This window comes from Panulirus ornatus, chromosome 59, assembly GCF_036320965.1.
Source record: "Panulirus ornatus isolate Po-2019 chromosome 59, ASM3632096v1, whole genome shotgun sequence".
NCBI lineage: Eukaryota > Metazoa > Arthropoda > Malacostraca > Decapoda > Palinuridae > Panulirus > Panulirus ornatus.
In genome coordinates this window covers 1,907,994-2,031,486 of record NC_092282.1, presented here as the reverse complement: position 1 = coordinate 2,031,486, position 123,493 = coordinate 1,907,994, and the positions used below count along the sequence as shown (strand labels likewise).

Genomic DNA, 123,493 nt, shown 5'->3' with positions numbered 1-123,493 from the left:
CGTCTATAACCCGGTCATAACTCGTCATGGATTTGACCAACACGTTTGACGCCTTCCGCTGTGTTAGGTCCCTGGCCTCGCTGGACAGATCAAGGTTATACATATAAGGTAGCGTCCGCTCTAATCATGAACCATTGTCTCGCTATACCAGTTGTCGCCTATTATCGTTTTATATATTTATTATTCCCCCTCCCTCTTGATTTTCCTTTTCCATTTCCAACAAAGTTACCCCCTCACGTTGCGGCCCAGCCAGGAGGTGCCAGGTTGTGTGTTCGTGATCATGTGATATACGAAAGTTTGAGGTTGTCTTTCTAGTTCTGTTTCCTCCTGGGAATATCAGTGTGTGGTGACCAGTACTGTACTGCTTCATGTAGTGTGAGGAAGGCCAGTATAACTGCAGCACTACGTTTACATGATTGTTTACTTCATTTACGAAAGTTCTTGGTATAGTTGAAGACGTATGGTAATAGTTACCTCAAAATACTTTTCGTATGAATATTACGTTTGTACAGAGTCCGTGATAACCTCTGCCAGGAATGATGTGGTTATAAATGTGTTGTAAGTAGGAGAGGACACACGAGGAATCCAACCCCACACCAGATGTCGTCAAACTGACGGGGAACTGTTTCCAATTCACATTTTCCTATAAACTTTCCACGGCAGTATTCTGTATGCCTCCCGCTCTACCGCTGGGTCATTTTTATACTTTTCTCCCGGTAGTTGATCTCGAGAGAGAGATGGGGAGGTAGGGTGCCCTCTGCTTTATTATTATTATCCGTTTCCTACAATATTTTAGATTTTTTTCTCCCCCACAATACCTCGTTAAAGACCATCCTGTCTCCCATTATCTGCCCTCCCCATGTACTGCAGTGTACATACGTTGCTGTCTGTCTCCCCGGGTCACTGTCATTGTGGGTAGGTTGTAACAGTCCCCTGGGGTGTGGGTGGGGGCGGGCGGGTGTAACATAACGCCTCTACCGAGGGTGGGTGCCGGGGGTCGTGACATGTGTTACGGTAGAGCGTAACGCGAGGTGGGTAAGGTAACACGTCCGATAAATCATCGGTAGCGGCCCCGCCTCGTCCAACACCGGTATCGGCCCCGCCTCATCCAACATCGGTTGCGGCCCCGCCTCATCCAACATCGGTTGCGGCCCCGCCTCATCCAAAGCCAGTATCGGCCCCGCCTCATCCAAATCGGAATTCGCCCTGCCTCATCCAACACCTGTATCGGCCTCGCCTCATCCAATACAGTATCGGCCCCGTCTCATCCAACATAGTATCGGCCACGCCTCATCCAACATAGTTGTCGGCCCCGCCTCATCCAACACAGTTATTGGCCCCGCCTCATCCGTCAATGGATTTCATGTAAATTTTCAACAGTGACATATGTTACACGCTGCCTCCGCTTGGATGGCACAATGTGATGAAAACCGGGGAGGTTGGCGCATGCCAAGCCTATTATTTCAGTTAAGGTGGCGCTATACATCACTCACGAAGCTGTACAGGGAGGAAGAAGAGATCGCTTTTATCTTTATATTACTCCAGAGGCGCTCTTGAGATCCTAGTAACGGGAGTTTTAAAATGCTGAGTGTACCTATTATCCGATTTATACAGCTAGAAGGTGATGTTGTGTGTGTGTGTGTGATGGTGTGTGTGTGTGTGTGCGCGCGCTTTCAAGAAAACTAGAGCCCTACCGTACTTCATCTCCCGCGCGGCAATGTTTTCTGTGCCGGCCTGACGGCTTTTGCGTAGCAGCGAGGCCTCTGCGTTGTCTCCGACGCCTTCTGTTGTGTCTTAGAATAAACCGTAGACAGTTCGTTGCACAACCATTTTGACCAACTCTCTGGGGTTCCTGCAGCCTCCTCGAAGCTCAACTCCGCGCGGGAGTTAGGAGAAGTGGGCCCCTTTGCCGCCTTGACGGCGCTGATGTGTTCCCCGCGCGATGACCATCATGCCGCAGCCTAGCTGAAGTCCTCTCCACTCGCTGTATTGCCTCCCACCTGCAAACAATTGATGCTAAAAACCCCAAGAAAACGGAAAATACGACGTGTCAAGTGCTTCTGTTGATTACATTAGCATTATATATATATATATATATATATATATATATATATATATATATATATATATATATATATATATATATATATATATAATTCCCTGGGGATAGGGGATTAAGAATACTTCCCACGTATTCCCTGCGTGTCGTAGAAGGCGACTAAAAGGGGAGGGAGCGGGGGGCTGGAAATCCTCCCCTCTCGTTTTTTTTTTTTTTTTTTTTTTTCAATTTTCCAAAAGAAGGAACAGAATTGGGCCAGGTGAGGGTATTCCCTCAAAGGCCCAGTCCTCTGTTCTTAACGCTACCTCGCTAATGCGGGAAATGGCGAATAGTTTGAAAGAAAAGAAAGAAAATATATAATTCGACGTGTAGTCTAGAGCATGCTTTTTTTTTTTTTAATGTCAAGACTTTTCTTTTCTCCTGTGATATTTCGTATTCGTTAACTTGAACCATCTTAACTTGAGTAGTCAGTTATTTCCAGGAATATTTAAAAGTAAGGCTGGGGTTGCCAGAGGTCGTAAGGGAGGATCCCCAATTAACTTGGTCTCGAGAGTAGATTATGCGCAACATATTCATCGTGATGTATTGATATATCAAGTCATACGATAGAGTTCGTTTGAACGGTATGTGGGGATTTTTTTTCTTGTAGAACAATAACACTCACCTACGATTGTAATCTTTTTATAAAATAACTTAATTTGTTGATGCAACCTAATCACTAGGTACATTATTTTCTTATGGGTGTGATAGCTTCATTTTTGGGTACGCTAACTCGGTATTTAGTTACGATACCTGTTTCTGGGTAGTATATCGTAATTTTCTGGGTACGATGATATAATCCCCTGGAACGTAACGGTAATTTCTAAACGACAATGCATCCCCGCCATACCGTTGGTCATGCTAGTGTGTGTTGCTGGTCATTCATGTAACACTGTCTTGTGTCTGTACACAGGTGCACATCCCGCCAGGCCTGCCAGGAAACATTACGTATTTACCGAAGTTTAATAGGAACATTCTTCCTCTCCATTGTCCCATGTCATTTCTCGATACGCCAGCCTGGGGACAGTTTTTGTGATGACAGTTTGATTTTGAAGTTGTTAGTTGTGTAATTACACACAGCAGTGAACGGGTACCAGTGTGTGCGTGGGCCAGGCCCGTGGTTGGTCGGTGGTGAGGAGTGTCGTCGCTACCCCCGGCCTGACTGACTCCCCGCCGACACGCCCCCACAACCTGTCGCCGTCCAGGGGAAGTGACCCTGAACCAACGACGCCCTGAGGGTACAGGGCCTCGGGGGTCGGGGGCGAGACCTGGGTGTTCTCGCTGGCATGTCCCCTCACAGCTTGTGGAGATTAATACTACTTTACTAACATTCTCTTTTGTTTCCTGAACTTAACCCCTCAAGTGCGGTATCATAAGAACGGCATTAACAACTTGATAACATAATACCTGTCGACACGATAACAAGTAAAATGACGGCGGTATCTTCAAGTACCACGTGGTATGATAACCTCCCGTTGCGTACGATAGCTTCCTTCAGAGTACATGTGTATGTTTTCAGCACGAGGTTTCCAGTATTAGATTACGAACACATAACTTCATGACTATGATGCAATGAATATTTACCTTTCAAGTGATCGGAATGCTTATGTAAATACAGGTGCTTTACTGTTACTGTGCAATGAATACACCACTAATATTTACTCTGTAAATAATACGTGAGTTAGTTACAGATTCGGGATAGCCTGTTGGTAACAGGTTCCGTGATGTTGTTACAGTGTTACAGTCACAATCAATGTCATTCATTGCAAAGTGTGACTCCAGGTGTTCTCCTGCACTTACCCTTTCAGTTCTATACCGTAATGCCTTGGCCACGATGACTGGCCCTTTCAGTGCTGTAATCCCATCCTTCAGCACGCTAACTTGATCCCTTTCAGCATTCTGATGTGACCCTTTTTCAGTAACGTTATCTTGACCCCTCGACCATTCAGACGTAGTTTCCTTATCAGGCAAAGTTTCCCCATCTTGTAATCGTGGTGGAAGGTGTGATCCAAGTTAGGAGGGAGTGACCTGATCACACGTCTAACGTCATAATGAAGACGCATGATTGTCTTCAAGGAAATGAAAGTCATGCCAGATGGTGTAGAGTGTCCATGGTGCCAGCTGTGTACCGCTACGACCTCAGATGGGTCGTCCACGCCGGTTGACCTGACCCGGTCGTGCCAGCTTGACGTGCTTTGTCGTCGTGTGTTGGTTGGTGGGGGTCGTAACTACTGCAGGACGAGAGAGGTGGTTAGTAAGGATAGTAGACCGGGATACTGGGGGGAGGACGGGAGTAGCTGTAAAGGATAGTAGTGAGGCGGGTGGGTGGTGGGAGGGACGGAGGGGCACAAAAGAAGGTTGAGGGCAAGCCATCCATCAAGCTAGATGGTGCGTGAGTGCCTCTGGTGATGGAGGAGGGGGGGGAGGGTTCGTTCCCGGGCCGTGGTACCTCTGTGTACCGTGTTACCGCTGTGTACCGCGGTACCGCTGTGTATGACAATATCCGTAACGTAACGTGGTAAGTGACCTCTAGCGTGGGACCTGTGTTGTATGAGGCACAATACATGATGATGAGGTGGTGGTACGCGGAGACTCGTGAGGGCCGGTGCTGGTGATGGAGGAGGCAAGGCGCTCGAGGTGTTCCTCACATTCATGAGGAGGGAGTTCCTCTCGCTCACTCTCGAGACTGACGACCAACTCACACGCGGAACTCCTCCTTCTCCTCCTCCTGCTCTTCCTCCTGCCTCTTCATTCCCTGCACGGCGACCATTTCCCTGGTGGGCAGATGTTGTGGGCAATATCTCGCGCGTTTTCCGTGAGGAACGGAGGAAGACAGATATGGCAACGCGCGGTCTGAACGTGACAAGTAGAGAGAGAGAGAGAGAGAGAGAGAGAGAGAGAGAGAGAGAGAGAGAGAGAGAGAGAGAGAGAGAGAGATGGGGGGGACACCCCTGCAGCAGTACGTACCACGGCACCCCAGCCGCAGCCGCAGGACTGCCTGGGGAGAGGGAGAAATCATCTCATTGCAGTAAACACAAACACATGGGTTGGGACGATCATAAAAGAGTTGTAGGTTTGGTATGGGAGGCTGGGGACCCAACTGTGGGATATTAGGGGCTGGGGCCCACGGACCGTGGGATGTTAGAGGCTGGGGACCCAACCGTGGGATGTTAGGAGCTGGGGACCCAACCATGAACACCTAACTTCGAGAGTCTACGAAATTTTGCTATCATTGGAGGTCCGTTGCGTAGTGCCCACCGCAAGATGTAGGGGACTGGGGAGGTGGGTGGGGACCTGACCATGAGAGGTGTGGCGGGGTTGGTCTGTTCCCCCAGGGGTGGGGGGTGACAGATGGGTCGGGCCGTCAGTTTACGTGTCGGTGGCGGCAGTTTAGGTTGTCGCCGACCTTTTTTGTGGTCGGGTCAGGTCAGGCCGGGGTCAACCAGCCAGCAGTTGTGGTATTTTCTAATTTTTGCCGTCCACATGTGTTATCATAAGGGAGGGGAGTTGGGTCTGTTACTGCTCCATTATATATATATATATATATATATATATATATATATATATATATATATATATATATATATATATATATATTACATTATATTACATTATATTATATGGTCAAAATGATTTGGGGTCTTACGTGGTAGGAGGTTAAGGAAGACTATGTTAATGATATTGTACGAAGGGATTATCGGCCGAGGAAGGCCAGTGTTGTGTGGTTGTGAAGGTGAGTGTATGTGGTAGACTGGTCGTACCAATACATGTGGTCTGTTTGAACCAAGGGAGAACTTACCTCTCGTCGTGCCCAAGGGAGAACAATCCCGGGGTGGTAATGGGTTAGGCACAGTGTGATGAATGATGCCAGTTTACCTGACACGAGGGAACCCAAGGCGAAGCATGGAGTCTACCCTCTACTGTGGTCGAGAGATAAATGTGGGAAGTATCTCGGTGTTAGCTCGAGGGGGACATGGTGGAGGCCAGTGTACCGCGTAGCGTGGGTACGGTACATGGACATAGGAGGGTAACAGGTGGGCTAGAGCCGTTTCTCGCGACTTGCCACATGTACGTGTGTCCAGGGCGTGTTGTGGCAGTGACAGTACCACAGTGTCTGGTATGGGTCCGGCGCGCCTTACCTATTGGTGTTCCCTTTAGCCTAAAACGACCACAGTATACAATACGACAGCTACGTACCTGGTCTCTCATTATTCTCTCTCTCTCTCTCTCTCTCTCTCTCTCTCTCTCTCTCTCTCTCTCTCTCTCTCTCTCTCTCTCTCTCTCTCTCTCTCTCTCTCACCCTGGCATTGATCATTTTAAGTGACGAACCGGACCTCATTTTCCTCCCAGCTGCCTCCTTTCCTGTGTCCGGAGTCATCTGTGCGTGACATCATATTCCTGTGTTTGCCAGACAAGCTCTCCATACAGGCGTGATGACTGAGTCATTGGTTCTAGTTCATCTTCAGGTAATTGTTGATTGTTGGTCGGTAGGAGACAAATTGGGAGGCAAGGGAAAATGATAAAGATAATATAAAAGTTAAATCATTAGAAATTTTGTTATTGTACAAAGGAAACACGATAGCTTGTATCTAGCGTTGGCTATGTTCATAGTTTTATTTATTTATTTACTTATTTTTGAATTATGAGTCCTAGTTTATGAGTCCCAGTAGATGCTACAGTTTAGATTCTATGTTTTCTACAGTCTGTTTAGAAATTAACCTTATGATCCAACATGTTTTCAATACTGGTCCTGATTACCTTTGACTCGCACAATAACATTATTGCGCAGAATTGTTTCAAATATTCACAGATTTCGTCGGATTTATAGATTTTCCTGAAAATCTAGATAGATCGAGCCACACTTAGGGCTACCCTTGGTGTGTGTCCAGGGTGGCGTGCTACAGGGTAATGATGTAGGGTAGTGGACCTTGGGTTTTGCTCGAGTCGGTCCGTCCTGTGGCTACTAACACTTCAGAACTGTATTCAGACCCAAGTTGGATTATTCAGTATTTGTTGTCAGTTTACGTGGGCTGCTGTACATATGCCGTCATTGCTGCAGGTGATACAACGTATTCGCTCGTGGGGATACGTCACAGACGCCTCGCCAGATACGTAGCCAGTGTCAGTGTTTTATTAACATCCTCACCGACCTGAGATATCAATTATGAAGGCGGCAATAGAGCTGTCTCTTGCATCTATCAAGAGTCGATTCCTCTGTCTCTTCCACAACGAATGATTAACATCATGTCACCATTTTTTTCCTTCCAGTCCCGCTGTTTCATCCTGTGTTTCATTTAACCTCAGCAGCGTAACACATGCTGACAGGTAAAAAAAAAAATGTTCTAATTAAAGCTACGATGGTAGTTGCAGACCTTTACAGACTTTTCGATATGATTTTTATGATTTGTTGATATTATATGACGGATTTATTCATTATATATTTTTGTGTTTAATTGTAAGCAAGTTACGGGGCTGCTTATCTGTAAGTAACGTCATTAGGGATATTTCATAAATTTCCGCATTCAAATGCCACAATTCTGTTTCGTCATAAATAATAAATAATTCCTGATCAAATCTTACTGATAAAAATCCTGGTTGCAAAAGCGAGTAAATAACCTTGCTGATCCTCACACATTTTTTGTCGTATAGATTTCCACGAGTTGTCAGAGAAGGGGGGATAGTGTCGGGTCCCTGCGTCGTGTGGAGGTGAGACAAAGATGTCTGATTCCTCAACATTCGACTGTGTATTTCGGGTTAAAACAAGAACCATTACCCGTGGCCTTTCCCGTGACCGCGCGCCTCTGTGACGTAAATTAGTTATGTGGCCTGGGTAGGGACCGAGTTAATTAGTTATTGGAGGCTAAACTCACAGATTTACGTCGGGTCTCGTTAACTATCCCACCGAGATGGTAACTCAAGCCGACATCCGACTCCCCCTCGCTGCTCGCGCCTCCCGGACCCTGCATTGGCGCTGACTACGGCTTCTTGTTCTGTTATCTTTCAAACCCAGAGGGATTCGGTTGACCTTACCTAGGGGGCCCTTTACGGTTGGCGTAAACAATCAAATATTTACAACTTACACAACACGATTATATACATTGAGCGACATGACACCTTAGTTACCAGTCATGTTGTAAAGTCGCTACTTAGTCTTGTAAATGAATTGATAGATTATTCTAGAGGAGGTGTGGTAGCGGCCGGGGTCAGTCCGCGCCACACACCTCTGCATGAAGGATGCCAGCCAGAGTGAGACGCGTTGCCGCCAGGGTTGCCAGAGGAACGAGACACCCTCAACTTTATTACCCCTTGATCTGCCGTATGGTGCCGCCGGCCTCCCACGTACACCAGACCATGGCAACACTGTATGCTTGACATGGCGACCGAATTATTGTCACATGTGTCTGTCTGGTTGTGTATTGTTAACACGTGTCACAGTTGTAGGCGGGGGGGGGGGGACTCCTGTTCCCATCATCATTATTCTCTGTATGGTTGTCAGTCGCCATCACACGTCATGAGTTAAACAGAATTCCAGTCAAGCTTGAACCATCCTCATTTACCTTCATGTTCAGCTCTTAGCACCATCATTCACCATCATCATCACCACCACCACCACCAGTCCTCCACCAGTGTAGCCAGGACAATATGGTCGTTTCATCTGCCACACACCAGGTATTTCTATATTATGTATATATGCATTTCATCGGCAGTCAAGGGGTCACGGCTCAAGTGTTAATAACAGGTTAATTGTTAAATTGTACAGATTTTTTGTAGGTAAATATATTTCATGTGGCTGAAAGAGAGAGAGAGAGAGAGAGAGAGAGAGAGAGAGAGAGAGAGAGAGAGAGAGAGTTTCATCTTGTTGAGAACATATGAAATATGAATTAATCGATAGATAATTTTCATTGTCTCTAATTTACGTCAAAGAAAATGAGGCCATATGAATAAAAAGTCTCTATATATCTATTTACCTCTCTCTCTCTCTCTCTCTCTCTCTCTCTCTCTCTCTCTCTCTCTCTCTCTCTCTCTCTCTCTCCTCACCACCCCATCCATAAACAGAATTAACCTCCATCGTGGCATCACACTACGTAACCCCTGCTCCACACCCAGCTTCACCTGTGCTCTAGACCTGCTCGTACACACGCCTTACTCGACTTGGATACTCCTCACTGCTTCCAGTAACTCTCCTCCCATACCATATATTCGTCAGGCCTTCGAAAGGCATCTCTATCAACTCTCATCGTATGCTTCCTCCAGAGCCATAAATACCGCATTTAAATCCCTGTCTCTGTGAATATTTCTCACACGTTCTTTTAAAACAAACTCCTTCCTGATCCACACACATCCTCTGAAACCAGTGTGTGTGTGTGTGTGTGTGTGTGTGTGTGTGTGTGTGTGTGTGTGTGTCCTTATGAGAGCTTTTAGATGTGATAGAGATAATTCAAATTATGTATCAACTTAGGAAGAATATCAAAAGCTATAATAATACATTTCACTAAAACGTAATTATAACGTAGCCTTATCTATTATTCATTGATTTACCTCCTGGCTTCAGTCTTTTTATATGATGAGCAGATATTTTATCTTTATTACAAGCTCTGTTATGTGATACATATTTCCAGGTTAGCCTTAGATTGTTATTTATTTTTATTTCATTTTAAAACTTATTTTTGTTACAGGGACTTATTACTAGGCCATCACGGCGACCCCTCTGTCATGTCGCACGCCTTCGATGCCGCAGGCCATGACATGCGCGCTATGTACGTCGCAAAGATGACCTACGACCCCACTAAGACGGCTTACGACCCCACCAAGATGGCTTATGACCCCACCAAGATGGGTTACGACCCGAGCCTGGCCAGCATGGCTGCGGCGCCGCGAGCGAACATTCTCAAGCCCGACCCAGCTTCCCTCTTGCATCACTTCCCCAACATGGCGGCTGCTGCTGCTGCTTACCCATACCACGGCTACGACGCCACGACCCTCACCCAGGCTGTCACCTCCGCCGCCCACCACGACATGTGAGGGGATCCGACCACCACCATGACTAGGGGCCCTCACTCGACCATTGGGCTAGGAGCCTCTATCACGTGGTGCGAGCCCTGGGGGTCCTCTTGTACCCGTCCCCAGGGCCTCGGATCCCTTCTGGGGTCATAACATGCCAGACGTCACGGTAAAGCCCCTGACTCCGGCAGGGTAGGTGTTTGGTGGGAAGTATTGACTGTAGAGAGTCATAATGACGACACACAGGAGGAATGTCAGGACTAGGAGTGCTGGAAAAAATGGGAGTGTCAGCAAACAATGGGGAAGTTATGGTGGTGTCAGCAAACACTGGGGAAGTTGTGGGGGTGTCAGCAAGCAATGGGAAAGCTATGGGAGTGCCAGCAAACATTGGGGAAGCGATGAGTGCCAACAAACAATGGGAATATCAGTACTATTTGTGCCAGCAAATTATGACAGGGTCATCAAGCAGTGAAATTGTTAACATAGAAGGATTATCAACAATCTGTGACGTACTAACACTTTAAAAGTGCCAGCAAAGCATGAAACTGCCAGCAGGATATGGGATTACAACAAACTGTTCAAGTTTTATCAGCAACCTGTAGTGTGCCAACAAACTGTACGAGTGTCAGTTGACTATGCGAATATCAACAATGTATGGGAGGTTCATTACCAACAAACTGCGGATATCAACAAAGTGTAAGATAGACTGCTATTAAGTTAGGTGCCGTCAGTTTAAGCTTAAGGTGTCAGTAAACTCGGGCGCCAGTATAGTGTGAGTGAACTGTGGTGACCACAGACTGAAGGTGTCAGTAAATTAGGATGCCGGCAAACCTAAAGTGTCAGTAAACTAGGGTGCCAACAAACATGGTTTCGAAAACTAGGATGCCATCATTCTTAGGGAGTATCAGTAAACTAGGAATGCCAATAAAGTGTAGGATTTCATCAAAATATGGGATAGCCAACCATCTATGAGTTAGACAGACAGTGCTGCTACCAAAACTAAGAGGAACCTATGGTCATATCCCTGTTGTCACAGGTGAGTGGGAGTTGTAAGAGTGCCAGCATAATGATCTATGGTCGTGATCCCTGTGGTCAGGTGACCTCTTCCCTTAAGGTCACAATTTTAGTTGATTTATATCCTGGTTAGGGTTGCCATCTGAACCAGAAGTGGGACACTTGTGTAAGGACATTTTGCTGGTGGCCATGTAAGTAGCAAGCAAACCTGTCTCTCTCTCTCCCTCATATGTTCATGTATTGTACGCTTGGTCATGTACCCTTCACCCATGCTATTGATGAATTCCTGTGTCTATGTACAATTAGACAAGAGTTTTTGAAATTCAGTACGTAGACAATGTGGTCATATCTAGGGTGCCACTAGTGTTAGGCAAATGTGGTAACAATTAGGATGCCATGAACAGTAGGCAAGTGTGTGTGCTTTGAGGGTCTGTCAGCAGGGTGGTTATACTTTGGGTGTTGTGAGGATCGATCTACAGGGTGGTTGTAATTAGTGTGCAAGTGGTCAAACCTAGGATGCAGTTAGTGTTATGCAACAGTGTGGTTGTATGTAGGGTGCAGTAAATGTCTGACAACAGTATGGTCATAGCTACAGTCTGTAGGAGTCTGGCAACAGTGTGGTCATAGCTAGCCTGTAGGAGTCTGGCAACAGTGTGGTCATAGCTACAGTCTGTAGGAGTCTGGCAACAGTGTGGTCATAGCTACAGTCTGTAGGAGTCTGGCAACAGTGTGGTCATAGCTACTCTTAGGAGTCTGGCAACTGTGTTATCTTACTTAGGGTGTTGTGTCTGACAACATTGTGATTGTAACTAGGATCTTATAATGTTTGGCAGTAGTGTGGTCATACCTAAGGTGTAATAAGTGTCTGTGACTGTAGTTGTGTGGCTGGCATTAGTGTTGTGTTACTTAAGGTGCTGTGAGGGTCTTGCAAGTATGGTCAAACCTAGGGTGACATAGTGTCTGGCAATGCTTTGGTTGTCCTTGGTGAGCCGTGTCTGGCAACAGTGTGGTCGGGATGTCAGAGAAGTGGTCGTATGTAGCGTAGCAAGAGTGTCAGGCAACAGGGTAGTGGTACCTGAGGTAGAACTTCTCACATTCATTCATTGTCGTAGTTTTTTGTGATTAAGTGTTTGTTTGACCTGAAACTTGTTTCCAGCCGCAGCTTTTTAGCTGTCCCAGCCAAATTGTATCTTCAGCAGCCTATTTTGGTTGTGTTAGACGAAATAACTCCAGGTCTAACGCTAGGCTGTTTCAGCCTCTGAAACTTGTTCCCAGTTGCTGCTGTACAACTGTTTCACTTGAAACCCATCTCTAATAGTCGAAGCTATCTATCTTTCTGTTTGTCTGACGCCTGTTCCCTTCAGGAACTCCCTCAAGGAGGGTGGTCACGGCCAGTCTTCTTAACTGGTGAACTCCAGAGACACCCTGTAACAGGCCACTGATAGAAGGCGACTCTAGCAAGGTATTTGCAGAGGCTTCTACCTATGTTCAGCCTACTACTTTTATATGAAGTTCTCACCTAATATCCCTACGTCTTTTGCTTAATGCTTCTACCTAATATTTCTACCTACCACTTCACATTTCTCCTATTTGCCAAAAGGCAGGGCAAACGCATACCGCTCACCGCAGGAAAATCTATCGAGTTGTGCGAGTCAGGTGTTGTCAAGGAGAGACTGTCTTTGTGAACAAGATGCCAGCAGTTCACATATGTGTGTGAGGCAGAAAGAAAAGACTGCTACAGGGTCAGAGGAGTTCAAGACGAACTGCTGACGTGCTGGCTCTCTGCGCAGCCGTCACTAACCCTCCCGATACCCAGGCAGGTAGTATCAGCGATGTACCACCTTGATCTGTGTCTACCTTCCAATTACTACCTCCCAGTTGCGGAAGCTTGGCTTTCTTTTTAGGATCTGAAATGATTATAGCTTTTGATCAGCTGTTTGTTTCCGAGTTTTGCCTTTAGCTGCTTTTTATTATTCAGTGAAATGTCTACAGTTGTTGCTCACCAGTGTTTCATCCCCCAGAAACTTGTTTCCACCTGCTGTATTTCATATACTGAAGCTTGCCTTTAAAAGAGTTTCTGATGCTTGGCTGTTTTGGTTTATGAAACTTTTCTAAAGCTGCCGATGTTCAGCTGTGCTTCTGAAACATCTGTTGCCGCCAACGTTTGATTGTGCTGTTGCTGAAGCAAGTCTGACTGCATTTGGTTCAGTGTGTTTTAGCTCATAAAATTTGTCTAGCATGGCATGATGATCCCCTGTAGCAGTGAGACTACATGAGGGGATTTTTTGATTTTGTCTATGTTGATCTACTACTGTTGGTCCCATTATTAGTCACTTGGTCTTGCTGTTGGTCTCATTTTTGTTTTGTGTTTGTTTTTCACTTGGTCTCATACATTTGGTGTAATTGTTGGTTATTTCTGATCGTTGGTCTTGGTTAGTCTCTCACTGTTGGTATTGACTGGTCTCATTTTTTTTCACCCAGTTGGTCTTGTTCTCTGTCAAGCCATCATGGTCTCTACCATGGTAGTGTCTCAATATAGGTATGGTGCTGTTGGCCAGCGTGTTGGATATCATAGTTTGGACTTGCCACTGTTTGTCTGACATTATTGGTAGACTCCAGTCTTGATCACATTGTTGGTCTTGGAATGATGGTCTTATGGTATCATGTTATCTGTTGGTTTTGATTATTTGTCTTGCTGAGCTGGTCTCATAAACGTTGTTCATTGAGCATTGGTCTCGGCGAGTGGATATCTTTCTATATGGGTATCTTTATTTAAGGTTGATATCCAATGAACAGTAACTAAATATAGATTTGCAGGAGTTAGTGTGTAAGTATTGGTCACTAAAATGTTGGTCTTCCAGAAAAGAGAGAAATAGTACATCTCCAGTACACACCTGATGGCCACCTAATCAGGGTACATTACAGCCGTGTTTACTACATTGGTTGCAGGGAAGTTTGTTTCTTCCCTCTACATGCAACCAGTATGACAGATGAGAATGTTATTGGAGTATTTTGATAAGTGAAAATTAATGTAAATCTTAAGATTGTAGGTGGGTAGGTTAGGCTTTTATATGTTCTGTTAAATAGCTGTTTCACCGTGTTTTTGCTTGTAAGATTTATTTCATACATCGCAGACTTTAGCATGCAGTACCATATTCTGAAAGATCAAAAAAGTATAATTGCAAAGCAGTGCTATATGCCACCATTCTGAGACCTAAATAAAGTATGGCCACTTGGGACCAAGACAGGTTCACATATCCAGGCTGCTGAAAACACTGAGGCTAGTCAAAAAAAAAAGTTACAAGAATGGATAAGAAGGGATTCAAATGTGTTTGTAATAGAAATAATTGAAAAAAGGGGGCTAAGGTTGTATGGCTGTGGACAAATAATGGAAGACAAGATATGGTAAGAAGTATGACATTGTCCCCAGACCCCTTGGAAGGAAGATGTTCTGCAGGGTGTCTTAGAATTAGGTGGATTAAGGGTGTCTGGAGCTCGTTTGAAAGAAGAGGGAAGATGCTGGAAAGCTGCACAAAACAGTGTAGGGATAGGAATGAAGAAAGATTGATTGGGATTTCAGCAACTGACAAATTTCCATATGTCTATCTCATGTATGGTGTGAATTATTTTATCAGCCATCTCCACATATATATTGTATTTGACATTTGTTAGATAATGATCTGAATCACCCAGTATTAAACAACGAGAACTGATATGGACTGGTTCCAAGTTCATGGGTTATATTTTGGTGCAATTCCATAACACTAGAACTATCCTTGTAACAAAGTTCCATTATCATACAACTTATTTCCACTAATATGTTTAGAGGCAACTGTCCCATGACCATCCTGAATATTTACCCATTTCTGTGATCATATTCCTTGGTTTATTACATAAGGTCAATATTGAGAAATTCTGATAGTAAGGTCTTCAGTGGTTATTTCCTGTCTCTTATATACAACATAAGCAGACCTTGAGAACCTCAGGGAGTTGTCTTTATTGAAGGAAAAAATTTTCAGGTTCTTTGGATTTATGCATCACTGAGAAATCACAGGAAATTTGATGCAAGGAAGCTTTGGACACAATTACAGAGAAGTCTTGGGTGATATGTATTTTAAACTTTAGTGTAGTTGTGTGCAAGAAAGGGTTTACATAATTATAGGACAAAGGGTTTGTAGATTTTTTTTTATAAAAAAATTGGTCAGATATCTAATGGTAGGGAGATGAAATCTTATTTTCATGGAGGTCATCAGCTGGTAGAAAACGCGACTTGAGGATGGAGAGAATGTGATAGTGTATTGTTGAATATTGAGGGAGAGGTTCCTGAGTGTGGTATACTTACCTTCAAGCATAGTAAGGGTTGTTCCTGAGAGTATGATGCTGTACCTATTTTCCATTACAGAGGTGCTTCCTATATTCTATAATATATTGAATGCACATTGACTGAAGGTTTGTTAGTGTAACTGGTTTTATATGTAAAGTAAATCAGTAGATATGATGATAAACTTGCTTTCATAATATTATTCATTAAGGGCTTAATATTATACAGCCTCAAAAAAAAAATCTCGTTGGACTTGGTCGTATCCATGCTGGTTGACAGTTAATCAACTCTGTAAGGAATTTTTGGTTTTCAAAACTTGTAAAAACTCATGCAGGTGTTAGTTCATCATATAAATGTTCAGTATTACTGAAATGTTCATCTTTTTAGAAACGTTTCAATTTCTTTTTCAATCATACTTCCAAAGACCTTCAAGATCCCAAGCAAGTTGGAACCTCTGGCAATTCATTAAGTACCCTGTGAAATTCCCTTCTTTTCTGATAATAGTTTGAAAGTGGTGCCTCTCAGGGTTGTAGGTCTGGACTCGGTGGTGTTGGTTTGATAGAATTAAAAGATTGTACAAAATGTTTAGGTCTTGTACCAAGAAAATATTTTAGTAACTCTTTTTACTGAGAAAGTCAATGCATCCCACTGTGTTACTTAAAATCATCAATGGTGTATATTATTCTCTCAAGGAACATATCAGAGTGATGATGGTCTTGTCTTTATTGTGTTCACATCTGAGATACTTATTTGTTGGAGGTGACCATAAGTCTGTCTCAGTCAGTAAGGCAATATGGGCCATCCACTAACAGGTTCCCATATGTCTCAGTGCACACAGGCATTTGGAGAAAATAAATCTTACAAAGACTTTTGGTCAGTGTGTGTGTGTGTGTGTGTGTGTGTCCTTTGCAAACAATTCATCCAATCTACTGTAAACTTTGCCTCACCAACCTAGTCATCCACTCTTTCATAATCAAATGCAGTTTATCAGAGCTGCAAATCACACACAGTAGAATAAACAATCAGTAGCTCCCAAGCAATCACAAACATCTTCACAACAAAAAACTAATCCCAAGTAGAAATCAATTCCTAATGCTGTTTCATGCATCAGCAACCTTAACCCATGGATCTCCCTACCCACATCAGACACAACAGTGACAAAACACATACACACAAATTATTCGACAAACACTAAACAACTATCCTTTCAACTCGGTCTTGAACACGAACCCAACACACGTCCATTTGATGCCACATTCCCCAGACATAAACAAATCATACTTCCATTTATACTCGGAACATAAAAACTCATCCCTAAAAGTACTAGTCCCTCATATTTTAAGATCCTTCATTCCTGCAGTGCAGCTACCCAACAGGGACGTGAAACACTTACAGCTTAATTGCACCGCTCTCTTCCTACATAGCTGTGTGCACATACATAATGACTAGCTTAATTGCACCATTCTTTTCCTACATAGCTGTGTGCACATCATCATGACACTTTATGATGTATTGTCTTGCTTAGTGGGTGACAGGGTGCCTGAGCAGTACAGGCACCCCTTACAAATATAAAAGAGTCCAGTGGCAGGAAATAAGTTTATATATCTATCTTTCACACGTCAACCATTTCCTAAATTAGAGAGAGTGTGCCAGGAACACATGAAGAAATTACCTCATTCACACTGTAGTTGTCATGCAGGTTTTACTGAAATCCTGCTTGGGGGCAGGCTCAAAGTCATCTTTAATGAGGTTGTATTATTGGAAGCACAGTCTCATGAAAGGTTCTGGGAGCGTTGAAGAATGTGTGAAAGGCAAGTACGTTACTTCAGAGAGAAAAATGGGCATGTTTGAAGGAATAGTGGTTCCAACAATGTTATATGGTTGCGAGGCATGGGCTATAGATAGGGTTGTGTGGAGGAGGGAGGATATGAAAGGGTAAGAGAGATGTGTGGTAATAAAAAGTGTGGTCGAGAGAGCAGAAGAGGGTGTATTGAAATGGTTTGGTCACATGGAAAGAATGAGCAAGGAAAGATTGACAAAGATGATATGTTTGTCAGAGGTGAAGGGAACGAGAAGTGGGAGACCAAACTGGAGGTGGAAGGATGGAGTGAAAATTTTTAAATGATCAGGGCCTGAACATACAGGAGGGTGAAGGGCATGTAAGGAATAGAATGAACTGGAACGATATGGTATACCAGGGTCGACGTGCAGTCAATGGATTGAACCAGGGCATATGAAGCGTCTGGGGTAAACCATGGAAAGTTGTGTGGGGCCTAGATATGGAAAGGGAGGTGTGGTTTCGGTACATTATACATGACAGCTAGAGACTGAGTGTGAAAGAATGAGGCCTTTATTTTTTCCTAGCACTACCTCCCGCACACGCAGGGGGAGGGTGGTGCCATTTCATGTGTGGTGGGAATGGATGAAGGCAGCATGTATGAATATGTGTATGTCTGAGTATATACGTTGAAATGTATAGGTATGTATATGTGCTTGTGTGGGCATTTATGTATAAACGTGTACGTGAGTGGGTTGGGCCATTCTTTCGTCTGTGGAAGTTGAAAGGGAGCCATGGTTTCGGTGCATTACATATGAAAGCTAGAGACTGAGTGTGAACAAAAGTAGCCTTTGTTTTCTTTTCCTTGTGCTACCTCGCACACGTGCAGGATTGTGTATGTGCTGTTTTTTTTTATGTGTGGTGGGGTGGTGATGGAAATGGAAGGCAGGAAGTATGAATATGTTAATGTGTATGTATGTTTATGTATATGTATGTATACGCTGAAATGTATAGGTATGTATATGTGCTTGTGTGGACGTTTATGTATATACATGTGTATGTGGGTGGGTTGGGCCATTCTTTCGTCTGTTTCCTTGCGCTACCTTGGTAATGAAGGAGACGGCAGCTAAGTATAATAATAAAAAATGAAATAATATATATATATATATATATATATATAGAGAGAGAGAGAGAGAGAGAGAGAGCAAATGGGAACATCGGTGAAGGGGCTAATGGGGAGGTAAAAACAAGTAGTGGTGATGTGAGAAGGAAATGGAGTGAGTATTTTGAAGGTTTGTTGAATGTGTTTGATGATAGAGTGGCAGATATAGGGTGTTTTGGTCAAGGTGGTGTGCGAAGTGAGAGGGTCAGGGAGAATGATTTGGTAAACAGAGAAGAGGTAGTGAAAGCTTTGCAAAAGATGAAAGCCGGCAAGGCAGTGGGTTTGGATGGTATTGCAGTTGAATTTATTAATAAGGGGTGTGTGTGTGACTGTTGTTGACTAGTTGGTGAGGATATTCAGTGTATGGATGACTCATGGTAAAGTACCTGAGGATTGATGGAATGCATGCATAGTGACATTGTACAAAGGCAAAGGGGATAAAGTGAGTGCTCAAATTACAGAGGTATAAGTTTGTTGAGTATTCCTGGGCAATTATATGGGAGGGTATTGACTGAGAGGGTGAAGGCATGTACAGAGCATCAGATTGGGGAAGAGCAGTGTGGTTTCAGAAGTGGTAGAGGATGTGTGGATCAGGTGTTTGCTTTGAAGAATGTATGTGAAAAATACTTAGAAAAGCAAATGGATTTGTATGTAGCATTTATGGTTCTGGAGAAGGCATTTGATAGAGATGCTCTGTGGAAGGTATTAAGAGTATATGGTGTGGGTGGCAAGTTGTTAGAAGCAGTGAAAAGTTTTTATCGAGGATGTAAGGCATGTGTACGTATAGGAAGAGAGGAAAGTGATTGGTTCTCAGTGAATGTTGGTTTGTGGCAGGGGTGCATGATGTCTCCATGTTTGTTTAATTTGTTTATGGATGGGATTGTTAGGGAGGTGAATGCAAGAGTTTTGGAGAGAGGGGCAAGTATGCAGTCTGTTGTTGATGAGAGGGCTTGGAAAGTGAGTCAGTTGTTGTTCACTGATGATACAGTGCTGGTGGCCGATTCGGGTGAGAAACTGCAGAAGCTGGTGACTGAGTTTGGCAACGTGTGTGAAAGAAGAAAGCTGAGAGTAAATGTGAATAAGAGCACGGTTATTTGGTACAGTAGGGTTGAGGGACAAATCAACTGTGAGGTAAGTTTGAATGAAGAAAAACTGGAGGAAGTGAAGTGTTTTAGATATCTGGGAGTGGATTTGGCAGCGGATGGAACCATGGAAGTGAGTCACAGTGGGGGAGGGGGTGAAAGTCCTGGGAGTATTGAAAAATATATGGAAGGCAAGAACATTATCTTGGAAAGTAAAAATGGCTATGTTTGAAGGAATAGTGGTTCCAGCAATGTTATATGGTTGTGAGGCAAGTTGTGCAGAGGAGGGTGGATGTGTTGGAAATGAGATGTTTGAGAACAATATGTGGTGTGAGGTGGTTTGATCAAGTAAGTAATGAAAGGGTAAGAAAGATGTGTGGAAATAAAAAGTGTGGTTGAGAGAGCAGAAGAGGGTGTATTGAAATGGTTTGGTCACATGGAGAGAATGAGTGAGGAAAGATTGACAAAGAGCATATATGTGTCAGAGATGGAGGGAAAGAGGAGAAAGGGGAGACCAAATTGGAGGTGGAAGGATGGAGTGAAAAAGATTTTGAGCGATCGGGGCACGAACATGCAGGAGGGTGAAAGGTGTGCGAGGAATAGAGTGAATTGGAACGATGTGCTGTCAGTGGATTGAACCAGGGTATGTGAAGCGGCTGGAGTAAACCAAGGAAAGTTTTGTGGGCCCTGGATGTGGAAAGGAAGCTGTGGTTTTGGTGCATTACACATGACAGCTAGGGACTTGAGTGTGAACAAATGTGGCCTTTGTTGTCTTTTCCTAGCGCTACCTCGCACACTTGGGGTGAGGGGGTTGTCATTTCATGTGTGGCGGGATGGCGATGGGAATGAATAAAGGCAGCAAGTATGAATTATGCAAATATGTATATATGTACGAATAAAGTGCATATGACCGCGCACCTTCATAGAACATACAAACCTCCAACAGCCAGGATCGAACCCAGGACCCCTGTGCAAGAGGCAGGAATGCTAACTGCTCTTGGTTTGTATGTTCCATGTATATATGTATAAGTCTGTGTATGTATATATTAGTACACGTTGAAATTTATAGGTATGTATATGTGTGTCTGTGGATGTGTATGTATATACATGTGTATGTGGGTGGTTTGGGCCATTCTCTTGTCTGTTTTCCTGTGCTACCTCACTAACGCTGGAGACAGTGACAAAGTATGATAAATAAATAAATAATATATATATATACATACTATTCGCCATTTCCCATGTAAGCGATGTAGCAGTAAGAACAGAGGACTGAGCATTTGAGGGAATATCCTCATATGGCCCCCTTCTCTCCTCCTCCTTTTGTAAAAATTAAAAACGAGAGGGGAGGATATCCAGCCCCCACTCCCTCACCTCTTAGTCGCCTTCTATGACATGCAGGGAATGCATGGGGAGTATTCTTTCTCCCCTATCCCCAGGGATATGTATATATTTTTTCTTTCAAATTCGCCATTTCCCGCGTTAGCAAGGTAGCGTTAAGAACAGAGGACTGGGCCTCTGAGGGAATATCCTCACCTGGCCTCGTTCTCTGTTCCTTCTTTTGGAAAATTAAAAAAAAAAAAAAAAAAGAGAGAGGGGAGGATTTCCAGCCCCCCGCTCCCTCCCCTTTTAGTCGCCTTCTACGACACGCAGGGAATACGTGGGAAGTATTCTTTCTTCCCTATCCCCAGGGATATATATATATATATATATATATATATATATATATATATTTATTTATTTTGCTTTGTCGCTGTCTCCCGCATTAACGAGGTAGCGAAAGGAAACAGACGAAAGAATGGTCCAACCCACCCACATATACATCCATATACATACACGTCCACACACGCAAATATACATACCTATACATCTCAACGTATACATATATACATACAGAGACATATACATATATACACATGTACATAATTCATACTGTCTGCCTTTATTCATTCCCATCGCCACCCTGCCACACATGAAATAACAACCCCTGCATGTGTGTGAGGTAGCACAAGGAAAGAAAAGACAACAAAGGCCACATTCATTCACACTCAGTCTCTAGCTGTCATGTATAATGCACCGAAACCACAGCTTCCTTTCCACATCCAGGCCCCACAGAACTTTCCATGGTTTACCCCAGATGCTTCACATGCCCTGGTTCAATCCATTGACAGCACGTCAACCCCAGTATACCACATCGTTCCAATTCACTCTATTCCTTGCACGCCTTTCACCCTCCTGCATGTTCAGGCCCCAATCACTCAAAATTTTTGTCATTCCATCTTCCCATCTCCAATTTAGTCTCCCACTTCTCGTTCCCTCCACCTCTGATACATATATCCTCTTTGTCAATCTTTCCTCACTCATTCTCTCCATGTGACCAAACCATTTCAAAACACCCTTTTCTGCTCTCTCAACCACACTCTTTATTACCACACATCTCTTTTACCCTTTCATTACTTACTCGGTCAAACCACCTCACACCACATATTGTCCTCAAACATCTCATTTCCAACACATCCACCCTCGTCCACACAACTCGATCTATAGCTCATGCCTTGCACCCATATGACATTGTTGGAACCACTATTCCTTCAAATGTACCCATTTTTGCTTTCCGAGATAGTGTTCTCGCGTTCCACACATTTTTCAACGCTCCCAGAACTTTCGCCCCCTCCCCCACCCTGACTCACTTCAGCTTCCATCCGCTGCCACATCCACTCCCAGATATCTAAAACATTTCACTTCCTTCACTTTTTCTCCATTCAAACTTACCTCCCAATTGACTTGACCCTCAACCCTATTACAACTAATAACCTTGCTCATATTCACATTAGCTCTCAGCTTTCTTCTTTCACACACTTTACCAAATTCAGTCACCAGCTTCTGCAGTTTCTCACCCGAATCAGCCACCAGCGCTGTATCATCAGCGAAAAACAACTGACTCACTTCCCAAGCTCTCTCATCCACAATAGACTACATACTTGCCCCTCTCCAAAACTCTTGCATTCACCTCCCTAACAACCCAATCCATAAACAAATTAAACAACCATAGAGACATCACACACCCCTGCCGCAAACCGACATTCACTAAGAACCAATCACTTTCCTCTCCTCCTACTCGTACATAAGCCTTACATCCTCGATAAGAACTTTTCACTGCTTCCAGCAACTTGTCTCCCACACCATATATTCTTAATACCATCTAAAGACCATCTCTATCAACTCTATCATATGCCTTCTCCAGAACCATAAATGCTACATACAAATCCATTTGCTTTTCTAAGTATTTTTCACATACATTCTTCAAAGCAAGCACCTGATACACACATCCTCAACCACTTCTGAAAACACACTGCTCATCCCCAGTTTGATGCTCTGTACATGCCTTCACCCTCTCAATAACCTCCCATATAATTTCCCAGGAATACTCAACAAATTTATACCTCTGTAATTTGAGCACTCACCTTTATCCCCTTTGCCTTTGTACAATGGCACTAAGCAAGCATTCCACCAATCCTCAGGCACCTCACCATGAGTCATACATGCGGCAGGGGTGTGTGATGTCTCCATGGTCATTTAATTTGTTTATGGATGAGGTTGTTAGGGAGGTGAATGCAAGAGTTTTGGAAAGAGGGGCAAGTATGAAGTCTGTTGGGGATGAGAGAGCTTGGGAAGTGAGTCAGTTGTTGTTCGCTGATGATACAGCACTGGTGGCTGATTCATGTGAGAAACTGCAGAAGCTGGTGACTGAGTTTGGTAAAGTTTGTGAAAGAAGAAAGTTAAGAGTAAATGTGAATAAGAGCAAGGTTATTAGGTACAGTAGGGTTGAGGGTCAAGTCAATTGGGAGGTAAGTTTGAACGGAGAAAAACTGGAGGAAGTAAAGTGTTTTAGATATCTGGGAGTGGATCTGGCAGCGAATGGAACCATGGAAGCGGAAGTGGATCATAGGATGGGGGAGGTGGCAAAAATCCTGGGAGCCTTGAAGAATGTGTGGAAGTCGAGAACATTATCTCGGAAAGCAAAAATGGGTATGTTTGAAGGAATAGTGGTTCCAACAATGTTGTATGGTTGCGAGGCGTGGGCTATGGATAGAGTTGTGCGCAGGAGGATGGATGTGCTGGAAATGAGATGTTTGAGGACAATGTGTGGTGTGAGGTGGTTTGATCGAGTAAGTAACGTAAGGGTAAGAGAGATGTGTGGAAATAAAAAGAGCGTGGTTGAGAGAGCAGAAGAGGGTGTTTTGAAATGGTTTGGGCACATGGAGAGAATGAGTGAGGAAAGATTGACCAAGAGGATATATGTGTCGGAGGTGGAGGGAACGAGAAGTGGGAGACCAAATTGGAGGTGGAAAGATGGAGTGAAAAAGATTTTGTGTGATCGGGGCCTGAACATGCAGGAGGGTGAAAGGAGAGCAAGGAATAGAGTGAATTAGATCGATGTGGTATACCGGGGTTGACGTGCTGTCAGTGGATTGAATCAGGGCATGTGAAGCGTCTGGGGTAAACCATGGAAAGCTGTGTAGGTATGTATATTTGCGTGTGTGGACGTATGTATATACATGTGTATGGGGGTGGGTTGGGCCATTTCTTTCGTCTGTTTCCTTGCGCTACCTCGCAAACGCGGAAGACAGCGAAAAAAAAAAAAAATCATACTATTCACCATTTCCCGCATTAGCGAGGTAGCATTAAGAACAGAGGACTGAGCCTTTGAGGGAATATCCTCACTTGGTCCCTCCTCTGTTCCTCTTTTAGAAAATTAAAAAACGAGAGGGGAGGATTTCCAGCCTCCCGCTCCCTCCCCTTTTAGTCGCCTTCTACAACACAGGGAATACGTGGGAAGTATTCTTTCTCCCCTATCCCCAGGATTATATATATATATATATATATATATATATATATATATATATATATATATATTTCTTTTTCTTTCACACTATTCGCCACTTCCCGTGATAGCGACGTAGCGTTAAGAACAGAGGACTGGGCCTTTGAGAGAATATCCTCACCTGGCCCCCTTCTCTGTTCCTTCTTTTGGAATAAAAAAAAAAAACGAGAGGGGAGGATATATATATACATATATATATCTTTCTTTCATACTATTCGCCATTTCCCGCATTAGCGAGGCAGTGTTAAGAACAGAGGACTGGGCCTTTGAGGGAATATCTTCATCTGGCCCCCTTCTCTGTTCCTTCTTTGGGGAAAAAAAACAAAAAACGAGGGGAGGATTTCCAGCCCCCCGCTCCCTTCCCTTTTAGTCGCCTTCTACGACACTCAGGGAATACGTGGGAAGTATTCTTTCACCCCTATCCCCAGAGATTATATATATATATATATATATATATATATATATATATATATATATATATATCGAGGATGTAAGGCATGTGTACGTGTAGGAAGAGAGGAAAGTGATTGGTTCTCAGTGAATGTAGGTTTGCGGCAGGGGTGTGTGATGTCTCCATGGTTGTTTAATTTGTTTATGGATGGGGTTGTTAGGGAGGTGAATGCAAGAGTTTTGGAAAGAGGGGCAAGTATGAAGTCTGTTGGGATGAGAGAGCTTGGGAAGTGAGTCAGTTGTTGTTCGCTGATGATACAGCGCTGGTGGCTGATTCATGTGAGAAACTGCAGAAGCTGGTGACTGAGTTTGGTAAAGTGTGTGAAAGAAGAAAGTTAAGAGTAAATGTGAATAAGAGCAAGATAATTAGGTACAGTAGGGTTGAGGGTCAAGTCAATTGGGAGGTAAGTTTGAATGGAGAAAAACTGGAGGAAGTAAAGTGTTTTAGATATCTGGGAGTGGATCTGGCAGCGGATGGAACCATGGAAGCGGAAGTGGATCATAGGATGGGGGAGGGGGCGAAAATCCTGGGAGCCTTGAAGAATGTGTGGAAGTCGAGAACATTGTCTCCGAAAGCAAAAATGGGTATGTTTGAAGGAATAGTGGTTCCAACAATGTTGTATGGTTGCGAGGCATTGGCTATGGATAGAGTTGTGCGCAGGAGGATGGATGTGCTGGAAATGAGATGTTTGAGGACAATGTGTGGTGTGAGGTGGTTTGATCAAGTAAGTAACGTAAGGGTAAGAGAGATGTGTGGAAATAAAAAGAGCGTGGTTGAGAGAGCAGAAGAGGGTGTTTTGAAATGGTTTGGGCACATGGAGAGAATGAGTGAGGAAAGATTGACCAAGAGAATATATGTGTCGGAGGTGGAGGGAACGAGGAGAAGTGGGAGACCAAATTGGAGGTGGAAAGATGGAGTGAAAAAGATTTTGTGTGATCGGGGCCTGAACATGCAGGAGGGTGAAAGGAGGGCAAGGAATAGAGTGAATTGGATCGATGTGGTATACCGGGGTTGACGTGCTGTCAGTGGATTGAATCAGGGCATGTGAAGCGTCTGGACTAAACCATGGAAAGCTGTGTAGGTATGTATATTTGCATGTGTGGACGTATGTATATACATGTGTATGGGGATGGGGTGGGCCATTTCTTTCGTCTGTTTCCTTGCGCTACTCGCCAAACGGGAAGACAGCGAAAAAAAAAAAAAAATCATTACTATTCACCATTTCCGCATTAGCGAGGTAGCATTAAGTACAGGTGGACCTGAGGCCTTTGAGGGATTATCCTCACTTGGTCCATCCTCTGTTCCTCTTTTAGAAAATTATAAAACGAGAGGGGAGGATTTCCAGCCTCCGCTCCCTCCCCTTTTATCGCCTTCTTACATACACAGGGACATTCGTGGGGAAAAAGGTATTTCTTTCTCCCCTTATCCCCAGGATTATATATATATATATATATATTATATATATATTTATATAGATATATATATATATTTCTTTTTTCTTTTAACATAATTCGCCACTTCCGTCGATAGCGACGTTGCGTTAAGAACAGAGGACTGGGGCCTTTGTGGAGAATATCCTACTGGCCCCCTTCTTGTTCCTTCTTTTGGAATAAAAAAAAAAAAAACGAGAGGGGGAGTATTATATATATACATATATATATCTTTCTTTATAATATTCGCCATTTCCGCATTAGCGAGGCAGTGTTAAGATCAGAGGACTGGGCCTTGAGGAATATATTATCTGGCCCTTCTCTGTCTCCTTCTTTGGGGAAAAAAAAAACAAAAAACTGAGGGGAGGATTTCCAGCCCCCGCTCCTTCTTTTAGTCGCCTTCTTACGACACTCAGGGAATCGTGGGAAGTATTCTTTCACCCCTATCCCAGAGTTTATATATATTATATATATATATATATTTAATATATATATATATTATATTTATTTCGAGGTGTAAGGAAGTGTACGATGTTGTTGGTAAGAGAGGAAAAGTGATTGGTTCTCAGTGAATGGTAGGTTTGCGAGGGGTGTGTGATGTCTCCATTGGTTGTATATTTGTTTATGGATGGGGTTGTTAGGGAGTGAAATGCACGAGTTTTGGGGAAAGAGGGGCAAGTATGGAAGTCTGTTGGGATGAGAGAGCTTGGGATGTGAGTCAGTTGTTGTTCGCTGATGATACAGCGCTGGTGGCTGATTTCATGTGAGAAGGAAACTGCAAAAGTTGGTGACTGAGTTTGGTAAAGTGTGTTTTGTGAAAAGAAGAAAGTTAAGGTGTATTGTGAATAAGAGCACGATTAATTAGGTACAGTTGGGTTGAGGGGTCAAGGTCAATTGTGGAGGTAGGTAAGTTTGATGGAGGAAGAACTGGAGAATAGTAAAGGTGTTTTGATATCTGGGAGTGGATCTGGCAGAGGATGGAACCATGGATGCGGAAAGTGGTTCATAGGATGGGGGAGGGGGCGAAAATCCTGGTGGATAAACAAAGCCTTGACGAAAGAATGTGTGGAAGTCGAGAACATTGTCTCCTAAAGCAAAAATGGGTATGTTTGAAGGAATTGTGGTTCCAACAATGGGTATGGTTGCGATGATTGGCTATGGATAGAGTTGTGAGCAGGAGGATGGATGTGCTTGGAAATGAATGTTTGAGGACAATGCGTGGTGTGAGGTGGTTTTGATTCTAAGTAAAGTTACGTCTAAGGGTAAGGGATGTGTGGATATAAAATGAGCGTGGTTTTGAGAGAGCAGGAGAGGGTGTTTTGGATATGGTTTGGCACATGGAGGAGAATGACTGAGGAAAGAATTGACCAAGAGAATATATTGTGTCGTGGGTGGAGGGAACGAGGAGACGTGGGAGACCATTTTGGAGGTGGAAAGATGGTGTGAAAAATGTTTTGTGTGTCGGGGCCCTGAAACATGCAGGCGGGGGTTGATGTGAGGGCAGGAATAGATGTGAATTGGATCGATTGTGGTTTACCGGGGGGTTGGACGTGCTGGCAGTGGATTGAATCAGGGCATGTGAAGCGTTGGACTAAACATGGAAAGCTGTGTAGGTATGTATATTTGCAGTGTTGGAACGTATGTTACTAATGTGTATGGGGATGGGGTGGGACTTTCTTTCGTCTGTTTTCTTGCGCTACCTCACAAACGCTTGGGTGAGGACAGCGACAAAGCAAAAAATATATATAATAGATATATATATATATATATACATATATATAGATATATGGGTGTCGTTTGCTGTCAGTGGATTGAATGGGGCATGTGAAGCGTCTGGGGTAAACCTGGTAAGCTTGTAGGTATGTTTATATTGCGTTATTGTTGTGTATGGGACGTGTGTATGTACATGTGTATGGGGGTGGGTTGGGCCATTCTTTAGTCTGTTTCCATGCCGCTTACCTCGCAAAACGCGGGGGGACCAGCGATCAGAGTATAAAAAAACAAAAAAAAAAAAAATATAGATATCATTTATTTATTTTGCTTTGTCGCTGTCTCACGCGTATAGCAGGGTTAGTGTTGTTTATGGTGGGTTTTTAGTAGGCAAAGGCAACAGCACGGAAAGGATGGCCCAACCCACCCCCTCCCACATAACATATGTATATACTTAACACCATCCACCAGGCAAATATATACATACCTATACATTTTCAACGTAGATTACATATATATATACACATGTAATATTTTCATTACTGTTCTGCCTCTATTATTCCCATCGCCCACCCCGCCACACATGACCCCCGCCCAAACTTTAAAATAACAAACCCCCCTCCCCCCAAAATGTTTTGCAAAAGGTGTAGCGCTATAGAGCCTAGGAAGACAAACAAAGGCCCCATTTTCTTTCAATTCAGTCTCTAGCTGTCATGTAATAATGCACCAAAAATATTATATAATATATGTATATTTTATTTTATTATACTTTGTCGCTGTCTCCCGCTGTTTGCGAGGTAGTGCAAGGGAAAAGACGAAAGAAATTGGCCCAATCCCCACCCCATACACTGTATGTACAGATGCCCACACACGCAAAATATACATACCCTACACTGCTTTCCATGGTTTACCCAGTGCTTCACATGCCCCGATTCAATCCACTGACAGCACGTAACCCCATATATATATATATAATATATTTATATCTATATATATATAATAATATATATATGATTATATATATATATTTTTGCTTTGTCGCTGTCTCCCGAGGTTTGTGAGGTAGCGCCAGGAACAGGAGAAACGAAATGGCCCACCCCATCCCATACAATGTATATACATACGTCACACATGCCATGCCATGTATGTGTGGGTGTGTGTTTTGTGTGTTGTGCGTTGTGTGTGTGTGTGGGTGTTTGTGTGTGTGTGTCGTGTGTGTTTTATATAGGTCTATTATCCCTGGGGATAGGGGTGAAAGAATACTTCCAGTATTCCTCGCGTGTCTAGAGACAAGCGACATTGAGGGGACGGGAGCGGGGGGGCCGAAATTCCCCTCCCTTGTTTAACTTTCTAAAATGGGAACCAGAAGAAGGAGTTCACGGGGGAGTTGTTTATCCTCCCTCGAAGGTCAGAGTGGGGTGCCTAAATGTGTGTGGATGTCAACCAAGCTGTGAAAAAAGGAGAGATACGTAGTATGTTTGAGGAAAGGTAAACTGGATGTTTTGGCTCTGAGTGAAACGGAAGCTCAAGGTAAAGGGGTAAGCGTGTTTTGGAAATGGTTGGGGTGTGAAGTCAGGGTGTTAGTGAGGGGACAAGAGCAAGGGAAGGAGTAGCAATACTCTGAAACAGGAGTTGTGGGAGTATGTATAGAATTGTAAGAAAGTAAAATTCTCGATTAAAATAGTAAAATTGGAAAGTTGATGGAGAGGAGGTGGGTGATTTATTGGTGCATATGCACTGGGATGAGACGAAGATCAGGAGAGGCAAGTGTTTTGGGAGCAGCCTTAAATGAGTGTGGTTAGCGTTTTTGATGCACGAGGACCGGGTTATAGTGGATGGGTGATTTAATGCAAAGGTGAGTAATGTGGCAGTTTGAGGGAATAATTGTTATGCATGGGGTGTTCAGTGTTGTTAAATGGAAATGGTGAAGAGCTTGTAGATTTATGTGCTGAAAAAGGACTGATGATTGGAATACCTGTAGTTTAAAAAGCGAGATATACATAAGTATACTTATGTAAGTAGGAGAGATGGCAGAGAGCGTTATTGGATTAGTGTAAATGGACAGGCAGTGCGAAAGATGAGACTTATGGATGTCATTGTGCTGAGAGGTGCAAAGGAGGGATGTATGATCATTATCTTGTGGAGGGTAAGGTGGACGATTAGTATGGGTTTTCAGAAAAGACGAGTGCATGTGGGGGTGTAAGAAGGTGGTGAGAGTAAGTGAGCTTGGGAAGGAGAATATATATATTATATATATATATATTATATATATATAGTATATAAATATTTATCTATATATTATATAGTACGAGCACCATGAGGGGGAGGGGGTGGGCTTATTTCATGTGTGGCAAGGTGGTAATGGGAATGAATAAAGCAGACAGTAGAATTATGTGCATGTAAATTATTGTATGTATACGGGTTGAAATTTATAGGTATGTATTATTTGCGTGCTTGTGGAGACATGTTGTATATACATGTGTATGTGGGTGGGTTGGGCCATTCTTTCGTTCTGTTTCCTTGCGCAACCTCGCTAACGCGGGAGACAGCGCAAAGCCAAAATAATATAATAAGTTAAGAGTTAATTGTGATAAGAGCAAGGTAATTAGGTACAGTAGGGTGAGGGTCTCAGTCAATTGGGAGGTAAGTTTGAATGGAGAATAAACTGGAGGGGAATGTAAAGTGTTTTATTATTTATGGGAGTGATCTGGCTAGCGGATGGAACCATGGAAGCGGAAGTGGATCATAGGGTGGGGGAGGGGGCAAAAATCCTGGGAGCCTTGAAGAATGTTGGAAGTCGAGACATATCTCGAGACAGCAATAATGGGTAATGTTTGAGGAATAGTGGTTCCAACAATGTTGTTGGTTGCGCTGGCGTCGGACTATGGATAGAGTTGTTTTTGTTTGTGTGCAGGAGGATGATGTGCTGGTAATGAGATTGTTTGAGGACAATGTGTGGTGTGAGGTGGTTTGATCGGTAAGTTAACCTCGTAAGGGTAAGAGAGATGTGTGGAAATAAAAAGAGCGTGGATGAGTGAGCAGAGGAGGGTGTTTTGAAATGGTTTGGGCACTTGGAGAGCTGCTGTGAGGAAAGATTGACCAAGAGGATATTGTGTCGGAGGTGGATGGGAACGAGAAGTGGGAGACCAAATTGGAGGTGGAAAGATGGAGTGAAAAATATTGTCAGTGATCGGGGCACCTGAAATGCAGGAGGGTTGATGTTGAAAGGAGAGCAAAGGACTAGAGGGTGGGCAATTAGATCGATGTGGGATACCGTGGGGTTGACGTGCTTGCTGTCAGTGGATTGATTAAGGGGCATTGTGAAGCGTCTGGGGGGGTAAACCATGGAAAGCTGTGTAGGTATGTATATTTGCGTGTGTGCGACGTATGTAATATACTTGTGTTATGGGGTGGGTTGGCCAATTTCTTTCGCTGTTTCCTTGCGTACCTGCAAACGCGGGCATGACAGCTGAAAAAAAAAAAAAAATCATACTAGTTCCACTTTCCCGCTATTAGCGATTATCGGTAGCATTAAGAACTGAGGACTGAGCCTTTGAGGCGAATATCCTCACTTGGTCCTCCTCTGTTCCTCTTTTAGAAAATAATAACGAGAGGGGATGATTTCCAGCGGCCGCTCCCTCCCCTTTTAGTCGCCTTTCTTCCAAACACTGGGAATACGTTGGGAAGTATTCTTTCTCCCCTATCCCCCTGGATTATATATATAATATACTATATTTTTCTTGTTCTTTCACACTATTCGCCTCTTTCCGTGATGCGAGTAGCAGTTAAGAACAGAGGACGGGCCTTTGAGAGTAATATCCTCACCGGGGTCCCCCTTCTCTGTTCCTTCTTTTGGGTATAATAAAAAAAACGAGATGGCGGGATAGTTATATACATTTATATATCTTTTATTTCATTCTATTAGCCATATTTCACGCATTAGCGAGGTAGTGTTAAGAAACAAGTGGGATGGGCCTTGAGGGAATATTCTTCATCTGGCCCCCTTCTCTGTTCCTTCTTTGGGGAAAAAAAAAAAACAAAAAACGAGGGGAGGATTTCCAGCCACCCCGCCTCCCTTCCTTTTAGTCGCCTTCTTCGTCACTCAGGGTATACGTCGGGAAGTATTCTTTCACCCCTATCCCCAGAGATTATATATATATATATATATAATAATTAATATTATATCGTGGATGTAAGGCATGTGTACGTGTAGATCGAGAGGATAAGTCGATTGGGTTCTCAGTAGATGTTAGGTTTGCGGCAGGGGTGTGTGATGTCTCATGGTTGTTTATTTTGTTTATGGATGGGGTTGTTAGGGAGGTGAATGCAAGTGTTTTGGAAAGTGGGGCAAGTATGAAGTCGGTTGGGATGAGAGAGTTGGGAAGTGAGTCAGGTTGTTGTTCGCTGATGATACAGCGCTGGTGGCTGATTCAAGTTGAGAAACTGCTGAAGATGGTGGACTGGAGTTTGGTAAAGTGTGTGAAAGAAGAAGTTTAAGAGTAAATTGTGAATAAGAGCAAGATAATGAGGTACAGTAGGGTTGAGGGTAAGTCATTGGAGTAAGTTTGAATGGAGAAAAACTGGAAGGAAGTAAAGTGTTTTAAGATATCTGGGAGTGGATCTGGCAGCGGATGGACCATGGAAGCGGAAGTGGATCATAGGATGGGGGAGGGGGCGGAAAATCCTGGGAGCCTTGAAGAATGTGGTGGATGTCGAGAACATGTCTCCGGAAAGCAAAAATGGGTAGTTTGCAAGGATAATTGGTTCCAACAATTGTTGTTTGGTTTGCGAGGCATTGGATTTGGATAGAGTTGTGCGAGGTGGATGGATGTGGTGGAAATGAGATGTTTGAGGACAATGCTGTGGTGTGAGGTGGTTTGATCATAGTAAGTAACGTAAGGGTAAGAGAGATGTGTGGAAATAAAAAGAGCGTGGTTGAGAGAGCAGAGAGGGTTTTTTGAATGGTTTGGGCACATTGAGAGAATGAGTGAGAGGATAAGACTTTGGTCCAAGAGATATACTGTGTCGGAGGGTGGCGGAAACGAGGAGAAGTGGGAGACCCAATTTGGAGGTGGAAAGATGGAGTGAAAAAGATTTTGTATTGTGATCGGGGGCTCTGACTGCAGGCGGGTAAAGGATGGGGCAAGGAATCAGAGTGATTGGATAGGATGTGGGTTTACCGGGGTGACGTTTGCTGTCAGTGGTTTGAATCAGGGCATGTGAAGCGTCTGGGGTCAACCATGAAAGCTGTGTAGGTGATGGATATTGCGTGTCGTGGACGTGTGTATGTACATGTGTATGGAGGGCGGGTGTTGGGCCATTTCTTTCGTCTGTTTCTTGCGTACCTCGCCAAACTGCGGGGGACAGCGACAGAGTATAATAAAAAAAAAAAAAAATAAAAAAATATATATTTCATTTATTTTTTTTGCTTTCGTCGCTGTCTCCGCTGTTAGCGTTAAGGTAGCGTTCAAGGAAACAGACGAAAGGATGGCGCCAACCCACCCACATACATATGTATATACATACACATCCACACGTGCAAATATACATGCCTATAACTTTTCAACGTATACTTATATTTATACATGTACATATTCATACTGTCTGCCTCTATTTCATTCCATCGCCACCCAGCCACACATGAAATTAACAACCCCTCCCCAAAATGTGCGCAAGGTAGCGCTAGGAAGGACAACAAAGGCCCCATTACTTTCACATTCAGGTCTCTAGCTGTCATGTAATAATGCAACAAATATATATATATATTATTTATATTTTATTTTATTATACTTTGTCGCCTGTCTCCCGCGTTTTGCGGAGGTAGTGCAAGGAAAAACAGTCGAAGAAATGGCCTAACCATCCCCACCATACACATGGTATTTATACTATGTCACACACGCAAATTATACATAACCTACACGCTTTCCATGGTTTACCCCCAGAAGCTTCACATGCCCCGATTCAATCCACTGACAGCACGTCAAACCCCATATATATATATATATTATATATATATATATTTATATTTTTATATTTATATATGTATTTTATATATATATTTTTGCTTTGTCGCTGTCTCCCGCGTTTGTGAGGTAGCGAAGGGAAACAGACGAAAAGAAAAGAAATGGCCAACCCCTCCCCCCATACACATGTTATACATACGTCCAACATGCCATGCCATGTATGTGTGGGTGTGTGTGTGTGTGGGCGTGTGTGTGTGTGTGTGTGTGTGGTGTGTGTGTGTGTGTTTATATTGTATTTATCCCTGGGGATAAGGGGTTGAAAGAATACTTCACGTATTCCTCGCGTGTCGTAGGAAAGCGTCTAGAGGGGACGGTGAGCGGGGGGCCGGAAATCCTCCCCTCCTGTATTAACTTTCTAAAATGGGAAACAGAAGAAGGAGTCACGCGGGGAGTGATCATCCTCCTCGAAGGCTCAGAGTGGGGTGCCTAAATGTGTGTGGATGTAACCAAGATGTGAAAAAAGGAGAGATAGGTAGTATGTTTGAGGAAAGGAACCGGTATGTTTTGGCTCTGAGTGAACGAAGCTCAAGGGTAAAGGGGGGGAAGAGTGGTTTGGAAATGTATGGGGATGAAGTCAGGGGTTAGTGAGAGGACAAGTGCAAAGGGAAGGAGTAGCAATATCCTGAAAGGAGTTGTGGGTTTTTGTCATAGAATGTAAGAAAGTTAAATTCTCGGTGTAATATGGGTTAAAATTGAAAGTTGATGGAGAGAGGTGGGTGATTTGGTGCTTATGCACTGGGCATGGAGTAGAAAGATCAGGAGTGGCAAAGTGTTTTGGTAGCAGATAAATGAGTGTGTAGCGGTTTTGATGCACGAGACGGGTTATTGTGATGGGTGATTTGAATGCAAAGGTGAGTATGTGGCTGTTGAGTGGAATAATGTTTGGCATGGGGTGTTCAGTGGTGTAATGTGGAGAATGGTGAAGAGCTTGTAGTTTTATGTGCTGAAAAAGGACTGAGGATTGGGAATACTGGTTTAAAAAGCGAGATATACATAAGTAAACTTATGTAAGTAGAGAGATGGCCAGAGGAGCGTTATTGGATGACGTGTAATGGACAGGCGTGCGAAAGAGAGCTTTTGGAATGTCAAATGTGCGAGAGTTGCAATGGAGGGATGTTTCTGATCTTTTATCTTTGTGGAGGCTAAGGTGAAGATTAGTATGGGTTTTCAGAAAAGAAGAGTGAATGTTGGGTGGTTAAGAAGGTGGTGAAGTGTAAGTGAGCTTGGGAATTAGGACGATATTTTATATATATATATATATATATTATATATAGATATTATATATTATATATATATATATATATTTCGAGCACATGTGGGGGAGGGGGTGGTTATTCATGTGTGGCATTGGTGGTAATGGGAATGAATAAAGCAGACTGTTTGTATTAAGGGCATGTACATTATATGTTATGTATACGTTGTTATTTATAGGTATGTATATTTGCGTGTTGTGGGACATGTATGTATTACATGTGTATGTGGGTGGGTTGGGCCATTCTTTCGTTCTGTTTCCTTGCGCAACCTCGCTAACGCGGGAGACAGCGCAAAGCCAAAATAATATAATAAGTTAAGAGTTAATTGTGATAAGAGCAAGGTAATTAGGTACAGTAGGGTGAGGGTCTCAGTCAATTGGGAGGTAAGTTTGAATGGAGAATAAACTGGAGGGGAATGTAAAGTGTTTTATTATTTATGGGAGTGATCTGGCTAGCGGATGGAACCATGGAAGCGGAAGTGGATCATAGGGTGGGGGAGGACTGTGCAAAAATCGGGGAGACTTGAGAATGTGTGGAGGAAGTCGAGAACATTATCTCAGTACAGCAAAAATGGGGGTATGTTGAAGGTATTGTGGTTTCCAACAATGTTGTATGGTTGCGAGGAGTGGACTATGGATGAGTTGTGTCAGGAGGATGGATTTCGCTGGTAATGGATGTTGGAGGACAATGTGTGGTGTGAGGTGGTTGATCGAGTAAGTAATCGTAAGGGTAAGAGAGATGTGTGGAATTAAAAAGAGGTGGTTGATGAGAGCAGAGGAGGGTGTTTTGAAATGGTTGGTCACATGGAGAGAATGAGTGCGGAAAGATTGGACAAGAGGATATATGTGTCGGAGGTGGAGGGAACGCGGAGAAGAGGGAGACCAAATTGGAGGTTGGAAAGATGGAGTGAAAAAGATTTTGTAATTGTGTCGGGGGCCTGAACCTGAAGGAGGTGAAGGGAGGCAAAGAATAGATGAATTGGAGCGATGTGGTATACCGGGGTTGACGTGCTGTCAGTGGGTTGAATCAAGGCATGTGTATGGGGGTGGGGTGGGCCATTTCTTTCGTCTGTTTCCTTGCGCTACCTCGCAAAGCGGGGACAGCAAAAAAAAATATTATATATTTAATATATATATATTTATTTATATATATATATTAACTAATATATAGATATATATATACCCGTTATATTATTGTCCTCGATCCAATCTCATTTCCAGCTCAAGCCATCCTCCTGCACACAACTCTATCCAAAGCACACGCCTCGCAACCATACAACATTGTGGAACCACTGTTCCTTAAACATACCCATTTTTGCTTTTCCGCGACAATAGTTCGCGACTTCCACACTTTCTTCAAGGCTCCCAGGGATTTCGCCCCTCCCCATCCTATGATCCACTTCCGCTTCCCATGGTTCATCGCTGCCAGATCCAAGCCCATGATTTATAAAACACTTCATCTCCTCCAAGTTTTTTCTCCATTCAAACTCACATCCCAACTGTCTTGACACTAACCCTACATGTTACCAAATAACCTTGCTCTTATTCACTTTACTCTTAACTTTCTTCTTTAACATTTACCAAACTCAGTCACCAGCTTCTGCAGTTTCTCACATGAATCAGCCACCAGGCGCTGTATCATAGCGAACAACAACTGATCACTTCCCAAGCTTTATCCCACAGACTTAACTTGCCTCTTTCCAAAACTCTTGCTTTACCTCCCTATCACCCATGCAATAAACAATCTAAACAAACCATGGGACATCACACACCCCTGCCGCAAACCTACATTCACTGAGAACCAATCACATTCTCTTTCATACACGTACACATGCCTTACATCCTCGATAAAAAACCTTTTCACTGCTTCTAACAATTGCCTCCCACACATTATATTCTTAATACCTTCCACAGAGCATCTCTATCAAACTCTATCATATGCCTTCTCAGGATCCATAAATGCTACATACAAATCCATTTGCTTTTTCTAGTATTTCTCACATACATTCTTCAAAGCAAACACCTGATCCACACCTCCTTCTCCACTTCTGAAACCACCTGCTCTTCCCCATCTATGCTCTGTACATGCCTTCACCCTCTCAATCAATCCCTCCATATAATTTACCAGGGAATACTACAACTAACTTATACCTCTGTAATTTGAGACCCCCTCTTATCCCTTTACTTTGTACAATTGCACTAAGAATGCATTCTCAACCAATCCTCAGGCACCTCACCATGAGTCATACATCATTAAATAATTACCAACCAGTCAACAATTACAGTGCCTTTTTTAATAAATTCCACTGCAATTACCATCCAATCCTGCATGCTTGCTGGGATAGGACTAACACCTTGCTAAGCGTAGCTGGAAACCAACCTCATCATGGATATTAATCTAGAACTGCAATGTCCCTTACCTCAGCCTCTGTGATCACTTAACTTGTAAATAAACTTCACTGGGGGCTTTGATTAGGGGGGGGGGAATTTTTTTTTAATTTAATTGCCTTATATCCTCAATTCATGGCATCTTGGTAACAAAACAAAAATGCAATTACACAAACAGATGGGACATTACCTCTGCTGGAAAACAAATATGTAATATTCAAACTCACAGTCCAAATAACTGTCTCTCTACAACACTAACCTTGTTTTTTTACCTGGATTTTTTCTCTATCCTTTAATATTTAGTTGATAGGAAATGTAGATAATGAAGCACATCTATAGATCTCTTTGGACATCTTTTTGCCATAGAATAAAAGGTGGCTTAATCTGCTCAACCTGAAGTAACCTAATAACTTTGCTTTTAATTCAACATTTACTTCACATTTCTCCCTGCACACACTCCTTCCAAACTCAGTCATCAACTTCTGCAGTTTCTGACTCCAATCTACCACTACTGTGTATCAAGGTTATTAGTTTCAGTCAGGTTATGGGACAAGTTCATTCAGATTTAAGTTTGAATGGTAGAAAAATTGAGGAAGTGAAGTGTTTTGGATATCTGGGAATAGACTAGCAGCGAGTGGAACCATGGAAGTGGAAAGTAGTCACCGGGGTGGGGGGGGTAGAAAGTTCTGGAGCGATGAGCATGTGTGGAAGGATGTGACATTACTTAGGAGAGCAAATATGGTATGTTAGAAGAATAGTGGTTCTAACATATTACATGGGTGCTAAAGCATGGCTATAGATAGGGTTGTATGGAGGAGGGTGGATGTATTGAAATGAAAGTTTGAGGACCATATGTTGGTGAGAAGTGTTTGATCAATTAAGTAATGAAAGGGAAGATGAGGTGTGGAAATAAAAAGAAAAGTGGTGAGAGGGGAGAGGAGGGTGTGTTGAAAAGGTTTGGACAAATGGATTGAGACTGATTGAGGAAGGCTGACAAAGAGGATTATATGTGTTCGCGGTGGAAAGGGAACGACAAATGGGAGACCAAAATGGAAGGTGAAGGGATGGAGTGAAAAAGATATTGAGGAATCGGGGGCTTGAATAGACAGGAGGGTGAAAGGCGTGCAAGGAACAGGGTGAATTGGAACATGTGGATACGGGGTCGGACATTCTGTCAAGGATTGACCAGGGCACATGAAGGCATCTAGGGTATGCCATAGAAAAGTTTTGTGGGGCCTGATGTGGAAAGGGATCTGTGGTTTATGTGGTTTCAGGTTTATTCACATGACAGCTAGAGATGAGTGGTGAACGAATGTGGCCTTTGATTGTTTCCTGGCCTGGCGCTTACCTCGGCGCAGATCATGTGGGGGAAGGGGGTGTATTTCATGTGTGGTGGGGTGGTGGCAGAACGGATGAAGGCAAGCATGTATGAATATGTACATTAGTAAAATAGGTATTTGTCTGTGTATGTATTATGTTGAAAAGTTATAGATATGTATATGTGCGTGTGTGGGTGTTTATGATATTACATGTGTACGTGGGGTGTGTTGGGCATGCTTTGTTCTGGTTCTTGCGCTACCTCGCTACGTGGAGCGTCATAGTAAAAAGAAAAAAATTTAATTTACCTTAATATTGTTTAATTTAATTTCTAACTGTCCCTGGTATACTTTAGAAACATGGGTTAATTGGTGGGTCAGAGGTGCGTTGATGAATTATTATTACATGACCATGGTTGGTCTGGGCAAATTGGTTATTTGGCAGGCTTTGGAACCAAGAGATGCGGGATAAATTAGTGGCATACCTGTAATAATTGAGATCAAGAACTGTTCAAATGTGCAGCTTTGAACCTGCATATCCAATCTAGAGTCATGGTTATGACTGCAAGTTTTTATCATGCATATGAAGATTTTGTTGAATTAAGGTATTAAGGTGGATTCTGCTTGTGACTAGGGACTCTTCCAAAATCCTGTAAATGTACAACGTGGAAAACATGATATCTTGAGACAACTCATCAAGGACTTTCCATGGTTTACCCCAGATGCTTCACATGCCCTGTTCAATCCATTGACAGCACGTAACCCCAGTATACCACATCGTTCCAATTCACTCTATTCCTTGCACGCCTTTTCACCCTCCTGCATGTTCAGGCCCCAATCACTCAAAATTTTTGTCACTCCATCTTCCATCTCCAATTTAGTCTCCCACTTCTCGTTCCTCCACCTCTGATACATATATCCTCTTTGTCAATCTTTCCTCACTCATTCTCTCCATTGTGACCAAAAACATTTCAAAAAACCCCCTTTTTGCTCTCTCAACCACCACTCTTTATTACCACACATCTCTTTTACCCTTTCATTACTTACTCGGTCAAACCACCTCACACCACATATTGTCCTCAAACATCTCATTTCCAACACATCCACCCTCGTCCACACAACTCGATCTATATGCTCATGCCTTGCACCCATATGAAAATTGTTGGAACCACTATTCCTTCAAATGTACCCATTTTTGCTTTCCGAGATAGTGTTCTCGCGTTCCACACATTTTTCAACGCTCCCAGAACTTTCGCCCCCTCCCCCACCCTGACTCACTTCAGTTCCATCCGCTGCCTCATCCACTCCCAGATATCTAAAACATTTCACTTCCTTCACTTTTTCTCCATTCAAACTTACCTCCCAATTGACTTGACCCTCAACCCTATTACAACTAATATTCCTTGCTCATATTCACATTAGCTCTCAGTTTCTTCTTTCACACACTTTACCAATTTCAGTCACCAGCTTCTGCAGTTTCTCCCCCGAATTCAGCCTCCAGCGCTGTACCCATCAGCGAAAAAAACAACTGACTCACTTCCAATGCTCTCTCATCCACAATAGACTACATACTTGCCCCTCTCCAAAACTCTTGCATTCACCTCCTAACAACCCAATCCATAAACAAATTAAACAACCATAGAGACATCAACACCCCTGCCGCAAACCCGACATTCACTAAGAACCAATCACTTTCCTCTCCTCCTACTCGTACATAAGCCTTACATCATCGAAAAGAACTTTTCACTGCTTCCAGCAACTTGTCTCCCACACCATATATTTTTAAATACCATCTAAAGACCATCTCTATCAACTCTATCATATGCCTTCTCCAGAACATAAATGCTACATTACAAATCCATTTGCTTTTCTAAGTATTTTTCACATACATTCTTCAAAGCAAGCACTGATACACACATCCTCAACCACTTCTGAAAACACACTGCTCATCCCCAGTTTGATGCTCTGTACATGCCTTCCCTCTCAATAACCTCCAATATAATTTCCCGGAATACTCAACAAATTTATACCTCTGTAATTTGAGCACTCACCTTTATCCCCTTTGCCTTTGTACATTGGCACTAAGCAAGCATTCCGCCAATCCTCAGGCACCTCACCATGAGTCATACATGCGGCAGGGGTGTGTGATGTCTCCATGGTCGTTTAATTTGTTTATGGATGAGGTTTTTTTAGGGAGGTGAATGCAAGAGTTTTGGAAAGAGGGGCAAGTATGAAGTCTGTTGGGGATGAGAGAGCTTGGGAAGAGAGTCAGTTGTTGTTCGCTGATGATACAGCACTGGTGGCTGATTCATGTGAGAAACTGCAGAAGCTGGTGACTGAGTTTGGTAAAGTTTGTGAAAGAAGAAAGTTAAAAGTAAATGTGAATAAGAGCAAGGTATTAGGTACAGTAGGGTTGAGGGTCAAGTCAATTGGGAGGTAAGTTTGAACGGAGGAAAAACTGGAGGAAGTAAAGTGTTTTAGATATCTGGGAGTGGGTCTGGCAGCGAATGGAACCATGGAGCGGAAGTGGATCATAGGATGGGGGAGGTGGCAAAAATCCTGGGAGCCTTGAAGAATGTGTGGAAGTCGAGAACATTATCTTGGAAAGCAAAAATGGGTATGTTTGAAGGAATAGTGGTTCCAACAATGTTGTATGGTTGCGAGGCGTGGGCTATGGATAGAGTTGTGCGCAGGAGGATGGATGTGCTGGAAATGAGATGTTTGAGGACAATGTGTGGTGTGAGGTGGTTTGATCGAGTAAGTAACGTAAGGGTAAGAGAGATGTGTGGAAATAAAAAGAGCGTGGTTGAGAGAGCAGAAGAGGGTGTTTTGAAATGGTTTGGGCACATGGAGAGAATGAGTGAGGAAAGATTGACCAAGAGGATATATGTGTCGGAGGTGGAGGGAACGAGAAGTGGGAGACCAAATTGGAGGTGGAAAGATGGAGTGAAAAAGATTTTGTGTGATCGGGGCCTGAACATGCAGGAGGGTGAAAGGAGAGCAAGGAATAGAGTGAATTAGATCGATGTGGTATACCGGGGTTGACGTGCTGTCAGTGGATTGAATCAGGGCATGTGAAGCGTCTGGGGTAAACCATGGAAAGCTGTGTAGGTATGTATATTTGCGTGTGTGGACGTATGTATATACATGTGTATGGGGGTGGGTTGGGCCATTTCTTTCGTCTGTTTCCTTGCGCTACCTCGCAAACGCGGGAGACAGCGAAAAAAAAAAAAAAATCATACTATTCACCATTTCCCGCATTAGCGAGGTAGCATTAAGAACAGAGGACTGAGCCTTTGAGGGAATATCCTCACTTGGTCCCTCCTCTGTTCCTCTTTTAGAAAATTAAAAAACGAGAGGGGAGGATTTCCAGCCTCCCGCTCCCTCCCCTTTTAGTCGCCTTCTACAACACAGGGAATACGTGGGAAGTATTCTTTCTCCCCTATCCCCAGGATTATATATATATATATATATATTTCTTTTTCTTTCACACTATTCGCCACTTCCCGTGATAGCGACGTAGCGTTAAGAACAGAGGACTGGGCCTTTGAGAGAATATCCTCACCTGGCCCCCTTCTCTGTTCCTTCTTTTGGAATAAAAAAAAAAAAACGAGAGGGGAGGATATATATATACATATATATATCTTTCTTTCATACTATTCGCCATTTCCCGCATTAGCGAGGTAGTGTTAAGAACAGAGGACTGGGCCTTTGAGGGAATATCTTCATCTGGCCCCCTTCTCTGTTCCTTCTTTGGGGAAAAAAAACAAAAAACGAGGGGAGGATTTCCAGCCCCCCCGCTCCCTTCCCTTTTAGTCGCCTTCTACGACACTCAGGGAATACGTGGGAAGTATTCTTTCACCCCTATCCCCAGAGATTATATATATATATATATATATATATATATATATATCGAGGATGTAAGGCATGTGTACGTGTAGGAAGAGAGGAAAGTGATTGGTTCTCAGTGAATGTAGGTTTGCGGCAGGGGTGTGTGATGTCTCCATGGTTGTTTAATTTGTTTATGGATGGGGTTGTTAGGGAGGTGAATGCAAGAGTTTTGGAAAGAGGGGCAAGTATGAAGTCTGTTGGGATGAGAGAGCTTGGGAAGTGAGTCAGTTGTTGTTCGCTGATGATACAGCGCTGGTGGCTGATTCATGTGAGAAACTGCAGAAGCTGGTGACTGAGTTTGGTAAAGTGTGTGAAAGAAGAAAGTTAAGAGTAAATGTGAATAAGAGCAAGATAATTAGGTACAGTAGGGTTGAGGGTCAAGTCAATTGGGAGGTAAGTTTGAATGGAGAAAAACTGGAGGAAGTAAAGTGTTTTAGATATCTGGGAGTGGATCTGGCAGCGGATGGAACCATGGAAGCGGAAGTGGATCATAGGATGGGGGAGGGGGCGAAAATCCTGGGAGCCTTGAAGAATGTGTGGAAGTCGAGAACATTGTCTCCGAAAGCAAAAATGGGTATGTTTGAAGGAATAGTGGTTCCAACAATGTTGTATGGTTGCGAGGCATTGGCTATGGATAGAGTTGTGCGCAGGAGGATGGATGTGGTGGAAATGAGATGTTTGAGGACAATGTGTGGTGTGAGGTGGTTTGATCAAGTAAGTAACGTAAGGGTAAGAGAGATGTGTGGAAATAAAAAGAGCGTGGTTGAGAGAGCAGAAGAGGGTGTTTTGAAATGGTTTGGGCACATGGAGAGAATGAGTGAGGAAAGATTGACCAAGAGAATATATGTGTCGGAGGTGGAGGGAACGAGGAGAAGTGGGAGACCAAATTGGAGGTGGAAAGATGGAGTGAAAAAGATTTTGTGTGATCGGGGCCTGAACATGCAGGAGGGTGAAAGGAGGGCAAGGAATAGAGTGAATTGGATCGATGTGGTATACCGGGGTTGACGTGCTGTCAGTGGATTGAATCAGGGCATGTGAAGCGTCTGGGGTAAACCATGGAAAGCTGTGTAGGTATGTATATTGCGTGTGTGGACGTGTGTATGTACATGTGTATGGGGGGGGTTGGGCCATTTCTTTCGTCTGTTTCCTTGCGCTACCTCGCAAACGCGGGAGACAGCGACAGAGTATAAAAAAAAAAAAAAAAAAAAATATATATATCATTTATTTTATTTTGCTTTGTCGCTGTCTCCCGCGTTAGCGAGGTAGCGCAAGGAAACAGACGAAAGGATGGCCCAACCCACCCACATACATATGTATATACATACACATCCACACGTGCAAATATACATACCTATACATTTCAACGTATACATATATATATACACATGTACATAATTCATACTGTCTGCCTCTATTCATTCCCATCGCCACCCCGCCACACATGAAATAACAACCCCCTCCCCCCAAAATGTGCACAAGGTAGCGCTAGGAAGACAACAAAGGCCCCATTCTTTCACATTCAGTCTCTAGCTGTCATGTAATAATGCACCAAATATATATATATATATTTATATTTTATTTTATTATACTTTGTCGCTGTCTCCCGCGTTTGCGAGGTAGTGCAAGGAAACAGACGAAAGAAATGGCCCAACCCCCCCCCCATACACATGTATATACATATGTCCACACACGCAAATATACATACCTACACAGCTTTCCATGGTTTACCCCAGACGCTTCACATGCCCCGATTCAATCCACTGACAGCACGTCAACCCCATATATATATATATATATATATATATATATATATATATATATATATATATATATATATATATTTTTGCTTTGTCGCTGTCTCCCGCGTTTGTGAGGTAGCGCAAGGAAACAGACGAAAGAAATGGCCCACCCCATCCCCATACACATGTATATACATACGTCCACACATGCCATGCCATGTATGTGTGGGTGTGTGTGTGTGTGTGCGTGTGTGTGTGTGTGTGTGTGTGTGTGTGTGTGTGTGTGTTTATATATGTATATTATCCCTGGGGATAGGGGTGAAAGAATACTTCCCACGTATTCCTCGCGTGTCGTAGAAAGCGACTAGAGGGGACGGGAGCGGGGGGCCGGAAATCCTCCCCTCCTTGTATTAACTTTCTAAAATGGGAAACAGAAGAAGGAGTCACGCGGGGAGTGCTCATCCTCCTCGAAGGCTCAGAGTGGGGTGCCTAAATGTGTGTGGATGTAACCAAGATGTGAAAAAAGGAGAGATAGGTAGTATGTTTGAGGAAAGGAACCTGGATGTTTTGGCTCTGAGTGAAACGAAGCTCAAGGGTAAAGGGGAAGAGTGGTTTGGAAATGTCTGGGGAGTGAAGTCAGGGGTTAGTGAGAGGACAAGAGCAAGGGAAGGAGTAGCAATACTCCTGAAACAGGAGTTGTGGGAGTATGTCATAGAATGTAAGAAAGTAAATTCTCGATTAATATGGGTAAAATTGAAAGTTGATGGAGAGAGGTGGGTGATTATTGGTGCATATGCACCTGGGCATGAGAAGAAAGATCAGGAGAGGCAAGTGTTTTGGGAGCAGCTAAATGAGTGTGTTAGCGGTTTTGATGCACGAGACCGGGTTATAGTGATGGGTGATTTGAATGCAAAGGTGAGTAATGTGGCAGTTGAGGGAATAATTGGTATGCATGGGGTGTTCAGTGTTGTAAATGGAAATGGTGAAGAGCTTGTAGATTTATGTGCTGAAAAAGGACTGATGATTGGGAATACCTGGTTTAAAAAGCGAGATATACATAAGTATACTTATGTAAGTAGGAGAGATGGCCAGAGAGCGTTATTGGATTACGTGTTAATGGACAGGCGTGCGAAAGAGAGACTTTTGGATGTCAATGTGCTGAGAGGTGCAACTGGAGGGATGTCTGATCATTATCTTGTGGAGGCTAAGGTGAAGATTAGTATGGGTTTTCAGAAAAGAAGAGTGAATGTTGGGGTGAAGAAGGTGGTGAGAGTAAGTGAGCTTGGGAAGGAGATATATATATATATATATATATATATATATATATATATATATATATATATATATATATATATATATATATATATCGAGCACATGAGGGGGAGGGGGTGGTTATTTCATGTGTGGCAAGGTGGTAATGGGAATGAATAAAGCAGACAGTATGAATTATGTGCATGTACATTATATGTATGTATACGTTGAAATTTATAGGTATGTATATTTGCGTGTGTGGACATGTATGTATATACATGTGTATGTGGGTGGGTTGGGCCATTCTTTCGTCTGTTTCCTTGCGCTACCTCGCTAACGCGGGAGACAGCGACAAAGCAAAATAAATAATATAAGTTAAGAGTAAATGTGAATAAGAGCAAGGTAATTAGGTACAGTAGGGTTGAGGGTCAAGTCAATTGGGAGGTAAGTTTGAATGGAGAAAAACTGGAGGAAGTAAAGTGTTTTATATATCTGGGAGTGGATCTGGCAGCGGATGGAACCATGGAAGCGGAAGTGGATCATAGGGTGGGGGAGGGGGCAAAAATCCTGGGAGCCTTGAAGAATGTGTGGAAGTCGAGAACATTATCTCAGACAGCAAAAATGGGTATGTTTGAAGGAATAGTGGTTCCAACAATGTTGTATGGTTGCGAGGCGTGGACTATGGATAGAGTTGTGTGCAGGAGGATGGATGTGCTGGAAATGAGATGTTTGAGGACAATGTGTGGTGTGAGGTGGTTTGATCGAGTAAGTAACGTAAGGGTAAGAGAGATGTGTGGAAATAAAAAGAGCGTGGTTGAGAGAGCAGAGGAGGGTGTTTTGAAATGGTTTGGTCACATGGAGAGAATGAGTGAGGAAAGATTGACCAAGAGGATATATGTGTCGGAGGTGGAGGGAACGAGGAGAAGAGGGAGACCAAATTGGAGGTGGAAAGATGGAGTGAAAAAGATTTTGTGTGATCGGGGCCTGAACATGCAGGAGGGTGAAAGGAGGGCAAAGAATAGAGTGAATTGGAGCGATGTGGTATACCGGGGTTGACGTGCTGTCAGTGGGTTGAATCAAGGCATGTGTATGGGGGTGGGTTGGGCCATTTCTTTCGTCTGTTTCCTTGCGCTACCTCGCAAACGCGGGAGACAGCAAAAAAAAAAATATATATATATATATATATATATATATATATATATATATATATATATATATATATATATATATATATATATATATTGTCCTCAAACATCTCATTTCCAGCACATCCATCCTCCTGCACACAACTCTATCCACAGCCCACGCCTCGCAACCATACAACATTGTTGGAACCACTGTTCCTTCAAACATACCCATTTTTGCTTTCCGAGACAATGTTCTCGACTTCCACACATTCTTCAAGGCTCCCAGGATTTTCGCCCCCTCCCCCATCCTATGATCCACTTCCGCTTCCATGGTTCCATCCGCTGCCAGATCCACTCCCAGATTTCTAAAACACTTCACTTCCTCCAGTTTTTCTCCATTCAAACTCACCTCCCAATTGACTTGACCCTTAACCCTACTGTACCAAATAACCTTGCTCTTATTCACATTTACTCTTAACTTTCTTCTTTCACACACTTTACCAAACTCAGTCACCAGCTTCTGCAGTTTCTCACATGAATCAGCCACCAGCGCTGTATCATCAGCGAACAACAACTGACTCACTTCCCAAGCTCTCTCATCCCCAACAGACTTCATACTTGCCCCTCTTTCCAGGACTCTTGCATTTACCTCCCTAACAACCCCATCCATAAACAAATTAAACAACCATGGAGACATCACACACCCCTGCCGCAAACCTACATTCACTGAGAACCAATCACTTTCCTCTCTTCCTACACGTACACATGCCTTACATCCTCGATAAAAACTTTTCACTGCTTCTAACAACTTGCCTCCCACACCATATATTCTTAATACCTTCCACAGAGCATCTCTATCAACTCTATCATATGCCTTCTCCAGATCCATAAATGCTACATACAAATCCATTTGCTTTTCTAAGTATTTCTCACATACATTCTTCAAAGCAAACACCTGATCCACACATCCTCTACCACTTCTGAAACCACACTGCTCTTCCCCAATCTGATGCTCTGTACATGCCTTCACCCTCTCAATCAATACCCTCCCATATAATTTACCAGGAATACTCAACAAACTTATACCTCTGTAATTTGAGCACTCACTCTTATCCCCTTTGCCTTTGTACAATGGCACTATGCATGCATTCCACCAATCCTCAGGCACCTCACCATGAGTCATACATACATTAAATAACCTTACCAACCAGTCAACAATACAGTCGCCCCCTTTTTTAATAAATTCCACTGCAATACCATCCAAACCTGCTGCCTTGCCGGTGATAGGACTAACACCTTGCATAAGCGTAGCTGGAAACCAACCTCATCATGGATATTAATCTAGAACTGCAATGTCCCCTTTACCTCAGCCTCTGTGATCCACTAACTTGTAAATAAACTTCACTGGCTTGATAGAATTTTTTTTTAATTAATTGCCTTATATCCTCAATTCATGGCACCTTGGTAACAAAACAAAAAATGCAATTTACAAAACAGATGGGACATACCTCTGCTGGAAAACAAATATGTAATATTCAAAACTCACAGTCCAAATAACCTGTCTCTCTACAACACTAAACCTTGTTTTTCTTACCCAGGATTTTTTCTCTATCCTCTTAATATTTAGTTGATAGAAATGTAGATAATGAAGCACATCTATATATCTCTTTGGACATCTTTTTGCAATAGAATAAAAGGTGGCTTAATCTGCTCAACCCTACAGAAGTAAACCTAATAACTTTGCTTTTAATTCACATTTACTCTCACATTTCTCCCTGCACACACTCTTCCAAACTCAGTCATCAACTTCTGCAGTTTCTCACTCCAATCTACCACTACTGTGTATCAAGGTTATTAGTTTCAGTAAGGTTATGGGACAAGTTCATTCAGATTTAAGTTTGAATGGAGAAAAATTGGAGGAAGTGAAGTGTTTTGGATATCTGGGAATAGACTAAGCAGCGAGTGGAACCATGGAAGTGGAAAGTAAGTCACAGGGTGGGGGAGGGGTAGAAAGTTCTGGGAGCGATGAAGAATGTGTGGAAGGAGAGAACATTACCTTAGGAGAGCAAATATGGGTATGTTAGAAGGAATAGTGGTTCTAACAATATTACATGGGTGCAAAGCATGGGCTATAGATAGGGTTGTATGGAGGAGGGTGGATGTATTGGAAATGAAATGTTTGAGGACAATATGTGGTGAGAAGTGGTTTGATCAAGTAAGTAATGAAAGGGAAAGAGAGGTGTGGAAATAAAAAGAAAGTGGTTGAGAGGGGAGAAGAGGGTGTGTTGAAATGGTTTGGACATATGGAGAGAATGATTGAGGAAAGGCTGACAAAGAGGATATATGTGTCAGAGGTGGAGGGAACGACAAATGGGAGACCAAATGGAGGTGGAAGGATGGAGTGAAAAAGATATTGAGGAATCGGGGCTTGAATATACAGGAGGGTGAAAGGCGTGCAAGGAACAGGGTGAATTGGAACAATGTGGTATACCGGGGTCGACATACTGTCAATGGATTGAACCAGGGCACATGAAGCATCTAGGGTAAGCCATAGAAAGTTTTGTGGGGCCTGGATGTGGAAAGGGATCTGTGGTTTCGGTTTATTACACATGACAGCTAGAGACTGAGTGTGAACGAATGTGGCCTTTGTTGTTTCCTGGCACTGGCGCTACCTCGGCGCATGTGGGGGAAGGGGGTGTCATTTCATGTGTGGTGGGGTGGTGGCAGGAACGGATGAAGGCAGCATGTATGAATATGTACATGTGTAAATATGTATATGTCTGTGTATGTATATGTTGAAATGTATAGATATGTATATGTGCATGTGTGGGTGTTTATGTATATACATGTGTACGTGGGTGGGTTGGGCCATTCTTTTGTCTGTTTCATTGCGCTACCTCGCTAACGTGGGAGACCGTCATAGTAAAAAGAAAAAAATTTAATTTACACTTAATATTTGTTTAATTTAAATTTCTAACTGTCCCTGGTATACTTTAGAAACATGGGATAATTGGTGGGTCAGAGGTGCGTTGATGAATTATTATTACATGACCATGGTTGGTCTGGCAAAATGGTTAATTTGGCAAGGCTTTGGAACCAAGAGTGCGGGAAAATTAGTGGCATACCTGTATAACCTTGAGATCAAGAAATGTTCAAATTGCAGGCTTTGAACCTGCATATCCACATCTAGAGTCACTGGTATATGACTGCAAGTTTTTATCATGCAATATGAAGATTTGTTGAATTAAAGGTATAAGGTGGATTCTGCTTGTGACTCAGGACTCTCCAAAAATCCTGTAAAAGTACAAAGTGGAAAACAATGATATCTTGAGCACACCTCATCAAGGATCTCAAATCTTTCCAGAATCTGTATTATTTCCACCTATACTCTGATTGTATAAATCACACAGTCTCTGAAGATACCAGCATCTCTTCATTCTCATTTTTTTTTTTTTTTTTTTTTTTTTTGCTTTGTCGCTGTCTCCCGCGTTTGCGAGGTAGCGCAAGGAAACAGACAAAAGAAATGGCCCAACCCACCCCCATACACATGTATATACATACGTCCACACACGCAAATATACATACCTACACAGCTTTCCATGGTTTACCCCAGACGCTTCACATGCCTTGATTCAATCCACTGACAGCACGTCAACCCCGGTATACCACATCGCTCCAATTCACTCTATTCCTTGCCCTCCTTTCACCCTCCTGCATGTTCAGGCCCCGATCACACAAAATCTTTTTCACTCCATCTTTCCACCTCCAATTTGGTCTCCCTCTTCTCCTCGTTCCCTCCACCTCCGACACATATATTCTCTTGGTCAATCTTTCCTCACTCATTCTCTCCATGTGCCCGAACCATTTCAAAACACCCTCTTCCGCTCTCTCAACCACGCTCTTTTTATTTCCACACATCTCTCTTACCCTTACGTTACTTACTTGATCAAACCACCTCACACCACACATTGTCCTCAAACATCTCATTTCCAGCACATCCATCCTCCTGCGCACAACTCTATCCATAGCCCATATTTACTTAAACCTATTTCTTTTTCTCATCAGTAATAAGATTAAGCTGCATTTTATTAAACCACATAAAACAACAGATGGTCCTTCCTCTCATTCTGATATATCTCAGGAACTTACACAGTGTTGATTTGTTTTCACTCTACAAACAAGGATGAAGAACTGCAATTACAACTTGAAGTGGCTAATCTTAAAAAAAATGTACAACTTCAAACAGAAAGTTGAATTCACAACCTATCCATTATTCAATAGATATGAACACTAAAGCTGAAAACTATAAACCCCTGGCCATGCAAGCAGAGTATAATGAACATATGTGTGACCCATTTTTTTAAATGTAAAAAAAAAAAAAAAAAAAATTGGCATGAAAAAAGGGTCAGCACAAGATGATTTACATTCTAATACATTACTATTTTGCCATATATATTTCTATCACCATGGGCATACATGATACTACCTAAAGTAAGACATTCAGCTTATAGCTTCTATAATTCATTCCTGTACTTTACATATGAAAAAATATAGGATATATTAATTGATAACATGTAAAATTCATAAATTACTAACTTAGAAGACACTGATGCCAACAATTATATACGTTATCCATAAAATCTAAAAATCTAATAATTCATATTGCATGGAGTGTTATACATATACTATCATATAATTTGTATCGATTTGATGTGTAATACTGTTTTGTGAAACATTTTGAAGTGCGAGACTGAGCTCAAGCTGACCATGGAAGCATTAGAAACACAGAGAACAACCCAAAGAAAGCATTCATTTTACGAACTCATTTTTCTTCCCAGTTCTCCAACTTTAGCAATATTCATTCAGCAATCTTACACATGGTCATTCATACATTTCCAGTCAACAAAAGCTTGAAAAAATTCATTAATTTCCCATATCGATTTTTCAGGTATTTAATTGTTTTTATTGACCTAATTTACTTCATCCTCTGAGGTACACCTCTTTCATTATAATGCTTTACAGTTTAATAAGATAAACTGGAAGGAAATTTCTTCCCTTATCATTTTGAGAAATATTTACTTATAACCCACTTTCAATAAAATACTTATAAATACAAAATATGAGTAATCTTGAGAACTGATTTTATATATTCAATCAAACTCTACACGCATGAAATAAAGTATCTGATAGAGTGGCAGATATAGGGTGTTTTGGTCGAGGTGGTGTGCAAAGTGAGAGGGTTAGGGAAAATGATTTGGTAAACAGAGAAGAGGTAGTGAAAGCTTTGCGGAAGATGAAAGCCGGCAAGGCAGCAGGTTTGGATGGTATTGCAGTGGAATTTATTAAAAAAGGGGGTGACTGTATTGTTGACTGGTTGGTAAGGTTATTTAATGTATGTATGACCCATGGTGAGGTGCCTGAGGATTGGCGGAATGCGTGCATAGTGCCATTGTACAAAGGCAAAGGGGATAAGAGTGAGTGCTCAAATTACAGAGGTATAAGTTTGTTGAGTATTCCTGGTAAATTATATGGGAGGGTATTGACTGAGAGGGTGAAGGCATGTACAGAGCATCAGATTGGGGAAGAGCAGTGTGGTTTCAGAAGTGGTAGAGGATGTGTGGATCAGGTGTTTGCTTTGAAGAATGTATGTGAGAAATACTTAGAAAAGCAAATGGATTTGTATGTAGCATTTATGGATCTGGAGAAGGCATATGATAGAGTTGATAGAGATGCTCTGTGGAAGGTATTAAGAATATATGGTGTGGGAGGCAAGTTGTTAGAAGCAGTGAAAAGTTTTTATCGAGGATGTAAGGCATGTGTACGTGTAGGAAGAGAGGAAAGTGATTGGTTCTCAGTGAATGTAGGTTTGCGGCAGGGGTGTGTGATGTCTCCATGGTTGTTTAATTTGTTTATGGATGGGGTTGTTAGGGAGGTAAATGCAAGAGTTTTGGAAAGAGGGGCAAGTATGAAGTCTGTTGGGGATGAGAGAGCTTGGGAAGTGAGTCAGTTGTTCGCTGATGATACAGCGCTGGTGGCTGATTCATGTGAGAAACTGCAGAAGCTGGTGACTGAGTTTGGTAAAGTGTGTGGAAGAAGAAAGTTAAGAGTAAATGTGAATAAGAGCAAGGTTATTAGGTACAGTAAGGTTGAGGGTCAAGTCAATTGGTAGGTGAGTTTGAATGGAGAAAAACTGGAGGAAGTGAAGTGTTTTAGATATCTGGGAGTGGATCTGGCAGCGGATGGAAGCGGAAGTGGATCATAGGGTGGGGGAGGGGGCGAAAATTCTGGGAGCCTTGAAGAATGTGTGGAAGTCGAGAACATTATCTCGGAAAGCAAAAATGGGTATGTTTGAAGGAATAGTGGTTCCAACAATGTTGTATGGTTGCGAGGCGTGGGCTATGGATAGAGTTGTGCGCAGGAGGATGGATGTGCCGGAAATGAGATGTTTGAGGACAATGTGTGGTGTGAGGTGGTTTGATCGAGTGAGTAACGTAAGGGTAAGAGAGATGTGTGGAAATAAAAAGAGCGTGGTTGAGAGAGCAGAAGAGGGTGTTTTGAAGTGGTTTGGGCACATGGAGAGAATGAGTGAGGAAAGATTGACCAAGAGGATATATGTGTCGGAGGTGGAGGGAACGAGGAGAAGAGGGAGACCAAATTGGAGGTGGAAAGATGGAGTGAAAAAGATTTTGTGTGATCGGGGCCTGAACAAGCAGGAGGGTGAAAGGAGGGCAAGGAATAGAGTGAATTGGAGCGATGTGGTATACCGGGGTTGACGTGCTGTCAGTGGATTGAATCAAGGCATGTGAAGCGTCTGGGGTAAACCATGGAAAGCTGTGTAGGTATGTATATTTGAGTGTGTGGACGTATGTATATACATGTGTATGGGGGGGGGTTGGGCCATTTCTTTCGTCTGTTTCCTTGCGCTACCTCGCAAACGCGGGAGACAGCGACAATGTATAATAAAAAAAAAATAAAAATAAATATATATATATATTCATTTGTGTAACCTGGAAAGTAATTTCAAAAGTAAGTGAAACAAGAAAATATATATTAAGGTATTAGTCTTCTTTCTCTTATATAGGAATAACGAAGTCTCTGAAAGGAATATGCTTTATGTCTGTGTATGTGTATGTATAGAAGTGAGTGCTAAGGTTACAGAGGTATAAGTTTGTTGAGTATTCCTGGGAAATTATATGGGAGGGTATTGATTGAGAGGGTGAAGGCATGTACAGAGCATCAGATTGGGGAAGAGCAGTGTGGTTTCAGAAGTGGTAGAGGATGTATGGATCAGGTGTTTGCTTTGAAGAATGTATGAGAAATACTTAGAAAAGCAAATAAATTTGTATGTAGCATTTATGGATCTGGAGAAGGCATATGGTAGAGTTGATAGAGATGCTCTGTGGAAGGTTTTAAGAATATATGGTGTGGGAGGAAAGTTGTTAGAGGCAGTGAAAAGTTTTTATCAAGGATGTAAGGCATGTGTGTGAGTAGGAAGAGAGGAAAGTGATTGGTTCTCAGTGAATGTTGGTTTGCGGCAGGGGTGCGTGACGTCTCCATGGTTGTTTAATTTGTTTATGGATGGGGTTGTTAGGGAGGTGAATGCAAGAGTTTTGGAAAGAGGGGCAAGTATACAGTCTGTTGTGGATGAGAGAGCTTGGGAAGCGAGTCAGTTGTTGTTCGCTGATGATACAGCGCTGGTGGCTGATTCGTGTGAGAAACTGCAGAGGCTGATAACTGAGTTTGGTAAAGTGTGTGAAAGAAGAAAGCTGAGAGTAAATGTGAATAAGAGCAAGGTTATTAGGTACAGTAGGGTTGAGGGACAAGTCAACTGGGAGGTAAGTTTGAATGGATAAAAACTGGAGGAAGTGAAGTGTTTTAGATATCTGGGAGTGGATTTGTCAGTGGATGGAACCATGGAAGCGGAAGTGAATCATAGGGTGGGGTAGGGGGCAAAAGTTCTGGGAATGTTGAAAAATGCGTGGAAGTCGAGAACGTTATCTTGGCAAGTAAAAATGGGTATGTTTGAAGGAATAGTGGTTCCAACAATATTGTATGGTTCCAAGGCGTGGGCTATAGATAGAGTTGTGCGGACGAGGGTGGATGTGCTGGAAATGAGATGTTTAAGGATAATATGTGGTATGAGGTGGTTTGATCGAGTAAGTAATGAAAGGGTAAGAGAGATGTGTGGTAATAAAAAGTGTGGTTGAGAGAGCAGAAGAGGGTGTTTTGAAATGGTTTGGGCACATGGAGAGAATGAGTGAGGAAAGATTGACCAAGAGGATATATGTGTCGGAGGTGGAGGGAACGAGGAGAAGTGGGAGACCAAATTGGAGGTGGAAAGATGGAGTGAAAAAGATTTTGTGTGATCGGGGCCTGAACATGCAGGAGGGTGAAAGGAGGGCAAGGAATAGAGTGAATTGGATCGATGTGGTATACCAGGGTTGACGTGCTGTCAGTGGATTGAATCAGGGCATGTGAAGCGTCTGGGGTAAACAATGGAAAGCTGTGTAGGTATGTATATTTGCGTGTGTGGACGTATGTATATACATGTGTATGGGGGTGGGTTGGGCCATTTCTTTCGTCTGTTTCCTTGCGCTACCTCGCAAACGCGGGAGACAGTGACAAAGCAAAAAAAAAATATATATATATATATATATATATATATATCCCTGGGGATAGGGGATTAAGAATACTTCCCACGTATTCCCTGCGTGTCGTAGAAGGCAACTAAAAGGGGAGGGAGTGGGGGGCTGGAAATCCTCCCCTCTCGTTTTTTTTTTTAATTTTCCAAAAGAAGGAACAGAGGGGGGCCAGGTGAGGATATTCCAAAAAAGGCCCAGTTCTCTGTTCTTAACGCTACCTCGCCAACGCGGGAAATGGCAAATAGTTTAAAAGAAAAAAAAAAGAATATATATATATATATTTTTTTTTTTTTTTATACTTTGTCGCTGTCTCCCGCGTTTGCGAGGTAGCGCGAGGAAACAGACGAAAGAAATGGCCCAACCCCCATACACACGTACATACACACGTCCACACACGCAAATATACATACCTACACAGCTTTCCATGGTTTACCCCAGACGCTTCACATGCCTTGATTCAATCCACTGACAGCACGTCAACCCCTGTATACCACATCGCTCCAATTCACTCTATTCCTTGCCCTCCTTTCACCCTCCTGCATGTTCAGGCCCCGATCACACAAAATCTTTTTCACTCCATCTTTCCACCTCCAATTTGGTCTCCCTCTTCTCCTCGTTCCCTCCACCTCCGACACATATATCCTCTTGGTCAATCTTTCCTCACTCATTCTCTCCATGTGCCCAAACCATTTCAAAACACCCTCTTCTGCTCTCTCAACCACGCTCTTTTTATTTCCACACATCTCTCTTACCCTTACGTTACTTACTCGATCAAACCACCTCACACCACACATTGTCCTCAAACATCTCATTTCCAGCACATCCATCCTCCTGCGCACAACTCTATCCATAGCCCACGCCTCGCAACCATACAACATTGTTGGAACCACTATTCCTTCAAACATACCCATTTTTGCTTTCCGAGATAATGTTCTCGACTTCCACACATTTTTCAAGGCTCCCAAAATTTTCGCCCCCTCCCCCACCCTATGATCCACTTCCGCTTCCATGGTTCCATCCGCTGACAGATCCACTCCCAGATATCTAAAACACTTCACTTCCTCCAGTTTTTCTCCATTCAAACTCACCTCCCAATTGACTTGACCCTCAACCCTACTGTACCTAATAACCTTGCTCTTATTCACATTTACTCTTAACTTTCTTCTTCCACACACTTTACCAAACTCAGTCACCAGCTTCTGCAGTTTCTCACATGAATCAGCCACCAGCGCTGTATCATCAGCGAACAACAACTGACTCACTTCCCAAGCTCTCTCATCCCCAACAGACTTCATACTTGCCCCTCTTTCCAGGACTCTTGCATTTACCTCCCTAACAACCCCATCCATAAACAAATTAAACAACCATGGAGACATCACACACCCCTGCCGCAAACCTACATTCACTGAGAACCAATCACTTTCCTCTCTTCCTACACGTACACATGCCTTACATCCTCGATAAAAACTTTTCACTGCTTCTAACAACTTGCCTCCCACACCATATATTCTTAATACCTTCCACAGAGCATCTCTATCAACTCTATCATATGCCTTCTCCAGATCCATATATATATTACCCCAGACGCTTCACATGCCCTGACTCAATTCACTGACAGCACGTCAACCCCGGTATACCACATCGATCCAATTCACTCTATTCCTTGCCCTCCTTTCACCCTCCTGCATGTTCAGGCCCCGATCACACAAAATCTTTTTCACTCCATCTTTCCACCTCCAATTTGGTCTCCCACTTCCTCGTTCCCTCCACCTCCGACACATATATTCCTCTTGGTCAATCTTTCCTCACTCATTCTCTCCATGTGCCCAAACCATTTCAAAACACCCTCTTCTGCTCTCTCAACCACGCTCTTTTTATTTCCACACATCTCTCTTACCCTTACGTTACTTACTCGATCAAACCACCTCACACCACACATTGTCCTCAAACATCTCATTTCCAGCACATCCATCCTCCTGCGCACAACTCTATCCATAGCCCACGCCTCGCAACCATACAACATTGTTGGAACCACTATTCCTTCAAACATACCCATTTTTGCTTTCCGAGATAATGTTCTCGACTTCCACACATTCTTCAAGGCTCCCAGAATTTTCGCCCCCTTCCCCACCCTATGATCCACTTCCGCTTCCATGGTTCCATCCGCTGACAGATCCACTCCCAGATATCTAAAACACTTTCACTTCCTCCAGTTTTTCTCCATTCAAACTCACCTCCCAATTGACTTGACCCTCAACCCTACTGTACCTAATAACCTTGCTCTTATTCACATTTACTCTTAACTTTCTTCTTCCACACACTTTACCAAACTCAGTCACCAGCTTCTGCAGTTTCTCACATGAGTCAGCCACCAGCGCTGTATCATCAGCGAACAACAACTGACTCACTTCCCAAGCTCTCTCATCCCCAACAGACTTCATACTTGCCCCTCTTTCCAGAACTCTTGCATTTACCTCCCTAACAACCCCATCCATAAACAAATTAAACAACCATGGAGACATCACACACCCCTGCCGCAAACCTACATTCACTGAGAACCAATCACTTTCCTCTCTTATATATATATATATATATATATATATATATATAGATATATATTATTTCATAATTCTATATTTCAATTAAGGCCTGGCCTTATGTGGAATTTTGTCATCGACTGGAACCTTCAATATAAGAAAAAGTATGAAAAAGATTTTTTTTTTTTTTTTTTTGCTTTGTCGCTGTCTCCCGCGTTTGTGAGGTAGCGCAAGGAAACAGACTAAAGAAATGGCCCAACCCACCCCCATACACATGTATATACATACGTCCACACACGCAAATATACATACCTACACAGCTTTCCATGGTTTACCCCAGACGCTTCACATGCCCTGACTCAATTCACTGACAGCACGTCAACCCCGGTATACCACATCGATCCAATTCACTCTATTCCTTGCCCTCCTTTCACCCTCCTGCATGTTCAGGCCCCGATCACACAAAATCTTTTTCACTCCATCTTTCCACCTCCAATTTGGTCTCCCACTTCTCGTTCCCTCCACCTCCGACACATATATTCTCTTGGTCAATCTTTCCTCACTCATTCTCTCCATGTGCCCAAACCATTTCAAAACACCCTCTTCTGCTCTCTCAACCACGCTCTTTTTATTTCCACACATCTCTCTTACCCTTACGTTACTTACTCGATCAAACCACCTCACACCACACATTGTCCTCAAACATCTCATTTCCAGCACATCCATCCTCCTGCGCACAACTCTATCCATAGCCCACGCCTCGCAACCATACAACATTGTTGGAACCACTATTCCTTCAAACATACCCATTTTTGCTTTCCGAGATAATGTTCTCGACTTCCACACATTCTTCAAGGCTCCCAGGATTTTCGCCCCCTTCCCCACCCTATGATCCACTTCCGCTTCCAAGGTTCCATCCGCTGCCAGATCCACTCCCAGATATCTAAAACACTTTACTTCCTCCAGTTTTTCTCCATTCAAACTTACCTCCCAATTGACTTGACCCTCAACCCTACTGTACCTAATAACCTTGCTCTTATTCACATTTACTCTTAACTTTCTTCTTTCACACACTTTACCAAACTCAGTCACCAGCTTCTGCAGTTTCTCACATGAGTCAGCCACCAGCGCTGTATCATCAGCAAACAACAACTGACTCACTTCCCAAGCTCTCTCATCCCCAACAGACTTCATACTTGCCCCTCTTTCCAAAACTCTTGCATTTACCTCCCTAACAACCCCATCCATAAACAAATTAAACAACCATGGAGACATCACACACCCCTGCCGCAAACCTACATTCACTGAGAACCAATCACTTTCCTCTCTTCCTACACGTACACATGCCTTACATCCTCGATAAAAACTTTTCACTGCTTCTAACAACTTGCCTCCCACACCATATATTCTTAATACCTTCCACAGAGCATCTCTATCAACTCTTATCATATGCCTTCTCCAGATCCATAAATGCTACATACAAATACAAAGATTTGTCAAGATTAAAATTGCATAATATAATACTTTACATTTTAGAAATTACTTATTTCCCAATGAACTTTACACAAATCAAGTAAATGATAAATTAAGGAAGCTTTTTCAGTTCTTATAAGATTTTGCATACTATCATGGCTTAACAAAGTTCCTCTATACATAATACTGCTTATTGCTGCTAAACCATAATAATGCTTACACTTTCTTATTTATAATTATTTATAAATCCTAAAGGAACCCAGATATATGACAGTGGGCATATATGGACATACAATATATGTTTTCTTCATTAAAATCCTTTACAGAGCATGCATCCCCCATACAACTATACTTACGAGACATGAACATACAACTATACTTACGAGACATGAATGATAACCTGTGGTATAAAATCCATTTCCAGGAGTTGATTTGTAAAGGTAATTCAACTTCTTGGTACACTTAAATTGTGTATCAGTGATGCAATGTACATACTGCAAGAATTTTCATCTGTGTACAAACACTGGAACCTATAGTTCAGATTCTCCTGGAAGAAGAGAGATCTTTCAGTAAGTCAACAAAAACATTTCTTAGTATCTATTACATTGCACTTATCATACTGAAGGTATAACTGCTACAGTTTAAGGTATAACTGCACTGTAGCAGATTTTTTAAAGCAATGAAAACAATTTCAATCACCATATAATTCTTATTAAAAAGTATAAATGTTATTACAGAGAAATTTATCATTCACAAACTGACTTACCTATGAAAAAAATACTTGTTCTGACTTATGGTGAATAACGACCCAAGCTTAGAGAATCTGCATTAAAATGTACAAAGTAAGAAACATTACACCATTTAGTTTATTGAAAAGCACTGTTATTAAGATATATTTAATGTCATCTTTCACCATGAAATGGATGGCCTCTGCAAATGATTTTCCATATATTATTGCCCAATATTTATCTGGAAATGAAATGTTCATGGATGGCATGTGGTGTGAGGTGGTTTGATCAGTAAATAATAAAAAGGTGAGGGAGATGTGTGGTAATAAAAATACTGAGCTGAAGAATGTGGTAAAAAGATTGAGAGAGCTGAAGAAAATCGGTATATAGAAAGAACGAGTGAGGAAAGGTAAACAAAGATATGTCAGAAGTGGAAGCGACAAGAAGGGGAATACCAAATTGAAGATGGAAAGGTGAAGTGAAAAAATGTTGAGTGATCAAGGCCTGAACATGCAGAAGGGTGAAAGGTATGCACAAGACAAAGTGAATTGGAACGAAGTGGTATACAGGGGTCTGCATGCTGCCGATGGACTGAATTAGGGTGTGTGAAGCAGTCAGGGAAAACCATGAAAAGGTCTGTGGGGACCAGTAGTGGATAGGGGGCTGTGGTTTTGGTCCATAGCACATGACAGGTAAGCAATGGATGCGAGTGAATGCAGCCTTTTTTCATTTGTTCCTGGCGCTACCTTGCTAACACAAGAAACAGCGATTAAGTATCACAAAAAAAACCATCTGGACTCCCATTTTTTTTTCACTGTTAGCATCAATCATATCCTAAATATACATAGTCATTTTCCATTCAATTATTTTCTCTATACACAATGCTTTTTCAATCTTTTTCTCATTAACTGAAACACAACCATTAAATGTCTGAATGCCTCCCAAATTAACTTATCTTTGTGTCCACTCTACATATACTTTCACCCCTTTCTAACAGAATTTTCCCATTCCATTCATCTATTTGGAAACCCTTAATTAATACTGGCTTGGATTTTCCAGCATAACATGGTTGATGACATTAAAATCTAGGCAGCTAATTACTATACAAAACTTTACTTACGGCACTCTAACTACCATGCATTTGTTAGCAAACAGATACAAATAATGCATGCAAAGATATCATTACTGCAAGTCAACCCCAAATTCTTAATTCTCATTCATATATCTATACATACAGACAATACCAGTCACTCAACAATAAATCTAATGCAAAACACTTCAAATATCAAGCTTTATAAAGCCCTAATCTGGCTGGAATATGAAAACTTGTACCAAAAGTGAAATGTACTCCATTGACAGTCCATAAGGATGTATAGACTTTCGAGATGATGCCAGAGGGTCAAAATACTGATTATATAAAGACCTTCCTATCTAAACTGGTCTGTGAATAGCAATTACTACATAATGGCATTATTGGCTAAGAAGTTTGCTGTAAGCTTTATTTAGGACTATTCAGGCCTCAGAATAAGTTAGTATTTTTCTTAAAAAGCCATCACACTTTCTGATATAAGCATGCATGCTTTATAAAATATTAATTCTGCATCACTATCATGGACATATGCAGCAAACTGTATGAAGGGGTTATTACCTGTATCATCTGAGAAGAGTCTTGTTTGAGGATCTGCATCTGCTGGATATACTATAAAAAGAAGGAAAGTACAGTTAAAAAACTGAAGCAGACAACTAAAGACACTTCCAAAACTTTTCATGAGATGGTTGTTGACACTAGATCTTTACAAAATCTGTCACTCTCAAAACTGGATAAGCCATCAAGCACAAGTACAAATTGTGAAAACATAACTGCCATTTTAACATTAAAAAAAAAAATCAGTCGCCAACTGTTGATCAGTCACGACATGGAAACAAATCACTCGAGTTCCTCCCAAAACCACAACTAAACACATACAGTACCACTTCCCAGCTCTGACATATCCAGAGTAGAGTATCCTAAATAGGCAGACAAGGTGGCAATGAGTCCCTTCACTTGCACCTATCAGAGTATAAATCTCCCAACTGAAGCCATATTCCAGCATATACTATGGAGTAAGCTGTTGGGACCTCACCTGAATTAAAGTCTTCAAGAAGGCTATCATAAAAGGACTGATAGCAACTCAGCATTTATCAAAGATTGTGTCCCTTAAGAAAGTAAAGAAACAATCAAATATGGTATTGGAATTGTGTCCAGTTGGGAGAAAACACATAAAAGGGGCTCCTGTAATGCAAAAGAAATTTCCAACGCAGAAACAGAATTTCTTATTCTTTAATAAAGTATTATAATTTTACGTGGGTAGCAAAGTTATAAGACTATTCTAGGGAACTGGGTGTCTCTGTCCTTTGCTTGCTTGTGGGTTAGGTATGGGAACCCAAGTTCTGCCAATGAATTCCAACAAAAGCTGTATGTAAAGCCAGTGATCTACCCCACACAAATGGGAACAAAGATATCAAGTTTAAAGAAAGACAAATACAGAAATTGTAAACTCCATACTCTATAAAGTTGGAGCCAAGGACTGGCCTATTTGCACTACACACAAAGAAAACTATCTTTAACCTGCTGTACAAAGAGCACGAAGAAGAAAAATTAGACCATTCTACAAAACAGGTATTGTGCATGTTACTAACTTAACTGGTACAGCATCACATTAACATAGAGAATGCTTTCCTACCATGATGATGGGATACCTTCTAACTGCTTTGCAATAAAATATACAGAGGCCAGGACAGAAGAATGACATTATATCTAAACCATGTGAGATAAAGACAAATACCTCTAGATTTTATCCCTGGGGATAGGGGATTAAGAATACTTCCCACGTATTCCCTGCGTGTCGTAGAAGGCGACTAAAAGGGGAGGGAGCGGGGGGCTGGAAATCCTCCCCTCTCGGTTTTTTTTTTTTTTTTTTTTTTTTTTTTTCCAAAAGGAACAGAGAATTGGGCCAGGTGAGGGTATTCCCTCAAAGGCCCAGTCCTCTGTTCTTAACGCTACCTCGCTAATGCGGGAAATGGCGAATAGTTTGAAAGAAAGAAAAACCTCTAGATTTTGTTTGCAAAAGACTTTGCATTCATTTTTAAGGCCCTTACACAAAAAAAAGAGATATATCAATCTGTTTGCTTAAAAAAGTCACTAGTTATTATTGTACTTATATCACTACAATCTGCCTGATGGGTGTTACCAGACTTATAGCTGTTTGAAGTTACACTTCAAGCAAAAAGTTACCTTTAGCAAGGCTGAATCATTGGGACTACAGCTTCAAAGAACTTCTCACTTAAATGGAGTCTGAAGTTCTATCCTAATGGAAGCAGTGCAGCCTTGGGCTGCGGGAGCCTTTAAAGAGGTCCTGGTAACACTAAGACTCTCATAGGAATCTGTCCCAGGGTAATTGTACCCAAATAAATAAATCTGCCAGACATGAATTTACTGCTTTCAAAGAAAGTCTATCAATTCTAATTTTAATGAAGGTAAAGACATTCACAAGTACAACACCCTATGTTAAAAAAGACCTGTAGTCTCACACATCTGTTGCTGATGGACAGTTGTCTCTGTGCATGAGGAGTCATACAGTATGTCTACCTTGACTTTCAAGACCCTTGGAGCAGACAACTCCTTTGATATTGTAGACATACCTAAGTAAGCCTATGAGCATTAACATTTATGCAGGGATTTTTATTGTGTGTGAGACCATTATGGGATAGACAAAACATAACCCAATCACGGATCTCCATGTAGGTTACAGTATAAGAAAAAGATTGAAGAAATTAATCCCAGCTCCAGGCGTTTGTAGACTAAGAAGAATGGTTATAGGAAGAGCAAAACATGATAAAAGGAGGAATATTTCCCAGCTTCACTGTTAAAAGTTGAGGAGGTGGTATCATAATGGTCAAACCTGATGTGGCCAGTCCCCACACAAAAACTACAGGAAGAAGCAGCCAGATATGTGCCTGGGATCCAAGCCTTAGTGTCAGGTGTTGCTCAATAGTTGTGGTCCTGAAAGAAACTTCCTATGACGTTTACATGGCAACTAAATGACTAACAAAGATAACTAATAATTTTGGGAAGCCAAGCCATAACTCTGTAGTTTCAACAGTATAAACTACCCTAACTAAATGTAACATCCCATAGGGTAGCACATGTTTGGTCTCCTCCATCAATGCTCATCTGCACACATTTTCAAACACTCCTCTCCGCATACTTCCTCACACTGTCCTGTCATCTTATTCTTGGTCCCTCCCTTCCTAGCTTTTCTTTAACTAATTATATCCACTTTATCAATGATGCTTCCTACATCCAGTAATTTCATATGCTTAAACACTCATTCTTTATATAATGTCAACCAGAGAATTTAAAAATACCTCTACCAATTATGTTTAACATGGTTAAGGCATAACTAGTCACTTTTGAGCCGGCGAATAGTGCATCTTTTAAGGTAAACTTCTCACTAACCCTTTACATTACTGTAGATCTTTCATGGGCCATCCAACTAACCTATACGAGTGAAAAGAAAACATGGCTACTTATGCCACATGCAAATCTAATCCTTTCCATACAGGACCTGACTTTTATCCACTTCACATTTCAATGTAATACATAACTCTTATCAGCTTTATTTGGTTAAAACTGGCACCTTTAGAAGATGGCCTATTTCAATGCCATCAAGGTAAAAATGGCTTGAGGCCACAATTCCTTCATCATTTTGAAAGAAAATTAAAGATCAATTGGCTTACTTGTCCTCAAGATGTTAGAAGGAGCACATCACTATGATCTGACAAAGATTAAAAACATATACATATCAATGTTAAAGCATGAGATGGTCAATAATCCATGACTCCCAAGGACCACTGTTCCTACCATTTGTAAATGATATGGGTAAATATTCAAGTACCAACAGTCATGGACTACTAAGAACAGTAAGAAGACATTGAATTGCTCTGTTAGAAATGATAAGTAATTAGTCTCTCTTTTAGTTAATCATTAGCCAATCTTCATAAAAACAAATTGTCCACCAAGAAAATCCAATAGGCCAGTGATGTTTGCACCCAGACAGAAAAAGACCAGCATTGTCCAGTCAAAGTACTTCTCATATACCAATGCTTATCGATATCCCTCCATACATTTCATAAAACACCACAGAAACTCATACAGCAACTAAAAAATTGTGGTGAAATTGCATAAAATATGTTTAGCTCACTGGAGCTTACCATCCTGAAAATCTTTCCCAGTCTGATTACAAGTACCTAAGCAGGAGGACTGTTATACCGTGGCTAGTGGTGCTTAGGGTTACAGCTTGGTGTGTGACTATAAAAACTAAGTTCAACTTTACAGACTACTGTCTGGACAAATCAGTCACTTTTTTAATGCATCAAATATGAAAGTGGCATAAACTGTCAACTGTTCCTCCTCATCAAAGTTAATCCAAATTCATAACTCACTAGCAACAGCAAGAGCATTCACAGAGAAAAATGTTTAGAGAGAATTTTTTTCTTATGATTTACATAATTTCATCATTAAGCAAAGCAGCCCAAACAGAACTCAGTCAAAGCATCTTAGCTTTTGAAACACTAAGCTGTGTGTCTATGTTTCCTCACAATTCATGTGATGACTGAAAAAAACGAATAATGTGATACTGTAGGAGTAAATTTACAACTGCTTTATGAATTAACCTGGACCAATAGAAAACACTGGCTTTGACATGAGTGCTCCATCACAACTTCCATCAGAATATGCTGCTTGTACGATATGTAATCCCTTATAACTTTTTTCTAGATAAAAGTATAAACCCAGCACTTAAGAATCTTACAAGTTTGTTAAGAGTAAGTGATGCACTGAAAAACCTACAACCAAGCTTCAATATCATGTTTCAGTCAGGGTTGACTATTCATCGAGGTATGATACATTAAGTAATAAAAAGCACATATTTACTCTCACATCATATGACCTAATAAGAAAGTTATATGAAATAATGATATGTAGTGGCATACCCGCACAGTATCAAATAAATAGAATCAAAGAGGGGCCTTTAACTAACAAGAAATATGCTGGAATTATGGCAAAAAGGCCATTCATATCAAAATTTAGCTTATCCAGCTTTATTATCTTGAAAGCTACCTGCTTGTGACAGAAATGATTTATCTTCAGCCTCTTAAGTTTCCAACACATCACTCTTATCTTTTCTTTCTCATCTTCTTTAAAATAAAAACTTCAATAAAACATAAAAGATTAAGATCATGAAATTTAACCTCGTCTCCCCATATTCAACACGAACAACAACTAGCCTCCCCCATGCATAGAAATCACATCCTTCCCTTTCCTATAATTATAATGGTAAACTTAAGGAAAGCATTATCAAGTCACATATTGTATAATATTCCACCATACTGTTCCTCAGTAAACTGAGTGATACCACCATAAAATTCCAGTAACAACATATGAGGGGCTTTTAGAAGACTAGTAATAAAGCTTTCTGACATGATAAACACTGTTTGCTGCTCTCGAAATCTCATTTGAAAACTGGGGCCTCCAATCTGTGACTTAAGTGGATTATCTGTCTACCAAAAAAATGCACTCCTACCTTTGTTATCTTTGAACACAAATGATGCACGTTGGGTGAGGTCATGATGTGACACACAAGATTGTGGTGGTGGAGAAGCAGCTTTTACATGAGCAGGACTTGCAGGTTTGTATTCTCCTGTTGGCAAACACATAACAATTAAGATAAATCTAGTCAGGAAATATTTATTTTGTCAATGTATTAAACAAACTACATATACGAGCAAGATTAAGTGCAACATGAATGAGTGTATCAACTGACTGTGTACTTACCACTTCTGGTGACAGAGCGCATGATGCTCGTTCAAACAAGAGTTGAGCATAATATATTATTAACATTACGTGTAGGTATACATGAGACATAGGAAATACACAACAAAAATCTCCCCCACCTCCCTTCCAGGAGTCTGAACTTGGGAAGACTTAGATATCCAAGCATTCCACAGGCTTATCACTGTGATAACTGCATCTGAGTAATAAGGGGACAGGAACAAATGGGGCTTATGCACACCTCCCAACCAGGATGTCGTTTTCCCTTCATTGCTGGTATGTGAGGATGAAGCAGGTGGCAAGGTTGCAGGGGTGGTGGTGAGGGGAATGTGATGTGGCCTCAGGAAACAGCAGTTTCTCCAACATACTTTACCACTAGAGCTTGATGTGGTAGTCCTGGTAGCAAATGATACCAATAGTTGTCCATGCTGTGTCCCAGTGCTTCATGACGGATCTTGGATGTGGTCAGGTTCACTTTTTTTTTTTCTGAGAGAGAGAAGGGAGGGTGTGTTTGCTGTATGCAACAGGTAACCAAGGAGGATCTAAGCGCGTAACTAGCCATCTGAGCAGTGTGTGTAGTTGGGTGTGTGTGTGTGTGTGCGCTACTGCTGCTGCATATCTCAATCTGTCCTTGGTTGAAGTTTTTATCATCCAGGCAGCCACTGCTGATGGTCTCATTGCGTCATCTGCTTTACACAAGCCTCAGCATGATCATTGGCTTGCGGGCAATGTGGTGATGAGACATGGTGAGTCATACCCTAACGGCTGAGGGAGGCACAAAATTCAGAGTTGGAGAACTGAGGACCACCCACAGTTTCTCCAACATACTTTACCACAAGAGCTTGATGTGGTAGTCCTGGTAGCAAATGATAACAATAATTGTCCATGCTGTGTCCCAGTGCTTCATGATGGATCTTGGATGTGGTCAGGTTCACTTTTTTTTTTTTCTGAGAGAAGGGAGGGTGTGTTTGCTGTATGCAACAGGTAACCAAGGAGGATCTAAGCGGGTAACTAGCCATCTGAGCAGTGTGTGTAGTTGCATGTGTGTGTGTGTGTGTGCGCTACTGCTGCTGCATATCTCAATCTGTCCTTGGTTGAAGTTTTTATCATCCAGACAGCCACTGCTGATGGTCTCATTGCGTCATCTGCTTTACACAAGCCTCAGCATGATCACTGGCTTGCGGGCAATGTGGTGATGAGACATGGTGAGTCATACCCTAACGGCTGAGGGAGGCACAAAATTCAGAGTTGGAGAACTGAGGACCACCCACATTAACAACAAGCTATGGAGAAGTGTGATTGTGCTGCTTGATGTCGCATTCCTTCCACACTCATCAACATGTGGCCATCCAGAGAGATGATCAGCATACAGCCGAATGATGTGGTGTCCCTTCTGTACTTATCAGTGTGTGGCCATCCACACAAATAATCAGCATGGAGCCAAAATTTCTTACCTGCATAAGAGAACAGGTCAGGAGACATATCCTCGAAAGGTCAGGTTGGGGGTGGGCCACACATCAACAGCTCCTTTATCTGGGATAGCTGGACTGTCTGGCAATCATTCTTGCATGGTATTCATGATGCCACTTTTGATGCCAGACCACCACACTGTCTGCTGGGCTCAGCGCTTCGTAACCTCCATGCCTTGGAGAGAGTGTGAAGGTGGAACAAAATCTTAGGGGAAAGTACAACAGGGATGATGAGACATGCCATGGAGAATGTGACCTTTGTCAGAAATAAGGCTATTTCATATCTTCCAAAAGACACATCCTTCTGCTGATACTTCTTTTTCTGTCAGTGAGAAAGCCTGCGATGATGGTATCATGGAACTGACAGTATGCACTATCGTGGGCAGTAGCTGTACATATCTCCCCAATGATGGAGGTGATGGGAGTCTAAGACAACACTTCCACCACTCTGGCCATCATGCAGCTACATAAAAAGTAGGTGATGTCTGCCTCTGTCTTGAGGTCCACTGGGGTAAGATCATCCATAGGTGCATGGTAGAGTCCACCAGGGATTGCATGCTCTTTGCCCTTAGGCCACAGTGTTGTGAAGGAAATATGTATTGTCTTCTTCAAATACTGGAGGTGTGGGTTCTTCACTGCAGACAGTGTGCAGTTGTTCAAAATGGGCACCAGTGGCTTGTGATCAATGAGAATTGTGATCAATGAGAAGATTGAAACGTGGTAAACATAGCAGATACAGGCCCATATAACTGCCACGAGCTCTAACTCCACAATGGCATATCTTGTCCCACGTTGTAAAGAAAACAAGAGCCACACTGCACCAGTCTCCATTTGTTACTGTTTCATCAGCATTAAATTTGTTCAACTGTTAACCTATGTTTATTGGCCAAAGAAGCAAAATTTTGCAATTCTTCAGCTTCATGATTGGCCATTTTTGCAAAACAAGCCAACCAACCAACAGAAAATGAACATTTATTAGTCAAGATCATTTGATTATAAAAATCTTTTTCCTTTACAATCAGCAGTGTTTCAATTTAAAACATTGATGAAGTATGGTGTCTAACAGCCCTTTGGCTCTTCCTTAGTAACTACATTTTCTGATCCTCGTTCAGTGAATGATCACACAGCTGCTCTATCTACGCCTTAATATCAAAATTGTATTTAAGTACAGGGAATATTCCATAAACTATTTAAAGACCATCATATATTTTTTCACATATCTGCCTGTCTTTTTCCATCTAAGTGAGGTAGTACCATGACAAGATGATGGAATCTTTAAAAAAAATTCCATGCTTGGCTTCACTTCTGAATACAGCTCATAACATACATAAATCAAAATATGAGCCTAAAGTTTGGTCACCATATTTATACAATGTCAATAGAGAGCTGAATTACAGGGGGAGGCTTGAAACTAAATTCATCAACCAAAGAAGACAAAAGAATGAAGAGAGACATGATTACAACTTTTAAGTTTCATCATGAAATAGACAATGTTGACAGTGAGAATATTTTGAAAGATTCAAAGAAAGCAACATGAGGTTACAGGAAAAAATGGGATAAAAGAGATGTAGTAGCTCTACAATGTTAGAGTTTGTGGATAAATGGAATAAACTCTGTGATGAAACAGTAAGTACATAATATGAAGGCTGAAAAAGTCGTCTGGGAGTCAAGAAAGTTTAACAAATGGAGAACTAAAAATGTAGAACTCTTTCTTTATACTTCACAAGTAGATACTGTACAGTAATTATGAACAAGCAACTGAATACAAATACACGGGGAAAAAGATAAAACAGAGCTTTCATACCTCGGCGGACTTTTTCAGTGAGCTGAAGAAGAAAAGCTCGGTCTCGCACCTCTAACTCCAACTGCCTTCGTAACACCTTGATCATCTCAGCACGTCCCTCTGCCACAGACTTGGCACAGTACACTAAGATCCTGTGGATAAAATAAGGAATATATCAATTATACAACCCAAGGAACTCTTTCAAGGTGCTCCTACAAATTCAAGGCTAAGCTCCTATCAGGAGATGAGAATTTCTTTGAGAAAACTACTCTTTTTCATCCACTGACAATGATGCAACTTCACTGAAGGTGGCTTTCCACTCTCCATGAAACTTAATCCAGGTGGAGTCTGGTAACATTCATAATTACCTATAATTACTCAGAACTCCTTTTTGCTTGCCTGTGACATCTCAGATAAGATAAAGAAAACCTCCCAAGGAGTGTAATGGAGATCCTTAAAGGATTTTGGTGTTACCCATGACTTTACAGGGAACTCCTGCACTCAAAGGGTGCCCTATACTCAGTAGCAGGGTCTGTATTGGTAGCAAAGCTGTATCATCATTAGTTGACGAATCTTTAGTCGATGAAAGAAAGTAAAGTCTCACGAACTTCTTGCTTCAATGGGGAGAAATGTTGTCCCTGCTACTGAGTGTAGCACAGCCCTGGAGCTGTAGGAGCCTCTGGATACTGGAAGCCTTCAAAAAAATTCTCTTTAGTGATTCTATCTATCTATATCTCAAATGGAACTCCCTTAAATGGGTAGCCACAGCAACTGAGTCTCAATAACTAAAGAACTCCAGTGCTGCTTCTTAGCCTTTAATGCCTCATCCTTAACAAGCCACTGGCAGAGGGCAACTCTAGTGCAGAGCTTGCAGAGGTTCCTGACTAATATTCCTAATGACTACTTTTATCTAATGCTCCTACCCAATACTTCTACCTAATGTTTCTACCTAATGCTTCTGCCTAAAATTCCCTACCTACTACTACTATCTACTGCTCCTATCATTTTGCCAAAAGGCAAGTCTAGCACACAGTGCTCACTGCAGGAAAATCTAGAGTTACGAGGAATGAGCTGTGTGAGTTAAGTGCTGTCAAGTGTTATATATGATAAGGAGAGATTACATGTTTGTAGACAGAGTGCCAGTAGTCCACATGTTAGTGACACAGAAAGAAAAGACAGCTACCTAGGTCAGAGGAGTGCAACTTGACAACCACTAAAGTGCTGGCTCACTATGCAGATGTCAATAACCCTCTCGATACCCAGGTGGGTAGTACTAGCAATATACCTCCCGGTTGTTGGCTGCCTACCAACAACTACCTGCTTGAGTGATTCATAAATATAAATACTGTATAGTATGGGTTACACTTGAGAATGTACTTCTGCAAGAGGAGGTGTTGAAAATGAAATGTGTGAGGAGGGCTGATTAAGGAATGATAGGTAAGGGTAAGGTGTGGTGATAAGAAAAGTATGGTTGACCAGAGAAATGCTAAGGCAATGCAATAGTAGAGAGAAATATTGTTGAATCATCTCTTATTAAGTATAGAAGAGATATCAATATGGATCATCTACCTAGCTACAGTATTACTGTGTTTATTTGGATCAAGAATCAAACTGTTCAACTCGTGTTTTCTTTCATTAGAGTACAATAAATCTTTCATATCTTAGTCCTGAAGGTATAAACTCCTTCCCTCTGGCATTTTTCTTGAAGTGCTCCAAAGATGTTTCTTTTCATTTCCATTTTTTAAAATGTACACACAGGGAAGTTAACAAAACAATTTGTTACTAATCAATCACTTTTTGAAAATAAAGTACTATATTCCTTACTGTTTGAAAAAATACTGACCTAGAGTATACTTGGTATAATAAGGGAAAAGGCTACTTCTTTTTATTCAAAATGGATGATATAGTTAGTGTAAGAGTGCTATGAATTAGATGACTATTTCAATAATAATATTTCCTGGCATTTCTGGAGTTTACTATTTCTAATATTTCAGAATCCTTGGAAATGTTCACTATCTATACCCCAAAAAATTCTTTAGTCCAGCAGCTGCTTGGTCCCAGCCATTCCAAGCTAAAGACATTTCACTGTAGTACTCTTCTCACTTCCTCGTTCAAAATCCATTCCTATTATCATTAACTATTTTGGTGTAATTTTACCATGCTTTGTTTTTGGTGCCAGTCACAACAACTACTAAGTTAAAGTAATGATTATTGTTCCTGCGCTGCAACAACTGGAAACAATACATTGAAGAAAAAAAAAATACTTACACTAGGATACCAAGGATTCCTGCTACAACTCCTGGCTTGAAGATCCATGAGATAACCCTAAGAATTGTCTGTTGATCACTACTTATCAAGTCCCACAAAAACTCTATATAATGGGAATAACGTTGGAAAGGGCCACACGATGAGCTGTTACCTCTGAAGGAAAAACAATGAATGAAAATCTTAATAAATCAATAAATCAGATGGTTAGTATCATAAACACCTCTTCCCAATATGCATCAGGGAAGCTGTTAATTTCAAATGCTTCCATTGAACAATTTCAATGACTCTTACCAATTAATCACACCGTTTCTCTGTGCATCAAATGTATTTCCATTTCCGATTAAAGCTATAAGCTTCTTTGTGGTTTTTGCTACCAAATGATGATGTGGCATTCACCTACAATAATTAGAAAATAAAGACTTTCATAATGTTGATCTCTTAATTTGAGGAATCCAAATTTGGAGAACACAAGGGCATCATGGGGTCAAGAACATACCTTTTATCTAATTACCATTATTTTTATTATTATCACCATCATTATTGCTTCCCATGGCTTACCAAAAACAATGCACATGCCCTGGTCCAGTCAACTGACAGCAAGTCGACCCCTGTGTACCACAACATTCCAATCCACTCTATCATGTGTATACCAATACACTCCATCCTATGCATGCTTTTCACCATCCTGCTTCACATGTCCTGGTTCAGTCCACTGACAGCATTTCAACCCCTGTATACCACATCATTCCATTTCACTCTTATCTTGTGTATATGCCTTTTGCCATCCTGCATGTTCAGGCCCCAATCACTCAAAATCTTTTTCACTCCATCCTTCCCTCTCCAACTGGTCTTTCCGTTCTCCTTGTTCCCTCCACTTCTGGCACATATGTCATCTCAGTCAACCTTTCCTCACTCATTCTCTCCATGTGTCCAAATCATTTCAGCACACCTGTCAGAAATAAACTGTTTGAAGAAAATATGAGGTGTGAGGTGGTTTTATTGTGTAAGTAATGAAAGGGTAAGAGAGATGTGTGGAAATAAGAAGAGTGTGTTTGAGAGCAGAAGAGGGTGTGTTGAAATGGTTTGGACATACAAAGAGAATGAGAGAGGAAAGACTGATGAAGAGGATATATGAATCAGAGGTGGAGGGAAGAAGGAGAAGCAGGAGACCAAAATGGGGTTGGAAGGATGGAGTGAAAAAGATTTAAAGTGATTGGGGCCTAAACATACAGGAGGGTGAGAAGCATGTAAGGAATAGAGTGAATTGGAACAATATGGTATACTGGAATTGATGTGCTGTCTATGACTTAACCAGGGCATGTGAAACATCTACAGTAAACCATGGAAAGGTCTGTGAGGCCTAGAATGGATAGGGAGCTGTGGTTTCAGTGCATTACACATGACAGCTAGAGACAGACCGAGTGTGAACAAATGTGGCGCTACCTCGCTGAAGCAGGAAGTAGCAATGCTATTTCACGTGGAACAGGGTAGCACCAGGAATGGATGAAGGCAAGCAAGTATGAATATGTATAAGTGTATACATGTATATGTATATGTATATATATATATATATGTGCATGGATGGGCATTTATGTATATATATATATATATATATATATATATATATATATATATATATTTTTGTCACTGTCTCCCGCGTTTGCAAGGTAGCGCAAGGAAACAGACGAAAGAAATGGCCCAACCCACCCCCATACACATTTATATACATATGTCCACACACGCAAATATACATACCTACACAGCTTTCCATGGTTTACCCCAGACGCTTCACATGCCCTGATTAAATCCACTGACAGCACGTCAACCCCGGTATACCACATCGATCCAATTCACTCTATTCCTTGCCCTCCTTTCACCCTCCTGCATGTTCAGGCCCCAATCACACAAAATCTTTTTCACTCCATCTTTCCACCTCCAATTTGGTCTCCCACTTCTCCTCGTCCCCTCCACCTCCGACACATATATCCTCTTGGTCAATCTTTCCTCACTCATTCTCTCCATGTGCCCAAACCATTTCAAAACACCCTCTTCTGCTCTCTCAACCACACTCTTTTTATTTCCACACATCTCTCTTCCGTTACTTACTCGATCAAACCACCTCACACCACACATTGTCCTCAAACATCTCATTTCCAGCACATCCATCCTCCTGCACACAACTCTATCCATAGCCCACGCCTCACAACCATACAACATTGTTGGAACCACTATTCCTTCAAACATACCCATTTTTGCTTTCCGAGATAATGTTCTCGACTTCCACACATTCTTCAAGGCTCCCAGGATTTTCGCCCCCTCCCCCACCCTATGATCCACTTCCGCTTCCATGGTTCCATCCGCTGCCAGATCCACTCCCAGATATCTAAAACACTTCACTTCCTCCAGTTTTTCTCCATTCAAACTCACCTCCCAATTGAATTGACCCTCAACCCTACTGTACCTTATAACCTTGCTCTTATTCACATTTACTCTTAACTTTCTTTTTTCACACACCTTACCAAACTCAGTCACCAGCTTCTGCAGTTTCTCACATGAATCAGCCACCAGCGCTGTATCATCAGCGAACAACAACTGACTCACTTCCCAAGCTCTCTCATCCCCAACAGACTTCATACTTGCCCCTCTTTCCAAAACTCTTGCATTCACCTCCCTAACAACCCCATCCATAAACAAATTAAACAACCATGGAGACATCACACACCCCTGCCGCAAACCTACATTCACTGAGAACCAATCACTTTCCTCTCTTCCTACACGTACACATGCCTTACATCCTCGATAAAAACTTTTCACTGCTTCTAACAACTTGCCTCCCACACCATATATTCTTAATACCTTCCACAGAGCATCTCTATCAACTCTATCATATGCCTTCTCCAGATCCATAAATGCTACATACAAATCCATTTGCTTTTCTAAGTATTTCTCACATCCATTCTTCAAAGCAAACACCTGATCCACACATCCTCTACCACTTCTGAAACCACACTGCTCTTCCCCAATCTGATGCTCTGTACATGCCTTCACCCTCTCAATCAATACCCTCCCATATAATTTGCCAGGAATACTCAACAAACTTATACCTCTGTAATTTGAGCACTCACTCTTATCCCCTTTGCCTTTGTACAATGGCACTATGCACGCATTCCGCCAATCCTCAGGCACCTCACCATGAGTCATATATACATTAAATAACCTTACCAACCAGTCAACAATACAGTCATCCCCTTTTTTAATAAATTCCACTGCAATACCATCCAAACCTGCTGCCTTGCCGGCTTTCATCTTCCGCAAAGCTTTTACTAACTCTTCTCTGTTTACCAAATCATTTTCCCTAACCCTCGCACTTTGCACACCACCTCGACCAAAACACCCTATATCTGCCACTCTATCATCAAACACATTCAACAAACCTTCAAAATACTCACTCCATCTCCTTCTCACATCACCACTACTTGTTATCACCTCCCCACTTGCGCCCTTCACTGAAGTTCCCATTTGCTCCCTTGTCTTACGCACTTTATTTACCTCCTTCCAGAACATCTTTTTATTCTCCCTAAAATCTAATGATACTCTCTCACCCCAACTCTCATTTGCCCTTTTTTTCACCTCTTGCACCTTTCTCTTGACCTCCTGTCTCTTTCTTTTATATGTCTCCCACTCAATTGCATTTTTTCCCTGCAAAAATCATCCAAATGCCTCTCTCTTCTCTTTCACTAATACTCTTACTTCTTCATCCCACCACTCACTACCCTTTCTAATCAACCCACCTCCCACTCTTCTCATGCCACAAGCACCTTTTGCACAATCCATCACTGATTCCCTAAATACATCCCATTCCTCCCCCACTCCCCTTACTTCCATTGTTCTCACCTTTTTCCATTCTGTACTCAGTCTCTCCTGGTACTTCCTCACACAAGTCTCCTTCCCAAGCTCACTTACTCTCACCACCCTCTTCATCCCAACATTTACTCTTCTTTTCTGAAAACCCATACAAATCTTCACCTTAGCCTCCACAAGATAATGATCAGACATCCCTCCAGTTGCACCTCTCAGCACATTAACATCCAAAAGTCTCTCTTTCGCGCGCCTGTCAATTATCACGTAATCCAATAACGCTCTCTGGCCATCTCTCCTACTTACATAAGTATACTTATGTATATCTCGCTTTTTAAACCAGGTATTCCCAATCATCAGTCCTTTTTCAGCACATAAATCTACAAGCTCTTCACCATTTCCATTTACAACACTTAACACCCCATGTATACCAATTATTCCCTCAACTGCCACATTACTCACCTTTGCATTCAAATCACCCAACACTATAACCCGGTCTCGTGCATCAAAACCACTAACACACTCATTCAGCTGCTCCCAAAACACTTGCCTCTCATGATCTTTCTTCTCATGCCCAGGTGCATATGCATCAATAATCACCCATCTCTCTCCATCAACTTTCAGTTTTACCCATATTAATCGAGAATTTACTTTCTTACATTCTATCACATACTTCCACAACTCCTGTTTCAGGAGTACTGCTACTCCTTCCCTTGCTCTTGTCCTCTCACTAACCCCTGACTTTACTCCCAAGACATTCCCAAACCACTCTTCCCCTTTACCCTTGAGCTTCGTTTCACTCATAGCCAAAACATCCAGGTTCCTTTCCTCAAACATACTACCTATCTCTCCTTTTTTCACATCTTGGTTACATCCACACACATTTAGGCACCCCAATCTGAGCCTTCGAGGAGGATGAGCACTCCCCGCGTGACTCCTTCTTCTGTTTCCCATTTTAGAAAGTTAAAAAAAATACAAGGAGGGGAGGATTTCTGGCCCCCCGCTCCCGTCCCCTCTAGTCGCTTTCTACGACACGCGAGGAATGCGTGGGAAGTATTCTTTCACCCCTATCCCCAGGGATAATATACATATATATATACACACACACACACACACACACACGCACATATACACACACACACACACGCACATATACACACACACACACATACATATATATACATGTGAAAAATGTAAGAAACAATTTAGAAAACTGAAACTTCTAGCTTGAAATGAAATGAAAAAAATGAATGTCACATAATGGTTCAACCTCTGGCTATGGAAAGGAAATGTTTAATTTATTTACACAAATTTATTTATGTTTAATTTATTTACCATATATATATATATATATATATATATATATATATATATATATCCCTGGGGATAGGGGATTAAGAATACTTCCCACGTATTCCCTGCGTGTCGTAGAAGGCGACTAAAAGGGAAGGGAGCGGGGGGCTGGAAATCCTCCCCTCTCGTTTTTTTTTAATTTTCCAAAAGAAGGAACAGAGAAGGGGGCCAGGTGAGGATATTCCCTCAAAGGCCCAGTCCTCTGTTCTTAACGCTACCTCGCTATCGCGGGAAATGGCGAATAGTATGAAAAAAAAAAAAAAAAAAAAAAAAAAATATATATATATATATATATATATATATATATATATATATATATATATATATATATATATATATATATATATATATATATATATATATATATATATATATATATATATATATATGGTGTGGGAGGCAAGTTGCTAGAAGCAGTGAAAAGTTTTTATCGAGGATGTAAGGCATGTGTACGTGTAGGAAGAGAGGAAAGTGACTGGTTCTTAGTGAATGTAGGTTTGCGGCAGGGGTGTGTGATGTCTACATGGTTGTTTAATTTGTTTATGGATGGGGTTGTTAGGGAGGTGAATGCAAGAGTTTTGGAAAGAGGGGCAAGTGTGCAGTCTGTTGTGGATGAGATAGCTTGGGAAGTGAGTCAGTTGTTGTTCGCTAATGAGACAGCACTGGTGGCTGATTCATGTGAGAAACTGCAGAAGCTGATGACTGAATTTGGTAAAGTGTGAGAAAGAAGAACGTTGAGTAAATGTGAATAAGAGCGAGGTTATTAGGTACAGGAGGGTTGAGGGTCAAGTCAGTTGGGAGGTAAGTCTGAATGGAGAAAAACTGGAGGAAGTAAAGTGTTTTAGATATCTGGGAGTGGATCTGGCAGCGGATGGAACCAAGGAAGCGGAAGTGAATCATAGGGTGGGGGAGGGGGCGAAAATTCTGGGAGCCTTGAAGAGTGTTTGGAAGTCGAGAACATTATCTCGGAAAGCAAAAATGGGTATGTTTGAAGGAATAGTGGTTCCAACAATGTTGTATGGTTGCGAGGCGTGGGCTATGGATAGAGTTTTGCGCAGGAGGGTGGATGTGCTGGAAATGAGATGTTTGAGGACAATATGTGGTGTGAGGTGGTTTGATCGAGTAAGTAATGTAAGGGTAAGAGAGATGTGTGGAAATAAAAAGAGTGTGGTTGAGAGAGCAGAAGAGGGTGTTTTGAAATGGTTTGGTCACATGGAGAGAATGAGTGAGGAAAGATTGACCAAGAGGATATATGTGTCAGAGGTGGAGGGAACGAGAAGTGGGAGACCAAATTGGAGGTGGAAAGATGGAGTGAAAAAGATTTTGAGCAATCGGGGCCTGAACATGCAGGAGGGTGAAAGGCATAGAATGAATTGGAATGATGTGTCATACCGGGGTCGACATGCTGTCAATGGATTGAACCAGGGCATGTGAAGCGTCTGGGGTAAACCATGGAAAGTTGTGTGGGGCCTGGATGTGGAAAGGGAGCTGTGGGTTCGGTGCATCATTACATGACAGCTAGAGACTGAATGTGAACGAATGGGGCCTTTGTTGTCTTTTCCTAGCGCTACCTTGCACACATGAGGGGGGAGGGGGTTGTTATTCCATGTGTGGTGAGGTGGCGATGGGAATAAATAAAGGCAGACAGTATGAATTATGTACATATGTATATATGTATATTTCTGTGTGTGTATATATATGTATACATTGAGATGTATAGGTATGTATATTTGCGTGTGTGGACGTGTATGTGTACGTGTATGTGGGTGTGTGTGTGTGTGTGTGTGTGTATGAGTGGATGGGCCATTCTTTGTCTGTTTCCTGGCGCTACCTCACTGACACAGAAAACAATGATAAAGTATAATAATATAATAAAAAATAAATCTGATCAATAATACCATACTTACCTAACAATGATAAAGCCATATCCGAAAAAAAGACAAGATGAGAGACACCAAAGTGAGAGCAAAAAACACTGTTTCAGTTTGTGCTGCACGCCAGGGACGGTCATCAGGCCGCAAACATTTCAAAACAATGAGCTGAAACACAAAAGAATATGTTTACCCAAGATGTATAAAGAATAGAACTTCTGAACTTTTACCAATTTCATTTAAAACTTAACTTCGATTGAGGTAGCATTAGAAACTAATGACCAATGACTCCATCAACACATATCCACTCTTTGGCTGTCCATGCAAGACCAAGCCTTATAGAAAACTCAATGGTTTACCTTAAGCACCTCACATGCCCTGCTTCAGCCCACTGACAGCAAATCCTACCACGTACAACCCTGGTCCAATTCATTTGAACCAATGCACTCTTATGGAGTTTCTGTCCTGCATCTGCCATCAAAGCCAGGACATTTGAAAACAGCAAATGAATTACTTCCCATGCCTCCCCACCCCCTACCATACTGCAGATCTGTCCCTTAAAGAATTATGATTTTAATTCCTTACAACCCCATCCATAGAAAGATCAAACAACAGCATAAAGATTACACATCCTTCACAGACCAACCATAACCCACAACCACTTAACCATGAAACTTTATGTATAATATATCAAACTACAAAGAATCATAACATCTTATTTCATTATCCTTAAAACCAGTAAGGCAATATATGCAGACTCCTAAATTAAGTTTATGATACTGTGTTATAGCTCAGTCTTCTTTCATGATTTTTTTTTTTTTTTTTCAAACTATTCGCCATTTCCCGCATTAGCAAGGTAGTGTTAAGAACAGAGGACTGGGCCTCTGAGGAAATATCCTCACCTGGCCTCCTTCTCTGTTCCTTCTTTTGGAAAATTAAAAGAAAACAAGAGGGGAGGATTTCCAGCCCCCCGCTCCCTCCCCTTTTAGTCGCCTTCTACGACACGCAGGGAATACGTGGGAAGTATTCTTTCTCCCCTATCCCCAGGGATATGTATAAAATGTTATATGTGTATTAATTGCTCCATGTCTTCTTACTGAATTTCAGATATAAAAACCTGTCACTTCGAATATCTTTTTTCAGAATTAGCTTATTGTAAACAAAAACAGCCTCCTATGTGATTCTTGAAAAGAAAATGAAATCTTTATAGTAATAAGTAGAAATATGGGTAAATAGGAGAGTTTCTCTTTTACAAAACTGACTAGAATCTTAGGATACTATATCAAAAGTTATCCTCTTAATAGGATTTATTTTTTTCCTGAAAGCAATGAAAAAAAAGCAGTCACCTACCTTCTGGATATAAAACATGATGGTCATCTTCAAGAGGACAATAAGGGGAATCAGTGGACAAAAGAACAGCCCAGCCCACAGCAATGTCTGATTGTAGATGAGATGGAGAGTGTTGCGACTAATATCGAACTCAAGGAGATACTGATGAATCTTACCCCTGTGCCAATTTACAAATAATAATTTTTCATTACAAGTTATTCTCTAATGATCACCATATAAATTACAGCATAAAAGCCTTAAACTTCAACTCTATTTCTTCAAAAGCAAAGCAAGAAACAAAACACTGACCATGTCGCTAAGTTACTGCTTCACCAATATGCCAGTTGCCTAGATCACATTAATCCATTCACTGCTGCCATTACATATACATCACTGTTTTAAACTAGCTAAAATTTTTGCACTGCAACAGGGGCATAAGTGACAAGTATTTCTGAATCATCCACCCCTGCCTAGAGGTGAAATGTACAGGCATTAGCCTCTTCACTACTTAAGATGGATATTCACGCAAGCTGGGCTAAGCAGCTCCTTTAAACGGATATTTACACACTAAGTTTTTCACTTCTATTTCAAGGCCATGCATCAAGCCTGCTTCGTGGCTGAGATAGTAAGGCATAATAGTTTCTCCCAACAGTCAATCATGCTCCAGCCAAGCCAATGACTACACATTTTCCTGAATACTGAGTGGAATTTAGCTTGATTTATAGGACAAGACAGATGATCCAGAATTATTTAACAATGATATTCTGTTTTTGGCCTGTGTGGAGAGTGATTTTATGGATATTAGCTCTTCCAGTAATGAAAGCTGACCTAGATGAGGCAGAACACATTTCTAGCAAGAGAGGAAGCAATTATACCAATGAATGCCTGACCTTGTCAACAATGCACTTTTTAGCACATTACGCTAAAACAATCAAAAGAATCTCAGCATTATCATAGTGAAAGTAGTAATAAAATGTACTTTTGAAGTGATTTGTCTCATTGTTGTATGATTATCACTGAAACTGTAAAGGTTAAATACAAAGTGAGAGCAAAAAACACTGTTTCAGTTTGTGCTGCACGCCAGGGACTTGAGTTTTGCTGATGCTAGCATTCAGGATTAATTCATGTTTTTCATGCAGTAGACAAAACACCATAACTGATCCATACTGCCCTACTGAACACCTTGACAAACCTAATCTAGGAGCACAAAGCTTTCAAAAACATCAATTTTTGTTAGACAAGTACATGAAGTTAAAAACATATATTACAGTGTTTTCTTGAGAGTGATCATGGAGAAGATGAGAGTTGCAGCATGCATGACCACAGCAACAAGAAAATCAATAATCAGCAAACGGTAAAATTCTTGTCCTAATGATGTCTCCCAGCAGTCACTTGTTTCCTGTAAAAAATTAATATCAATCAATTTCCAAACAGATGTAGGACAGGTTATTATGATAAAACATACATTTCTTAAGTGTCATAAAATTCTGAAACGTTTATACAAAAAGATCAATGAGGTCATTAATAAAACCAAAATGTCTGAGTATTCACGCAAGGAAAGCTAAAAATAACTGTGACCAACAATATATCCTAGACAGCCTACAACAACACTGCCAAATCTCACACTAATATCATTCCTCAGTATCTTAAGAAAACTGTCAAAATTCTATTCATAATTATCTAAATAACGTACTTACCATGGATACTGCAGACTCAGACTGCATCATTTGGGATTTATTACTGATAAAGTCATCATTAATGTTATAAAGGCTACTGTCTGTGGTAAAGTCGGTGGCAAGACTTGTTGTCGCAGTGTTCATAGGGACTGTTGCTTGCATATACCAGAATCCCACAAGGACACCCAGAATTGTCAGTTCTAATAAGATAGTTCTGGAAAACAAAACAAACAATAATGAGCCATGAGACATTACTGAGGCTCAAAGACAAGCTGAAGGTATATCAGCCCTCACATTTTGTCTGGATACTACTTGAAATTAAGAATCATATGGCAACCCTAAAAATCAAAGAACCAATACAGTGATTGTCTAGCTAATACAAAAGACTGATCACAATCACATGAGGAAATACTGAATCATTGCCATAATACCTTTTAAATGGGCTATAAATGATTTGGACATATGGAGAGAATGAGTGAGGAAAGGTTGACAAAAGAGGATATATGTGTCAGAGGTGGAGGAAACAAGGAGAAGTGGAAGACCAAACTGGAGGTGGAAGGATGGAGTGAAAAAGATTTTGGGCGATTGGGGCCTGAACATGCAGGAGGGTGAGAGGCATGCAAGGATTAGAGTGAACTGGGCGATCGGGGCCTGAACATGCAGGAGGGTGAGAGGCATGCAAGGAATAGAGTGAACTGGAAAGATGTGGTATACTGGGGTCAACATGCTGTCATTGGACTGAACCTGGGCAAGTGAAATGTTTGGGATAAACCATGGAAAGGTCTGTGGGGTTTGGATGTGGATAGAGCCTGTGGCCTTTTTTGTCTGTTTTCCTGGTGCTACCTAACTGATGCAGGGGGTGGCAATGCTGTTTCCTGTGGGGTGGAGTGGTACCAGGAATGGATGAAGGTAAGCATGAATATTCACATGCGTATACATATGTATATGTGTATAAATATGTGATGTATATATGTGTGTACATGAGTGGATGGGTCTTTCTTCCTTGATGCAAGAAACGGCGATCAAGTATAACAATATCTTTTTTTTATACTTGATCAGCATTTCCTTCGTCAGTGAGGTAGCACTGGGAAACAGATGAAGAACGACACATCCACTCATATTATTCATACTTTATTCATTATACTTTGTCGCTGTCTCCCGCATTAGCGAGGTAGCGCAAAAAAAACATGAAAGAATGGCCCAACCCACCCACATACACATGTATATACATATACGCCCACACATGCACATATACATACCTATACATTTCAGCGTATACATACACAGAAAAATACTTATATACACATGTACATATTCATACTTGCTGCCCTCAGCCATTTCTGTCGCCACCCCGCCACACATGAAATGGCACTCCCTTCCCCCCATGCGCGCGAGGTAGCACTAGGAGAAAACAACAAAGGCCACATTCGTTCACACTCAGTCTCTAGCTGTCATGTGTAATGCACCGAAACCACAGCTCCCTTTCCACAATACTTTCCATGGTTTACCCCAGACGCTTCACATGCCCTGATTCAATCCACTGACAGCACGTTGACCCCGGTATACCCCATCATTCCAATTCACTCTATTCCTTGCAGGCTTTTCACCCTCCTGCATGTTCAGGCCCCGATTGCTCAAAATCTTTTTCACTCCATCTTTCCACCTCCAATTTGGTCTCCCACTTCTCCTCGTTCCCTCCACCTCTGACACATATATCCTCTTTGTCAATATTTCCTCACTCATTCTCTCCATGTGACCAAACCATTTCAAAACACCCTCTTCTGCTCTCTCAACCATACTCTTTTTATTACCACACTCATGTGAGGAAGTACCAGGAGAGACTGAGTGTAGAATGGCAAAAGTTGATAGCAAATGACATGAGGGAAGTGGGTGAGGAATGGGATGTATCTGAGGAAGCAGTGATGGCATGTACACGAAATGCATGTGGCATAGAAAGGGGGGGAGGTAAGCAAATCAGAAAGGGTAGTGAGAGGAGGGATGAAGAGGTAAAGTTAGTGAAAGACAAAAGACAGGCATTTGGACAATACTTACAAAGAAGTGCAAATGACTGGGAGATGTTTAAGAGAAAGCAGCAGGAGGTCAAGATGAAGGTGAAAGGGTTGAAAAAGAGGTCAAATGGTGGTTGGGGTGAGAGAATATCATTAAACTTTAGGGAAAGTATAAAGTTGTTTCAGAAGGGATGCCATATACATATATATAAACATGTATATATTCATACTCATTTGCCTTCATCTATTCCTGGAGCCATCCTGTCCCACAGGAAACAGCATTGCCACCCCCTGCATCAGCGAGGTAGCACCAGGAAAACAAACAAAAAAGGCCACTTGTTCACACTCAGTCTAGCAGTCATGAGTAATGCACCAAAACCACAACTCCCTATCCACACCCAGGTCCTACAGACCTTTCCATAATTTATGTCAAAGGTTTCAAATGGCCTGGTTCAGTGAATTGGCAGCAGGTTGACTCCAGTATCCCACATTGTTCCAGTTCACTCCATTCCTTACATACCTCTCACCCTTCTGCATGTTCAGGCCCCGATCACTCAAAATCTTTTTCACTCCATCCTTCCACCCCCAAATTGGTCCCCTGCATATCCTTGCTCCCTCCACCTCTGACATATACATCCTCTTTGTCAATCTTTCCTAACTCATTCTCTCCGTATGTCCAAACAATTTCAAAACACCCTCTCCTGCTCTCTCAACCACATTCTTTTTGTCACCACACATCTCTTTTACCCTTTCATTACTTACCTGATCAAAACTCACATTCAGTAATTAAATATTACCCTTATACATTACTAGTGCTACATATTTACACAGCTTCTACATAATCTTACTCTGTTCTTTATAAAAAAAAATTATTTTACCAAACATCTGACTAAATAATTACTTATCACATAAAAATATTGGTAATTTTCTTTCATGAAATATATGCAATAATACTATATTTTCATTTATTTATGTGTTACTTGGTGAGGGAGTGGTAGCTTGCTTAACATACATGTTTTATGATGATATATATGGGTGACTATGCAATGTGATATTTTTGGAATCAAATGCTAATGGGGAATTCAAATGAGGGTGGAAACCATTAAACTGTCAAATGATGACACGAGCAGTGAACTGGGGATCATCAACTGACAATTATAATAATTCATGGCTTAATAGAGAAAATAATTTTGAAAAGACATACATATTTGAAACATTACTTAAATCTCAATTCAAGCTTCCCTAACTTTGCAAGGGAGAAACATGTACATCAGATAAAGGTGAAAATATCTTTTTTGTCCCATGGTAGGTTTGGTAGGCAAAAAAAAAAAACCTGGGTATGCATTGATGATAGACTCAACCCCAACTTAAATCCTCTCTCTGGGCTATCAACATCTCTGGGACCAGCCCCAGATATTCCACACTCCCCTTCATGACTGGGCCACCAAAAAGTAGAATCTTCCTGAAACACTTTTGCCAAGTGCAAAACTTTTACTTCCATATTCAAAGATGATAAACAAGATTCACTAAAGTACTCTACCTTATAAGTGTGACATACAGTCTATGGCGAGGAATCCTGTACCCCTCTAACTTCACTAACACAGCAAATACAGATGGTATGAAGATGATGATACATGTTACAATTAGGGGATAAACCAGTTGTCCAAATCCGCTATTTGCCTGAAAAGAAGAGAAAATATAGTGCACAAACACGTGCTTGTGTGTGTGTGTGTGTGTGTGTGTGTGTGTGTGTGTGTGTACACATGAGTAGAGACAAAGTATATATATATAAGGTTAAGAGATGAGGCAACATGAGTGTAAAACTCTCTCCCTGTAACACACACATAGTTATCACAAAAGAAAAGGCTAGGAGGCTTTAAATTTGCCCACCTTGGAAGAGTGAAGATTGATATGATAGCAACTGATTTTAAAACAGTCTGATAATACAGAGAAAGAGAGATGTAGGGGTAAAACATGACATAAGATAACATGTAATTTAGCAAAAAATATTTCCTAAAAGGTACAAGCAAGTACTTAATAGTATGAGAAAGGTTACTGAATGGAATAAAATTATTTTTTAAGACATGATTAATGCATGCAGTATACAGAAATTTAAAAACTTGTTTGATGGAGATTGTTCAAAAGATGGGGCCCCACATATGTATAACTCCCTCCCTCTACAGGATTAAATATCTAATTGTAAACAGTAAATTACACACACACACATCTCAGAGAAAAGAGCCACAGATGTTGATAAAAAGTTATCCAACGAAATACAGTTCAAAAGTGTTTTCATAGATGAAGTGTGTAGCCTTAACATCAGTGTCATGAGATGGAAAAGGGAGCTCTGAAAGCAGTGAAACTGCCTGATACGACACAAACAAAATGCTAAAGGCCTTGATTAATGTAAGACTAATATGTCTTGAAAAAGCATGCATATATACCAACCAGATCACCTGAAATACTGCTAAACATCTCACTGGAGGAAAGTGTGGTGCCAAGGGAGTGTAAGAAAGCAAAAGTTATGCCTGATTTTAAATAATGAGATCAGGAAACTGAACTGATGATGCACAGACCTTTCCCTTTAGCGAGTACTGTCAGCAAAACACTGGAAAAGATGATCAAAAACCAAATGGATGAGCGATAGCAAACGAAAACTGATGTAAGTGAGAGAGAGAGAGAGATGACAAGGTTCTCAGGAAAGGTCATACATAACAACGTTCATAGAATATCATGAGAGAGTGAAGTGTCTTTTACATAAAAGAGGATGTTGCATAGACTGCATACCTGAACTACCAAGAAGCCTCTGACCCTGTACCTCATATGAAGGTTGACAAAGAAGCTAGATCTTTAGGCATGAAAATGGAGGGAAAACTCTTTGATAAACAACTAAGTGAAAATGGGTTCAAGCCACTAATGGTGTACTGCAGGGTTCAGTCCTGGAACATTTGTTAATGACATGCAGGAAGGTCTGAACTTTTTCCTGATGACATTTGTGAGAGATGCCGATAACATAAAGGAAGTAAAGATTTAGGAGGATTACAACAACCTCCTAAGGACCCATGACATATTACAAAGTTGGTTTGATGCATGGTTGACCAAATGAAAGAGGGCCTTGGTAAAAAGATCTTCCAGCAGGAAATATGCTGCAAGAATATGTAAGTGAGAGGAACCTATGAGTTGACACTGTACCAAACCAGTCACCAGAGCCCTTGCAGGAACTGTAAAGAGGACCAACTGCCTCCTGGCAAATATCAGAATAGCTTATAAGGGAAAAGGAAATTCTCTGCAAAGTGTCCACATTCTATATCAGACCAAAATTAGAAAGTGCCTCTCAAACAGTAACTACACATAAAATGCACAAAGATTTAATAGGAAGATCCAGGGGATAACAAAGATGGTACCAAAATCGACAGTGCTGAGTTACTCTGAGAAGTTAGAGGTCATAAACTTGCCCACCATGGAAAAGATACCCGTTAAGTCTTTGGGCCACTCTAATCAAGTCAACTATGAATAGTTCTAAGAAAGATGCAATGATAAAAGAACTAGAGGCAATAACAAGAAATTGATGAAGAAACTTGTTAATAAAAGATGTAAAGAACTTCTATTGTAAAAGTATAGTGCAATAACAGAATAAACTGAATGATGAGATTAAGAATGCAGACACCACACACATCAAAAAAAATAATAAAGACAATTCAAGAGTTAAGGCCCCATGAATTGTAAAATTCCCTTCAAGTAAACATCACACAAATAATAAAAACTAAGAAAAAAAAATGGTAGCAAGAGAGGTAAGATACTGGGAATGAATACTTAAAAGCAATGAGCTATTCAACATGCCTACACCACAGTTTTAATGGAAATATCCAGTGGTGATGTTAGTTATTGTTTTCCAGTTTCATTCTCTTGAAGAAAGACCATAGATATCATATTTTCCAAATGATATATTCTTTCAGTTTCATTCTCTTAAAAGAACACTGGAGATCAATGAGTTTTCTTTAACAACATAAAATTGACAAGTAAAGGCATAAGCAGTGGGAGAAAAACAGCTAATTCTTTAAGTAACACAGTTTTATGCACTTTACCAGAAAAAAAACAATAATAATACATTCATGCAACAAAATAAAATGAGTGAGGAAAGATTGACCAAGAGGATATATGTGTCGGAGGTGGAGGGAACGAGGAGAAGAGGGAGACCAAATTGGAGGTGGAAAGATGGAGTGAAAAAGATTTTGTGTGATCGGGGCCTGAACATGCAGGAGGGTGAAAGGAGGGCAAAGAATAGAGTGAATTGGAGCGATGTGGTATACCGGGGTTGACGTGCTGTCAGTGGATTGAATCAAGGCATGTGTATGGGGGTGGGTTGGGCCATTTCTTTCGTCTGTTTCCTTGCGCTACCTCGCAAACGCGGGAGACAGCGACAAAAAAAAAAAAATAAATAAATAAAAAAAATAAAAAGATATAAAAGAATTCAAATGAAAAAAGATGAACAAGCACTTACAGTATCCTCAATAATATTCTGGTTAATACCATTCTGCAGCATGAGATACATGGCCCAGCCTAGTAGGCCCAGTGAGATCAAAATGATGATCCAAAATACAAGCTTAACACACCATTCCATCAGCTTTTTCAAATAGCCTTCTTCTTGCTCCTCATTCAAAAACTCTTGCAGTAATTCCTGTAATAAAGAAAAACTTTCATTCATCTATTTTTTCCATATATGTTAACCATTTCCCATGTTAGTGAGATACTGCCAAAAACAGAAGAGGAAAGGCCACATCCCCTCGCTTCCATTCTCAAACTGTCACCTGTAATGCACCGAAACTATAGCTCTCAATCCACAACCAGGCCCAAAAGACCTCTCCATGGTTTACCTCAGATGCTTCACATGCCCTGTTTCAGAGCACATCGACTCCAGAGTACCACATCATTCCAATTCACTCTATACTATGCATGCCTTTTACCATCCTCCATGGTCAGGCCTGATCACTCAAAATCTTTTTCACTCTATCCCTTCCATCTCCACTTTGATCTTCCCATTCTCCTTTTTCCCTCCACTTCTGACACGTATATCTTCTTTGTCACCATTTCCTCACTCATTCTCTCCATATGTTCAAACCATTTCAGCACACCCTTTTCTGCTCTTTCAAACCTTTATCTTTTTGTCACTACACATCTCTCTTACCTTTTCATTACTTAATCAAACCACCTCACACCACATACTGTCCTCAAACATTTCGTTTTCTACTCATTCACCCTCCTGCACATAGCCTTATCTATAGCCCATGCCTCACATCCATACAATATTGTTGGAACTACTATTCCTTTAAAAAATACTCATTTTTGCCCTCTTAAATAATATATACACAAGTATAATGCACCGAAATGACAGCACCCTTTCCACATCCAGGCCCCACAAAACTTTCAATGGTTTACCCAAGATGCTTCACATGCCCTGGTTCAATCCACTGACAGCATGCTGACCCCAGTATACCACATTGTTCCAATTCACTCTATTCCTTGCATGTCTCTCACCCTCCTGCATGTTCAGGCCCCGATTACTCAAAATTGTTTTCACTCCATCCTTCCACCTCCAATTTGGTCTCCTGCTTCTCCTTGTTCCCACAACCTCTAACACATATATCCTCTTTATCAATCTTTCCTCACCCATTCTCTCCATATGTCCAAACCACTTCAACACATCCTCTTCTGCTCTCTCAATCACACTCTTTTTATTTCCTCGCATATCTCTTACCCTTTCATTACTTACTAAATCAAACTACCTCACACCATATACTGTCCTCAAACATTTCATTTCCAAAACACATCCACCCTCCTCTGTACAACCCTATCTATAGTCCATGCCTCACAACCATATAACATTGTTGGAACTACTATTCCTTCAAATATACCCATTTACCCACCGCAAATGTATAACTCTTACTTCACTGGAGGAAATATGTTTTTGTTTTGTTTCTACACTTAACCATGTGAATACAAAATTAAAATATGTCGGTGAATGTGACTTAAGTACACAAGATTGGCCAATCTGGAGGATAACATGTTTTTCCTGAGCTAGGGATGGTTGTCTTAGTTTTGGAAGAAAAAAGTTTTCATATTTTTCTGTGCATCTTTTCATACATATATAAAATAATCAAATTTTTTTCACATGGGAAAACCAAAAAATCAATGATACATCAAAAGCATTAAAAAGAATAAGGGCTGCTCTGTAAGCAAGATAAAATACAAAAGTAAAAACAGAGGATAAGAAATGTATAGTTGTGAAAGTTTTGTATATATCTTTTTCTGACTGTCAAAAAGCACCATCCCATATGAATTCTATACTGATTAGTAATATATCACAACATACTCTGAGATGAGTTTTTAAATCAAAGGAGATTTACATATGAGTAGATTCTTAGCATATGCTGGTGCAAATGTAAGCTAATCCACTTTAATGCCCTTTAATATATGCTAAGTCAGCTCAAAACTTACTTTCAGCTCATTATAAATACTCTTGTGTTTGATATTTGCTGCTTTCTTCTCTGTAATACTGAAGTCCCAAGAGGAAAATACCTTCTTGACAAATGTTGCTGACATGTCATGTTCAGCATCTATGTAATTATTCTTGTACAGAACAATTACCCTGCAGAGATATTATTCAATCAGGTTTTAGTGACACAAAGAAACTATGAAACTGTTCCTGATTTTGGAAATCAAAGGCAAACATGGTAGTACAATACACAGCCTCTACATGTATGATACATAATACACAGCCTATTCTAAAGTAACAAATTAATCATGCAACCCCAAGACCCCATGAATGGGGCTGCAGAAGCTCTAACGTTGCACTCCAAGCAGAAGCACAAAAATGATGGGCTTGTTTGAAGTGAGAAGTTCCTCTATGAGAAAGCACTCCTCTTCACCCATTGAAAATGATGCAGCCTCACCAAAGATGACTTTTTCTTGCAGTGTAATTACATGCAAGTGCTGTATGGTGTTCACAATTTTCAAGTATAAAATATGGTATTCAGATATTCAGTGCTAAGAGCACCTTTCCATATATGGCACAATATTTCCTGCATTAAAAGCACAAAAGGGACATATGCAAAGCCTTTTGTAAATATTCATGTTGCTGAAAAAAATCTACACATCCTCAAAGAATGTGACTAAATAGCAATGCTCACAACATTTGCTGAGGGATTTTGCAAGTCCATTTGGTTATAACAAAACTATGGTAGTGGAGCAATTTTACAAGACCCTACATCATGGGAAAAGAAATTATATAAAAATGGTGCTTTACCATGTAGGCTTACCAGTATATGCTTATCTATCTATCTGTCTTTCTGCCTGTGTATGTATCATCATATCTATCTAATCTGCCTGTCTATGTATCATCATATCTACCTATCTGCCTGTCAATGCATCATCATATAACAAAAAAAAAGTTGTTTTATCATGTAAGATTGCCAGTATGTCTATCTATCTATCTGTCTATGTATCATCATTCCCAATTCAATGGTGAATATCAGATACACACCCGTTTCTGAAACAACAATGACCTTTTTCTATTTTGAAGAAAATCTAATGAAAAGTAATGATATACTGAAAAATATCAATAAACTCCTGATGTGTGGTACTTTATTAGGGGTACTGTATGAAAATGATCGTGAAATACTATTCAAAAATGAAACAAATAAATAATTCAAGAACATAAATGTGACACAGAGTTTTTCAGATTTCTTTTTTGAATGGTACAAGAAATCTTTTTTTTTTTTTTTCATATCTACTGAAAAGGGAAACACTGGATGCAAACTAAATACTTTGAGTTACTGCAGTCAATGGGTTACATTACCTTTTATGAAAACTTGTAGGTGTAAATGAAGTACAAACTCACTAGGATACTGTTAAAGTCAGTATATTTAGAACTATTGACAAAACAGCCAAGAGAGCTGGGAGTGCCATGATCAACATCTGATCTCCTACTGAGTCACTGGAAAGTCTTGTACTCAAAGCAAAACTTAACCATATGAAGGTAACCCCTTACCTAATTTACTGATATCTTACAACCTAGTATTCTAATGTCATAGGTTTGGGTGTAATATGATGACATGTACAAAATGGTACAACTACCAACTGTCAAGTAATCTTTACAATGTATAGGAAGAGGTGAATGCACAGCTTACCCTAGTTGGAACAGAACACAAGTAATATAATTAAAGCATGCAAATGCTGCTTGATTTGTTGAATCACAGGACATAAACAGAATAGTAGACTTTTAAAAGGATTTTGTTTCAGTGGTGGGTTTTGTAAGAAAAAGCAAGAAAAAGCTCAATTCTCATATTTGTGAGAAGTAAGCAGTCACAGCGTAAAATCAATTTGAATGATAAAGTATTTCATTTTGTTTATGAGTTCAGGCAGTTGGGAAAGATAATCTGTAAGGATTGCAACAGGAAAGCTAAGGCTGACAGTAGTCCTACATGAGAGAAGAATGAGGTGCACTAACATTTCTGGTAAAAGAGTAGAATTCACTAAGTGAGCTGGCAGGCACCCAATGACCAGGGAGGTATATTACCAGTACTATCCGCCTGGGCATCAGAAGGGTAAGTGACATCTGCTTAGTTAGCCAGCACTTTAGTAGTTGGCAAGTTACACTCCTCTGACCCAGGTAGCTGACTTTTCTTTTTGCCTCACTAACATGTGGACTACTGGCATTCTGTCCACAAACGTATAATCTCTCCTTGTCATATGTAACACTTAACAGCACTTAACTTACACAATCATTCTTCAAAACTCTAGATTTTCTTGCAGAGATCACTATGTGCTAGCCCTGCCTTTCTGGCAAAATGGTAGGAGCAGTTGACAGAAGTAGTAGGTAGGAAAATTTAGGCAGGGGTTTTAAGTGGAAACATCTGGTAGAAGTAGTAGGTAGGAACATTAGATAGAAGTAGTCATTAGGAACATTAAGTAGGAGCCTCTGCAAACACTGCACTAGACTTGCCCTCTGCCAGTGCCTGTTAAGGGTGAGGCAATAAAAGCTAAAAAGTGGCACTGGAGTTCCTTAGTTATGGAGACTCTGTTGCTGTAGCCACCCCTTTTGAGAGAGTTTCAATTGAAACAAGCATCAGAGATAGATAGAGAGATAGCATGGGGCTTGAATGATGGAATAATTGTCTCAGTTCTGATGCATGGATGTCAAATCTAGTTTCCTTAGGTAAATGACTAAAAAAAAGGAACAGTAGAAGTGAATGTCTTAAACTGCATAGCTGGAATATGGAAAAAAGACACTAAATGAGACATGAGTTGTGAAGAAAATAAATTGACTTTGGACAGAATGGTATGGCTTGAAAGAATGCATGGTAGATGGTTAGATATATGAGAGCATAAGTGAAAGTATGAGGAGAGAAGGTAAACTGTGAAACAGATGAATGAATGCACAGACTGATATGGATGAAAGTATTTCTGATGAGGAGGTTAGAGGAATGGTTCCTGACCATGTGTACTAAAACAGTTCTTAATTTGAAATTGAAAGCGTAAAAGGAAACATTAGTTTCATCCTATTTATCATCATACAAAGTCAAAATTAAGTGAAAAAGCATTTACATAAATGTGGAAGCCTGTGCTCACTTTAGCAAACTGGACTTAAGCTGAGAATGACTGTGACTGAATGGGGAGGCTACTGGAACTTGATCCATCCCATGTGAATGGAAATGATGTTAACAGACAGAAAGGTAAAGTGATTGATATAAGTTTATAAGTTTACAAGGAGAAAGATGGATAGTTAATGTGACATATAATCACAGTAACAGGTTCGATGGGCAAACTAATATAAACTTCCGGAAAATCAGTGACGTTAAATATCTAACATAATACTTGATTAAACACTAAAGGACATCAATGAGGTCTATCATAATGCTTAAGAAATAGGAAAAAAAGAGCTTACCTGTGAAGAATGGCTATCAAGTAGATGATAAATATCAAGAATATGACAAAAAAATAAGCTTGTGGTATACTGTAGTACAGGCCTGCCACTAGGGAAAAGTCCTCTGGCGAATATCTGCCATAGTAAAGCTCTGTAGTGTCAAACCAGCCCTGCAACAAGCAATAAAGGTTTTGGGCTTCCACATCAAATAAAAATGAAATATTACCCATTATAATTAAATACTTGAAAATATTTTATAACATATTAGGTGAACAAGAACTATTGTAAGTACTTTCCTGAATCTCAACATGCAAACTAATGAATAACACATCTGATTTCTTGCCAAGGTAATTCTTTTGGTAATTCTCATAGTCTCAATCCACTGTAAAACACCTACCTCTGCTTTTAAAGAATACAAGATAAACCACAAAACACTTTCTTTTCAAGTTTCACAGAACAGGTTACTCTGAAATTTAATGTTCCAATATTAGATTTTTCAGGATTGTGTGTCAGCCTTATATACATGATGAACTAATTAATTTGGATGAAGCCCCAGCTTGGGATCTAGTGCACCACCATTGGTGGTGGATTTTTCTGCTAGTGAGATATTTCATAGATCATTTCCCTAAATATCTGAACTTATGCTGATCAAGATGTTACAATTAAACAGCATATTAGTCATACTCCATATGAGCTCAAAATGTAGTACAAAACTAGCTAGACTCCTAATTCTAGCAGCAATACATTAGCTCAAGGAAGCCACACCTGATGCTGGGTGGCATCATGTGAAAATCAACAACCTGAGTTGCTATACTTTTGGTTCTGAATACATGATGAAGTGCAAAGTTGCCAAGCAGTGGCATGTGAAATTTAAGTTTCATAACTTTAATATTTTTCTGGCTAACACATTTGGATGACTATGGCATCTAACATGTGCATATGTCAGACATGAAGAGTGTTTACAAAGACCTAACAAGTAGCAGTGGTTGCAGTCTCTCAAAATTAGCAAGTAATATTTCTGAGTATTGGATCTCACGCAGTGTTACCTTATCATGCATAATTCCAAAGAAAAGCAAAATTTATGGAACTTTATCTCCTGATTCAATGAGTTTTCACTGGTTGCCCACACATCCCACAATCATTACAAGCTGTCTTCACTCTTCTTTCATACAAATTTCGGCTATGGCAAAACAAGGAAACCTACCTGTGCTACATGAAATAAAACCTGAACACAATGTAATGGCTAAAAGTTTTGTTGAATATACAACACAAAATGTATGTGTCAGAAATGGAGGGGACAAGGAGTGGGAGACCAAACTGGAAGTGGAAGGATGGGGTGACAAAGATTTTGAGCAATTGGGGCCTGAACATGAAGTAGGGTGAGGCGTGGAAGGAATAGAGTGAACTGGAACGATGTGGTACACTGGAGTCAACATGCTGTCAATGGACTGAGCCAGGGCATGTGAAACATCTGTGGTAAACAGTGGAAATGACTGTGGGACCTGGATGTAGATAGGAGGCTGTGGTTTCGGTGCACTATATAACACAGCTAGACTGAGTATGAACAAATGTGGTCTTTTTCGTCTGTATTCCTGGCCCTATTTTACTGATGCAGGGGGTGGTGATGCTGTTTCCTGTGGGGTGGAGTGGTGCCAGGAATGGATGAAGGCAAGGAAGTATGAATATGTACATATATACGTATATTGTCTGTGTCTCTGATGCTGCCTCGCTGACGTGGGAAATGGCAATCAAGTATAATAATAAAAATAATGGTTGGGTCAAATGGAATGAGTAAGGAAAGATTGACAAAGAGGATATATGTGTCAGAGGTGGAGGGAAGGAGGAGAAGCAGGAGACTAAATTGGAGGTGGAAGGATGGAGTGAATAAGATTTTGAGTGAATGAGGCCTGAACATACAGGAGGATGAAAGGAGTGCAAGGAATAGAGTGAATTGGAATGATGTGATATACTGGGGTCAATGTGCTCTCAATGGATTGAACCAGGGAATGTGAAGCATCTGGGGTAAACCATGGAAAGTTTTGTGGGGCCTGGATGTGGAAAGAGAGGTGTGGTTTTGGTGCATTACACATGATAGCTAGAGACTGAGTGTGAACGAATGTGGCCTTTTCTCTCTTTTCCTAGCGCTACCTCGCACACACGGGGTGAGGAGGGTGTTCTTGTTGTTGTTGCTATTTCATGTGTGGCAGAGTGACAACACGAATGGATGAAGGCAGCAAGTATGAATATGTACACTTGTATATGTGTATGTATATGTATATATACGTTGAAATGTATAGCTACGTATATGTGTGTGGGTGGGCGTTTATGTATATACATGTGTGTTGGGCCATTCTTTCGTCTGTTTCCTTGCACTACCTTGCTAATAAGGGATTAAGTATAATAAAAAAAATAGAAAAGAAATAATAATAAAGAGCAACAGAAAGCAGAGCAACATACCACAACAAAACATAACCAGTGCAATAGTTTTATACAGTATAACAAAAAGTAAAACATAAAAGTATGACATACCTTAATATTGTACGAAGTAACACTTACCACATGATGGTTAATTATCATGATACCTCCTTCTTTCCTCAAACCTTATTACCTTTAAAAGGCAGGTCTAAATACACCTATATAGGTTCAACTCTATTATTGCTATATTCTTTTTTCCTATCGTTCATTTCACTTTTCAATTAAGATGTCCATAATTAGGGCAAATTTTTGCCTGTTCCATGGCAACTAAAATGAAAAACAAAGAAATGCAACCTCCCATGTCAAGGAGAGAGTAATATGCGAAGTCAACCATCCTACATGTAACTGTAATACTTAACTCATCAATATATTCTGATATCTTCTATCTATCTATCTACAGTATATCTCTAATTCCTGTTTCCTACCAGAACTCCCTTAAGGGGTTGGCCACATCAAGAGTCTCTAAAACTGGTGAACTTCAGTGGTGCTCCTTAGCGTATGGTGCCTCATTCCACCCTCAACAGGCCACTGGCATAGAGTAACTCTAATGCAGTGTTTTCAGATGATGCTAATCAATGTTCCTGCCTATGATGTCTTAACATTTAATCATAATCGTATTAATTATCTGGTTCCTAATATCTCATGTAAATGTAATACAATTCAATTTTTTTTTCTTTTTTGTAAACAATAATACAATATGTGACCATATGATGTCACACAAACTTCTTGGAAATAAATATTAATATAATTGCTATCATCTTTACCACTATCATAATCATAAAAAGATAAATGCAACAGAACAGATAAAGACTGGACATAAGCAAATAAGGCCATTGGTCATGTGTCCTGATGCTACATTGCTAAAGGGGGAAAGGCAATTAGGTACACAAGATGATACATTATGATGCAGTAAGGCAGTGCAAAATAGTTAAATAAAACTGTAAAATGGTTTAAAACATTATAATATACTTTATAACAAAATCTAATATTACAAACCCTCAAGTACACCACACTACTTTCATCTACCCTATTAGTACCCTGCTTCAATCTCATTAATCCAATTATAATAAAATCAACTATGAGAGTATGCCATACCGTATATTCCAATTTACTACCATAATTTCACCTGAGTCTCTGCTTTCAGTATGCTATCATAACCTCTACTAAAACTCTACCATAATCTCAATGACTAATACTCTCCTATAACCTCACAAGAGCACTTCATAATCTGAACTATCATTATGCTACATGAGGCTTTATAACATGTATACAACCAGCATAACATAACAATCACAAAGTCAATTATCAATGTTCCAAATTCAATTGTCATTTTCATCACTAAAAATATTAAGCCACAAGTTCCAGAGGTAAAATGTACATAAGATATGTACAGCATAATATAAAATCTGCTAATGGCCTTAATAGTAAAATTCCTATCATCCAACCCATATCAATTTCTGGGATCCATGCTCACACTTATATAAGAAAACATTGAACTTAGGATTTTACAGAAATCTACACATAACCTAATGACCTTCTAAGCATTCATTCAAATTATAAAATGTACTCTTAAAGTGTTTGAGAAATTATTTGGCACTGCACAAACTCAAACTTAAAAATTTTCTGAGCCCTTGAACAAACCTGAAAGTAATATGGAAAGCAACCAAATCTGTTCTTGAAACTTTCCCTAAGGCAAATAACATTTCAGGGCAATTTGCTCACAAAAAAATGGTTAACATTTGCTAATGCCTAAAACATACATAACAAAAGAAAAGTATGTGAAGTCAAACATACAACATAACTATCAAACAATCAATGCAGCAACAAAATGAATGAAGGGAAATTTTGCTGCACTAAGTAATGCATAATGCACAAAGTGGCCAATGCAAATAATTCAGTTAAAGATTGTTTCTACGCACAGATACACAACTCTTTCAGCAATAAATTCCCTGAATATGATATTCTACATACCTCCTGGATATTGTTGAAAATACTTCTAATGTGACTAATGTGACAATACTGTACTTATAGTAAAAATAATGTAAAAATCACTCAGTAATCATGAAAATGCTCTAACAGTTCTCTTGGAACTCTTAAAAAGTATCTAACAGGAGCTCTTAAAAGTATCTAATAACAGTACTGCAATATAATCACTGGAAGAGTTAAACGTCTTTGCATACATCCATCATCATTATACTTAACCGGCATCTCCTGCATTAGCGAGGTAACGCAAGGAAACATATGAGGAATGGCCCAACCCACCCACATACACATGTATATACATAAACGCCCACACACGCACATACACACATATACATTTCACCGTATACATACATACACATACACAGACACCCCACAGACCTTTCCATGGTTTACCTCAGACGCTTCACATCCATTGACAGTACGTTGACCCCAGTATACCACATAGTTCCAAATCACTCTATTCCTTGCATGCCTTTCACCTTCCTGTATGTTCAGGCCCCCATTGCTCAAAATCTTTTTCACTCCATCTTTCCATCTCCGATTTGGTTTTCCACTTCTCCTTGTTCCCTCCACCTCTGACACATATATCCTCTTTGTCAATCTTTCCTCACTCATTCTCTCCATATGTTCAAACCATTTCAACACATCCTCTTCTGTTCTCTCAACCACACTCTTTTTATTTCTCCACATCTCTCTTACCCTTTCATTACTTATTCGATCAAACCACCTCACACCATATATTGTCCTCAAACATTTCATTTCCAACACATCCACCCTACCCCATACAACCCTATCCACAGCCCATGTCTTGCAACCATATAATATTGTTGGAACTACTATTCCTTCAAACATACCCATGTTTGCTCTCCAAGATAACATTCTCTCCTTTCACACATTCTTCATCACTCCCAGAACCTTTGCCCCCTCCCCTACCCTGTGACTCACTTCCACTTCCATGGTTCCATTTGCTGCTAAGTCCACTCCCAGATATCTAAAACACTGCATTTCTCCAATTTTTCTCCACTCAAACTTACATCTCAATTAACTTGTCCCTCAACCCTACTGATCCTAATAACCTTGCTCTTATTCCCATTTACTCTTAACTTTCTCTTTTCACACACTTTTCCAAACTCAGTCACCTGATTCCGCAGTTTCTCACTCAAATCAGCCACTAGAGATATATCATCAGCAAACAACAACTGACTCACTTCCCAGGCCCTCAAATCCCTAAAAGACCAAATACTTGCCCCTCTCTCCAAAGCTCTTGCATTTACCTCCCTAACCACCCCATCCAAAAACAAATTAAACAATCATGGGAACATCACACATCCCTGCCACGGACCAACCTTCACTGGGAACCAATCACTCTCCTCTCTTCCTCCTTGTACACATACCTTACATCTTTGGTAAAAACTTTTCAATGCTTCCAGCAGCTTACTTACCAAACCATAAACTCTTACTTCCACACAGCATCTCTATCAACTCTATCATAAGCTTTGTTTTTCTAAGTATTTCTCATACATTCTTCAAAACAAACACCTGATCCACACATCCTCTACCACTTCTAAAACCACAGATTATATCAACCAATTTTCAATGAAGCAAAACAGTTTTAAAGTTGTACTTTTTTTTCTAATAAAGAAGTACTAGCTAAACACAAAGCCTTGTGCAAACATCACAGTACTGGTATTTCTTACCGTTGGTCACTGTCCAATTTCCTTGAAAGGTTGCATGAGGTAAAATATTTCATAAGACTTAAAAATCATAATTCATTTAACAGCATGGAATCAAGAATACAACAAAAAATGCATATGCCCAACACAAAATTTGTAAAAACTATTAATCATGAGATAAAAAATCCCCTATAATTCTAATATATGACTGAAACACCCATAACTAGAAATATCATCAGGCTGAAAACCTGCTCTGATGTAATAACAAATACTTTCCCCTAGTTAAATGGACATTATCTATATAAGATACCTAAAGTCCATCAGTCAGAGTTGCTTTGGTAGTTTCTGTTAAAAGATCTCAAGACAACACCCACAAGATATCTAGCTAGCAGTGATCATTCTCCATCCTTTCCCCTCACTTGCCATGAAAGTTATCCACCCTAGTAGCTAACCCATGAAAAAGTTATCTTTCAACATGAATATTCAAATCTAGCTAAAGAGAATGTGATGGGAGAGGAAAAGGCTTCTTTGGAGAGGACTACCCTTTCAGAGAAATGTTTTCTGCAATAAAGATTTCCTTCAAAGAGAAAATAGTCACATCTAAAGAATGTCTAAGTATGTTGTCCCAAAGAGTAACCAGGACATCCATCAAACAAAAAAGTTATCTGGGTTATTCATTTATCTATCTATTCATCTATTTTCATTCCTAAAAATGAGCAGACCCAAGTAATCCAACACAAGATAGTCAAGTTATGCACTAATTCAGTTCATCCCTCAGCCACATAAAATAAATTCCTTTTTCTACAATCCAACATTTAGCCACAGAGCTTAAAGATATAAGCATAATTTCATAATCTTTTATTTAAAGTTAATGAAAACTACACAAAAAAATTACTGCAAAAGTGGCTAATCTAAAATGGGAATGCAAAATTCTGTTTTAAACTTGTCATCTAAACTCCAAGTTAATTACCAGCACAGCTGTTTTGTTTGGGGCTTAAACATTTAGGAGGGTGAGGCACACATTTGAGAAAATGCACAGGATCGATGTGATGTGTGGAAAGCAACATGATATCAATGGGCTTAACCATGGCATGTGGAGTGTTTATGGTCTGTGGGATTATTCTGTGGATGGTAGGCTCTCCTTTCAGCACATTATACATGATAGCCACAGAGAAGACTATCTATCGTTCAGCACCTGCTATATAAGTAGAAACAACAGTGATACCCTAGTTGATGAGTAACAGCCCTTACGTATTTCATACTTTATTCATATTATCATTACATGCTGTGCCTTTTGTCCCAAAAAATGGAATATTCTGATATCCAAAATGGTTCACATCATGATCAATCCTAATCTTGATCAGGTGTTTCATTTACTATTTCACACGAGGGCATCACAGGTTAACCAAAAAATTACCACAAAATTAATGGATGAAGTTTCTCTGGTTCAGATTTAAAAATCAATTTCTTTGTGATTCATTAAACATGCGACCTTTAGAAAAGATATCTTACTCATCTACTCTGTTCAGCTTTATGACATACAGTATGAAAGAGGGAGGCATGCACACCTAACAGTTATACTTAAATGTAAAAAAAATAGGTCAGTAATTCTAATAATTTCTGACTTTTTAGACAATAAGATTTAGATCTTTACATATACTAAGAATCACGTACTAAGAATCATGTCTTTCCTGTTCCTCAGCTCAACATGGCTTATGTGTTCTTAGGATGGACGCGTGTGTACCTAGAGCATGTGCTGAGTACCAAGTGTAAGCGCAACTCAGTCTCATCAATACACTATGAGGGAACTTCATTCCACTGATTACAGCACCAGTGATCTTAAGTGATATAATGATTCAAAGCACAGAGTGGTGTAACTGCATAACCAACTGCTATAACACCTGCAGTTATAACTGTTACTGCCTGAAGGGGTTACTGACTAATTAGTCCAGCTAACAAATGATTGGACTGGTAAGTTCATATAAACTTAGCTTATGATTTGTCAGCACTCAGCACCTAGTCATGTGTATAAGAAGGTGACTAATCTTTGAGATAGTATGATATCTCCTTTCATGGGGATGTGTTACCTTTAAGGTTGACAAGACATACGATTGTGTAGACATAGATTGTGTCTCCAAGGTATACTGATAAGAATTAGAGGATTACTTTCAAAATGTTGCCTAAATTAGAAAATCTTTAAATACTATACCAAAATAAAGATAGACACATTGAATACTGATTTGGATTGCATGGTAACATAAGTGAGAAGACAAACAAAAAAAAAAGACATAAAAGAACAGAGATATAGTGTCTACATAAAAATCTTGTCTGCCTCCTCAAACATTTTCAAAGGTGGTCACACTTACAAATTTTAGTACTTTGTCATCTCTCCTTTGCCCATTGCCCAGACATCAGCAATGTTGGGGATGGGATTGGCAAGGTTTCTGAAGTATTCTTGGCCCATGTTTTGAGTCCAAAGGGTTTAAATTACCTTAATAAGCTGAGGCACAGATAAGATTTTACAAGAAGCAGCCACATGATCATGAATTCTGAGGGTCTTTTGCACCTTGAAATCTTGGGTGTACCCACATTTTTCTTGCTTCCTAGCAAGAATTAGTCTTTCTCCTCCTTAGGCAGGTAAGAGCCAACCATATTGAAGCACAGGTGGAAGAAATACAGAGCCCAGAAGCAAAATTCCCAAAATGAAGTGGCAGCCATGAAGAGTAAAGAAAAATGCCCTTCCCTCAAGGTGGCCTGAAGTACACAGAGGCATATTGCTAGTGCTCACAGCATTAGAAACATTAGTCTCAATGATTAGATGTATGGTCATTTCACCCTCAGAGCATCAAATGCTTGTACCCACAACAAACCTTAGATGTATATCGCCTTTGAAAATATATAAGGGTTGGACGATGTTTTTGTGGACACTATAGAGTACATTACTGGCACATTTACAGAAACAAGTACAATAACTGAATTTGGATCGAAGTTTCTTGCAAGGGCCATTCTTTTTAAAGCAATGAAAAGCATCTACAGTCAGAAAGCACACAACAAATCAAGATTACCACAAGAGCAAAATGAGACATCAAAAAGATTACCACAAAAGTAAAAACAAATAACACATCAAGAAGACTACCAGAAGACCACAGAAAACATATCAAGAAGTTACTTCAACAGTAAAATAAAAAAACAATCAATAAAATTACCACAAATGAAAAATACAAATAAAATTACAAAAATGGCATTTCTCAAAAACTTGAGACACAATTCTGAAAAAGTTGTAGTAAGTCATGTGCTGAATGGCTCTCTTCTTACAAGGAAAATATACAAAACAGTAAACAGTCCTTAACCAAATACAATCATGAAACAATATAATACAGATGATCCACACTTGCTTGTTATGAATGCTAGTTATGAAAAAAACAGTGACTGGTAAATCAAGATATTACAAAAAGAAGAGAGAAGAAATTTTAAACTTACTGCACCAGTCAGCCAATCTAAAGCACCAAACTCTGCCTCACTGCCTTGGTCAGTATTAGAAAGGTTAGCTTTTTCTGTACTGTAGATATAGTTGGTTACCAATGGTTTACCAGCGAAGTTTGTGTCAGGAGAAGAATCACTCACTCGTAAGGCTGAGGCTGTTATACCTGCAGTTAATGAAAGGATAATCAAAACTAAAAACAATGTACTGAACACAGAAAGACCAAGAGTAATTAGATTACCATAAAAATGCTGATGAAAATAAGTCATTGGACTTGTCTAAGAACAGTTAATTGTGTCACAAGCCATCAGGGTTTCTCAAACAAATCTATTTCCAAATCATAATTTCATGCACATCCCAACAGGGAATCTCAAAAAAGCATCAATAAACACTATAAGTTGAATCCTATGTATCTCTAACCAAAGTCTTCATCAGTTTTGTCTAAGAATTTCTCACTCAAAAGGAGTTCATCATTTCCCTGCCACAAGTTGCAGTTCCTAGAAAAGGGGTCTTGCAATAACTCCAGGATCCTTTCAGGAAAGGGGTCCTTTCTTTTTCTTTCATACTTGACCAATGTTTCTCACATTAGTGAGGCAGAACAAGGAAAAGACACAAAAAGGCCTTATTTACTCACGTCCATTTTACAGTTCGTCATGTGTAACACACTGACATCACAGCCCCAAATCCACAACTATGCCCCATAGACCCTTCTATGGTTTCCACAGCCACTCCATAACTCATTTTTTTGTGCTTTTTTTTTTTCATTGACAGTAAGTTGACCCCTTCTATAACATCGCTCTAGTTCACTCTATTGTGTACATGCCACATACCATCCTGCATTTTCAGGCACTATGCACTCAAATCTTTTCCTCTTAATCTTTCCATCTCTAATTTGGTTTGTCCCTCTCCTTGTCCCCTCCACCTATGATGCATATATCCTCTTCATTCTCTCCTTATATCCAAACCATTTCAACAAACTCTCTTCAGCTCTCTCTGCCACAGTCCTTTTCATTACCATACTTCTCTCTTACCCTTAAATTACTTACTCGATCAAACCACATCACACCACACACAGTCCTCAAACACTTCATTTTAACACATTCACCCTCATCTGGACATCCTCATCTACAGCCCATACATCAAATCCATACAACATTTCTGGAGCTGCTATACCTTTAAACATACCCTATTTTGCCATTTCAGATAACACCCTCTCTTTCCACACATTCCTCAGTGCTCCAAGAACCTGGAAAAACTTTCATATAAAGTAGTCTAGTCTGTTACCAAAATGCTTCTAATACTCAGGAATACTTACTAACTTCACTATCATCTATATCACTTGGAGATGTATCATTATGATCTGGCAGCTGGGGATGGTAAAGATGTGCCAGTAGCTGAGGCGTCAAGAGAAAACCACATCTGATTGATATAAAATCTTAGGATTAAAATTTGCAAATCATTTGTAACACAATGTATATCTGAATAAATCGTTTCTCTCAAATGATTATATGGTTGAAAAGGGAACAAAATATCATACCTCATTAAAACATAGGAAATTCCTATTGTAAAGCACCTTGTGATATACAAACTATACATAAAGTATAACTTTTAGAGAGACAATGTATCATCTAAACATTGAATCAGTGTAAAACTGACTTAATAACCATAATGAAAAAAATAATAATAACAAGTTACTTACACAAGTATTGCTATAACAAGATTGAGGAGGAAGAGGTATCGCAAGAATCTGAAGTATGAGCCGACCCCAGTCCCAAACGTTCCTTCAATCTCTTTGAGTTCTTTGTGCCACAAACTGTAGTCATGAAAGGTGTCCAGCACAGACTGGCTTATCTGTTTCAACAGACCAAAAGGCTTATGAACATATACATCTCACAAAAATTAACCAACTTTATTCAAGCATTCAAATAAACAGAAATCAGTTCCTATGCAACTGAAAAGCATATAAATCCTTAATGTTAGAAACTAATGTTTCATCCATGAAACTCAATCTCTATTTCATTTCTCCACAAAAGTTAGATCTGGTCAATACATTTCACTTATTAAAGGAAATCAGTGGTGAGGCCAAATGGTAAAACTCACTCTAATGTACACAGATGATACAAGTCCCTTACATTATGGGGCAAGGGCTACTATCAACTGAATGAGTAATGAATTCCAATGAGAAAATATAATGTCACAATAATGGTCAGTAAAATGAACATGGAAATGCAGAGGTGGAATAGGGCTGATAAACATGAAAACACTATCAAAACTATATCCTCCACTCTATCATGGAAAGCCCATATAATGAACATCACTTGCTCCTATCCACTTCACTAATTCTTTCATCTCTCTCTCTTAACATCCAACCTTTAATCACATTTGAACACTTTCTATCGATCTATATCTCTGACACCTGTTACAACTGGAACTCCCTTAAGGAGGTGGCCATGGCAACAGTATCCAAAACTAGTGAACTCCAGTGTGGCTTCTTTGCCTTTAGTGCCTCACCCTTAACAGGCTACTGGCAGGGGGCAACTCTAGCACAGTGTCTGCGAAGGCTCCTACTAATGTTCCTACTGACTTTTTCTATCTAATGCTCCTTTCATTTACTTATTTCACTTTCACTTACCATATCAATGACTTACATTTACTGCAACAAAGGTTCTAGTTACAGACACAAATCCTCATCACCACCCAGCTTTTAACCATCCTTCATTTTTGTTTTTATGTAGAAGTGGATTTACTGTGACTAATTCTGCCATATCTTGTCACTCTATGCCTATATATCTTGCCCTACATTCTATATGCAGTGAATGCACCAACTCTCTTAAAGAAAGCACCACTTTGCTTTCCGAGCATCTGTCCGAGGCTGAAGACTGCTTCCTAATTAGAAAACGAGCTATCCAGTTCGAGATCATTAAGTTTCCTTATATCTACAGAAGTATGTTTGAAAGTAGAAAGAAGGAGCCTAATTACTCAGATCAGATACAGGTCTTGTATCCCTATCATTCTTCCCCCTTTTCTGCCACTATTTAGTCATTCCTGTTCTTGAACAATGTCTCACTGGTTGTATATGGTGAATATTTTGAATGAATTTACACTTTCTACTTATGAAAAAGTAATGTTTATTCACCAATATCTACCAACCTACCTAGTAATAGAGACACTGAACTATTCTTGAATATACACTGATGGATGACACAAATCACCCAAAGCTAGTTTCCCTCTCCGAATTTCAGTTACAAAAATCTCATGCAGACATGCACGCTAATATATTCAAACAAAGACCACCTACGACATGAGGAAATACAGTAGAAGAGTACAAGAAGGAAAGAAAGGGTGGAATAATGCTTGGAATAGTGTATGTGAGGGAGGCACATAAGGACAGGAATAAGTGGAGATTCTTTTGCCATGGCCACCCCTTGCTAGGAGTTCCCAGAGGGAATGGGTGTCTGAAATATAGATGACAGATAAATAGACTCATCCTTCTTCATTCTATCAATCTGTCTATCTAACATCAGTAAAGCCATATGGTAGATCACATACAAACAGCTCTGAAATCACTCATAAACATCCTCAACCCATGCCTAATATGTTAAAGTGAAACATGGTCTTCCATATTCATGATTTATCAAGAAAGACCAATGACTTTCCATCTCTCTTCACTTATCTAGTCTTCTATTTCACCTTTTCTCTCAGTTCCTCAAGATTCCTCCAGATTTTTCCTATATGCTAGTTAAAGATGCAATACACCTGTCCTCAAATGACACACTGCAGGCTTCATGAACACAAAACACCTGAATGTATCGTAAAAGTATAGAGTTTTAGGGTTGGTGTATGGGAAGTACAGTCAGATGTCACAAACTGGAACATGAGAAGAGTAATGTGCAGACTGGGTGTGCCACATGACCTATTTTGAAAGCTGCTGTGAATACTGGTTTCCACACCAAGTATATGTCATTTTCAAACTAACTTCAAAATGCCTAAGATAGAGGACTTTCCAAAAGGACGATGCTGAATCACAAACATTTTCCCATTAACAACAGTAATTTGTCATCTGGATGCAATAGATAAAACTTCATTACCATAATGTGGTTTCTGTTTGATGTGCAGTCCAACTGCAAGGCTGTGTTTGTGAAAGAAATTGTTCTAACTGCTCTCTTTATGTCTTACATAAAAACTCCTTTTATCTTAGGTAAAATGCAAGAAAAATAGAATAAAACAAAGTACTGTGAAATGAGAGACCATGATGATAAACAAAGGTGCGCTGAAGTAGCATGGAGAGAAAATGTAAGGATAGAGCAATTGTGGAGTGTCTGAATGTGCTGACAAAAAAGGGGAATACACAGAGCTTTGCTAAGCTATTCACTTTTCAATCAAAGTTTTCCTAAGCAGTGAGTTACAAGGATAGTCTAAAATTTATGGAGACCTGAATTCCCTTCATTAGTATCTGGCACTTTACAGAAGTCTTGCATTAAACTGTACCATCAGCTAAACTGAAATTATCTCTTGAATAACATCACACATTCCATCTCCACAGCCTCTACCTACACTAGCATGAAACCAATTCTACATTTCAACTAAGCAATAACATATTGCCATGTAACAATTATTGAAGCTGACTTCATTTTCTGTGGATCAAAATTTCAATCTTCTCATGAGGCACAATGTATCTGTTTTCAACTAACTTAAATCTGAAGACCAGGGTACATATTCTAATACTGTTATTAGTTGATAAGTTAGTTCTGTCAGATTATTTCATGTTAAATGAAGTTAAGTTAAGGTTTAAGTTTCAAGATATATAATGTGGACCACAGGGAGGGATAGATGGGTAAGAAAAGCTTAAAACATTATCCAGGATGCAACAAGCCAACAAATATCCATGAAGCCAAAGTAACTACAATAAAAAAAAAATATCCAAAATGATTAGGAGAATCAGCTGCGCTGGATAAAAAAAAATTAAAAATTAGTTATTTAAAGTTTTCAATTTATTAAATTCAGAAACTGTAATACGTAAAAATATTTTACATATTTGTAAATATCTTACAAAGAGGAATTTTTTTTTTTTTTTTTGTCGCTGTCTCCCGCGTTTGCGAGGTAGCGCAAGGAAACAGACGAAAGAAATGGCCCAACCCACCCCCATACACATGTATATACATACGTCCACACACGCAAATATACATACCTACACAGCTTTCCATGGTTTACCCCAGACACTTCACATGCCCTGATTCAATCCACTGACAGCATGTCAACCCCGGTATACCACATCGATCCAATTCACTCTATTCCTTGCCCTCCTTTCACCCTCCTGCATGTTCAGGCCCCGATCACACAAAATCTTTTTCACTCCATCTTTCCACCTCCAGTTTGGTCTCCCACTTCTCCTCGTTCCCTCCACCTCTGACACATATATCCACTTGGTCAATCTTTCCTCACTCATTCTCTCCATGTGCCCAAACCATTTCAAAACACCCTCTTCTGCTCTCTCAACCACGCTCTTTTTATTTCCACACAACTCTCTTACCCTTACGTTACTTACTCGATCAAACCACCTCACACCACACACTGTCCTCAAACATCTCATTTCCAGCACATCCACCCTCCTGCGCACAACTCTATCCATAGCCCACGCCTCGCAACCATACAACATTGTTGGAACCACTATTCCTTCAAACATACCCATTTTTGCTTTCCGAGATAATGTTCTCGACTTCCACACATTCTTCAAGGCTCCCAGAATTTTCGCCCCCTCCCCAACCCTATGATCCACTTCCGCTTCCATGGTTCCATCCGCTGCCAGATCCACTCCCAGATATCTAAAACACTTTACTTCCTCGAGTTTTTCTCCATTCAAACTTACCTCCCAACTGACTTGACCCTCAACCCTACTGTACCTAATAACCTTGCTCTTATTCACATTTACTCTTAACTTTCTTCTTTCACACACTTTACCAAACTCAGTCACCAGCTTCTGCAGTTTCTCACATGAATCAGCCACCAGCGCTGTATCATCAGCGAACAACAACTGACTCACTTCCCAAGCTCTCTCATCCCCAACAGACTTCATACTTGCCCCTCTTTCCAAAACTCTTGCATTCACCTCCCTAACAACCCCATCCATAAACAAATTAAACAACCATGGAGACATCACACACCCCTGCCGCAAACCTACATTCACTGAGAACCAATCACTTTCCTCTCTTCCTACACGTACACATGCCTTACATCCTCGATAAAAACTTTTCACTGCTTCTAACAACTTGCCTCCCACACCATATATTCTTAATACCTTCCACAGAGCATCTCTATCAACTCTATCATATGCCTTCTCCAGATCCATAAATGCTAGATACAAATCCATTTGCTTTTCTAAGTATTTCTCACATACATTCTTCAAAGCAAACACCTGATCAACACATCCTCTACCACTTCTGAAACCACACTGCTCTTCCCCAATCTGATGCTCTGTACATGCCTTCACCCTCTCAATCAATACCCTCCCATATAATTTACCAGGAATACTCAACAAACTTATACCTCTGTAATTTGAGCACTCACTCTTATCCCTTTGCCTTTGTACAATGGCACTATGCACGCATTCCACCAATCCTCAGGCACCTCACCATGAGTCATACATACATTAAATAACCTTACCAACCAGTCAATAATACAGTCACCCCCTTTTTTAATAAATTCCACTGCAATACCATCCAAACCTGCTGCCTTGCCGACTTTCATCTTCCGCAAAGCTTTTACTACCTCTTCTCTGTTTACCAAATCATTTTCCCTAACCCTCTCACTTTGCACACCACCTCCACCAAAACACCCTATATCTGCCACTCTCATCAAACACATTCAACAAACCTTCAAAATACTCACTCCATCTCCTTCTCACATCACCACTACTTGTTATCACCTCCCTATTTGCGCCCTTCACTGAAGTTCCCATTTGCTCCCTTGTCTTACGCACTTTATTTACCTCCTTCCAGAACATCTTTTTATTCTCCCTAAAATTTAATGATACTCTCTCACCCCAACTCTCATTTGCCCTCTTTTTCACCTCTTGCACCTTTCTCTTGACCTCCTGTCTCTTTCTTTTATACATCTCCCACTCAATTTCATTTCTTCCCTGCAAAAATCGTCCAAATGCCTCTCTCATATATTTATATAATACTTAATTACTAATTCCCGCATCAGCGAGGTAGCACCAGGAAACAAAGAATGGCCCAACCCACCCCCATACACATGTATATACATACGTCCACACACGCAAATATACATACCTACACAGCTTTCCATGGTTTACCCCAGATGCTTCACATACCCTGATTCAATCCACTGACAGCATGTCAACCCCGGTATACCACATCGATCCAATTCACTCTATTCCTTGCCCTCCTTTCACCCTCCTGCATGTTCAGGCCCCGATCACACAAAATCTTTTTCACTCCATCTTTCCACCTCCAATTTGGTCTCCCACTTCTCCTCATTCCCTCCACCTCCGACACATATATCCTCTTGGTCAATCTTTCCTCACTCATTCTCTCCATGTGCCCAAACCATTTCAAAACACCCTCTTCTGCTCTCTCAACCACACTCTTTTTATTTCCACACATCTCTCTTACCCTTACGTTACTTACTCGATCAAACCACCTCACACCACACATTGTCCTCAAACATCTCATTTCCAGCACATCCATCCTCCTGCGCACAACTCTATCCATAGCCCACGCCTCGCAACCATACAACATTGTTGGAACCACTATTCCTTCAAACATACCCATTTTTGCTTTCCGAGATAATGTTCTCGACTTCCACACATTCTTCAAGGCTCCCAGAATTTTCACCCCCTCCCCAACCCTATGATCCACTTCCGCTTCCATGGTTCCATCCGCTGCCAGATCCACTCCCAGATATCTAAAACACTTTACTTCCTCCAGTTTTTCTCCATTCAAACTTGCCTCCCAATTGACTTGACCCTCAACCCTACTGTACCTAATAACCTTGCTCTTATTCACATTTACTCTTAACTTTCTTCTTTCACACACTTTACCAAACTCAGTCACCAGCTTCTGCAGTTTCTCACATGAATCAGCCACCAGCGCTGTATCATCAGCGAACAACAACTGACTCACTTCCCAAGCTCTCTCATCCCCAACAGACTACATACTTGCCCCTCTTTCCAAAACTCTTGCATTCACCTCCCTAACAACCCCATCCATAAACAAATTAAACAACCATGGAGACATCACACACCCCTGCCGCAAACCTACATTCACTGAGAACCAATCACTTTCCTCTCTTCCTACACGTACACATGCCTTACATCCTCGATAAAAACTTTTCACTGCTTCTAACAACTTGCCTCCCACGCCATATATTCTTAATACCTTCCACAGAGCATCTCTATCAACTCTATCATATGCCTTCTCCAGATCCATAAATGCTACATACAAATCCATTTGCTTTTCTAAGTATTTCTCACATACATTCTTCAAAGCAAACACCTGATCAACACATCCTCTACCACTTCTGAAACCACACTGCTCTTCCCCAATCTGATGCTCTGTACATGCCTTCACCCTCTCAATCAATACCCTCCCATATAATTTACCAGGAATACTCAACAAACTTATACCTCTGTAATTTGAGCACTCACTCTTATCCCCTTTGCCTTTGTACAATGGCACTATGCACGCATTCCACCAATCCTCAGGCACCTCACCATGAGTCATACATACATTAAATAACCTTACCAACCAGTCAATAATACAGTCACCCCCTTTTTTAATAAATTCCACTGCAATACCATCCAAACCTGCTGCCTTGCCGACTTTCATCTTCCGCAAAGCTTTTACTACCTCTTCTCTGTTTACCAAATCATTTTCCCTAACCCTCTCACTTTGCACACCACCTCCACCAAAACACCCTATATCTGCCACTCTCATCAAACACATTCAACAAACCTTCAAAATACTCACTCCATCTCCTTCTCACATCACCACTACTTGTTATCACCTCCCTATTTGCGCCCTTCACTGAAGTTCCCATTTGCTCCCTTGTCTTACGCACTTTATTTACCTCCTTCCAGAACATCTTTTTATTCTCCCTAAAATTTAATGATACTCTCTCACCCCAACTCTCATTTGCCCTCTTTTTCACCTCTTGCACCTTTCTCTTGACCTCCTGTCTCTTTCTTTTATACATCTCCCACTCAATTTCATTTCTTCCCTGCAAAAATCGTCCAAATGCCTCTCTCATATATTTATATAATACTTAATTACTAATTCCCGCATCAGCGAGGTAGCACCAGGAAACAAAGAATGGCCCAACCACTCATGTACACATACATGCACATATACATATCAACATATACATACAAGGACATATACACATGTATATATTCATACTTGCTTACCTTCATCTATTGCTGTCGCTACCCTGCCACACACGAACTAGCATCCACCACCTTTCAGACTGACGCATAGCGAAATAAACCATAAGTACAGTACCAAGATAGAACCATATGCCTCACTTTTCTCTGGTTCATAAGAACTCTATTTATTCATAATTTCACATTCCCTTGCAACTGTCACAACTCCTGTTAATGCACCTATTTGAGCATTAACTTCTTTGAGCAACATTAAGAACTTTAAAGCCTATCCATCATTTTTTCATCCTCCATAAATATTTAATCTTTAGTTACAATCACTTTCACTAACACATCAATACATGCAGTCATTGTAAAAATATGGATTTCACAGAAACACAACAAATCATAAAGAATATAAAGTATGTTTATCTTAATGGTTAGTACACCAATCAGTCAATCTAACAATACTTCCAATCTTCTCTCTATGCAGATGACCTTTAATACCTCTAATGACATATCTTTCACATCAAACACTCAACAAATTTCAGGGTTCTTTACTATTAACTCATATCTTTTCTAGGTCCATAAATACTGAAGAGTTCTCATAATGATGGTCTAGTCAACAATGCTGAATTCTTCCATAAATCCTACTTCTTCATTAATATCATCCAATGTACACCTTTTATCTTAATTCATTCTTTTTTACCTTTTCCTTTACAATGCCGGAAAAAACCTCACTCCTCTCACACATTACCTTTCTTCCAATACTTATAATGGTATGCACCTTAACCTGAGACTACATCATTAAAAATTCTGTAACTATCTCCTTCAAAATAAATAACCATTAAGAGCAATGACTGTGCATGTAAGAGAGATAATTGTGATGTTGACTGCATTTTCACCAATGCAGTCAACATCACAATCATCTCTCTTACATGCACAGTCACTGCTCTTAACAGTTATTCATTGCCATCCTTACCTTCTCATGATCTCTCCACTCACATCATCCGACATCAGTTTCTCATCTCCCTCCATGGCATCTGCAATTTCATTTACAGCCTCTTCCTCTGTGCTAGGGCTTACACCCTTCCTTCGTCGAGCCATCACTGTGTTAAACCAGGCAGAAGGTCGATAATCAGAGCCATAATGGAGCGTATGGCTACTAAGAAGTTCTCCTAAGAAGAAAAAGCAGAGTTTTCTATATAATTCATTATTACCTAATTGCTAATTGTCAGGCCCATGAATATAAATGTATTTTCACACTGTAATGAATTATTTCAACATGGTCACCACTTATTATTCACCAAATATATTGTTACAACATTCCTCAGTAGAAACATTTTAATCAAAATGTATGGAGGTTGCATAAAAACTTATCATAGGGCTTGATATAAACCTTATTCACTATTACAAAATCTATAATAAAAAAGGTAGTCATATAATCACTGTGCACTACGTGCATATGAATCACAATACCATGAGCAAATATTCCAGATTTTTCTTTTTCATAATGCTTGCCTTTCTGTCTCAGCAAGGTAGTACCATGACGAAATGAGTCTTCAAAGAAAAATCCTAGCCTTCTGTTCCTATTTCTAAAAGAGTGATAATACTAATAGGGGAGGATTCCTAGCCCCTTTCTGTCTAGCTTAGATGATCTGTGGGTATCATTCTTTCTCCCCTGTCTCCAGGTATAAATCATTAAAACTTATCAATTAATAAAATAATAAAAATCTACAAAAAAAAGTATGTTTACTAAACACTGTGGATGTCAAAGGACCTCTGTATTACACTAATGTGATCTATTCCCTTACCTGGGTAACAAAATCTACCAAATTATGCTGGCCATTTCTCAAAACATGTCTTGTCAATATTTTTGACAAGAATGACAGGGATTTATTCAAAATACATGGAAGAAGAATGAAATGGAATCTCATGATGTATTACAGTCAGTTGAAAAGTAGGTACATTACAAGAGCTAAAAGGAGTAAGATGAAGGAAAAGTATACAAGCACAAAGATGAAATGAGCACAAACCAAACCAATGTATAGCAGTGGAAAAAAAATCATATCCCAAAAAAACAGATTGTCATCAATACAGAATAACACAGAAAACTGGGCAAAAGAAGTTTATCATGGATACACACACATGGGAAGGGTCTCATTGATGGAGCCGAGAGCACAGTGTTCACATCACAAAGTATACGGAAACATTTGCATGAAAATACTTTCCATAAACCAGAAGTACACATAAATAAGACGGATGAGATAGACAAGGTTAAGCAACTCAATAAAGGTTTCAATCATTTCCAGCAACACACTTAAATCTCTGAGCAAACATAAAATAGGTGAATGATGCAAGTTACATACCTGATTTGCTGTTTCTGTCATCAGCAAACCTGACTTTCTGTCGTTTTTCTGGCTCATAATAGAGCATTTCAAAACTTTCCACTGAAGTATGTGCCATATTTATTATGCTGCTACAATCAAATATAGCCAAAACAATTCTTAAGTTCAAGAAATAAATACATTCATGAGGAACATAAAAACACTGGAAGGGAAAACAAAGAGCTGGAAAATACACAACACTCTAACATCTGACTTAGAACACTTCTATGCAGAACTTACATCTTTCATAAGACCTAAAGTTATACCACAAATCTCTAAAAACTTCAGTTTCTCAACTAATACATTTGCTTCTCATACAGCATCCAAGCCTCTGTCTTTCCAACAGATGAAAAGAAATTCCTGAAGTTGATAAAGCAATTACAAATCATGCAGAATCACAAGTGCTAAGCACTATACCCTAAATCAAAAACAATAACATCCACGTCAGACTCACACTCATAAGGACGACTTCCTGTTATCTCCCATGATGGAATTCCCCAGATGATGTAGCTGACAAGTTTTCTTTTATGAGTGGAGTAACCATTATATAAATACACAGAATGTACTTGTGAATAACTAATACCAGGACTTCTGGAGTCATCAACATGAGAAATCTAATTGCTATCACTTCCATAACAATATGGTAAGTTACTTACTGTTAATTACGCTATGTTGCATGTATCTTTTTTGGGTAACTGTTCCTTTTAATCATGATCAATTAGGTCACATCTGAGTAGGAATGATATGAAAAATAAAATACAAGTCAGTAGCATTTAAAATGCTTTTTCTTTCACCAATAAGATTTGATTTTTGTATCAAAGTAATTTCATAAAATAATTCTTACCAACAAACAATGCGGAGTAAAAGTTCATATAATTCTTACTAACAAACAATGCGGAGTAAAAGTTCATATATCATATAACTGGAAAGTTAACAAATCTAATGACAATGTAAAGGCTTTACATATTCACTTATAGGTTTTATGCGTACTGTATATGGGATTTAAACCTAAAGTAGGGTGTTATGTCTGTATGAAAAGTCAAACTGATTCAAAGGTTCATATGCATGTATGGCTTAATAGTCAGATGGATAATTACAATCGATTAGGATCTTTACATCAACAAAAGAAGTTTATACTGCATTTATATGAGGCCTTTCATCTATGGGGGGTCATATTTATACAGGATTTTCAGTTTGTAAGTGGGCTTTTTATCTTTTCAAAGGCTTTGAACCTATTTGAAGATATAAATCTATAAAGAGTGTTAGCAGACTCCATCTGTGAATGCTTACACAGCAAACAAGAAAGTAGGATTATATGAGAATTTCATATTAATAATGGAGGCACTACATTTACATGTAGATGCAAGTATAATTCACATACAGCAGTTACTTACAGATAGAAGTTTAAATGAAAACAAAAGCCTTCCCATAATCCCCTTGACAGTACTCTGATAAAGGCAAATGAACACTGGCTGCATTTCAAGAATAACTTAGTCTTTATATTGCATTCTAAATGGCTAGGGTGAGCCCGAGTTGGGACCAGGGACCTGGAAGGTCCTCTTCCCATCAGAGGGGTACGGAAGTCAAGGATACATGAAGTATATGATACATATTCAAAAGACATTAAGTGATACTAACAGCAACATAGGTAAAAACATATGTAAAATGTTGTAGCATGCTCAGCACACAACAAACAAGCCAAATTCAAGCAAAGTCTTGGCTAATGGCAGGTGTTTAAAAAGATAATGAGTCTGAAAAGATTCTCATTAGACTTTAACTTGCATAACTCTGAAAGAATTGTAAGCAAGAAATCCAAATCAATTTCATTTATCAATGTTTGAAATGAAAGAGATAATTTTGTTCATGCTTTTCTGCTGTTTCCCATGTTAGCAAGGTAGCACCAGGAATAGAAGAAGAAAGGCTGCATTTGCTCACATCCACTCTCTAGCTGTCATGTGCAATGCCCCCTATCAATAACTAAACCCCACAGATCTTTCCATGGTTTCCTCCAGCCACTTCGCATACCCTGGTTCAGTCTAATGTACTCTATTCCATTCATGCCTCTGACCATCCTGCATGCTCAGACCTAAAAAAAAATCTTTTTCACTCCATTCTTCCACCTCCATTTTGTCTCCCCCTTCTTATACCCTCCATTTCTGACATAAATATTCTCTTTGGCAATCTATCCTCTCCCATTCTTTCCAAATGCTCTAGCCACTTCAGCACACCTCACCTCTCTCAACCATACTCTTCTTATTACCACACTTCTTTCTTACTTTTTTATTACTTACTTATCAAACCACCTCACACCACTTATTGCCCTCAAAACATTTCATTTCCAACACACCCACCTTCCTCCACACATCCTCATCTATAGCCCATGCCTGCATCCATACATCATTGGAACTACTACACCTTCAAACATACTCATTTTTGCCCTTCCAGATAATGATCACTCATTCCTCAAAGCTTCAAGAACCATCAACTACTTAAAAAAAAGAAAAAAAAGATTATCTTTTGAGGAGGTACACTGACTGTGAAATACATTTACGACTTTAAATTTTTTTCTTAAAAGTGAGTAGGAGTAATTTATATGTGACAGGTATGAGAAAAGCTCAATAACAGCAAATGGGTGAGATGGAAAAAAAGATGATCACTGGATAGTGTGGTGTGGGAGATGAGGTAAGGTGTCTTCAAAAAAAATTTAATCTGAAATTCAATACTGTAATGTTCTCCATTTCAATAACCCCTCATTAAACCTTTGGTCCTACTACTTGTTCCCTTTTAAATTGCTCTAGAAAATTTGCAGAACAATTTCGGGTTTTTCTTTGCCATGCGTCCACAACGCTTTTCATCAAAATTTTTCTGCTCTTCCTTCCTTATTCTGCTGTACTCATTACTTTAATTGTTACACCTTTCATGAACTGCCAGTCTGTTCTGCTTTCTTTATCATATTTACAACGTCTCTATGACAAGAGAAAATATGAGTCGAAGATGGGGAGTGAAGTCCTCATAGTAAGAGTGAATAGGCTTAGAGGTTGAATCAAATCATATATGAAGATATCAAAGACAGCAGGCAATATGACAGAGCCCTGAGGGATGCCACTGTTGACATGGTAAAATGGAAATGATGCTCCATCAATGACTAATGAGATGAAATGACACCCTGTCAAGTGTTTTAGAGATGTCAAGGGCCTTGACAAGATTCAGCTAAATGGCAAAGAGAAGAAGACCAAAGGTGGGTCATACAGATAAGATCACCAGTACACCTTGAACTGTTGAACTCATATTGGTAACCTGAAAGAAAAGAATATGACTTTCAGTGTTTAAATAAGTGAAAGTTAGCATGAGATTAGAGGATTGGATACAGCAGAAATGAAAATTACGGGATGATTAAGAAAAGTAGAATGATCTCCTTTCTTAGAGATTGGATCAACCAAGGTATACTTCCAACAGAAATATTGGATTTCTAAACAAAGATAAAATAGGTAAACAAGGATCAGAGACTGCTTAGAAGACATGATAAAGTATGCCATCCTGTTCATACATCTTGTTTACATATAGAAGGAAGACTTTGCATAAGGAAAATATGGGAGAGCACATAGAATCAGAAGAGAGGTTGGGGAAGGAGAGACCTAGAAGTGAAATCATCCAAACGACGGTTAGAAGAAAATAATGTCAAAAAGAGCAGGTTTATTATCAGAGTAAGTTACAAGCTGATCAGGTAAGAAAAGAGGATGAAGGGTTGAATTACAAAAGTTGTTGGAGATGCTCTTGGTTAAGGACCAAAAAGATTTATCCATTGAAGAAGTCACACGTCAACACACTTTCATATATGTAGGTTTGCTGAACTCTATATAAATAAAAGATTCCAAAAATCACTAGAAGAAATGAAGGTGGAATGTAATTCATGAAATGGATAAAGTTTCCAAGCCTAAAGAGCTCTGTCCCCTAAGCATCAAGCACCAGACCAAGATTAATCAAACCATGACTGAAGGGACAGATTTAGTTGACTAAGGGAAGAGATGAAGGACTCCATCTCAACCTAAATGACCTCTACAATGCAGTAAGCATAACTAGAAGCATCCTACCCAGCAAATTAATACTAGTCCCTAGAAGAGTCAACAGAAAAGCAATGCAAAGATGGCTGAGTGCTCCTTCAGTGCCTAAGTTGGCAACAGAAGAGGCAGCAGTGGGTGGAAGTGCCCAGTTGGAAATGATATAGAAAGGGGATTTTTTTTTTTATTTTAACCATTTGCTTTTATTTGTACTATGAATGTATGGTACTGGATTTGATGCTTTTTGTATTACTATGAATGCTCCTATGGGCATTGTGTATTCTTCTGTAATCTTTGTTCCTCTACATGCCTGTTTCTCTTTTATATATGGATGGGCACAAGACAAACTCAGTGAGCAATAAAGTTTATTTTCATTATTATTATCATTATCATTATTATAATTATCATTATTATTACTATTATCACTTTTATTATCATTATTATAGAGTACATTCATAGTATGAGGGATCAGAGGTAAAAAAAAAAAAATGAGAGCTCAAGTACATTAGAGGATGGTTATTGGTGATCAGTCACCCAAAATTATGAAGCACAGAAAAAGAAATGGCCTCAACCCCAGTGGGATCATCCCACATAAAACCATATAAATCCTCTGCATATCTGATTTCACTCAACCCCAATGGGATCAACCTATGTAAAACCATATAAATCCTCTGGATATCTGATTTCAGGGCATGGATGTAAAGAATGCAATGCCTCTGGATCAAGTCAAACAAACAGTTGTAAATAGTTGGAGGACTTGGGAGAAAATATATGAATCATAAATACAAAGTTTCATAGAGTACACATATTTAAGCCAGATGGTTTCATAGTTTCATAGACCTTTGAGGCAAGTTATAAATAAGCATGAAACAAGAAGTACACAAAAACAGTGCCCATGAAGCAAAAATGATGGGAATGATTGTCATCAAAGATTTGATACTAAGGAAAGGCAGACCTGTGTAGGTGAATTTCTGAAAGATCAGATAAGGAAGTGAGCAGGGGAGGGAAGATTGCAACTGAAGCATAAAATATTAAAATAGCAGATAAAGAAAGACAAGAAAAAATTGATCCTTACTTCTACTTCAAAAGGATTAACTTCTTTACCCGTTCTTACCTCCATGTTGTGAAGGCAGTAACTTTTGTAACCTATGTTCATGGCCATCATATGAATAATATCTTGTTGAATCTTGGCTATTTCTCTGTCTAAGGTGCACATCTGTGCGAGCTCGACGTAAGTTTACATTACGGCTATGATCATCATCATTGGAGCTTGCTTCACCACAGTTGACTGAAAATTTTGGAATTATTATCTAGTAATACAATTCAAACCACGGTCAATGGCTCTAGCCATAGATAAAAAAAAAATCCCCATGGAAGCCCAGCCTTGAATCAAAAAGGAATGTGACATTAAAAATGAAAATACATAATAATCATTTCATAATTCCTAAGGATATACAAAACTTGCCTTTAAACAAGGAGCAATTCATAGCAATTAGGAAAGACATCAAAAGGTCAAGAAACCCATACTTTGATGTACAGGGGATGAAACACATACAATAACCTAACTTTATGTTGACAATGGCTAAAAAAGAATCAAGCAAATAAATTAATTTTCACCAACTGCTAATTTAAAAGAAACTCATCATTAATTTGGGTAAGATATAGCAATTACTTCCAAACTAGATTAACAAAATACTTACATCCATTTAGAGGAATATCCTCAAGATCGACACGATATGTAGGGGAAGCCATTCCAAATAAAGCTGGGCTACCTAGTACTATGTAGTGGTCTGCAGTGCTAGCATTCCTTATGGCATGGACCAAGTATTCACAACCATAAAGTAATAGTAGTGCTGAGGAGAGGGGCTTCACTAAAGAATGCAATCAGAGCCCAACAGAACTGTAGTAACAATAAATCAATATCACAAAAAGTACTCCCTGTAAAGGGTAAACAGTTAGTCATCAATGAAAGAGAACATGTAAAGTAGTGTTATCTTCATCCCCAGACACAGGGCTACAGTTCTTATCAAGGAAAAGTCTTATCACACCATACGTCATCATAAATATTTCACCTGCTCTGGTATCTAGCTATTATCAATGGAATTCCCATTACGGTGTGATATGACACAATGATAAGGCTTACTTCGGGATATCTTTTTTGAAACACTATTGATAATATTACCAAGTCAATCAAAAGACAGGTTCAGTACAGTGTATGAGATCATGATTATCAAGGAATTTTAAGATGACAAAGTACAGTAAATGATCCAATAATTAGATCATCAAAATTTACAGTGATCTATGAATGTATCAAAGGTATCAATTTATGGGTATGTTGTTGTAAGCTACTGCCCTTGTTGGTGATACGCACTGTAGGCAAACTCATGTGTATAAGTAACGCAAGATTTTGAAATAAAAGTTCATTATCAGCAACAAGGAAGTACTAAATTTAATGGGATTATAAGGAATACATATCACACTTTCTTCAAAAGCCATAAATCTGAACACGTGACCTTAAGAAATTTTCTAACTTAAACGAAAATAATTCTGACTGCGTTTTCAAAAATTTTATTCATTTCATATATTGTGATGGTCTAAATCATGGAGCATCGGTCGTAATCACGTTTCTCAAGAGTAAGGAGCCCATAGGTGTGCATTTTTTTTCACAATTGAGTTATTTCCGTGACGCTCCGGTTTATTAGCTGGTTTGTTTACATGCACATTCCCTAATGTTGCAAGCTCTTCAGATTCCTATCTTAAGTTTTAAACGTTCAAAGGCCAAGTAAAGAATACATAATCGATCAGTGATTAATCATTCTACCTCTACATATCAGCTACATAAAAATGTGTCCTTCTAAAGCAAATAAGACGTCCCTGTACATTAATAATACCATGAAATTTAAATCACTTGCGTACTGAGACCAACCTGCTGCTCTTTGTTGTCATCAACAGCCGGTACATCGTACAAAAAAATAAATATAGCTGGTAAATATATCACATTCTCATCATTACCATCTTAAATAAGGGAAAAGTTGACTGTATTGTACATATAAAGCAATATAATCATATTAGTTAAAATAAATATAATGGCATAGAAATATCAAAGTTCGCGAAATGCATTTTCTCCCATTTTCGATCACGTTTAATATGAGGGAGGGTAACAATACCTCATTTATCTAATAACTATACAATAAATTAACTCATTTTCATTTGGTCCTTCACAAACGCATTTTTACCACAACCTAGAGTCTGCACACTACCGGCATTTGAACTTAACTTTACGGTTAAGGTTTGAGACTAACTTATCGCCCTTAACTTTTGACCTCAGCTTTCCACACTGCATTCTGTTCTTCATT

At 40.3% G+C, this 123,493-nt stretch overlaps 2 protein-coding genes across 2 annotated transcripts in view; one reads left to right on the top strand and one right to left on the bottom strand.

Moving 5' to 3' along the window:
- Nucleotides 1–15,618, top strand: part of LOC139767371 (homeobox protein SIX4-like) — a 48,572-nt gene extending 32,954 nt beyond the window's left edge. The window contains exon 4 of the mRNA XM_071696698.1: nt 9,775–15,618. Within this exon, the coding sequence (XP_071552799.1) occupies nt 9,775–10,120 (346 nt within the window). The 3' untranslated portion in view covers nt 10,121–15,618. The remainder of the gene's footprint in view (nt 1–9,774) is intronic.
- A 43,837-nt stretch (nt 15,619–59,455) lies between these two features.
- LOC139767370 (transmembrane channel-like protein 7) lies at nt 59,456–123,007 on the bottom strand. The gene is given in 22 exon segments (XM_071696697.1): nt 59,456–60,114; nt 60,334–60,390; nt 61,944–61,994; nt 66,919–67,035; nt 70,440–70,570; nt 72,687–72,839; nt 79,805–79,833; nt 79,835–79,936; nt 81,119–81,275; nt 82,366–82,496; nt 82,795–82,987; nt 86,323–86,462; nt 89,284–89,460; nt 91,278–91,428; nt 94,726–94,874; nt 104,316–104,482; nt 105,632–105,735; nt 106,016–106,205; nt 106,965–106,969; nt 114,675–114,870; nt 121,252–121,425; nt 121,838–123,007. Coding segments are annotated over 21 exon segments (2,601 nt in total). The 5' UTR covers nt 121,890–123,007; the 3' UTR covers nt 59,456–60,114; nt 60,334–60,358.
- Between the last annotated feature and the right edge of the window lie 486 nt (nt 123,008–123,493).